The sequence below is a fragment of the Podarcis muralis genome, chromosome 7 (assembly GCF_964188315.1).
Source record: "Podarcis muralis chromosome 7, rPodMur119.hap1.1, whole genome shotgun sequence".
In the NCBI taxonomy this organism is placed as follows: domain Eukaryota; kingdom Metazoa; phylum Chordata; class Lepidosauria; order Squamata; family Lacertidae; genus Podarcis; species Podarcis muralis.
This window is the reverse complement of record NC_135661.1, coordinates 83,459,899-83,581,794: the sequence shown is the minus strand read 5'-3', so window position 1 is coordinate 83,581,794 and position 121,896 is coordinate 83,459,899. Positions and strand designations below refer to the sequence as shown.

General features: G+C 50.3%; 3 protein-coding genes across 4 annotated transcripts; 2 read left to right on the top strand and 1 right to left on the bottom strand.

Moving 5' to 3' along the window:
- The first annotated feature begins 1,611 nt into the window (after positions 1-1,611).
- Positions 1,612-49,357, top strand: EHD2 (EH domain containing 2). Its single transcript, XM_077932278.1, has 5 exons — positions 1,612-2,874; positions 11,752-11,849; positions 31,732-32,144; positions 41,244-41,408; positions 42,624-49,357. Exons 1-5 carry the CDS (start codon positions 2,477-2,479, stop codon positions 43,158-43,160), a joined length of 1,611 nt encoding a protein of 536 aa, XP_077788404.1. The 5' UTR covers positions 1,612-2,476; the 3' UTR covers positions 43,161-49,357.
- Positions 49,358-57,704: 8,347 nt separating this feature from the next.
- NOP53 (NOP53 ribosome biogenesis factor) lies at positions 57,705-80,046 on the top strand. Of its 2 annotated transcripts, XM_077932275.1 has the most exons (13): positions 57,705-57,957; positions 60,294-60,358; positions 60,561-60,645; positions 61,692-61,894; positions 64,587-64,657; positions 64,747-64,842; positions 65,950-66,054; positions 69,203-69,400; positions 72,241-72,416; positions 73,049-73,115; positions 76,506-76,582; positions 78,180-78,236; positions 79,967-80,046. In XM_077932275.1, the coding sequence occupies exons 1-13, from the start codon at positions 57,728-57,730 to the stop codon at positions 79,971-79,973; spliced, it is 1,437 nt and encodes a 478-aa protein (XP_077788401.1). In that variant the 5' UTR covers positions 57,705-57,727; the 3' UTR covers positions 79,974-80,046. The 2 variants fall into 2 exon arrangements, with proteins under 2 accessions (XP_077788401.1, XP_028597995.2); XM_028742162.2 differs by lacking the exon at positions 79,967-80,046 and having other exon boundaries at positions 78,180-78,240.
- An 11,054-nt stretch (positions 80,047-91,100) lies between these two features.
- LOC114603302 (gap junction delta-2 protein-like) lies at positions 91,101-107,121 on the bottom strand. The gene is made up of 3 exons (XM_028742181.2): positions 106,649-107,121; positions 98,328-98,784; positions 91,101-91,873 (listed from the first exon to the last, which is right to left on the bottom strand). The coding sequence occupies exons 1-3, from the start codon at positions 106,717-106,719 to the stop codon at positions 91,511-91,513; spliced, it is 891 nt and encodes a 296-aa protein (XP_028598014.1). The 5' UTR covers positions 106,720-107,121; the 3' UTR covers positions 91,101-91,510.
- Between the last annotated feature and the right edge of the window lie 14,775 nt (positions 107,122-121,896).

Below are 121,896 nucleotides of genomic sequence, written 5' to 3'. Positions count from 1 at the left end.
TGTAGTCCATGGGACTCTCAAGAGTCTCCTCTAGCACCAGAATTCAAAAGCATCCATTCTTCAGCGATCAGCCTTCTTTATGGTCCAGCTCTCACTTCCATACATCACTAATGGGAAAACCATAGCTTTAACTATACGGACCTTTGTCGGCAAGGTGATGTCTCTGCTTTTTAAGATGCTGTCTAGGTTTGTGATTGCTTTTCTCCCAAGATGTAGGCGTCTTTTAATCACTGCTGTCACCATCTGCAGTGATCATGGAGCCCCAGAAAGTAAAATTTCTCACTGCCTTCACTTCTTCCCCTTCTATTTGCCAGGTGGGGATTCATGCAGCCCCGCCTTTCGCATGATGAATTCTGCATATAAGTTAAATAAGCAGGGAGACAATATACAGCCTTGTCGTACTCCTTTCCCAATTTTGAACCAATCAGTTGTTCATTGAAGGGTGTGTGATGGCAAACATCAGGGTTTTAGAATCCCCACTGCCTAGAAGATGCTTGAAATTCATGCCGCTGGAAGTGAGGATCAGAGCTATTCTAAGACCATTATGCTCTTCTGAGGTCTGAGAGACAGAATCATAGAGTGTGGGCTGCTTTACACTCTGAGTAACTTACAAAGGGATCTGCCAGGAAAACAAGCCCGGTGCTTTAATAAGGCAGTTGCAATGAGAAAGATTGGGCATTGTCTAACCTCCACATCAGCCTTGTGCAAGCAAATCAAGATGAATGCTCCGTAAGCATGTGGTCTCCCCACAGGAGCTCACAGTCTGTCAGGATCCTACCCTTGGACATCCCTCAATGGACCTGAGGGACAGCTCAGTCTGTAGAGCATGAGGCTCTTAATCTCAGGGTCGTGGGTTTGAGCCCCATGTTGGGTGATTCCTGCATTGCAGGGGGTTGGACTAGATGACCCTCATGGTCCCTTCAAACTCTGCCAGCCTGTGATATATCCCATGGGTAGGCAAACTAAGGCCCGGGGGCCGGATCTGGCCCAATTGCCTTCTAAGTCCGGCCCGCGGACAGTCCGGGAATCGGTATGTTTTTACATAAGTAGAATGTGTCCTTTTATTTAAAATGCATCTCTGGGTTATTTGTGGGCCATAGGAATTTGTTTTGTTTTTTTCAAAATACAGTCTGCTGCCCCCCCGCCCCAAGGTCTGAGGGACTGTGGACCGGCTCCCTGCTGAAAAAGTTTGCTGACCCCTGATATACAGTGGTACCTCAGGTTACAGACACTTCAGGTTACATATGCTTCAGGTTACAGACTCCGCTAACCCATAAATAGTACCTCGGGTTAAGAACTTTGCTTCAGGATGAGAACAGAAATCGTGCTCTGGTGGCGTGCAGCAGGAGGCCCCATTAGCTAAAGTGGTGCTTCAGATTAAAAACAATTTCAGGTTAAGAACGGACCTCCGGAACGAATTAAGTACTTAACCCGAGGCACCACTGTATCCCATCTTGTTCCTCCACCTTTCTTTTGGGCTCGCCCTTCCTTCCTTCCTATACCACATGGTGGCATCAGAGGCCATCATTTGCCAAGCCTGCATTCTTGCAACTTTGGAGAGGAGCTGGGAATGTGTGTATCTCTTTTTTTTCTTTTTGCACATTACTTGTTCTCAAGTTCTTGGACATCCCAGGCGTCACCCTCCCTTCCGGAATAATTTATGCTAATGTATTCTGCACCCTGTTTCTTGGCAGCTGCTCGTCCCGACAGCCAGCGCCTTCCTCCAAGCGGGAGTCCCCTTCAGAAGCTTCTCAGGACCCCAGAAGTGGGGAAGGAAAACCAACATTTATTTTAAAAAAACCAAACCCTCCCAAACAACCAAAAGGGATTTTCCATCTGAAACTGGCATTCGTGTCTCCCTTACTCCACCCTTGCCTGCATCGCTGTGTGCTGGCTTACAGCCTCTCTCCACCGCATTTAGGAGAAGAAAGTGACGTCTTCTCTTCGAAAGGCAGAAGAAACACAGCGATTCACACATAGGAGTATTTATTTCTGATCCGGATTCTTTATATCCAGCGGCAAAGTGCATTTGGTGCTTTTACACCTAAAGCTTGGGTGATCAGTAAGTTTAGAGCTGGAAGAATATCCCCCGGAAGATCTCTTGACTGAGGTCCTTTTGCTTGGGATCTCTTGAACTCCTCGAAGTTTTGGACCAGCCCACCAAAGTCTGATACAGAAGAACTACAGACGCCACCCATAGAATCTCGGTTTCATCTCAGCTCCCTGGAAGATTAGAGACCCATTATCTCACTGGATTCTCTTTGGGTGCTGGATTCCAACAGCCTTTTGGTCAGGTTTGGGGCCCTTGCCTACTTCTGTCAATCCTGATCACGTTCTTGAAAGGTCTGCAGGCTGTCTGTCAAGACTTCAACCTCCAACGAAAGTCCCCTCCTCTTCCACCGCACCTCCAGCTTCTTCGATTTACAGTCCACTTCCAAGGGACCGGGCTCCGCGCCATTCTCACCGGGCTGCCAAGATGTTCAGCTGGATGAAGAAGAACGAGAAGAAGAACCCTGAAGTGATCCGCACGGTCACCGAGGGCCTGAAGGACCTCTACAAGAAGAAGCTGCTGCCCGTGGAAGAGTACTACCGCTTCCATGACTTCCATTCCCCGTCCCTGGAAGATGCCGACTTCGACAATAAGCCCATGGTGCTGGTCGTGGGACAGTACTCTACCGGCAAGACCACCTTCATCAAATACCTGCTGGAGCAGGACATCCCCGGGAGCCGCATTGGGCCCGAGCCCACCACCGACTCTTTCATTGCCGTCATGCACGGCGAAACGGAGGGCATCATTCCGGGCAACGCTCTCATCGTGGACCCCAAAAAGCCCTTTCGGAAACTCAACCCTTTTGGGAACACCTTTCTCAACCGGTGAGTGCCCCAGAACTACCCCCTCCCCACATTTTCTGGCCTTTGAGTGCATTCTTTGTCGAGGCTAAGCTCAGAGAGGTGTGTTTGTGTTGTACGGCTGTTCTCTTCACCCCTTTCAGTCTCGGGACTCAACTTTATTAACTTGAACATGCAACATGACACTGGATTACATTATTATTATTTACCATATATGATCATTTTCCCTCTCGGTGTTGATCTGATGCAACACCTCTCTCTTATTTACATTTATACGTCCCACTTTTTCTCCAGCGAGCTCAAGATGGCATACGTGGTTCAACCGGGGGGGGGGGGGGAATAAGAAAACGAGAGAAGCTGAATTTGACCGTCTTAAATTCAGTTCTCCACATTCCCCCAGCAATTTGTGGGTTTTAATTCTAAAAATATCTTCTAGAAGGTTTCTCAGCATTTTGGTGCAAATTTCTCCTAATGTACGCAATTTCCCCCTTAAAATGATGCATTTTTGTAAAGTTCGTTCGTGTGCATTTTTATGTACCCTTTCATGTGCACTGTTTGGCTGGAGTAGCAAATCACAGATTTCAAGGGATAACTGTGCTTCAGCTAGCTTATCGGTTCAAAAAATGCTTTGCTTGTTGAAATGCAGACAAAAGTTTGATTTCTCCCCAGCCCTAGAAGAGGCTGCCTTCCTTTGCATCAGCTTATTCCTGCCTTTCTCCTTCTCTTTAAAAAATGCAGGATGACAAAAATAAAATGTTGGGTGTACCACTTAGTGTGCAACTCAACCTCAGATTAGCACATGGCCCACTTGCAATTCCCCCATGGGCAACCAGTGGCCTAGTACAGTGTTTTCCAGATTTGGGTCTACATGTGTTTTTGGACTACAACTCCCATGATCCCTAGCGAGCAGGACCAGTGGTCAAGGGTGATGGAAAAATTGTAGTCCAGAAACAGATAGGGAACCAAGTTTGGGTTCTAGAGGGATGGTCTAGAGGGATGAGGAAAAAGGTTTGCCAGGGTTTAATGCGGCCCTCCAGGCATTGCTGGACTCCAACTCCCATCATTCCCAGCCAGAATGGCCAGTGGTCCTGGATGATGGGAGTTCTAGTCAAGGCAATCTCTGGAGGGCCATAAGTTCCCCATCACTGGACTAGGTGGAGCCCAAACTACATTCACTGCTATGTGTCCTCCTTGTTACTGGGTGGGGTGTGTGTGTGTGTGTGTGTGTGTGTGTGTGTGTGGCTCTTCAGATGTCATTGGACTTCATGGAATCTTAGAACTGTAGAGCTGGAAGGGATCTAGTTCAATCCCTGCAATGAAAGAACACACAGCTGTCCCTTGAGTGGCGGGTCGAACCTGCAACCTTGGCATTATCAGCAGCACACTCTAACCACCCGAGCTATCCAAGCTGGCAATTCCAGTTCCATCAGCCCAGCATTTCTGTATAGGAGACCTGATGGGTGTTTTCAGTTCATGCTGCATTCGGTATGGGAGTAAAAGAAGACAATATTTGACAGCTTCCTATGCTTCTAAACTGGGGGAGGGAGAGGAGATATCCCTCATGCTTTTTTGATCCAGATCCATTCCTAGGTGTGTATTGAATTCTCCCCCTTTCCATTGAGCAGAGGCCCTCAAGCAAATTCCCTCCAAAATAAGATACCAGCCTTAATTATATCCAGGACTTTCAGCTTCAGAACCCCACTCTAACCACTAGGAATTTTGGCGTTTCTCGGTTTCTAGTTTTCCAATATTAAGCTCAGCTCTCCACTTTTCAACAACAGGTTGTGTTTTATTCTAAACAGTGCTCCTAACAATACAGCATTTGTGCAACTATCTCCTAATTCACACATGTGCAATTTTGCCCATTACTCACATTTTTTGCAAAGCAGTTTTGCCTAACACAATGCACGTTATTTTTACTAAGATATTCTCTTTACCCTAGCATAACCATTAGTGTACACGTTTGCAACTGGTTTGCAAAACCTGGAGTGCCGCGATTTCAAAAGATGGCTGTTTCTGTTTGCATATTGTTTGGGAAAGCAAAAATTAGGTTGTTGTTGTTGTTTAGTCGTTTAGTTGTGTCTGATTCTTCGTGACCCCCTGGACCAGAGCACACCAGGCACTCCTGTCTTCCACTGCCTCCCGCAGTTTGGTCAAACTCATGCTGGTAGCTTCGAGAACACTGTCCAACCATCTCACCCTCTGTCGTCCCCTTTTCCTTATGCCCTCCATCTTTCCCAACATCAGGGTCTTTTCCAGGGAGTCTTCTCTTCTCATGAGAAGAGTCTTGGAGCCTCAGCTTCAGGATCTGTCCTTCCAGTGAGCACTCAGGGCTGATTTCCTTCAGAATGGAGAGGTTTGATCTTCTTGCAGTCCATGGGACTCTCAAGAGTCTCCTCCAGCACCAGAATTCAAAAGCATCCATTCTTCGGCAAGCAGCCTTCTTTATGGTCCAGCTCTCACTTCCATACATCACTACAGGGAAAACCACAGCTTTAACTATATGGACCTTTGTTGCCAAGGTGATGTCTCTGCTTTTTAAAGATGCCTTTGAATGTGAACTGAACCCAATGGGTCCCTCATTTTATGGGTTCTCCACTAGCCTCTACTTCCCCTTCTCGAGCTCAGCCTGGGACTCGTGATGTTCCTCTCCAGCCCTTTTGGATATCATTCCAGATGCTGCCCAGCTGTTTCACAGAATCAGGGTGCAGGGAATGCAAAAGGCACTCTTTGCAGGGGCGAAGAGAGGGAGAGAGAGGGAGAGAGAGAAAGAGAGGCTGGAGGTCTTTCAGGAGTGGGGATGCAAGCTGAACTCTCTGGAACAAAGTGCGATTCTCTGTGCCAGGTTGTCCCCGCAACACCCCATGTCCCAACAGCCTGGAAATAAATCAGCCCTCCAGATGTGCTGGCTTTTGGGACAGATGGGAGCTGTTCCCAGCAGATGAGTGCCAGGGCGAAATGGAGAAACACTGGGCCTTATTAGGGTATGCACGTTGAAGAGAAAGACCAAAGAACGCCTTGACTTTTAGCTACACATAGCAGCCCATGGGCTTGCACTAGGATTACGCAACCTTTTATCCTTTTCAGCTACAAAGGCGGGGTTGGACTAGATGATCCTCAGGGTCCCTTCCAATTCTAAAATTCTATGACGGGCATACTCGTCAACTGTCCTGTTTTGAGTGAGAGACCCCAGAATTACAAAAGCCATCACAGCTTCTAACTGGATCCCAGAATGTCCGATTTTTTTGTTCTTGTGTTCTGGCGCAGGTCACCTGGCTCCCGCAAGAGCTCGGGACCAAAAACGAACACCCCAATTTTAATTAGCAGGATCAGGCATCCCCAACCTGCGGCCCTCCAGATGTTTTGGCCTACAACTCCCATGATCCCTAGCTAACAGCACCAGTGGTCAGGGATGATGGGAATTGTAGTCCAAAACATCTGGAGGGCCGAAGGTTGGGGATGCCTGAGCAGGATTTTGGAGGGTATACTGAGAAATGCTAGAGTTGAGTGCATTGTTACCAACCAAGGCGCTGGGTAGTACAGGCAGAAATCCACTGGGTTTCCACTGCTGCAGCTCCACCTGCTGATTTTCTGCCTGTTACATAGGTTTAAAAGATTCAGACTGTTTCCTCATTTTTTGTGTGTACGTGTGTGGGGGGGTATTCTTAACAAACAGCACAGACTTCTTTAAAATTACTGTTGGCTGTACTTTGGCCCAGGACAGTGGGAAACTGTGGAATTGGATGTCCCTGGGTATTTTCCGGCAGATTCTACTTTTAGCATCCTTGTTTATACTGGTTGAGCTGTGCACCTTCCTCCATCCAGGGGTTTGTAAACATGAACTCCTCCCCAGGCGCTGAAGGCAGTCAGATTGTCTCAGTTCTTCCTTGGCCCACCCCTGTTCTCTCAGAGGTAGGGATGGGGGAGGAAAAATTCCTTTTCCAAATCTCATTTTAGTGGGAACTCAGCTAAACCTCACTTCCCGAACCAATAGACAAACCGAAACACAAGTGCTCTTCAAAATTTGCACAATTTTTTAGTGTTTTGGGCCACCTACTGATTTGGGAAGGTGCGAAATGAGAACTAACCCGTGTCCTGTCCCCCCCACCTTTCCCTGCCTAGGAGCAAGTTCCAAGGGCATCAGGCTTGGGTATTTCTAGAAACACCTTTCTTTGGGCCACAAATGGGTGGATCTATTCCACCCTTTAAAACAGGGTGCAATTTTTTCCCTCAACATTCCATTCAGGTTATTTATTGCATGAATTTACAAGTTGCTTATAAAAACGCTGAAGTGGCGTAGAATGTAGAAAAACACCATGAAAATGCCCGACAAATTCAGTATAGAAGTTAATTCATATCGATCAGTGACACAGCTGAGTCACATTGCAGGAAAACCCTTTGTGTTTGAGCTTCAGGTGAGAATGTTAGATTAATCAACCAAAATTTTAGTAATACTGCGAGGTTTGTTAATCCTTCCCCGAAAGATTCCATCAATGGTGTCTCTGAAAATTTTTACACATCACTTGGGAAGACAGGCGAACTAATATCAGTGTAGAAGCAAAGATCACCAGTGCTGAAGCAATGATTCTTCAACATCAGCTTCATTGGACTGGTCCTGTTGGGCGGCTGCTTGATGATCATCTTCCAAAGCAACTACTCTATTCCGGACTTAAAAATGGAAAGTGTAATGCTGGTGGTCAACAAAAGAGGTTTAAAGACTGTCTCAAGGCAAATCTAAAAAAAATGTAGTATAAACACTGACAACTGGGAAACACTGGCCTGCGAGCGCTCCAGTTGGAGAACAGCCTTTACCAAAGGTGTCATGGGTTTTGAAGACGCTCAAACTCAGGATGCAAGGGAGAAACATGCTAAGAGGAAGGCACACTTGGCAAATCCACACCGTGATCAGCTCCCACCCGGGAACCAATGTCCCCACTGTGGAAGGACGTGTGGATCCAGAACTGGCCTCCGCAGTCACTTACGGACTCATTGTTAAAACCGTGTTTATGGAAGACAATCTTACTCGGCTACGAGGGATCGCCAAAGAAGACGACCACTGAGTCAGGCACGCTGAGTCGTCCACAATCCCCACAGTTTCATTGTTGTTGTTTGGTCGTTTAGTCGTGTCCGACTCTTTGTGACCCCCTGGACCAGAGCACGCCAGGCACTCCTGTCTTCCACTGCCTCCCGCAGTTTGGTCAAACTCATGCTGGTAACCTCGAAAACACTATCCAACCATCTCGTCCTCTGTCGCCCCCTTCTCCTTGTGCCCTCCATCTTTCCCAGCATCAGTGTCTTCTCCAGGGAGTCTTCTCTTCTCATGAGGTGGCCAAAGTACTGGAGCCTCAGCTTCACAGTTTCATAGCATCATAAAATTGTAGAGTTGGGGTCCTGAGGGTCATCTAGTCCAACCCCCTGCAATGCAGGAATCTCAACTGAAGCACCCATGACAGATGGCCACCCAACCTCTATTTCAGGCAGGAGCTTCTCCTAGCACCCTGTACCAGGAGACAACAGGGATCATGGGCATAGCCAGGATTTATATTTCAGGGTGTGTGTGTGTGTGTGTGGTAGTCAGGATTTATGTTGGGGGCAGGCAGGACACGCACCACTCACGATCCTCTTCCTTGTCTCTGTCTAGCAGATTCAGAATAAAATATCTCAACAAGAGTTGTTTCTTTTTTAAAATATATATATAAATCTTAATTAATTAATATAAATATAAATCTTAATTTAATTAATTAATTAATTATAAATCTTAATTAATTTAAAATACAATCATACAGTAAAGGTAAGTATAACAAAATTAAGCACAAAAAAGAAAAAATGAAGAAAAGGGGTTTGTCACCTTAAAAAGGTCGAAAAAGGGTTTAAAAGTAATAAAAAAAGAGAGACAATTAAAAGAACCACATATTTCTACAACATCATGTCTTAGCCTATAAAGTTTTCTGTGAAAAACTTCCAGCTGTTCTCATTATACTTTTTCTATCGTCTTGATTTTGTCGCTCTGTTTGTTTTATATCTTTCCCCATATATTCCTCTAAGCTGTTTATTCCATTTATTTATTGTACACAAGTATCATTCAATTCTGCTAGGATGGTATCATTTTGACAATATAGTCTTATATATTCCTTAAATAACAAGAGTTGTTTCAAATCACTTTCTTTTGACCCCAAGTGCTCAGGAAAAACCCTGTCAAAATCCTTCTACAATTTCTACTTTTAGTTAAGTAGGTAAAGGTAAAGGTACCCCTGCCCGTACGGGCCACTCTTGCCAGACTCTGGGGTTGTGCGCCCATCTCACTCAAGAGGCAGGGGGCCAGCGCTGTCCGCAGACACTTCCGGGTCACATGGCCAGCGTGACAAGCTGCATCTGGCGAGCCAGCGCAGCACACGGAACGCCGTTTACCTTCCCGCTGGTAAGCGGTCCCTATTTATCTACTTGCACCCGGGGGTGCTTTCGAACTGCTAGGTTGGCAGGCGCTGGGACCGAGCAGCGGGAGCGCACCCCGCCGCGGGGATTCGAACCGCCGACCTTTCGATCGGCAAGCCCTAGGCGCTGAGGCTTTTACCCACAGCGCCACCCGCGTCCTCTTTTTAGTTTTAGTTTAGTTAAGTACTTTTGTTTATTTACTTGATTTGAGGAGGTCCCTGCCACCCACCCACCCACCCACCCACCCACCCCCACACACACACACACACACACACACACCCCGCCGCGACACCCATGACAGGGATTGAACCTGCGACTTTCTGGGTGCAAGGCAGAGGTGCTCTGCCACTGAGCTACTGTCCTCCCACTGCTCTAACACACCTGGTCTTGGTGCTTTCATCAGAGCTTCCTGGTATCCACCAACAGCTTTTTCCCGCCGCCCTTTGTTGCTTATGCTAGCGTGGGTTAACCAGGGAGGGCAAGTTTGAATCAATGGAACCAGCGGGGCGAGCCAAAACCGCAGGAGTAAAGCAGGCAACCTCCCGGGGTGCTAAAATTCCTGGTGTACACCGATATGGAAAGAGGAGGAGGAGGCACAGAGAGAGTTAGTAGCGACAGTTCGGCAGGCTTTTGGCCGGGGCAGCCCCGACGCTCCAGGGAAGTGTTCACAGCACAACTGAGATCCTTGTGATCTCCATCAGCTGCTGGGTCATGAGCACAACTGGAAACAGGGGGAGTTTTTAAAAGTGACAGGCGCTGAACACGAGAAAACAAGGGCTGCTCCCTTGGTTCTTGGCTGCTCAGAGTGCTGCTCTTATTGCTTCTTGGCGTACGAGGAGCGAGGGGAGGGGTGGCAACGCTTTTAGGAGCCCGGAGCAGAAGAAAAAAGAACAAACAGGCCGGGAAAAGCCGAGAGGGAAGGGCGCACTCGCTTGTTCATTCAAATTGGTATATACCGTGTTTTTCGCTCTATAAGACGCACCAGACCACAAGACACACCTAGTTTTTGGAGGAGGAAAACAAGAAAAAATATATACTGAATCTCAGAAGCCAGAACAGCAAGAGGGATCGCTGCGCAGTGAAAGCAGCAACCCCTCTTGCTGTTCTGGCTTCTGGGATAGCTGCGCAGCCTATATTCGCTCCATAAGACGCACACACATTTCCCCTTACTTTTTAGGAGGGAAAAAGTGAGTCTTATAGAGCAAAAAATACGGTATTTAACATCCATAACTCGACATCTTCATTCTTGTTGTTAATCTCCAAGGCAGGCTTACTGGAAAAGCAGAACGAACAGAGGATGCTGGCTTTTCCAAGTCAAGCCACTGGTTCATTTAGCTCTCTATTGCCTATGCCAGGGTTTCCCAAACTTAGGCCTCTAGCTGTTTTTGGACTACAACTCCCATCATCCCTAGTTAGTAGGACCAGTGGTCAAGGGTGATGGGAGTTGTAGTCCAAAAGCAGCTGGAGGCCCAAGTTCGGGAAACTCTGGTCTACACCAAATGTCTAGTCCAGACATTTCTCTGATGAAAATAGGGATGTCCTATTCCATAATAATAATAATTTCATTATTTATACCCTGGCCACCTGACTGGGTTGCCCCAGCCATTCTGGGCAGCTTCCAACATATAAAAAAAACATAATAAAACATTAACCAACTTCCCTATACAGGGCTGCTTCAGGTGTCTTCTAAGTATAGCAACTTATCTCCTTGGCTCAGGGGTCACATAACTCCATACCCTCCAACGTTTCTCCGGTGAAAATAGGAATGCCCTAAGGAAAAGCAGGACATTCTGGGATTAAACTATACTAAACGGCCTCAGTCCAGTATACCTTAAGGAGCGTCTCCACCCCCATCGTTCTACACGGATACTGAGGTCCAGCGCCGAAGGCCTTCTGGCGGTTCCCTCACTGCAAGAAGCCAAGTTACAGGGAACCAGGCAAAGGGCCTTCTCAGTAGTGGCACCAGCCCTGTGGAACGCCCTCCCACCAGATGTCAAAGAGAAAAACAGCTACCAGACTTTTAGAAGACATCTGAAGGCAGCCCTGTTTAGGGAAGCTTGTAATGTTTGATGCATCACTGTATTTTAATATTGTGTTGGAAGCCACCCAGAGTGGCTGGGAAACCCAGCCAGATGGATGGGGTATAAATAACAACAACAACAACAACAACAACAACAACAACAACAACAACAACAACAATTATTATTATTATTATTATTATTATTATTATTATTATTATTATTATTATGTGCCACGGGACCCCTGGGTGGGTTATGTGGACCCCCCAGGGATCCGCAGACCACCAATTGGGAGCCACTGATTTAGAGAATTGATATGATTTAGATCATTAACATTTCTTTTTTGGGGGAACCTCTGTAAGGAAATCTCTCTAAGCCTCATTTCTCGCTGCTCTTGTCTACACAAGCCCCTCACCTTGGCCTCTGGTCTTCTCTCTTTCTGCCCCCATAGGTTCATGTGTGCCCACCTGCCAAACCAGGTTCTGGAGAGCATCAGCCTTATCGACACGCCAGGGATCCTTTCTGGTGCCAAGCAGCGCGTGAGCCGAGGTAAGACCATCCCGCGGTTGGCAGGATTGAGGGCAAGGTTGCTCAGCTGCTCAGGCTAATCCTGCCCCACTGTGTGGGTTCCCCCCACTCTCTTTTGGTGCAACATTTATTTTGTTCCAACAAGCTGGATAGGTGTGCAGAGGAGGGCAGCCGAGATGATCAAGGGTCTGCAAACCAAGCCTTGTGAGGAACGGTTGAGGGAGTTGGGCATGCTTAGCCTGGAAAAGAGGAGATGTGATAGCCATCTTCAAATATCTCAAGGGCTGCCACATGGAGGAGGGAGCAAGCTTGTTTTCTCCTGCTCTGGAGGGTAGGATTCGAACCCATGGCTTCCAAGTTGCAAGAAAGGAGTTTCCAGCTAAACATCAGGCAGAAGTTTCTGACAGTATGAGCTGTTCAGAAGTGGAACGGTCTCCCTCGGGAAGTTGTGAACTCTTCTTCCTTGGAGAGTTTTTAAGCAGAGGTTGGATGGCCGTCTGTCATGGATGCTTTAGTCGAGATTCCTGCATTGCAGGGGGTTAGACTGGATGACCCTTGGGGTCCCTTCCTGCTCTACAATTCTATTAATCAATTCAAGGATCTATCCTCTGCCTTTCATGGCGCACTGCCCTCACAGAGTTGTTTACATAAAGTAAAAAGGTAAAGGCACCCCTGACCATTAGGTCCAGTTGCGGATGACTCTGGGGTTGCGGCACTCATCTCGCTTTATTGGCCGAGGGAGCCGGCGTACAGCTTCCGGGTCATGTGGCCAGCATGACTAAGCCGCTTCTGGCGAACCACAGCAGCTCACAGAAACACTGTTTACCTTCCCGCCGGAGCGGTACCTATTTATCTACTTGCACTTTGACGTGCTTTCGAACTGCTAGGTTGGCAGGAGCAGGGACCGAGCAACGGGAGTTCACCCCGTGGTGGGGATTCGAACCGCCGATCTTCTGATTGGCAATCTTAGGCTCTGTGGTTTAACCCACAGCGCCACCCTTTGCATAAAGTAGGAAAAACAAAAATACGTAGAAAATTTTCGAGAAATCCATCCAGATGTCCTGTTTTAAGCAGGAGTGGGGAACCTCAGGCCTGGGAGATGAGTGTGGCCCTCCAAGTCTCTCTGTGTGGCCCCTGCTGCTCTCTCCAGGCCTCACGCCTCACGCCTCACCAGCCCATTCTGTGCCTTCCTCCTGCTTGCTGGGGCTGATGGGATTTGTAGTCCTAGGCTTCTGGAGGACACCAGCTGAAGGAAGGCTGTGCTAGGTTGTGCCTCTGCATGACTCTGGCCATGTCCCTTGCCTTGGTGTGCCTCAGTTTCCCCTCTTGAGCCCGCGCCCGATACTGCAGAGCCCCGTGCCGGCAGCTGTAGGTTCCTTGGCTGTGTCCCCAGTTGCCGCTGGCTGTGACAGATCCCTGGGTGTTTCCCTGGCTCCCGGCCAGACCAGCTCTGCCATGTTCCTGCCTGCAAGGTCTGGGGCTGGTAAACGTTGAGTCTCAGAGGCCGATTTCAAAGGAAACAAAAGCACGCAGCGTATTCATTTCAAAATGAAGGAAGCAGCTGGACGGAGAGGGGAGAAGTGGAGTTAGGAGGTGGCAGGGGGGAGACTGAAGGCTGCCAGTTGCCCCCCACCCTCCCCATGGGGGGATTTGGAGTCCAACAGCATTTGAGAGAGCAGAGGATCGCCATCCCTGATCTAGCTAGTTAAAAGAGTTCTGGGGAATTCAAAATATTGCACACTAAGGCCTTATTCACACTCCTGCTCCTGTTGCGATTGCTGGGAACAGGTCTCTGATTTATAGGCACAGATCCAAGTGATTTTTCTTGGTCCCACTGCTTTCCCCAGGAAATCCCTCTGTTTACTGCTGAATCGGAACAAGCGTCAATCAGGTTGTGGAACGATATTCGTTCCGATTCCGCAGTAAACAGTAGGTTTCCCCAGGGACAAAAAAAACCAGCAACATCCCTACAAATCGCAGACCCGTGCCTAGAAACTGTGGCAAAAAGGAAATGTGAATGAGCCCTTTTTGTTTAGAGTTGCCCTAATAAAGATATTTACCTAATACGGTGGTACCTCGGGTTGCATATGCTTCAGGTTACATATGCTTCGGGACGCGGGTGGTGCTGTGGGTTAAACCACAGAGCCTAGGACTTGCCTAGGCTCCCCGCGAATCCCCGCGACGGGGTGAGCTCCCGTTGCTTGGTCCCTGCTCCTGCCAACCTAGCAGTTCGAAAGCACCTCAAAGTGCGAGTAGATAAATAGGTACCGCTCGGGCGGGAAGGTAAACGGCGTTTCCATGCGCTGCTCTGGTTCGCCAGAAGCGGCTTAGTCATGCTGGCCACATGACCCGGAAGCTGTCTGCGGACAAACGTCGGCTCCCTCGGCCAATAAAGCGAGATGAGCGCCGCAACCCCAGAGTCGGTCACGACTGGACCTAATGGTCAGGGGTCCCTTTACCTTTACATATGCTTCAGTTTACAGACTTCACTAACCCAGAAATATTACCTCGGCTTAAGAACTTTGCTTCAGGATGAGAACAGAAATCGTGCTCCGGCGGCGCGGTGGCAGCAGGAGGCCCCATTAGCTAAAGTGGTGCTTCAGGTTAAGAACAGTTTCAGGTTAAGAACGGACCTCCGGAACGAATTAAGTACTTAACCCGAGGTACCACTGTACAGATTTTGTATTTTTATGGGCCAACTTAGTGACCTTAACTGTTTTTCCTCCCAGTGACTTTAAAGCACATTCCCCTCCCCACAAAGAATCCAGGCAACTGTAGTTTGTTAAGGGTGTTGGGAACTATAGCACCATTAGGGGTAAACTACAGTTCCCAGTGTTTTTTTTTTAAAGGGGGTGCTTTAAATGTATGGTGTGTATACAGCCTCTGACACCAGCAGTATGTGGAGGAACAAAACAGGTGAAAAAGAGAAGCCTTTTAAGATTGCTAATGGAGGGTTGTTGTTTTTTAAAGGTGTTTTATTCTGTTTTTAGATTTGGGAGGTTTTTATAAAGTTGTCTCGTTGCTCTTCCGTTATCATTGTGCAGATTTCATTCGCACTTCTTCGTGCGCCGCCCTGGAATCTTTTGAGGAAGGGCAGTTAAATAAATATTGTAAGCAAATAAAGTTTCCACTAGGCTTTATCACCACTAGAAGAAAAAGAAGAAGAGTTTGAATTTGATATCCCGCTTTATCACTACCCGAAGGAGTCTCAAAGCGGCTAACATTCTCCTTTCCCTTCCTCCCCCACAACAAACACTCTGTGAGGTGAGTGGGGCTGAGAGACTTCAGAGAAGTGGGACTGGCCCAAGGTCACCCAGCAGCTGCACGTGGAGGAGCGGAGACGCGAACCTGGTTCCCCAGGTTACGAGACTACCACTCTTAACCACTACACCACACCGGCTCTCTCTAGAGATGACAAGGTTTTTCCTGCTACATTTCTGCATGTCAGGCTTCTGTCAACATGAGCAGGGCCAAGGGAAGGGGGACAGAGTTTATAACACAACTATATGACAGACAGACAGACACACACACACATACATACCCTGATTTTGTGAACGGAAGATGAGTCAAGAGGCAATGTGAAGTCAGGTCCACAGAGAGTTTGCTGCTTGTGTCTAAGGACAAGATGGCATCCTCTCATGTTAGACTCATTGGAATGAATGAATACAACTAACTTAGGTGCCTTAATTTCAATGGATCTACTCTGAGTAAAAGCTAGTTGGATACCAGACCATTATTCAGCATTCACAGGCCCCTCCAAGTGTCGCTTTCTTCCAAGGACAGTCCCAGATTTACAGTAGCCTTCCCAGTTTCTGATTTGATCCCGGAACGTCCCACTTTTCCTTAGGGCATCCCTATTTTCATCGGAGAAACGTTGGCGGGTATGGAGTTATGCGACCCCCGAGCCAAACATATAAGTAACTATACATCCTTTAGAAGACGTCTGAAGACAGCCCTATATAGGGAAGGTTTTGTTTTGTTTTAAGGTTTTGTTTGTTTTGTTCAAAGTTTTCTTATGTTTTTATATATGTTAGAAGCCGCTCAGAGTAGCTGGGGCATCCCAGTGAGATGGGTGGGATATAAATAATAAAATTATGATGATTGAAGAGGACATCCCTATTTATATTGGAGAAATGTTGGAGGGTATACTTTAGCTTCTATGCTTTGCTTGATATGCAACCTCCTGGTTTTTTTGCATTCCCAGGCAGATGGCAAAACCGAGGCTGTTTATAGAGTCCTCGACTGGCCCCCATATTTGGCTGATAAGCTGCATTTGGCTTTGTCTGCAAGGCTGCTGTCAAGAGGTCCAGAAAGTGGGGGCTTTGCGGAGGGGGCAGTAGGGTGTATCTCACGACCCGCTAGGCAAATTGTGTTGGCCGCACAAGCTAAACACACGCACGCGCACACACAAAGATTACAAAATGCAAGGAAACATTTAGCAGATGTAGGAAGGAATTGGTTACAAAGGCAGCTATTGAGCGGGAACAGAATGTGCCAGAGAGACAGAGAGAGAGAGAAGATAAAGCCGTTCTAAGATGTGCTATCCTCATTCCAAGGTGTGTCGAGAGCTCTCTTGAGTTCAGATGTGAGCATGCACCAGGGGAGATGGGGAAAGGGGATGCCAAAAATGTCTGAAGGGTGTATGAAGGACGCACGTCACGGGAGATGTCCTAAGGAAAACGCAGGACGTTCCGGGACTGAATCAGAAACCGGGACGGCTTCTGTAAATCCGGAACTGTCCCTGGAAAATTTGGACACTTGGAGGGGCCTGTGAATGCTGGATAAACAGTGACCCTGGAGGAGCTCCTATTTCACAGGAGCTTTTTGTTGTTGTTGGGGATGAACAGAAGAGAAAGCTGCAAGGAGCCTTTGCTTGCAGGGAGAATTTAGTGGGCCTTGCTCCCAGGGATGAGCATAGCTGTCAAGCGTCCCTTATTTGGCGGGACAGTCCCTTATTCCAGCGCCATGTCCCGCTGCTGTCCCTTATTGATGATGTCTCTTAAATAAGCTACTGAAGGTAATGGGGCCCTTTCTATGTCCAACTTGCCTTGTCAACAACAAATTGTTGCTGTTTTTTGTGTGTTGAATATATGCTACAGTATATGGTAATTTATGGACCTAATACAGTGGTGCCCCGCAAGACGAATGCCTCGCAAGACGGAAAACCCTCTAGACGAAAGGGTTTTCCGTTTTTGAGCTGCTTCGCAAGACGATTTTCCCTATGGGCTTGCTTCGCAAGATGAAATGTCTTGCTAGTCTTGCGAGTTTTCCCCCGCTCCCCCCCTTTTTCTAAGCCGCTAAGCCGCTAATAGCCTTTTAACAGCTAAGCCGCTAAGCCTTTAATAGCCGCTAAACCGCTAATAGCGCTAATCTGCTAAGCCGCTAATAGGGTTGCTTCGCAAGACGAAAAAACCGCTAGACGAAGAGAATCGCGGAACAGATTCTTTTCGTCTTGCGAGGCACCACTGTAGGTATCTAAAGCCATTTGCACGCAACAAAATATGTATTTTATAAAAGTAATTGTTGATCCCTTATTTTGGCTGCTGGTCCCTTATTTTCAAATCTGTAAGTTGACAGCTATGGGGATGGGGCATCTAGCTCGTTTCCTATACAACTGGGGCAGACATGTTCCCCGCAAAGTCCCCCCCCCATGAGGACAGGGTGGGGAGAGCCCTTTCATGCTTTTCCTGTGACGCTCACATTCCTGTACTCGTCTCCCCTTGGGACTTTGGCCTTCCACTGCGTGGGATGGGTCAGTTCAGGGTGGCTTTTCATTCCCGCTGAGAGGCAGGCCTCTCTCAAGCTCTCTCTCTCTCTCCCAATATTTCTTTGGTTGCCGGGGCACCCCCAGGAGAACCCTGTACAGAGATAGCACAGGTCTGCTGCATTCTTTCCACATTTTATACATGAAAGTATGTGGGGAATCTGGATAGACCCCGCCTCGGCGAACAGGGCGAAGTGGAAACTGGGAAAGGCTGTACGCCCTGGACAAATGGCCTTGTTTATTTGGGAGCATTAGCCAAGAATCTGCGTTCCTGTGGACGAGACACTCCTCTGACCCCTGTAGCATGGTGTGCGGTTGTGAGCTTTCTCCTGCAACAGGGTGTTAGTCCAGCATCCCTGGGTAAGGCTTCTCCAACCTGGTGCCCTCCAGATGGTTTGAACTACAACTCCCATCAGTCCCTGCACTAGGTGCTCTAGACTGGGGGTTCCCCAACTCCGTAGCTGTCAACTTTTCCCTTTTCTTGCGAGGAATCCTATTTGGAATAAGGGAATTTCCCTTAGAAAAAGGTGACAGCTATGCTCAACTCCCCCCAACTCAAGACTACAGTGGTACCTCAGGTAAGTACTTAATTCGTTCCGGAGGTCCGTTCTTAACCTGAAACTGTTCTTAACCTGACGCACCACTTTAGCTAATGGGGCCTCCTGCTGCTGCCGCGCCGCCGCCGCAGCACAATTTCTGTTCTCATCCTGAAGCAAAGTTCTTAACCTGAAGCACTATTTCTGGGTTAGCGGAGTCTGTAACCTGAAGCGTATGTAACCCGAGGTACCACTGTACTTGAAAACGGCAGAGCACTTATTGGTTTTTCTATTGCGTTTCTATTGCTTCTTTCATTTATGATACTGTATTCCATTTTCTAGTCTTAGAATCTGCATTCTGTCAGATTTGAATGGTAGTGCAATGAAATGCAACATGGGGAACAATAGAAGCAATTAAGAAATTGCAGTTGAAAATCAATGTGGAGGTGGCTGTGGACCACCTGGATGAAGCCCACCGACCACAGTCTTTGATCCTTTGCTCTAGGCTAGGTGTCGTGTTCTAGAGGGCTTCGCAACCACTGGATTTTGACGGCAAAGCTTGATCGTAGGTGGCAGCCCCTCCAACAAACCTAGGCCTCAGAGTGCATCCATCTGACCCCCTCATTCATTCATTTTATAGTCATTTATTTGACCCCACTCATGAGCCAGAAAGGCTTATAATGATTGGGAGTAAGACTGCCCCTGCCGCTCAGGTTTGCTGTCTGAAAAGACGTGACACGAAAGGAAAGAGGATTGGGAGGGAAAAGGAAAACACAAAAAAACCCCTCCAGCATTAGTTAAGAGTTCTAATGTGTCTTCTTTCTAGCAGTGAAGGGTGAAGTAAGTTTTCTACAGCAGCTGCTTCTTAGGCCAATGGTTATTCTCCCCCACCCCTTGCCATGAAGCCCCCTCAGTGGTGGGCAGCCCCTTGATCAATGAATGGCGCCAGTGTGTGAAGCCCTGAGTTCCAGAGAGTGCTAAACTTAGAGGCGCCACTGGCCTGTGGCCCTCAAAGTTGTCCCAGGAGGACATACGGCCCTCCGCCCCTGCCATGGGCCATGATGACTTTGCAGGCCGAAGCCTGGGTGAGGTCTAGCTGGCACAGAAGCCTGCCTCCCTGACCGTGGGCCCCGGGAGGGACTTTTAAGAGAGTTTGTGATACAAATGGGGAGCGGTAGAGAATCCTCCGCCAGTCGTGTGTCTGTGGGAAAGAGCAGCCCTTGCTCCATGGCAACGGAGAGCGCAGATGATTCACTTGCGAAAGGCTGAGGAATGTCTCCTGCATGCCAGGGACGGGGGAGGAAGGGCACATTTCCAGGCAGCACAAAGCGTGCACATGTGTAGATACAAAGGTAGTTGTAACTAGGAAACTGGGTGGGCCGAGCAAGCCCTGGGATTAGCTTGGCACGCGAAACAAAATGCATGGGTAGCCCTCTGTTGCAAGGCCTTCTTCCCCAGCTCCCCTCGTCCTCCGGCTGGTGTGCTGCCTCTTGGGTTTCGTTGTGGTTTTGTATTTGCAGCAGAACGAGGTGGTGGAACGGACTTTGCCATGCAAATTACACAGAAACATAGCTGTCAAGCGTCCCTTATTTGGTGGGACAGTACCTTATCCCAGCGCCATGTCCTGCTGCTGTCCCTTATTGATGAGGCTTCGTTTGGCTGCTGGCTGGACTTTCTGTCTTTGGCTTGGAAGGGCTCAGAAGTTGAACATACCTGTGCCCGGAAAATCCCTTATTTTGGCTGCTGATCCCTTATTTCCGAGGCTGCTGGTCCCTTTTTTTCAAATCTGTAAGTTGACAGCTATGCACAGAAATCGAAGAAGTCATAAAATTAACAAGCCGTGCAATGGCAACGGCGGGCAGAAAAATCATTATAAGTGCTTCCGAATGGCCCTTTGCAGCAGCCGTTCACCAACTTGGTGCCCTGGAGGTGCCTTGCGCTACAATTCCCAGTAGCCTTATCAGCCAGCATGCTGGGGCTGGTGGGAATTGTAGTCCAAAACATCTGCAGGGCACCAGAAAGCTCCTTGCAAACAGAAAACCAGCATAGCAGACAAGAGCTCTGAGCTTCTACTTTCGTCTTCCTTCCTTATATATTTATTTATTGCACTTCTATACCAACTTTTTCTCTCCAAGTTGCTCAAGCTGGTGTCTGTGGTTCCTCAGTTAAGCAACAAAACAACCCTGTGAGGTAGGTTAGGCAGAGAAGGAAGGAGGCCCAAAGTCAGCCTGTGAGCTTCATGGTCGAGTGAAAATTCGAACCCTGGTCTCTCCCAGGTCCGAGTCGAACACTCTAACCACTGCACCACACTGGCTCTTTTTCTGATGCGTGCTAACTTTCTGCTTGCAGGGAGATAATATTACCAGTACAGTGGTACCTCGGGTTAAGTACTCAATTCGTTCCGGAGGTCCGTACTTAACCTGAAACTGTTCTTAACCTGAAGCACCACTTTAGCTAATGGGGCCTCCTGCTGCTGCCGCGCCGCCAGAGCACGATTTCTGTTCTCATGCTGAAGCAAAGTTCTTAACCTGAAGCACTATTTCTGGGTTAGCGGAGTCTGTAACCTGAAGCGTATCTAACCCGAGGTACCACTGTATTGCTGTTCTTATTTTCCTACTACTATATGATAGCCCTCCACAATAATCTGGTTCTGAAGCGGTGGCACATTTCGTTTGGCGACCTCTATCCCAACTCATCCTCCTGAACCTGCCCAGCCAAACTTTGCACAAACATGTTATAGACAGGCCGGAACAACCCCGCAAGATCCATTTAAGAATTAAATGCTTGCATTCTAAGGCAGCTCCACTTAAAACTTGGCTGGCGCGATGGCTTAGTTTGAAACGGAGCTGCCTTTCAGGGCAAACCTTTGGTTCCCAAATGGTACATGAGGTGGTGCTGATAATAAAGAGTGCTTCTGAGCATGTGTGGAGTACACCTCCCTTGCTAGGGAATTTGTGTATGTTTAGGATTGCCACGCAGAGCTTCTCAGCTAGAAAGCCCCAACTTCCTCGAGCCCCAACACCCCCTCTTTTATGTTTGCTCTTGGGGGGGGGGGAATCCCATTGGCCAGTAGCTGTCCCGACATCATCTAGCATCTAGTGAATTGGATTCATCTAGTGAATTGGATTCACAGCCCCCCAACCATGTATGGCAGGGGTCAGCAAACTTTTTTAGCAGGGGGCCAGTCCACTGTCCCTCAGACCATGTGGTGGGCCGGACTATATTTTGGGGGGAAAATATGAACGAATTCCTATGCCCCACAAATAACCCTGAGATGCGTTTTAAATACAGTGGTACCTCGCAAGACGAATGCCTCGCAAGACAAAAAACTCGCAAGACGAAAGGGTTTTTTGTTTTTTGAGCTGCTTCGCAAGACGATTTTCCCTATGGGCTTGCTTCGCAAGACGGAAACGTCTTGCAAGTTTGTTTCCTTTTTCTTTTCTTTTTAAAAATATTTTATTACATTTTCAAATACACAAACAAAGATATAAAAGCCATAGAAAGAAAATAAAAGAGACAAAGAAAGAAAAAAGAAAAAATCCAATTTTCCAAAACATTTTTACATAACCAACCGGACTTCCTCACATCTCCCCTGCCATGCATTCTTTACAATAAAGATGTCAGCAAATTATTACCTTTTTTCACATCTTATTTTGTACCTTTCAAATATTATATTTTTAAATTTAAAATACTTTTTGTCAATTACTTGTATTTCCCTATGGGCTTGCTTCACAAGACGGAAACGTCTTGCAAGTTTGTTTCCTTTTTCTTAACACCGTTAATACAGTTGCGACTTGACTTCGAGGAGCAACTCATAGAACGCGGTGTGGTAGCCTTTTTTGAGGTTTTTAAAGACTTTGGTGATTTTTGAAGCTTTTCCAAAACTTTCCCGACACCGTGCTTCGCAAGACGAAAAAAATCGCAAGACAAAACTCACGGAACGAATTAATTTCGTCTTGCGAGGCACCACTGTAAAAGCACACCTTCTACTCAGGTGAAAACACCAGGCAGGCCCCACAAATAACCCAGAGGTGCATTTTAAATAAAAGGACACATTCTACTCATGTAAAAACACGCTGACCGTCCGCAGGCCGGATTGAGAAGGCGATTGGGCCACATCCAGCCACCAGGCCTTAGTTTGCCTACCCATGATGTATGGTGTGACATTCTGCAAATCTCAGCAAACCTCCAGCTGGGAGGACCTCAGAAACTGCAACTTCCTAAAGCACCAAAATGCACTAGGTTCCTGGGCTGCTTGCAGCTTACAACTTACACGGGCCTAGATTTCACCGCAATAAAAGCACGGGCCTCTTGTTCTCTGCCTTCAGACATGAGGCGTTGTTAGTATTTTAAAATTTTCCCCCTTAAAAAAAAACAAAAACCAATTGCGGATCAGGGCAGATTTCTCCCCCACGGATGGTAAAAGCTTCTCCTTCCGTGCTATGGTTTTGCCAGCCTGGGCCTGTCCAGATCCTGCCCTGCTCCTTGGCTCCCTCTCCTGCGCACAGCCAGGGATCCATGGGATTCCTGAGCAGAGAGGAAATCCTCGCAGCGAGTCGGCACAAGCCGCAGTCAGCCGCCTGCCCTTCAAAGTGAATTACGGCTCTTTCTCGGGGATGCGCCGCTGCCGCTGCCAGCCTTCGCTCAAAAGCTCCAAAAGGCAACCATCTGCCTTTGGAAACACACCTGTGGGCTTCATAATCTAATATTCAAAGATTCCTTTTTGCCTGGCACCAAGGCGCAGGCTGCGCACGCCCTGTACACTTAAAGCACATTTAATGTGCATGGCTTTCCTCAAATAACCCTGGGAGCTGTAGTTTATCCCTTGCAGAGCCGCTATTCCCAGCACCCTTAGCAAACTACAGTTCCCAGGATCCTTTGGGGGAGGTCACGTGCTTGAAATGCATGGTGTGTGCGCGCAGCCAAACTATGGTAAGGCAGTCTTTGCTGCAGGTTGGGGTGCCTTCCTACTCATTCTGCTAACTGGGGGCCCTGGACATCTGCCTCTGCTGCCTCGTATCTGGTTCTCCCTGTACCACCACCATCAATAACAACAACAACAATTTATTTATATGCCTCCCATCTGACTGGGTTACTCCAGCCACACTGGGCAGCTTCCAACAAATTAAAAAACATGAAATATACTCGGAGTCAAGTGTGGATTTCATGCTCTTTATTCAGCTCATAGCAGTGAGGAATGGAAGTTCCCCCGAAATGTCTGCTTTATATACATTATTTACACAATGGACCCCACGTGATCGGCTAATTCCGGGATTCTCCTGTAGGCCAATCAGGTTGCGGATTCACTTCCACCTGGAGTTGGATTGGGTGGCTCCTGCGGACCAATCAGACTGCTGCATTCTGGATCCTATTGTTCTAGGACCAATCAGACTGCTGCATTCTGAATCCTATTGTTCTAGGGCCAATCAGACTGCTGCATTCTGAATCCTGTTGTTCTAGGACCAATCAGACTGCTGCATTCTGAATCCTGTTGTTCTAGGACCAATCAGACTGCTGCATTCTGAATCCTGTTGTTCTAGGACCAATCAGACTGCTGCATTCTGAATCCTGTTGTTCTAGGACCAGTCATACTGCTGCAATTTGGATCCTATTCAACTCCGTACATAACAACACAGTATCAGTGATTGCACAAACCAAAGAAAAATGCCTTGGAAGAGCAGGGCTGCCGGGTTCTTCCTTATCTTTGTATAAAAATGTGTCGGGTTCCCCTCCTTCTCTTTTGCACAGCAAAACAACTCTAGATGCAGCAACAGCAATAAAAGCTGGGGCGAGGGGGGGGGCGGTTCACCACCATCCCTCTCTCCAGCCAACCCAGCACATTCCACACTCCCTCTTCTGCTGGAAACCCTTCCCTGTTCAGTTCAGAATTTGCTTGGTATTTCTTAAGCATCTGGGTGGAGGGAAACTCCCCTTTCCCCTGTTCATTTGGCAATCTAATCCAAGCCGTTTGCTGGCCTATGCGCCAAAGTTAACTGGGTTTCCCAATCGGGGTTTGGATTTGTTCATTAGCAAAACCCAGCGAGGCACGACGCCACGATGCAAAACCACGAGCTTCCAATTATAATCGATTGGTTTAACCGCACAACAGCGCTTTGTTTCATACACAGAGTTTCACACACTGAGTCAGTATTTCCAAGCATGGCTCTCCGGGATTTTAGGAAAGGGCCATTGCCAGCCCTTACCTAGAGAGGCAGTAGGTTGAACCAGAGGCCTTCTGCATGAAAAACGGATGTTCCGCCTCTGAGCTATGACTGATGCGCTTTGGTCCATCATGGCTGCTCTGCTGGTTGCTGAAATTTGCTGCTGTTGGCGATTCCACAGGCCTGGCAGGTCCAGATTATTAGCATTATCAAGAGTTCATCCCAGCAGATAATGTTAGTGCCTAAAATGTTAAATGAGGGACGCGGGTGGCGCTGTGGGTAAAAGCCTCAGCGCCTAGGGCTTGCCGATCGAAAGGTCGGCGGTTCGAATCCCAGCGCCGTTGCTCGGTCCCAGCGCCTGCCAACCTAGCAGTTCGAAAGCACCCCTGGGTGCAAGTAGATAAATAGGGACCGCTTGCTGGCGGGAAGGTAAACGGCGTTTCTGTGTGCTGCGCTGGCTCACCAGATGCAGCTTTGTCACGCTGGCCACGTGACCCGGAAGTGTCTCCGGACAGCGCTGGCCCCCGGCCTCTTAAGTGAGATGGGCGCACAACCCTAGAGTCTGTCAAGACTGGCCCATACGGGCAGGGGTACCTTTACCTTTTACCTTAAAATGTTAAAAACTTCCCTGTTCAGGGAAGTTTTTAATATTTAACGCTGTACCGTTTTTAACATTTGATTGGGAGCCGCACAGAGTGGCTGGGGAAACTCAGCCAGATGGGCAGGGTATAAATAATAAATTTTTTTTTTTTTTTTTTATTATTATTATTATTATTATTATTATTATTATTATTATTATTATTAAAAGGAGCCTGCTCTCACAGTGGCCTTCCAGAGGTCTGTCAAAAGCCCCAAACCAGGACCTGAGCACAACAGTACAGTGGTACCTCGGGTTAAGAACTTAATTCGTTCTGGAGGTCCATTCTTAACCTGAAACTGTTCTTAACCTGAGGTACCACTTTGGCTAATGGGGCCTCCCGCTGCCACTGCGCAATTTCTGTTCTCATCCTGAAGCAAAGTTCTTAACCTGAGGTACTATTTCTGGGTTAGCGGAGTCTGTAACCTGAAGCGTCTGTAATCCAAGGTACCACTGTACTCGTCCTCACCTGCGATTCGCAGCAAATGATATTGAATGGTGCCACACAAATGCACCTTACAGAATTGACTCTTAGGAACTATAGGGCGCCCCTACCCTTCTCCCGAAACAACGAGCCTGGAAACAAAGATCTGGATGGAGGGCAGTGAGAAACAATGGAAAGAGCTGGCCCATATTGAGAAGATATTTGCCAAGTCAAAAGCTGATCGGTTACATGGTCTGCTCACATAATCTTACAGTGAACGACGAGAATATCATCCAGAGCAGTGGCGCTCAGTCTGGCCGCACACACGGAGAATCTTGTACCATCTCAGTCGGAGAAGACCTCAGGGATGTGGTGCTTAGTTTCTAAATACAGTGGTACCTCGGGTTACATACGCTTCAGGTTACAGACTCCGCTAACCCAGAAATATTACCTCAGGTTAAGAACTTTGCTTCAGGATGAGAACAGAAATTGTGCTCCGGCGGCGCGGCGGCAGCGGGAGGCCCCATTAGTTAAAGTGGTGCTTCAGGTTAAGAACAGTTTCAGGTTAAGAACGGACCTCCGGAACAAATTGAGTACTTAACCCGAGGTACCACTGTACACCTGAGTTGTTGCGAATTGGACAACTTATTTGTTGCATTTATACCCTGCTTATTTCTCCAAGAAGCTAACGGTGGCGTAGATGGTCCTCTCCCTCTCCTCATTCAACCCCCACAGGCCTGTGAAGTAAGGGAGGCTGAGAGGAAGCGACTGGCCCAAGGTCACCCTGTGAGCTTTGTGGCCGAGTGGGAATTCGAACCCGAGTCCAGCACTCTAACCACTGCACCACACCTGCATTTTGAACCAGGCCATTCTGAACTTTGGCAGCACCTCTGCTTGAAACTAGCTATGCCGTAAGCTTCGGGGGCACTGCCCACCAGTTAATGGTGCATTGAGTGGCCCTGAAATCTCCAACTTCCATGTACAGTGGTGCCTCGCAAGACGAAATTAATTCGTTCCGCAAGTCTCTTCGTCTTGCGGTTTTTTCGTCTTGCGATGCACGGTTTCCCATAGGAATGCATTGAAAATCAATTAATGCGTTCCTAGGGAAACCGCCTTCAGACCAGGTCCGGGGACAGACTGTCCCCGGACCTCTTCTGAAGGCTGGGGGGGGGGGGGACAAGGGCTTTTCTTCCCACCCCCAGCATTTTAAAAAACCCTGGGACAGCGGAGGACTTCTCCGCTGTCCGGGCGATCTTAAAATGCTGGCGGGCGGCATTTTAAAATCGCCCCGGGACAGCGGAGGACTTCTCCGCTGTCCGGGGCGATTTAAAAGCCCCTGGGAAGGCAGGCAGGGGGGACAAAGACTTTCGCCCCCCGCCCGCCTTCAGAAGGTGTTCCCGCCCCCCCCCGCCCGGCTTCGCAGCAGCGCTACGAAGCCCGGCGGCTGGGGCAGGTGTTCCCGCCCCCCCACCCCGCTTCGGAGCAGCGTTCCGAAGTGGGGTGGCTGGGGCAGGTGTTCCCGCCCCCCGCCCGGCTTCGCAGCAGCGCTACGAAGCCCGGCGGCTGGGGCAGGTGTTCCCGCCCCCCCCACCCCGCTTCGGAGCAGCGCTACGAAGCCCGGCGGCTGGGGCAGGTGTTCCCGCCCCCCCACCCCGCTTCGGAGCAGCGTTCTGAAGCGGGGTGGCTGGGGCAGGTGTTCCCGCCCCCCGCCCGGCTTCGCAGCAGCGCTACGAAGCCCGGCGGCTGGGGCAGGTGTTCCCGCCCCCCCACCCCGCTTCGGAGCACCGGGAGAAGCGATCTCCCCGCAGCCCCTTGCTTCAAAAGAGGTCCGGGGGCAGACCTCTTTTGAAGCAAGGGGCGGTGGGGAGAAGCGATCTCCCCGCCGCCCCTTGCTTCAAAAGAGAAGACCCGCTGTCCCCGGGGCAAGCTTCGTTTTGCGAAGCAAGCCCATAGGGAAATTCGTCTTGCGAGGCAACTCGAAAACGAAAAAACCTTTCGTTTTGCGAGTTTTTCGTCTCGCGAGGCGTTCGTCTTGCGGGGTACCACTGTACAGGAATGCAAATAGCCTCACATCTCGCACCAGGCATGAGAATTCTTGTGCCTCTGGCAGCACCGGGTGTGTCTGCTCAGATTCCATTGAGTCAGTTACATTTTGCAGGAAACATTTGTTTTCACACCACCTCCTCTGCTTTACTAAATAAACCAGGGAAGGGTGGAAATTCCTTCTCCAAGGAGATACATTCGCTCCTTAAACACCCACTCTTCTCCTGGGCCATCTCTTTCTCTGCCAGCCACAGGCTGCTCATCAATTGGGTCTGGATCTGGCCAGAACCCTGGAGCCTGCTATCATCCAGAGGGCAGGTGCTGGCATGGGCTGGCTGCCTAGAAAGTTGGCCCCTTATCACTGGTGTGCTAATAAACCAGAAGGGGAAAGGAAAGAAACCTGCAAAAGGCAGCACTTTGTAAACTCATAATTTGCAGGAATCTCGATATATATATTTATTTTAATCCTGCTCTTGTGTCCAAGAAGGGAGAGGTTATGTGGTTTGTAAAATTCACCGGAAATGCAGTAGCTGACAAGGGTAACAAGGGCCCATTAGCCATGACTGTCAATTTCCTGCTTGGACTCCCATGCTGCAGTAGTTAATTCCTTAAATACTGGGGCAGGCCCCCCAGCCCAGTACAGCCTGGCTCTAGCTGCTCAGTGGTTAGGCAAAATGCACTCTGCACGCACTCAGGGGCACTTTCACCTTTTGTTATTGTAGCGCATATTCCAGGGGGCTGAGCTGCGATGTTCAAAAAGGGACCCTGCCCCTCTGCCAGAGCTCACACGGGCTTAAACCCTGTCCCGCCATCCTTTTCAGGCCTGCCCCGGGGGCAAACCAGGGAGCAGAGAATGGTTCCTTTGTCTTGACCTTCTGTATCTCTGTCTTGTGACACCAATCCGGGGCAGCATATTCCACTTAGGCCATGCATGCGCCATCGTTCAGGTGACCTCTGGCAACCCCTTTTCCCGCCGCTGCTTCTCTAAGATAAGGCTGCGCGGCCGGCCAACCCTGCCTCTTTTATTTAAGATCTCCCATCTTTATTATTTTTCTTTAATCGGTCAGAACAATGAGGGCTCATTGCTCAGACTTTCCTATGGAACGGCTCGGTTTCCTTTTTTGGTGCTGTGGAACAAGCCCTTCTGAACTTCGGCTGCCAAGAGGCGGGTGAGAGAGGCTGAGAGGGGTGGCTCTGATCCAACAGCTACGAAAGCTGCAGAGCTTGTTTAGATTTGGCAGGGATGGAGAAGAGGGAGGGGGCTAAGAAGGAGAGTCCGGGACAGAGGCTGGGGGGGGGGATTGCTTTTGCTGGACAGGAAGAGGGGCACCCAGGTTGCTGGGCGCAGGGGACATGACCGAGGGGTATATAATTGTGCACAGATAGAGTTTAAACAAAACATATCATCCTTGATTTCCCCCCCCATCCCCCCCCCATATAATAACCCACCCACCCCTCCCTCCCTGACTTCCCTCAGCTCCAATCTCTGCTTTCTCTACAACTGCTATTCTCTGCATGTTACAAAACTGTAATGATCGTTAATATATCTGACTGGTTATTGTCAATAAAAAGTTTGAGAGTGTTTATTCAAAAGCTGCCAAGGAGTCCAGTTCACTTTGTTGTTTCTTTAAGTCCTTTGTAAAGGGTTCCCTTTCATCTTTAAAGTCAGTTATCCTTGTCCCGTAGTTTATGTGTCAATTTTGCCAATTCTGCGTGGTCCATCAGTTTCTCTTGCCATAATTCTTCAGTCGGGATTTCCTCGTTCTTCCATCCTTGTGCTATTAAGACTCTTGCCGCCGTTGTCGCATACATGAAGATATTTTTCAACTTCCTTGGCAGGTCTTTTCCTACAATCCCTAACAAAAATGCTTCAGGTTTCTTAACAAATGTTAGATGGAACATTTTCTTCAGTTCATTGTATATCATTTCTCAAAACTTTTTTAACTTCATTACAATCCCACCATTTGTAAATTGAGTCCCTCGCTGCTATGGGAAAGAACGCCTTGGTTTAAGAATGCCTTGATTTAAGAATGGACTTCCGGAACAGATTTAGTTCGTAAACCAAGGTACCACTGTACAGTGGTGCCCTGCAAGACGAATGCCTCGCAAGACGAAAAACTCGCTAGACGAAAGGGTTTTCCGTTTTTTGAGTCGTTCCGCAAGATGAATTTCCCTATGGGCTTGCTTCGCAAGACGAAACGTCTTGTGAGTTCTTGCGAGTTTGTTTCCTTTTTCTTAAAGCCGCTAAGCCGTTAATAGCCGCTAAGCCGCTAAGTCGTTAATAGCCGCTAAGCCGCTAATAGCCGTGCTTCGCAAGACGAAAAAACCGCAAGACGAAGAGACTCGCGGAACGGATTAATTTCGTCTTGCGAGGCACCACTGTACTTAATTGCTGACATTACCCCTCAGTTCACTTTAGATCAGGGGTAGCCAACATGGCGGTCGTGTTAGACTCCAAATCCCATCAGCCCCAGCCAGCATGATGAATAGTCAGGGATCATGGGAGCTGTAGTCCAAAGCATATGGAAGGCACTATGTTGGCTACTCTTGCCTTTTAGGGTCTTGACCAAGGGGAACAAGACTGGCAGCTTTCTGTCTGTGGTGGTAGAAAACACCAGCTAACTCCCCAGGACTTGCCACTGAGCGAGTTCAACCCATTTCATACTGTAGTATGAAAGAGCAGTTTGGCACGCAACACAAAAATCCTTGAGATGTCTTAATGTTTACAGTCAAACACTAGATTCTAAATTAAGAAGCTTTATTAAGAGTGGAGACAAAGAGCGAAGGAAAAAAACAGAGGGGCCTTAGATTTGATCCCCGGCAGCTCTGGGTAGGGTGTGAAAAGGCTCCTACCAAATCCACAGCCAGCTATTTTGCAGACAGTAGTAAGACAACAGGCCATTGGTCTGGCAAGTTGCAGATCCACACCACAGATCTAAAGAACATTCCATGCACATTTAGAGGACATGGCTTCCCCCAAAGAATTCTGGGAACTGTAGTTTATTAAGGGTCCTGGGAATTGTTCTGTTGAGGGGCAAGCTACCATTCCCATAATTCTTTGGGATAGTCATGTGCCTTAAAGGCACAGTCTGTACGCAGCTGAAGCTTCAAAAATGGCAGCAACCCTTTGGGGAATTATAGGGACAGAACTACCTAAATTGTATAGAAATTTATTTATGTATGCTACTATGGCAAGAACGTTACTCGCCCAAAAATGGAAAGAAGCAGAAGTCCCAGCAAAGGAAGAATGAATACAAAAACTTATGGAATATGCAGAAATGGCAACTGGAAGAATAAGAAATCAAGATAACAGACTTTTTATTAAAGAATGGAAACGGTTGATTGAATATTTACAGATAAATTGTAAAAGGATAAGAACATTGGCAGGATTATTGTATTAACTGGCAGTTTGATAAGAGTATATATTTAAAGCAGATGAATGAGCAAATTAAGTTAATTTGGATATGCGGAAAATATTAAAAATAAATTTAAAGAACCGCAGAAAGAGGGGGAAGGAAGTCAAGTTTTGAAATGTGAAAATGATTGTAAAATCAGTGAAATGTATAAATCTGAAAAGCATAAATAAAATTTAAAAAATAAAAATGGCAGCAACCGCCGTTAAGTTGCTTCTTTCCCTGAAAGTGAGCTAAGATGCCAGTTTGCAGGGGGCGTGTGTGTGCAAAATAACCTCTTATTTGTGGGAATGTTCAGGGATGCAGGAGAGGATATATTGTTTGATTATATCCTTTCCAACTTGTGTTAATGAGTTCTACAATTTAGCAGAGTAACATTCCCCCTTTTAAACTTGCACAGAGGATGCGTTTGCTCAGGCACACTAAAGCCTCTAAAATGAGTTACCTGGTAATTTCCCCTTTAGTCCCTCATAAAAGAAATAGACATGACACAGTCTTCTATAAAAGTATAAAAAGAGTTTACTCACTCACTCATTCTGTTCACAGATGGATCCCAGAAGGCAGACTTAAGTTACAAAAGTAATATACCTGGAATCTATCCCATAAAGAGATAGTCCCTTTGACCTCTCTTGGCTGGAAGCCAAGAGGGCATCCTAGGCTAAGCTGATGTTGCTTCTTCGACGAATGTAGTCAGAGAGAGACAGAGATGGCGGCCAGTCCTATGCTTTAGTTACCTGCACAGGTGAGGCCACGCCCACCTCTGGTCACATGTAGAGGAAGTCTGTCCCAGCCTAGGAGGAAGCAGGAAGTTCCGACTGGCTGGTCCAGACATCCCCTTTTTATGTCCACTCTAGGGATGTTTACTTGACTGCTCTGTGTTTCACATCCCACATTATTCCACAAGGCTCTTTCTTCTCCTCCACAGGCTACGACTTCCCGGCGGTGTTGCAGTGGTTTGCCGAGCGCGTGGACCTCATCATCCTCCTCTTTGACGCCCACAAGCTGGAGATCTCAGACGAGTTCTCGGAGGCCATCCGGGCCCTCAAGGGCAACGAGGACAAGATCCGGGTGGTCCTGAACAAGGCCGACATGGTGGAGACGCAGCAGCTGATGCGGGTCTACGGCGCCCTCATGTGGTCGCTGGGCAAAGTGTTCAACACGCCCGAGGTGCTGCGTGTCTACATCGGGTCCTTCTGGTCGGAGCCCCTGATGATCTCCGATAACCGACGGTTATTTGAGCTCGAGGAGCAGGACTTGTTCACGGACATCCAGAACCTGCCCCGGAATTCTGCCCTGAGGAAGCTTAATGATTTGGTCAAGAGAGCCCGTCTGGTCAGGGTGAGTACTTGGGCAGCCACAAGGTAGACAGGGAAGGTCTCAGGGGTGCCTAAGGAGAAGAATATCCTAGGACAACAAGGAGCTGTTCGGTAGATCGGGGTTGGGAAAACCTGTGGCCCTCCAGATGTTCTTGGACTCCAGCTCCCATCAGCCAGCAGTCATCAAAGGTGATGGGAGTTGTAATATGACAACATCTGAAGGCACACACGTTCCTCACCCCCTGGGGCAGGTAATGCATTGCGATGGGTATCAAGTTATGAGATAGGAGGTTCTGACTAAACATCAGGAAGAGCTGTCATAGCCCCGTCCATGTCCCGTTGCTGATCTAGAAGGGGATAAGAGTTTCCAAGGAACACTTGCCTGAGAGCAGAATCCACATATGAAGTCAGGGGACCCAGAGGTCAGGGAATCCAGATGATCACAGAGACAAGGGTCTAGATGGAGAGTAGGAAACAGCAAGGCAGGGCCAAGAACCATAGGCATTGTTTCCAGCATCTGACTGCTGCTGAGAGCTCTGCTTAAGAAGGCTGAAGCCAGCTGGTTCTCATCAGTGCCTTCTCCTGTTCTTGAAGGCTGATCAGCTGCAGGTGGCATCATTCCACCTTCTCCTTCAGGCTGATGTTCAGCAGGTGAAGCTGACTCCCGACCCATGACAAGATCAGCCAGTAAGAAGTGTTAGGACAGTGGAACAGACTCCCTCGGAAGGTGGTGGACTCTCCTGCCTTGAAGGTTTTTAAGCAGAGGTTGGATGGCCATCTGTCAAGGATGCTTTAGTTGAGATTCCTTCATTGTAGGGGTTTAGAACAGATGACACTACGATTCTATGACCCAGTAGTTGGTCATGACAAGAAGCTGTTGGTCAATGACAGTAAGATAATGTTTTGTTCTGATGGTTCTCAAACTGCCCTTGTCCCCCAGAGTGCTTGAAAATCGCTGAGGGTCTTGGCCATGAGTAGGCAAACTATTTTTTAAAAAATATTTTATATTAATTTTAACATATAAATTATAATACGTACCACAAATCTTCATCATTTATACAATCTTTTTTGGACTTCCCTCAGCACCTCTGCTGATCCACCGTTTTAATCACTTCTTATGCATTTCTTGAATTCTTATTACCTTTAATTGTCATAACTAATCCTCCTCCACTTCATCCATTTTGCAATAATTCCAGTTACAGATAGGTAGCCGTGTTGGTCTGCCATAGTCAAAACAAACAAAATTCCTTCCAGTAGCACCTTAAAGACCAACTAAGTTAGTTCTTGGTATGAGCTTTTGTGTGCATGCACGAAATAATACTCCTCACAAAACTTCTTGCAAACCTACAAACGTAGTCTGGTCATCACAAACACTTTTCAAATAATCAATAAATTTACTACAGTCCTCTGTGAATTTCTGGTCCCGCCGATTTCGAATACTTCCTGTTAGTTTGTACAATACTGCATAGTCCATTAATTTCATCCTCCATTCTTCTTTTGTCGGTAATTCTTCTTGCTCCCATTTTTGGGCCAATAACATTCATGCTGCCGTTGTTGCATGTAAAAACAGCTTACATTCCTTTCTGTTTATATCACTTCCTACAATGCCCAATAAGAATGCTTCTGGTTTCTTTATAAATGTATATTTCAACATTTTTTTCATCTCATTATATGTCATCTCCCAGAAGCTTTTCACCTTTTTACATGGTTAGGCAAACTAAGGCCCAGGGGCCGGATCTGGCCCAATTGCCTTCTAAATCCAGCCCGCGGAGAGTCCGGGAATCAGCGTGTTTTTACATGAGTAGAATGTCATTTTATTTAAAATGCATCTCTGGGTTATTTGTGGGGCACAGGAATTCGTTCTCTCCCCCCCCCCCCGAATATAGTCCGGCCCCCAACAAGGTCTGAGGGACCGTGGACTGGCCCCCTGCTGAAAAAGTTTGCTGACCCCTGGTCTTGGCAGACACTTATTAATTTGCCTGCCTTTTGTAGCACTTATCATGCACTGCGCTAGATGTTGTATGATTTTTAATTGTATTTTTGCAGGCCCACTCCAGACCACCTGAATGATGCTCACAGGCCATTGGTGGTCCACGGACCCCAGTTTGAGATGCCCTGTGGACCAGTTCCATTAGGAGGAAGGGAAGTGCAGCCTCTGCCCATTTCAAGGGCACTCCATTGCAGCCGTGAATGCTCTGTTGCAAAACATCCTTGGCTGGCGGTTGAACATTCCTTTGCAATGGAATTGGAGGGCAATTAGGCAGGGATAGGTGCGACGGCAAGCATTATTGAATGGAAGGATATTCCAGTGTTGCAGACATGTTTGTGAATGAAGGAAGGGCTTGGCTGATGCAACACACAGTGAGAAAATACGGAGTTTTAATGGGGTTGTGGGGAGAGGACATACAATGGCAGGCTTTACCCATCTGGCCAATGCACCAGATGCATTACTGAACTTCTCTTCACCCATACTGAGGATGGGCTCCCATGCTGTGCTTCATCCTACAATTGCCCTCCTTCCGCTGTCTCCAACTACACCGCTTTTCCTTTTTGAAAGGATTGACCTTAAGTAATACGATCACACTTGCAGAGGGACCCTTCCACTCTACCACCCCCATTCCCCTTTTTCTCCGTCGCAGGAGACCGCGGCTTGTCCCAACGCCCAGTTTTTAATTGCTGCTTTTCCTGTTCTCCGGAGCGATTGGGAAGGGACTTTATTGCGCCTCCCCCTCCGAACAATGGCCCCGTCCCCGCAGAGGAAGCCCGCATTGTGCTTCAGGGTACAATGTGTTTATGGGCTCGGCTACCCCTTTCCTATTTCCCAACGCTTCCCTCTGTGTTTTGCTCTGGTTTCCTCGTTAAGCACGTTCCTGATGAGGTGGCATCTTCCGCCGTCTTAATTAGATGAATGACGCCGCCTCGTTTCTCTCCTCTCTGAGTATGCAGAGTAGTGGAGAGGGGTTGAGCAGCCTGGCCTCACCCAAAGATCCGTCCTAGCCATAGATTGAATCCTGGCTCCCACTTCTCACAAACAGCAGTAGCTATTTTCTGACCCATCAGAAAGACAGTCTTTTAGCAAGCCAGGCATGGGTCTGAGTCCCTGGAGGCTGCTCTATGAGGGTGTGGGGGACACTGTCCTACCAACCTCAGCCTGCCTGCGGCCAGCCCCACACCTCTCTGCTCTCTTGCTTTTGACCAATCCAGAGAGTAGCGCAGCCTGTCATCTTCTCCCTCCTCAGTTTCTGTAGAAATTGGCAGAGAAGATGGGTACCAATCTAGAATCGGCTGCTTCTGCCTGTCGCTGGCACTGACTCCAACTGCTGTTGGCATCCCTGCCTTCCGCCCTACCATTGCCAAGATAGAGAGGGAAGGGGCGACCCACTTTTTCTGGTTTGGGTGCTGTCCGCACCTAGTTTTAGACACAGCCTAGTCCACTTATGTTCTGTCACTATCCACCGCCGGCGTGCTGTCGCCAACAGATTAATTCCAAGGGAACATGGCCTTTGAAAGGAAACAGCAACAGCAACAAACCACTATTGTAAGGATGGTGAGGTGATGGGTGTTGGATTCCAACTCCCATCAGCCCCGGCCAACATGGTAAGTCCAAAATGCAGTCCAAAATAACTGCAGGGTGCCTGGTTGGGGAAGGCTGATTCCTGCATTGCAGGGGGTTGGACTAGATGACCTTAGGGGTGCCTTCCAACTCTACAATTCTATGAGTCTATGTTTCTGTGATACACGGGAAGCACTTTGAATGCCTGAAGGTTATGTATAGACCTGGTAAGTCTGCGGGACCAGAGATTCTCAGAGGACTGGAGTAAATATATGAATTATTTGAAAAGACATTGTAATCAACAGATTACACTAGTAGGATTGCAAGAAGTTTTGTAAGGAGGATTATGGGAAATATTGCAGAGAAAACCATGATAAGAATTATTAGTGAAGGAGTTGATGGAAGTCCAAAACATTGTATAAAATAAGAATGTACGTTATATGATTTTTGGAAATTATCTGTAAAAACTAGTGTGTGTGTGTGTGTGTGTGTGTGTGTGTGTAATTGCCCTTACTAAATTACTTAATTCTTAACTGGTTAACATCCCTAATTTTCATATTATAATACAGTGGTACCTCGGCTTCAGGTTACATACGCTTCAGGTTACAGACTCCGCTAACCCAGAAATAGTGCTTCAGGTTAAAAACTTTGCTTCAGGATGAGAACAGAAATCATGCTCTGGTGGCGTGGCAGCAGCAGGAGGCCCCGTTAGCTAAAGTGGTGCTTCAGGTTAAGAACAGTTTCAGGTTAAGTATGGACCTCCAGAACGAATTAAGTACATAACCTGAGGTACCACTGTAATAACTTACACAGTACTGTGTGGGATCCTCATCTGACAGCATCACCACATCTTAGAATAATGTTTTGGATGGGCACCTCTGGCCAGCGGATGATTTGGAGGGATGAGAGGGCACATAATCACATCTCCTTTGGCCCTGGATAATTGGCTGCTTGCTGAAATAGCCTCCCCAAATCTGCCACCTAGAGTGGTTTGCCTCACCTTGTCCAACGACAGGGCCGGCCCAGGTTTCAGCTCCTTAATGTCCCCCTCTGCCGGCATACATAGCTGACTTAGGTCATGTCCACACTGCGCATTTAAAGCGCTCTTATAGCACTTCAACAGTCATGGCTTCCTCCAGCGAATCCCAGGAGCCATACTTTGTTAAGGGGGCTGGGAATTATAGTTCTGAGAAGCTAAACTACAGTTCCCAGGATTCTTCGAGGGAAGCCACATGCTTATGGTGTATAGTGTAATTGATGTGACTTGGAAATATGGGAAGCCGCTGCCGTGATTTGCCCTTAGAAAACACTGCACAGATTAATTCTAGCCAATCTATTCCAGCAGCAAGGAGGTATCACTCCTTCTGCCGGCTCCTCCATCTCTCTCTCTCACAAACAGATTTGCAGATTATTTACAAGGTTCTTCAGTTGCCCAGAAAACGAGCTAGCAGTTACCCAAAAGTTCAGGAAGCTTCTGTTTTCGCCCCCAGATTTCTCAGCCTTATCTTTTCCTGTCACCTGCAAGGATGGGTTTGTATTACAAGGGCCCTCCAGTGGCAATTTCCTCCTGGCTTTGGAAAAAGAAAATAACACAAACCCACAAAAAACAGCTGGGTGGCTGTACAAGGAAGGACGTCAAGGCCTCTGCAGCGAATTTTTCTCCAGTGTCAGGCACACCAACCCTGGAGTTGAGTGAGGCCTGAGGACACGTCCAGGCAGCCCTTATTTCAGGGTGGGGGTTCAGTCACGTGCTGGCAAATTCAGGCTGCACGATTGAAGCTGATTTGGGGCTCCTGAGCAGCAAACCTTCCCACTAAAAATCAGACTTTTGGCAAGGAGAGAAGCGTGGAACGATAGTGCTTGCTTTGACCCACTGTACTCACTGTGCCTTTAGATCATGACTCCCCCCCCCCCAAAAAAAGAATTATGGGAAGTGTAGTTCAATAATAATAATAATAATAATAATAATAATAATGGGACACGGGTGGCGCTGTGGGTTAAACCACAGAGCCTAGGACTTGCCAATCAGAAGGTCGGCAGTTCGAATCCCCGCGACGGGGTGAGCTCCCGTTGCTCGGTCCCTGCTCCTGCCAACCTAGCAGTTTGAAAGCACACCAGTGCAAGTAGGTTAATAGGTACTGCTCTGGCGGGAAGGTAAATGGCATTTCCGTGTGCTGCTCTGGTTCGCCAGAAGCGGCTTAGTCCTGCTGGCCACATGACCCGGAAGCTGTACGCCGGCTCCCTCAGCCAGTAAAGTGAGATGAGCGCCGCAACCCCAGAGTCGGCCACAACTGGACCTAATGGCCAGGGGTCCCTTTACCTTTACCTTACCCCGCCCTCCCCGGCCAGGGCTGGGCTCAGGGTGGCTAACACCGAATATAAATTACAATACAACATAATAGAAAAAAGGAAAAAGCCAGTTAATTAAAATACGGCTTAAAATGCAACCTCATTTTTGTAGTAGCCCATAAATCAAGACCATAAAGGGAGGAAACATCAGATATTCACCCGAGCCAGCTATCCATGCTGGTCCTACATGGGCCAGCAAAAAAAGCCAAGGGAAAATTTATATACCAAATCCCATATAAGGGGTCAGAGTGAGTCCAAGCCGAAGGCCAGGCAGCACAGCTCCATCTTGCAGGCCCTGCGGAAAGATGTCAAATCCCGCAGGGCCCTGGTCTCTTGTGACAGAGCGTTCCACCAAGTCGGGGCCAGTACTGAAAAGGCCCTGGCCCTAGTTGAGACTAATCTAACCTCCTTGAGGCTCGGGACCTCCAAAGTGTTGTTATTTGTGGACCTTGAGGTCCTCCTCGGCGCATACTAGGCTGCTGAGAATTGTAGGGCCCAATATCCTTTGCAGGAGAGCCCATGTGCTTTAACTTTGCGGTGCGTCTGCAGCTATTAAAATCCCTTCCCTGCAAACTAAATCAGGATGAATGCTCAGTCAACAGATTTCATAGAATTGTGGAGCTGAAAAGGACCATGAGGGTCATTTAGTCCAACCCCCTGCAATGCAGGACTCTTCCCGCTAAAGATCGAAGGCTGAAATAGCATTGAAATGGGGTGACGTTATAACTGCCCTCTCACACCACCATGAGCACAAATCATCGTTGTTGTTGTTGTTGTTTAGTCGTTTAGTCGTGTCCGCCTCTTCGTGATCCCATGGACCAGAGCACACCAGGGACTCCTGTCTTACACTGCCTCCCTCAGTTTGGTCAAACTCATGCTGGTAGCTTCGAGAACACTGTCCCACCATCTCATCCTCTGTCGTCCCCTTCTCCTTGTGCCCTCCATCTTCCCCAACATCAGGGTCTTTTCCAGGGAGTCTTCTCTCCTCATGAGGTGGCCAAAGTCTTGGAGCCTCAGCTTCACGATCTGTCCTTCCAGTGAGCACTCAGGGCTGATTTCCTGCAGAATGGATAGGTTTGATCTTCTTGCAGTCCATGGGACTCTCAAGAGTCTCCTCCAGCACCATAATTCAAAAGCATCGATTCTTCGGCGATCAGCCTTCTTGATGGTCCAGCTCTCACTTCACTTCCATGCATCACTAGCACAAATCATCAAGGTAGCACAATTAGAAAGGACACTCACTTTATCCATTTCTCATCAGAGGCCCAGGACAGGATTTATAACCTGGCTCCTGGCTCCCTCTTTGCGGACGTTTCCTCTGCTCATCTCTCTCCCGCAACCCCTGCATCCTGTCTTGCCTGGGCTTCTGAGCCTTCTCACGCCCCAGACGTCAGCCGCTCCAGCTTGGCTGCCACCTCAAGGGTCGATGAGCCGTGCCAACGACGCGGAGATTTCCTTATTCTCCAGACAATGAGCTGCGCTGCTTCGCACAGGAAAGTCCTGAGCCATAAATCCCGCCGGTGGTTGGGGAAGCGAGCCCAGGGAATCCATCTTCTAGCCAGAAGTCCAGAACTGCAAAGCCTGCTTTAGGCTGCTCTCGAATGCTAGAATCTTCTTCAGTGCTGCATCGCTCAAGTCCTGGAAGGAACACGGTCAGTTTTCATGTGCACCAAGTTGGGGAAAGCTGGTAACGCTTTTGCTGGAAGCCTGAAGGTAGCATTCAAAAGTGGTCGGTGACTTCTACCATCTCAAGCTTCCTGGCCCTGTAAAAACACCTTTTCCTGGAAAGAACACCCTGCCTAGCACAAGTCCAGGATATCTGCTTTGGCACGTCTTTCTTTCCCCACCTAGCTGCCTTGACTTCTTTCTGCATCCTCTTCCTCTTTCTTCAGCACCGAAATGCTCTGCCTGACATCACTTAACCTTTTGCTTGTCTCCATGCTCCCCACTTGGAGGGCCTGCGGACATTCCATGACATCACGACAGCTCAGCCACTCAGGGCCGGCCCTACCGTTCGTCAGAGTAAGACGGCAGATGCCAGTGTGTGTGTGTGCACAGCTAAACAATGTTGGAGGGCAGTCACTAGGTGTGTGCTGCCAAGCCTGCCCTGCTTGCCCTAAGGCAGCCTGCAACCCTCAGGTGTGGTGGAGGACAGGTTCCTGTCATCAGTGCTGAAGGAACCTCCCCCTACCAGCTTGATCAGCTTTTGAGCATGGAATAGGAGGCAGCGCTATCTTGTCCTTAGCCTCAGGTGGCCAAAAAGCTTGGACCAGCCTTGCAACCAGTGGTGAGCAAAGAGCGGGGGGTGAGGGTCTGTATCTTTTTTTTTGGAAAAAAATATATTGAAGTTTCCACATTACAATAGGGGAGGAAAACCCAAACTAATACATAGGAAATAAAGAAAAGAAAGATACCGAAGAAAGAAGGAACAGAAAAAAGCTACAAGATACTCACTCAGCACTTAATAATAATAATAATAATAATAATAATAATAATAATAATAATAAATTTTATTTATACCCCGTCCTCCCCAGCCAGAGCTGGGCTCAGGGCCGCTAACACCAATAAAATCACCAATAAAAAAATAATGGGGGAGGACAATTTAAAATACAGGTTAAAATGCAATTTAAGATGCAGCCTCATTTTAAAAGTAGCCGATATCTTAACTTTCATCCTGAACAGGGGGGTTGTATCCAAGATTAGTCAGAGCAGACCCATCAAAATAGGCACAGCTCCCATTAATTTCGATGAGCAGTATCCAATGCATTCATATTATTACTATTATTACTATTATTATTATTATTATTATTATTATTATTATTATTTACTTATAGCCTGCCAATCTGACTGGGTTGCCCCAGCCACTCTGGGCAGCTTGCACAATGTAAAAACACAGCCAAACATTCAATATTAAAAATTTCCCGATACAGGCTGCCTTCAGATGTCTCCAGAAAGTTGTGTAGCTGTTTATGTCCTCGACATTTGACGGGAGGGTTTTCCACAGGGCAGGCCCTCTGCCTGGTTCCCTGTAACCTCACTTCTCACAGTGAGGAAACTGCCAGAAGGCCCTCAGAGCCATACCTCAGTGTCCAGGCTGAGCAATGGGGGTGGAGACCCTCCTTCAGGTATACTGGGCCGAGGCCGTTGAATGTGGCCTGACAGACACACGTGCTGCTCTTAAGAGCCGATCTTCATAACCTGCTGCTTCGGTCCACCCAGGTGCATGCTCACATCATCAGCCACCTGAAGAGAGAGATGCCGTCCGTTTTTGGCAAGGACAACAAGAAGAAAGCGCTGATTGCCAAGCTGCCCGTCATCTTCGCCAAGATCCAACTTGAGCATCACATCTCGCCGGGCGATTTCCCCGACTGCAACAAGATGCAGGTGAGGGCAGTTTCCTTGTCTCCCATCGCACTCATCTGAAGCAGCCATGATAGGCAAAACAACAAAGGTTTCCCTGTACTGTACCAGATCCCATCTCCTTTACTTTTTTGCCATGGTCCTCACCTCAGGATCAGCGGTAGGGAATCAATGTCCCTTCCAATGTTGGTGGTGGTGTGCAGGCACACCTAGTGTCATGGGCTGCTTGGATGCAGAGAAGTAGAGGGAGGCACCAGCTGGGGAACCACCAGGGGAAGAAGGCTCAGAGCCAGGGGATGACAATGAGTGGCCTGAGGGAGAAGACAGGGAAGAGGAGGTGTGGGGAGCTGAAGAGGTAACAGGGTTTAGTGAGCGGGAAGAGGCTGTGGCAGAGAGCAGTCCAGAATCAGAGGCAGAAGCAGAGGCTGGAGAGGCAGAGATGTGTCAGGCTGTTGAAGAAGCCAGGGGGTCTCCTCCTCCTCCTGCAACAAGCTCCCCTCCTGGTCTCCCAGAACCAGAAGAGGCATGAAGAGGGCAGAGGAGAAGTTAGCTTCATGCAGGCACAGTCTCAGATTGCTTGGGGAAAGACCAGGAGAGGAGGGGACTTAGGCAGCTGTGAGAAGGCCTTCACTCTCAGCAACTGCTTCATGTGGGCAAGACCTACTGGAGACCTACTGGCACTCCTGTGCAGATCCTGTTTTTGCTAATAGTTAACTCCAACTTAAGGGATGCGGGTGGCGCTGTGGGTTGAACCACAGAGCCTAGGACTTGCTGATCAGAAGGTTGGCAGTTTGAATCCCCGCGACGGGGTGAGCTCCCATTGCTCAGTCCCAAACCTAGCAGTTCGAAAGCACGTCAAAGTGCAAGTAGATAAATAGGTACCACTCTGGCGGGAAGGTAAATGGCGTTTCCGTGCGCTGCTCTGGTTCGCCAGAAGCAGCTTAGTCATGCTGGCCACATGACCCAGAAGCTGTACTCCGGCTCCCTCGGCCAATAAAGCAAGATGAGCGCCGCAACCCCAGAGTCAGTCATGACTGGACCTAACGGTCAGGGGTACCTTTACCTTTAACTCCAACTTGCTCAGTGTGATTTACTCCTGGCTCGCTCCTGTCACCCAGCTTCGGGTGGTTCAGCATCACTTAATGTATATAGAATATAGCATTGTATTCAAGCAGGCAGGAGTGCCACAGGGCTAGTCCCATGAGCTATGCCACTTCCTCCTCTCCCAATTCTTTCTAGGAGATGCTCATGGTGCACGACTTCACCAAATTCCACGGGCTGAAGCCGCGCATGGTGGATGCTTTGGACGAGCTGCTGACGCTGGACATTGCCAAGCTGATGCCCCTCCTGCGCCAGGAGGAGGTGGAGGTCCCCGAGCAGATCGTGCACGGCGGTGCCTTCGAGGGCACCCGCAACGGCCCCTTCATCGAAGGAGCGACCGAGGGGGCCTACGAGGGCATGGACGACGACGAGTGGGTGGTGACCAAGGACAAGCCCAAATACGACGAGATCTTCTACAACCTGTCCCCTATGGACGGCAAGCTGAGCGGCACCAAAGCCAAGAACTGGATGGTCACCACCAAGCTGCCCAACTCCGTCCTCGGCAAGATCTGGAAGCTCAGCGACGTCGACCGCGACGGCATGCTGGACGACGAGGAGTTTGCTCTTGCCAGCCACCTCATTGAGGTCAAGCTGGAGGGCCACGGCCTGCCCTCCGACCTGCCCCGCCACCTGGTGCCACCCTCCAAGCGTCGGCAGAAGGGGTCGGCGGAGTAAGGAACCTCCCCAAGCTGGCCTCCATTCCTACGCCAAGGCTTGAACTGCTCCAGTAGGCCCTGGTTTGGCTCCGACTTTTCATTTTCCACCCCTATCTGGCTCAAAGCCCTCGTGAAGGCCTCGTTCCCGCACAGCATGGCAGATCCTGCTTCCTGCTCCCTCCTTCAAGCCAGTCACCACTTCTGCCCTCTTCGTCATCCCTACTGGACTCAAAAGAAAACTAGAAAAGTTCCAGTCCACTCCAGCAGGCTTCAGTTCCTCACGTAGGCCTTAGTCCTCCAAGCATCATTTCAACTACTTCAGTTGGTCTCATGGTCCAGGTTTCCACTTCCTTCTCCCAGGCCTAGTTGGGCCTGTGGCTGTTGGCCTTCACTCGCGCCAGACTTTCCCAGGAGGTCTTCCTTTCTCAAAAAAAGGGCTTCCTGCAGCAATGCGGCAATAGTTATCTCACACTTGAGCTACCTGCTTTCTCGGCACCAGCCTTGGACTGTTCTCTTGCCGCTCGCAAACGAAGAGAACCTTGACCCAAGAATCCTGACCTTTTTTCACTGGGTCTTGGCCTTGTTGCCAGCTCAGCCTCCAAGCTGTGCCCTTCTCATTCCTCTGGCTCCATTAGAAACCTTCTCTACGTTGAACTTCCCTAGCTGGACATCTCAAGGCTGCTCGGGGACATTATTCCGGCAGGGCCTTATGGACAGCGACGGTCGAAGGTTTCCTTGGTGGCGTTGCTGCCGCCATTACTCCTTGCCGGACTCCATCAGTCAGGCTGGGGGGGTGACATGAGGCAGGGGTGAAGGAAGACCGGCAAAACATCAGTCCACACTCAGGTCCACGTGCAAACCTGACCAGGAAGCCTTTAAAGAAATCAGGGAGAGAGTATTCATTGACCCTGCCATCAGTAAGCTTGGTTCAACTACAGTGTCCACTTTTTTGAGCAAGGTTCACAGAATGAATGCTCACCTAGCAAGCTTTACATGCCCAGAGTACAGGACCCTCTAGGGAAGGGCTGTAGCTCAGTGGTAAGGAACCTGCTTTGCATGCAGAAGGTCCCCGGCATTTCCAGGTGAGGCTAAAGAAATGGATGGCGCTTGTCATTTCACAGATAGTGTTGGTGGTAGAAGAGAGCTTTGCCTGGGTTTCTTTTCCATCCTCGCAAGTGAAAATTATGCCTTGGGTGTTTTGTTGGCTTGGGAAAGCAAAGTAGAAACCATGGGCTAGATAGATAAACCAAGTTACAAGAACTCCCTTACTTCCCATTGGAGGGGTGCCCTTCACAGCGAGAACCTGCCCGGAATGTGCAAAATCCTCAGGGAAAACAAGGAGAGGTGGGCCAGCAGGAGACCAGCAGATGTTGGAAGTGCCTCCTGGCACCAGGCCCCCCGGGCGGCAGAGAATGCTTGAGGTGGCGGCCTTTCAAATCCAGCCTTTGAGATGGCCCTCTTTGCAGACCAGGGAGGCAAAAGCGTCTTCCACCTGGAGACGGGATTAAGAGCGCTCGCCTCAATGCAACAGGCATTTTCCCCAACCACGCCACCTTCTGGGAAGACGTTGGCAGAAGCAAGAGCTTCTTAGGAGACCCTTCCCAAGTGTTATGGGGTGTTATGGGGGATATGGGGTGGAAGCTCCTACACAGGAACAAAAGAGGTGGCGAAGGTCACCAACCTGCGTGGCTTTAAAAGCGGAGTAGACAAATTCATGGATGATAATGCCATCCATCCCCATCAGCCATTGTGGCTGTTGCCACCTCCCAAATCGGCATCCGGTTGGCCACTGTGAACCCAAGATGGCCCACTGACCTGATCCAGCAGGAGTCTTCTGATCCTCTTAGCAAGCTCTGCTTCAGCCCACGTTTGCTGGGTTCAAGCCAGAGCCGGCCCTACCAGTAGGCAAGAGGCGGAAACCTGGCCTTCACGTTCACAGGCCATATTTCGGGTGGGTACCACTGAAAGGCGTTGTCATTTGCTCCGTTTGTCGTTAAACATTTTGTCATGCCTGAGGGAGGCTGCCACTCTGTTTTCTCTGTCTCAGAAAACCAAATGCCTTGGAGTCTTCTCTGGGCTCAAGTAGGGTTGTTCCTTACAGAGGCCTGCGACACGGTGAGGAAGTTGCTGCCGTCCCATCCACTCCTCAAAAGCCTCTGCTGGCTTTTGAGAAACCACCCCCCAATTGCTCTGGCTGCCTGTTTGTGCTGACTACTGAAATAGCCTCCATTCCTAGGCCTGAATACTGCTGGAGGCCACACCCCAAGCCTCCTGGGATTTAGCTTCCTCCAAACATCATGTTTTTTCTACTGGCCAAAGGCCTGGGTTGACCTCACAGCCAAGAAGATCTCCATCCATTTGCAAGGGTGAGGTGGTTGAGAAAGTTGAATAAGGGCTGATGTCCAGATGGGCAGTGTATGGCTTGAGGCTTACATTGGACTAAGGCAGCCGAAATTAGGAACCGGGGAGCAATCTGCTTCAGCTTGCACTTAAAGATGAATTTACCTACCTAATCCGCATGCCCCAAAACAATATGCAAACCGAAAACGCAGCCACCCTTTGAAATTTGCACTTTTCTGTTCTATAGCCAAATAAAAAGATGAATGTGTTAGCAGAGAGGCTGCATAGAAATGCATATATTGCTGAAATTAACACACAAGACTTATTTATATTGGGGGGAGTTGCTTGCAAAAGAACTGCGCTGGCTTGGCCTGGTGGGAGTTGTAGTCCAAAACATCCGGAGGGCACCAGGTTGGCGATGGCTGCAGTTATGCAATTAACATAGCACGGGGTTTTTGTGTTGCGGTTTTGAGAGGGCTGTCTGAGTTACCCATCTGTCGCACCAAAAGCAAAGGCAGAATATTGCACCACACTTTAAGACCAACTAATGTTATGGCACAAGCCTTTCTGGAATCATGAATTTGTGAGTCTCTAAGGGACGCGGGTGGCGCTGTGGGTTAAACCACAGAGCCTAGGACTTGCAGATCAGAAGGTCGGCGGTTCGAATCCCGGCGACGGGGTGAGCTCCCGTTGCTCAGTCCCTGCTCCTGCCAACCTAGCAGTTTGAAAGCACATCAAAGTGCAAGTAAATAAATAGGTACCGCTCCGGCGGGAAGGTAAACAGCATTTCTGTGTGCTGCTCTGGTTCACCAGAAGCGACTTAGTCATGCCGGCCACATGACCTGGAAGCTGTACGCCGGCTCCCTCGGCCAATAAAGCGAGATGAGCGCCGCAACCCCAGAGTCGGCCACGACTGGACCTAATGATCAGGGGTCCCTTTACCTTTAAGGTGCCACAAGGCTCTTGTGTAAATTCCATCCATTGGGAAGCCTGAGCAGCCCCACCCACCCCAGCCTCAGCTTTTTATCGCGCTCCCCTCCAGCCCACTTCCCCACCACCACCACCAGCTTTTTATGTAACGAAAACCATGCGCATTAATTGCTTTCATGCAATAAAATTTTCTGTCTTGTTTGGTCCTCAATCTGTGCATTAGCAGTGCCAGAGTTTTGCATTTATATTATCCTAACACTGTGCCTTAGGCTCACCCTCTTACAAGGCATCATAGCTGCATTTCTACCCAAGCAGCACCCTGGATCTCTTCTGCAACTGATAGGAAGCCTGCCCTTTGGTGCTAGCTCTGATCCGAGGGCCCTCTTTGGTAATTCTGTCCAGACCTCACCCCCATGCCATGCACCTCTGCAAGCCTTTTCCCTTGCTGAGAAGACCAAAGCAGTGTTCTGCCCACTCTTGATGCTTCCAAGATGCTCCTTTTGACCTGGGAGCATGTCATAATGAACATATACCTGCTTTGGGTTGTTGGGGTTTCTACTATCCTGGCTTCCCTGCAAAGGACGCTGCGGGTTGTCACTTGCTTAGGGTGCTGAGAATTATCTGCTTAAAGATCCTGTTGCAAACCTGCAGTTCCCAGGGGGAGAGGAAGTGACTGGTAAACCAGTTCAAGCCTGTCGTGTAGACGTGGCCTCTGCGTCTGATTCAGTAGGACTAAAACCGGAGAACCGGCCATAGAGACAAGTAAGGGATGCATGGTTCGCCATCCTCTTTCTTAGGTGCTGCAGAGCAGCTTGGCAGCTAACTCCACAATGGTTCTCCGGAGGCTGTGAAGCACTCCCTGGCAGGGCTGTGATTGTTCCATGTTGAAAATTAAAGATTTGTACATTCAGTCTTTGGAATATATTGCGCCACACACTGAAGAGCTTACGCCATGGGTGAGCAACCCTTCAACGTTATAATATCTTTACAACTATTACAGGAATTGTAAAGGATGCTTGTCCCTGCAGTGTTATCCAAATCTTTAGACCTTTGAGCCAGAGCTCCTGGGTTGTTTTTCCTGTGCTGCAATTAAACATGTAGGTGGTCTGATATTGAAAGGTTGTCCCCCCTTGACCTAAATATTGGCTGTCAGCTGTCTGCGAGCCCCCTCAAGTACCTTGGCTGAGCTGCTGTGATGTCACAGAATGTGCGTGATCATTAGTGGTTAGAGGGGGCTATTTACAATTTACGTGGTTCTTATGAGAAAGATGTCTGGTTCTGTGGGAAGTGTTGTGGGAATGAGGTTCAGAGGTGACATCGATTCCACATATCGCTTCAACATAACAAGTCTTCTCTGCAAGTTTCTAATGATGTAGATTTGTATATGCTTTCATACTTTTTCCTCCTGCTAATTGATTTTTTCCCTCCCTCCCAAATCATTGGAGTTCAAAAGAAGTACAGTGGTACCTCGGGTTAAGAACTTACGGTAATTCGTTCCAGAGGTCCGTTCTTAACCTGAAACGGTTCTTAACCTGAGGCATGCTTTTGCTAATGGGGCCTCCCACTGCCACTGCACCGCTGGCACAGGATTTCCGTTCTTATCCTGGGGCAAAGTTCTTAACCTGGAGCAACCACTTACTGGTTAGCGGAGTTTGCAACCCGAAGCATCTGTAGCCCGAGGTACCACTGTATGTTAGAGGGATGAGAAAGAACATCAGGAGGCGAAGAAACTTGGAAAAGTTTCCAAGCATTTATCCAAATCCATGAGGTCTAGCAACTTGCTTTAAAACAAGTACACCAAAGAATCGAGAGGTTCTCAGATGCGTAGCTCTTTGTTGGGCAGAAAATCCTTTGCTGGCATGTCATCCTTTGGGTGCGACACAAACAACATTCCGTTCATTCATTACATTACTTTGTCAACAAACTTTTGCCAGTAGTCGTGGAGTTCAAATCTGCTTCCCGGCCTCTCCAGCTGTGTTTTTGCAGTAGCACTGTTTCAGGTCAAGTTTGTTCTCATGTCAGCACTGTGTGTAGGGAATAGCTGTCACTTTTATTCCATCTGCATTGCTTCATGTATACCTGCTGGGCTCAGATCCCTCCCTCTTTCACTGTATTCCAGCTGCACACTCCAGCTTGTTCGTTCGCTCCATTCAGCCTTATTGTTACTATTGCAGAAGCCATGGGCGTATTATTTCACATTGAAACAGCAGCATTTACCTGTATCTGCCGAGTTAGCTTGCCGTTTGCTTTAGGAGTGACTTGATGCTGACTTTGGAGATTTCTGGATTGGGTGAAACAGACAGGGAGCAGAGAGCGTGTAGCTGACATTCAGGTGGCCTGGTTCTGGCGGAAGCTGTGTGGCACCTAACAGATCCCTAGAGTGCTCTTAGAGAACCCCTTAGCCCACTGGTGAAGCTGTGGGTTCCCCATTCTGTAGGCAGGGCTGTCACCCCGTTTTTGGTTGCAGATGTTGGCATTTTAAGCACAGACTCCAAACTCTGCACCCAGAATAGAGGATGCAAGCCACCTATACAAAATATGAATATCCTTATGTGTGTGCATATACACCGTTTCACCCAGTTTGTTCTGCTTCCAGACTTTTCCCAGCACCCCTGTATTTACAAGGTCATTCCCAATCACTTTACTGCAGAGGCAAAAGCTGATCTGCATCCCAGGATTTTGCACCAGCAGAGCTGCCCCGTCCCCTGGGATGTAAAGGGAAGACAGACAGCTCCACGTCAAACCTCAGGATCGAGGCGAGAAGTTTGATTCCAGGTGGTGGTGGGGAAATCTTAGGAACCAACTGTCTTCACTGAGACCCCTCTGCTGGTCTTGATGCACTTCCTTGGGAGACCCAGGTGTGCAGAGGACCCCCTGCTGCTTCCGCAATGTGCCTTTGTCACTGTAACAGCATTTCAGCCTAAATAAAACATGTTGTATTTACCAGCCGGAGTTTGGCCTGCTTTTCCTGGGATCTTGGTGCTGTGTGTGTGTACAGTGGAGCCTCACAAGACGAAATTAATTCGTTCCGTGAGTTTTGTCTTGCGATTTTTTTCGTCTTGCGAAGCACGGTGTCGGGAAAGTTTTGGAAAAGCTTCAAAAATCACCAAAGTCTTTAAAAATCTCAAAAAAGGCTACCACACCGCGTTCTATGAGTTGCTCCTCGAAGTCAAGTCGCAACTGTATTAACGGTGTTAAGAAAAAGGAAACAAACTTGCAAGACATTTCCGTCTTGCGAAGCAAGCCCATAGGGAAAATCGTCTTGCGAAGCAGCTCAAAAAACAAAAAACCCTTTCGTCTAGCGAGTTTTTTGTCTTGCGAGGCATTCGTCTTGCGAGGTACCACTGTATATGTGTGTGTAGCATAGGGCTTATGGCTATTCCCTCACATTGGTGTGACAGTTTAGCAGTGTGGTATTCAGTTTCTTACGTTTGTATGTTACAGTGCAGCAGCTGTGGCCTGGGGAGAGTCCCAGGAGCTATTATTATTATTATTATTATTATTATTATTATTATTATTAATACCCCGCCCATCTGGCTGGGTTTCCCCAGCCACTCTGGGCGGCTCCCAACAGAATATTAAAAACACGATAAAACATCAGACATTAAAAACTTCCCTAACAGGGCTGCCTTCAGATGCCTTCTAAAAGTCAGATAGTTGTTTATTTCCTTGACATCTGATGGGAGGGCGTTCCACAGGGTGGGCACCACTACTGAGAAGGCCCTCTGCCTGGTTCCCTGTAACCTCACTTCTCGCAGGGAGGGAACCACCAGAAGGTCCTCTGAACTGGACCTCAGTGTCCGGGCAGAACGATGGGGGTGGAGACGCTCCTTCAGGTGTACTGGGCCGAGGCCATTTAGGGCTTTTAATTTCAGCACCAACACTTTGAATTGTGCTCAGAGCCAATGTAGGTCTTTTAGGAACGGTGTTATATGGTCTCAGCGGCCACTCCCAGTCACCAGTCTAGCTGCCGCATTCTGGATTAGTTGTAGTTTCCAGATCACCTTCAAAGGTAGCCCCACGCAGAGTGCATTGCAGTAGTCCAAGCGGGAGATAACCAGAGCATGCAACACTCTGGCGAGACAGTCTGCGGGCAGGTAGGGTATCAGCCTGCATACCAGATGGAGCTGAGAGACAGCTGCCCTAGACACAGAATTGACCTGCACCTCCATGGACAGCTGCGAGTCCAAAATGACTCTCAGGCTGCGCACCTGGTCCTTCAGGGGCACAGTTACCCCATTCAGGACCTGGGAGTCCTCCACACCCGTCCACCTCCTGTCCCCCCAAAACAGTACTTCTGTCTTGTCAGGATTCAACCTCAATCTGTTAGCCGCCATCCATCCTCCAACCGCCTCCAGACACTCACACAGGACCTTCACTGGTTCTGATTTAAAAGAGAGGTAGAGCTGGGTGTCATCTGCATACTGATGAACACCCAGCCCAAACCCCCTGATGATCTCTCCCAGCGGCTTCATATAGATGTTAAAAAGCATGGCGGAGAGGATGGAACCCTGAGCAGAGGCAAAAGGCGCCGCTGAAATTTGAGAACCCCAAGTCTGCCACTGTTTCCCCAAAGAACCCTGGGAAGTGTAGCGGAGCCCTCCCAGAGCTACAGTTCCCATTAACCCTTGAGGGACCATCGTGTCTTTTTTCTACGGCTGCACCATTCTCTTCCTTGAGAGAAACCAAAGATCTGCAGGACTTGTCCCGTACAAAGCCATGGGGGAGGGAAGAAATTTTGGAGACCCACGTAGCTTTTTTCCCTCCATTTGGCAGGGCATGGCAAGTGTCCCCAGCCTGTGACTCACCCACTGGGCCCCAGCCAGAACACTCCTCGCCAGGCCAAAGGAAACTTTCACATTCCTCTCTCGGGTGCCAAAAAGAACAGGCGGTACCAAACGGCTCAGTACATGGAGATTCCACGGTGGGGGTAGCGCTGGGGCAAAGCCCCTGCCCGACTAAGGAGGGCAGAGTGGGTGCGGTTTGCTAATTTAAGACTATTGAACGGGGCAGCTCTACAGACGATAGTTTGCATGACTTTATTGACTTAATAACCTCGTCACCCAGAGCTCAGGGGACCTCCTGCACATTCTGCTGAGTGGAGCTCTGGATAGGTGCCCTAATATCCTGCCCTGGTGGCTCCACAAATCCAAGAGGGCCCCTCCGGATTGCACCGCTACCAGGCCAGCAATTGCAAGCTCAGTGACCAGCCAGTTCTTCGCTATGTCCAATGGGAGGACTGGGAACGAGGGCCTGCGCACACATTGGCCGTGCACATAAATTTAAAGCGCACACAAGAAAAGAACAGGAACGGCAGCTTGTTAAGAGTGCTGGGAATTGTAGTTCTGTGGTGGGCAAACTACGGTTCCCACGATTCTTTGTGGGCATGCTTTAAATGTGCCTTACGTATGGTGTGCACGCAACCATTATGGGAGCGCTACAGGTGGCATGATTTAATCACTGGCGCTCTTTTGGATTGGGATGTGGACATGGTTCACAGCAAGATTTAAAGGCTCTAGCAGATATTAAAGTTTTTAAATGCACGAAAAACAAGCCTAGTGTTATGTTTAAGAGCTATTACGCACGCACGCACGCACGCACGCACACACACACACACACACACCAGCCCTGCAAATCAGTCTGCAAAAATAAGGAGCCTTCACAAATTTCTGCAACCCATCTGCTCTCACATTATTAATCATTTGTGGCCCACCCACACCCAGAACCACCATGTTCTCTGCCTGATTGCTTGGAAGTGATCAGTATTCGCCATAGGCGACCAGGTCAGAGGCTATTTATACTAACATGGATTTGAATCTCCATATGACCAATAAGCACGCAGGAAAATAGGAGATGGGGCGTAATCCACTATTCAGGTTTCTAACAAATATATTTCTACTATTTATGTACCAGTCAGCTAACAAACTCAAGCTCCTAAGACGGTTTACATACAGTGGAACAGTTTTAACTGTGTCGCTTCCCCAGAACAACAGTGTGATCAAAACCACTGAGCCTCATGGGCTTGCCAATCAGAAGGTCGGTGGTTCGAATCCCCGCAACGGGGTGAGCTCCCATTGCTCTGTCCCAGCTCCTGTCTACCTAGCAGTTCGAAAGCACGCCAGTGCAAGTAGATAAATAGATACCGCTGCAGCAGGAAGGTAAACGGCATTTCCGTGTGGTCTGGCTTCTGTCACAGTTTTCCTTTGTGCCAGAAGTGGTTTAGTCCTGCTGGCCACACGATCTGGAAAGCTGTCTGTGGACGAATGCCAGCTTCCTCGGCCTGAAAAGCGAGATGAGCGCCGCAACCCCAGAGTCGCCTTTGATTAGACTTCTAGGGGTCCTTTACCTTTTTACCTACAATCAACATAAAACAATTTATGCTTCCACCACATTCAGAACAGTAAAAATGAAAGTGAACCCTAAAACCCAAAACAACTATCAGCTGATTCCAGCTAATTTCCAAAGATCTACAAAAATGAAAAGGCAACACACTGGCTAATAACTGTTAGTGAATATATAATCAGTTATGATGTCATTCAAAATATACGAATAAGCTGCTTAAAAATGATGTTATATATCATGCAACACATCTCACAAAATATGCAAGTAACTGCAAGTTGCTATATGTATGAGTCAAAGAAAGAATCAAGCAAATCAATCAATAGCGAGGAACGCAATGGTTGGCATGAAAAGGGGGAGGATGTGGATATTTCCCCCCTCCCATTGCAATAATCTACTGACAATGTTTCAGAAAGGAGGGGGCGGAATCTGCTCATCGCTTCTTCCGCTCCAGCCTAAAGGAGTCTGAGTGTTATCTGTATAGAGATAAGATGACTGCTTATGCAACTGTAACACTCATGCAGTCCAGCATCTCCCATAGTCTTTAGTAGTTTATTTTAGTTTCGCAGTAGCTGTAAAAGAATAAAAGAAGTTATGCTTCAGAGCCGTCGTTCGTGTAGTTTATACTCTGCTGTGCTCCGCTGACTTTGGAACTGAGTTTGGTGCTCACGGCTCCAAGTTGTGAGTCCACTGCACTTAGACCTGCTTCCCGCAGTGGAAGGTCTCTGGAAGTGCTTTCGCAGCTTGCTTGGCCCAGTCGGGGCTGAAGACGTTGAGCCCAGTTGGTGTCACCGGCTCAAAGGCAAAGCTGACACGCCAAGCTGTCTCTCAAAGGAAGACGTCTCTCCAAAGTCTCAAAAGGACAGTATATCTGGAATAAAGGTGTATTACAGCTTCTGTGCGGGACGCGGGTGGCACTGTGGGTTAAACCACAGAGCCCAGGGCTTGCCGATCAGAAGGTCAGCGGTTCGAATCCCCGCAACAGGGTGAGCTCTCTTTGTTTGGTCCCTGCTCCTGCCATCCTAGCAGTTCGAAAGCACGTCAAAGGGCAAGTAGATAAATAGGTACCTCTCCGGCGGGAAGGTAAACGGCGTTTCCGTGCGCTGCTCTGGTTTGCCAGAAGCGGCTTAGTCATGCTGGTCACATGACCCGGAAGCTGCACGCCGGCTCCCTCGGCCAATAAAGTGAGATGAGCGCCGCAACCCCAGAGTCGTCTGCAACTGGACCTAATGGTCAGGGGTCCCTTTACCTTTTACAGCTTCTGTACACTGAGTGTTTTGTAGAAAGAACTCAGGATTCCTGGATCTCGACCTTCGATTATAAGGGTTGGATTATGAATCCAACCAAGTGAGAGTGGGTTCAGTGAAATTAATTGTCACCTAACCCCAATTGAGTGGTTGTCATCCGACCTGCTTAGGAAAATCTGCTCTTTGCAGCACAGCATTCGGTCCCCCTTAATAAAGGATTTCCCTTCTTTCCTGTGTTGTTTCTTAAACCCTGCTGTCTCCTGCTTCCCTGACTGCTGTTTCCAAGTCACTGCTTTTGATTTTGGAACAGAAGTGGAGACAGAGAGCGAGCGGATCCTAACCCTTGCTCTGGGTTCTACCCACGCATAGAAAAGGGGTGCGAACGAGGTCGGAGCCGAGACCCAGAGCATTTCAGGGGTCAGTGGAAAACAGATGTTGGGGCAGGAAAGGGGGGAAAGGAGTGAGTCAGAATTTAAAAGGTGAGTCAGAAAATGGTGGAGGGAGCCAAGTACATTTGTGCGCGTGCTTCTATGGAAAGTCTGCGGCCGAGCGAGGGAAGGGTGTAGCCTAAAGGGGACACAGGGAATGCCAGCTTCCGCACTTCTAGCAGAAATAATACAGCGGAACCTGGGAATGAGGAACATATTCCAGGCTGGGGTCCGCCTTCCCTTCAGAGTGACCTCCCAGGAGCCACATTGCAATGGTGGGCGGGGCCAGAGGCAAAGTGGCAGAGCAATAATAATAATAATAATAATAATAATAATAATAATATTTTTATACCCTGCCCTTCCCAGTTCAAAAACCGGGCTCAGGGCGGCTAACAACAAATTTAAAACACTTAATTGTAAAAGCAGCATAAAATACAGTATAAAAACATGAATAACAAATTCAAAGTTAAGAAATCAGTTTAGGGGAAATGAATCTAATAAGCATTAGATAATCCCCAGGGCTAGCTGGCTGAATTAGTCCAACTTGGGCCATCAAGGAGGCCAGGGGAGAATTAGCTGTGGGGTCTCAGAGCAGGTGATCTTCATAAAAGGGGAGGGGGAGGGGGAGGGAAGAGAAGGGAAATAATAGATCAGGCTGAATTCAAATTAAAGGCCAGGCGGAATAGCTTTGTCTTACAGGCCCAACGGAAGGAGGTTAAATCCAGCAGGGCCCTGGTCTCATGGGACAGAGCATTCCACCAGGTCGGAGCCATCACTGAGAAGGCCCTGGCCCTGGTGGAGGATAGTCTGACTTCCTACAAGAGTGACGGCAACCTTTGCAAAGTGAGCTAGTTTCACAACACCTCCCAAGTTTTGCAGGATTTGTGAGACCGCACACTGGAAGATATGCAGGCATCGGTGATCGAAGAGCACACTGAAATAAAACAGGGATAAAACAGCCACATGTGAGTCTGCACAGAAGATATATGCTAAGTCCTGTCCCTCAGTGCAGCAAGATATAGAAAAGTCCCCCCCCCCCCAGTGAAGTCTCCAAGCTTTCAGTCCCAAATTATTAGTCAGGCAGTCAACCCAACTGGTCTCTGCAATTATGACAGAGCACGATTCTGTTCTAGATAATGAAAGGCCTCAGGAAACTTGCAACATATTGCAAAAAATAAAATAAAAATCTGTCTGGAGTCTCCTTCCCTCTCTGGACCAGTAAGGGGCGATGAGTCAGATTGCAATAATCCATACATTATGGTATCGCAAGGCCAAGTAATCTCTTCCATTTCTGCAAAATGCACACATCTGGTTGTCCCCTGTAACTAGTTGTACCTTTCACATGTTTCTCCTTCGGTGCAAAACAGAAAACACACATTTTGAGGTGTGTGTGGGTTTTGTAGGGGTGGCTGGCATTACGTTTAATGCCCCTCCCCCCCCCCCCCGACGCCACGGGGATTACTCTTGACTTAAGCAACAGTGGGGAGCCTGTATCTTCCAGCTGGCGGATGGTGCGGCATGAATACCGAAGGGAAACATCCGCCAGCCCTCAAACTCCTGTGAAAACAGTTAGCAGTGTTGGAAAAACACACTCACCACCCTGGCCTTTGCCAGCCACACCCAGCACCCGGCCCCTCCAGAGCCCAGATGGACTGGGGCAAGCCTGTCCCCTAGTGGCTGCATGCAAAACTGACAGTGGACATGCATACCTATGTTTGCATACTTTGATTTATCATATACCTCAGGAGTAGGGAATTGCAGAATCATGAAGAGTCAGAAGGGGTCACAAGGGTCATCTAGTCCAGCCCCAGCCCCACATTTTCTCCTCACCCCTAAAGAAAGAACAACCCTATATCTCTCCCAAAACCTAAAATACCAACCCTCCTTCCCCTTCCCCATTGTCAGTCGCCCTCTCCTCCGCCGTGAATTTGTCCAGTCCTCTTTGAAAGCCAACCAAGTTGGTGGCCATCACTCTCCTGTGGGAGCATAGCTGTCAACCGTCCCTTATTTGGCGGGAAACCCCCTTATCCCAGCGCCGTGTCCCGCTGCTGTCCCGGATTGATGATGTCCCTTAAATTTCCCGGGTTTCATGCTCGCCCAGCTTGGGAGGGAAGCAGCGGATCGGGGTCCTCTGCCGCGAGAGAGAGAGCGCACACAAGCTGCCGCGTCTCCGTCTCTCCCTTTTCCCCCTCAGGGGCGCATTGTGAGGAGATGGGTGGCGGCAGGCGGGCAGACAGCCCCTCTCTTGTGAGACTTCCGTCGCGCTGCCAGGGGAAGCCGGAGGCGGCAGCGGCTGAGGAGGCGGCCTGAGGGAGGAGGAAGAGGAAGAGGAAGGGATGGGGAGGGATGCAGAAGGGCGGTGTTTCAGTGGCCACAGTGCCGCCGCAACCACCTCATGCCGGGCTCGTGGGTGGCGTGGGCGAGAATCTCTCTCCCTCCCTCTCGGGCAGGGAAGGGCCGATGGAACTCATAAGCCAAGCAAAATCCCTTATTTTGGCTGCTGATCCCTTATTTTCGAGGCTGCTGGTCCCTTATTTTCAAATCTGTAAGTTGGCAGCTATGTGTGGGAGGGAGTTCCACTGTTCCAACATTCAGATTCAATGGACGTCCAGGTCAGAGCTTCAGTGTCATGAAAGAGGGAGGAAAACTCTCCTCCATCCACTTTCTCCACCCCGTGCATAACTCCATGCATTTCTAACCGTGCAATTTCTTACCCGCCTTCTCTCTCTAAACTCACAAACCCCAAATGCCACATCGCTCAGGAGGAAAGGGCAAGCCAAGTATCTCAGCAACCTCCCCGCTCAGCCTGCATACATTCCCTGAGCCCAGTGGGGGTAATAAATAAATAGATGATACTGCAACTCCTATTGCTTAATGGCTGCTGCTGGGATAGCTCATTCAGCAGAACACGATGGTCTTCTATGTCAGGGTTGTGGGTTCGAGTTCTGCTTTGGGCAAAAGATGCCTGCATTAGAATCATAGAAGAGTGGGAAGGGACCCGAGGGTCATCTAGTTCACCCCTCCCTGCCATGCAAGGGGTTGGGATGGATGACCCCCGTGGCTCCGTACAATTCTACAATTCAATGATGATGATGATGATGAGGGGAGGACGGCGCCTTTAAATCTAACACCGGAAGTTGACCTCACCTGTCCCTCTCCACTCCCCGCCCTCTCTCTTCCTATGGCGGGTGCCTCTCCCAAAATGGCCACCGGAAGTTGACTGTTCTCACTTCCTGTTCCGCGCAGAAGGAAAGCGACGCCGGCGCCCTGCCCCCTCGACTCGCTCTTTCTCGTGGCCCAAGATGGCGGCGGCGGCTCCTCTTGGTGCTGCTTCTCCTCCTGCCGAGGCGGCCTTCCTGGGCTTCGGCCCCAACTCGCGCGACCCGGGCCGGCTCCCTTCGCGGCGGGCGGGCGGCCTGGGCGCCAGGAACCGCAAGAAGGGCTGGAAGCGGTGGCGGGGGCCGGAGGCCAAGCTCGGCCGGGACCTGGGAGACTGGCTGGAGGAGAAGGCGGCCGAGCTGAGGCAGCTGGGGTGAGCCTGGGGCCGAATCTCCTCGGCGGGGGCGCGGGGGGCGGTCGAAGCCTGGAGCCTCCAGGTTTGGGGGCAGCCTATATCATCCCCCAGGAGGGCTGGGGGGCCGACCCCTCACCATACTCGGCGGGGGCGCGCATGGTTTGCCTCAGAAGGGGTCTCTGGCCATGACCCAGCAGGGCTGGAATAGGCTGACAAACAGCCCCCTGCTGGGTCAGGACCCAAAGGCCCAGGACCCAAACAGCCCCCTGCTGGGGCAGGACCCAGAGGCCCAGGACCCAAACATCCCCCTGCTGGGGCAGGACCCAGAGGCCCAGGACCCAAACAACCCCCTGCTGGGGCAGGACCCAAAGGCCCAGGACCCAAACAGCCCCCTGCTGGGGCAGGACCCAGAGGCCCAGGACCCAAACAGCCCCCTGCTGGGTCAGGACCCAGAGGCCCAGGACCCAAACATCCCCCTGCTGGGTCAAGACCCACAGGCCCAGGACCCAAACAGCCCCCTGCTGAGTCAGGACCCAGAGGCCCAGGACCCAAACATCCCCCTGCTGGGTCAAGACCCACAGGCCCAGGACCCAAACAGCCCCCTGCTGGGGCAGGACCCACAGGCCCAGGACATAAACAGCCCCCTGCTGGGTCAGGACCCAGAGGCCCAGGACCCAAACAGCCCCCTGCTGGGGCAGGACCCTCGCCCAGCAGCAGCCTGTTCTCATAGGGGACAGCCAGATAGATAGATGCCCACAAGCTTTTCTTCTCTGGCGATCCCTCGTAGCTGAGTAAGATTGTCTTCCATGAACATGGTCTTAACAGTGAGTCTGTAATTGACTGTGGAGGCCAATTCTGGATCCACACGTCATTCCATAGCGGGGATATAGGTTTCCGGGTGGGAGTCGATCACGGTGTGGATTAGCCAAGCGGTCCTTCCTCTTAGCACGTTTCTCCCTTGCGTCCTGAGTTCGAGTGTCTTCAAAGAAGTGTGCATGCACACGAAAGCTCATACCAATAACTAACTTAGTTGGTCTCTAAGGTGCTACTGGAAGGATTTTTGTTTGTTTGTTTGTTTGTTTGTTTCAAAGCCCACGACACCTTTGGTAAAGGCTGTTCTCCAACTGGAGCGCTCGCAGGCCAGTGTTTCCCAGTTGTCAGTGTTTATACAATATTTTTAAAGACTTGCCTTGAGACAGTCTCTAAACCTCTTATGTTGACCGCCAAGAAAATTCTGAACTTAAAAATGGAAGCACATGCTGGTGGAACCCTCGCCACTGGTGATTCCCAGTCTTTGGTATTCAGGGGCTCAATGGAGGGAGGACTTGGTTGTCATGGCTACTGATAGCCTTGTGCTCCTTAGTTTCCAGCCAAGTTGGCTTTTGGATTGCTCTTCTATACTATTTTAGACATGTGGTTTATATAGTTATGAATGTGTGTTTATCTTGTGCAATTATCAACATTTATTCTATATTTGAGACCTTAGAATTCCTATAACTGCCCATCCCTCTGTCTTGTGGCAGTGAATTCAATTTTTATACCGCCTTTTATCATGAGGTCTCAGCTATGTGTTGTGTGGTGCAGTTCTTCACTTGTCCCAAATCTCCCACCTATCAGGCTTCATTGGATCGACCCCATAGGGTTCTAGTATTACAAGAGGTAGCGGAAACAACCTCTCTATCCACATTTCCCATGTGTGCTTTCTTGTGCCTGCTTGCCTTTCTTCGTAGAGAAGTGGAGAGGTTGAAGATGAAATAAGCAGAGGGGTGCTGAAGGACCGATAGTTCTGGGAGGAGTCAATTGCAGAAGTGCAGGGAGATAATTACTAGGGAGTACACGATGATGCACCCACAGTTATGGAACACTGGTGTGCAGCAGATATTATGGGCTGGAGTAGAGCCCACCCACCTCCAGGAAGCCAAACCTCTGAGAGGAAATGTTTTGTTGGCGCAAATAGCCATTGTGGGTGCAGATCTTGAGGGCATTGTGGAGTGGCCTGAGATTTGGATTGGCAGTGTTTATTACTGCATTGTTTATATATATATATGCCACCTGAGAAGCTCAATGTAATGTACTGTATGTGGTTCTCCCCCCCCCCCATATTTTATACTCACAGCAACAACCCTGTGAGGTAGGTTAGGATGAGAGATGGTGACTGACCCAGGGTTACCCATTGGTCTTCAGGACTTGAGTGGAGATTCAAACCCTGACCTCCCATCACTAAACACTATACCACACTGTCTCTCAGTGTTGTTATAATGCAGGAGCAGAATGGTAGCTGTTGGCTATATATCTGGGGCCTGGAGAATAGTCTTGCTGTAGTGGTCCAAGTTTATTTTTTCCCTTCTCTCCAGAGGACCTGTGTCAGAGAAACCCAACGAAACCCTCTTCTTCGTAGACACTGGCGTTCAAGAAAAAGGTAAGAGGCTGCAGCAAACGAGAAGAGTCAGCTTGGGTTGTGAATACCAGAGAAACTGGAGCCTGGATCAAAAGTGTTCCCACTGCATGCAATATAAACCGCCTCCTGGAATGGGACTTGCGACTCCTGCTCTCAACTTGCTTCATCGTGCTGTTTGTTGGTTGTGCTTCTGATGAATCCTTGGCTTGCATTTTCCTTCCAGGCCGAAAACAGAAGTGTGGCAAAGAGAAGCCGTTGAAGATCGACTTGATCCTGCAGCCGGATTCCAAAGTGCCTCCACCCAAAGAGTAAGTCTTCTTCTGGGTTGTTCACAACAAACTGTAGGAAACCCCATTGCCTGTCTGGTGCTCTTGATATCCCCCATCTTAGCCCTGAGGCTTTGAGCTTTAGGGAGACAGTTGGAGGCAAGAGAGGGAGGGTGCGGCCAGGCAGGATAAGTTGTAAGTTTGGGAGCGCCAGCACTAACTTGCATAACACCCAGCAGGCTGCCCTTCGCACAGTCTCTTTACACAACTTAGTTCACTGAACTACATTGGAGCCTTTTTCTTACTATACATATGACCATATTGTAGGTACTCCTCCAGGAGACTCTGGGAATAGAAATTCACAGTAATAATTTCCTTCCATTTTGTTGCCTGTCAGATTCTCAGGGAATTGTGAGTGTTTCTCTCCTACTTTTTGAATTTTTCAGTATTTCCCCTCCCCACAAAGTTTAGTTCAGCAACACTTTCATCATATGACTTAGAGTCTTTAGGTTGCACTCTTTACAGCTCTGTGGCTTCCTTTCCAGCTGGTCAATGTCCTCCTTCGAACTACCATTCTCTTTCGGTAGCTTGCCTCCCCAACATCCCATGGGCTTCAGAGGAGGAGGCCCTGTTCTTGTTGCCCTGAGATTAAAGGTGCTGCTGCTACAGTACCGGGAAGTAAAGTGAGGGAGTAACCAGAGGGTTTTTCGAGTTGCTAGGTATGATTCAGGAAGTGGGGGAAAGGGATGGTTCAGGTCCTGAAGAAGCTGCCTTGTGCAGTATCAGACAGTATTTATCCATTTACCTCATAATTGTCAGCATCGGCAGGGGGCAGATCCAGCCCAGTCGCCTTCTCAATCCTGCCTGCGGTCGGTCCGGGAATCAGCGTGTTTTTAAATGAGTAGAATGTGTCCTTTTATTTAAAATACATCTCTGGATTATTTGCGGGGCATAGGAATTCGTTCATTATTTTTTCCCAAAATATAGTCCGGCCCACCACATGGTCTGAGGGATGGTGGACCGGCCCACGGCTGGAAAAGGTTGCTGACCCCTGTGCTTGACCAAGAACTTGTCTTTGTTCTCCTTAGCATCCTCGCCCACCAGGTTCCCAATGGCAAGAAGCTAAAGAGGAAGCAGCGGCTTTGGGAGAAGTTGATGGAGAAAGGGGTGGTGCCACGGAAAGAGCGCCTCCTTCAGGAGAGGTTGCAGAAGCCCCCGGCGGTGAAAGCTGCAGAAGCAGGCAGCGGCATCGATCCTTCCAGGACGTTCTATGACATGTGGTCAGACTCAAGTAAGTCGAGACGGCAGTCAGGTGCAATAATTCTATCCCTATCCCTAGAAAGAGAGAGGAGTCTTGTGAGTTACAGGTAGGTGGGTGGGACTTGAGAGTTTCACTGCTGCTACCCCACCCCCCTTTATAAACAGGTGTGGTGGATTAGAGGTTACATCCTTTTGGAAGGTCCAGCAGGTGAGCATAGCTTCATGGTTTGGTTATAAGTCAGCAAGCCAGTTTTCATGGGATATTGGGCTTGAGTGGGGTTCTAGGTCTCCTGAAGGGTAAAAAGGTAAATAACCCCTGGACGGTTAAGTTCAGTCAAAGGCGACTATGGGGTTGCAACGCTCATCTCACTTCAAGCCGAGTGAGCTGGCGTTTTGTCCACAGGCAGCTTTCCGGGTCATGTGGCCAGCATGACTAAACCACTTCTGGCACAAAGGAACACCGTGAGTGCCCGGAAACCCTGTTTACCTTCCTGCCACAGTGGTACCTATTTATCTACTTGCACTGGTGTGCTTTTGAACTGCTATGTTGGCAGAAACCGGGACAGAACAATGGGAGCTCGCCCCATCACACAAATTTGAACCGCCAACCTTCCAATTGGCAGGCTCAAGAAGCTCAGTGGTTTAGACCACAGTACCACCCATATCTTGAAGGTCATTCTATGTGGCCCAGCTTCGCACGTAAGCTACAGGCCAGTTCCTTTGCGTGCAGCATTTGCGTGTATCTGGAGGGAAGCTCTGGTGGCCTGTGAGGGCTTTGGTGTCCAGCTAATTCAGTAGGATGTTGGTCTGTGTGAAACCCTATATGGATGCAGGCTTTCGCCCTCCAGCATCTCTCATACATTTGCTCTAGAGATGAAGGACAAAGTTGTGTCACCCTTCCAAATATCTAGTTGTCCCTGGTTGCATTGCCATAGCTGACGGGGGCTGAGAACACCCCACAGTAGGTGCTTTTCCTGGAAACATCTGAGAGTCGTGCAAGGAACGGCTGGTGCATTTTGCATCAGGTTGTCTTCTCACCTGTAGCTCCTCGCCCTTCTGGTCATGTTTTCTGCGGCTCATCTTCCCTTCTCCACATCTTCGCTTCATGCCTTGCGGTGCCATGAATGGCATGGGTGAAACCTTCTTGAGGAACCCAGCCACCTAATCTGACACTTCTTGAACCCAACTCCACTTTTCAGCGATGCCGTTTTTCAAAAACAAAACAAAACCCACCCTAGCTGCCCTCTCGAGACTTTTGCAACCTGGTTGCTTGTTCGAAGTTATGTTTTGCGGGTAGAATGTGCCTGGTTTGCAAGGGCTGAACAGAAGCTTAAAGGCAGCGATTTGAAATGTCATTTCATGCTTGGTGTGATGCAGACGTGATACCACTTGCTGCGCCATTTATTCACTTCTTACTTGCGCAGGTTGATGTAGGTGTGCCTGTTACCTAGATGGCCATCCTTTGTGGTCTTGGGGCATGTTTGTGTGTGTGTGATTGTGTGTGTGTCTCTTCTAGGGACATGCACTGTACATTCCCCGCTGCCCAACACGTGGTTGAATCTCTTTATCTCTAGTAGACGTACCTGTAATCACATGCGTGTATCGGCTTCCTGGTTTTGTCTTCATCCCCTCCGCCTTTACTACGGTACAAGATGTGTACCTGTTCCAGCTTTTAATCTCTTCAGCTGGGAGGGGAAGGAAGTCAGCGTGGCCTCCGGATTCTATCTAGGTCATGGCCCAGTGTCATGCTAGCTTTCTCCAGGAGAGGTCAGCACTTATACAGCGACATGCTGAAAAGGATCTTTTTTAGGAACCCAGGGGTGGAATCTCTGCTGCGTCTCTCTTTTCCTCTACCCGCCCCCCAAATTAAAATAAATCCTGGCTGTTTTAAGAATTTGTGTTATCTTAAAAATTACAAGAGCTTCCGATAGTTAGAGGAGAGATGCTGAGAGCTATTCCTCTTGAGTTCTCTTTCCAGCTTTGGCTGGGAAGAGGCGGGGAGACGAAGAGAGCACAGGCTGGCCTCTGGGACTCTCTTCTGTGACCCGGAGACTGCAAAGGGCAGCCCGATGGCAGAGAGAGTCATCTGCTGGGTTGGCTCCCTAAGCAGACGTCCCCAGTTGGCCAGGCTGGCCCTGTGGGATTTCCCCTTGCGGGGAATCCCTCCCACATGCTCTGCATGTTGCTTCCAGCGGGAGTTGCCTGGCGCTTCTGGCTCAGCGAACAAGGTGGTGGGCGGTGATTGGCATTTCTCTCCATCCCGGCTGACACTCATTCAAGCAGGTTGGAGCAGCTACAGTCCTCCCTCCTTCGCTCCCCCTCCCCTTTTCTCCCCTACCTTCAGGTGCCTGCTGTGTTTATCCTTCCCAGCTGCTGCTGCCGCTGCCGCCTCCTCCTCTCTTCCTGCCACCCCCCCCATCTGCTTGGGGTCAAAGGTTCAGGGCTAATCTAAGTGCTTCACAGGACAAAATGACCTCCCTCCAGGCCACTGTCCGGTTCCCGTGGGTGGCTGGAACGTGACTGCCTGCCCACACTCTCTGGCCAGGTTGGCAACTGTTGCCAGAGCAGAGCAGGCCGGTATGTGTGCTGATGGGGGGAGAGTTGAGTGGCTGCAGCCCCAGAGGCTGCATCTCACACCTTGTTCAGAAGAAGCAGAAGCTCTGGCTCTCGCTGGCCTTGTGACATGTTTTCTTTCTCCTCCCCTCCCTTTTTTGTCTTCCCAGACCCGCTGGACAAAGCCCTGGCTGGGAAGGATACCTGGTTCCTGGAGCAGACCAAAAAACAGCCTGTGAAGGTACGTGGGGGGCTTCGCTTTTGAGCAGGGGTGGTTGCGTGGGGAGCCGGGGGCCGCTTCAGCCTCTCTTTTCCTTTATCTCTCCTTAGCGCCCGGAGCGTCTGCAGAAGCCTCGATCTCAGCTGCCGGCCGTGGAGGTCATTCCCCCAGGAGGGTCCTACAACCCCAGTTTCGAAGCCCACCAGGTATCTGCAAGCCTTTCCACCTGTGGGGATGTGGCTGCGGCACTGCTAGGGATTGGCGAAGGAGCCATGGGTAATGGGAGGGGGCATAGGCAACGGAGGCACCAGGGGAACACATCACACTTTTTTGAAGTGGGGGTGGGGTACCGTTTTCAATTCAAGGGCCACATTTCCTCATCAGCAAGCCTCCAGGGGCCACATGCCAGTGGCAGGCAGGACTAGAGTCAGATTTGGACAGCGCAGAAGTTGTGAGTCTCAGCTATGTGCAGCGGGCTAGATTCAGTTAGAGGTGTCTATGCACGTACACACATTATTTTTTATCTGTTGTATTACATGGATAAACCACCTTCACCTTCAATGGAGCTCGAGGTGGGTTAGGCTAAAGCAGGGGTCAGTAAACTTTTTCAGCAGGGGGCCGGTCCACTGTCCCTCAGACCTTGTGGGGGGCCAGACTATATTCTGAGGGGGAAAAATTGAATTAATTCCTATGCCCTACAATTAACCCAGAGATGCATTTTAAATAAAAGCACACACTCTACTTATGTAAAAACACCAGGCAGGCCCCACAAATAACCCAGAGATGCATTTTAAATAAAAGGACCCATTCTACTCATGTAAAAACACTGAATCCTGGACAGTCCGCGGGCCGGATTCAGAAGGCGATTGGGCCAGATCTGGCCCCCGGGCCTTAGTTTGCCTACCCATGGGCTAAGAGATGGTGACTGACAGCATGGTCACCCAGCATTAGCTTCATGCTGAGTGGGGGATTCGAACCCTGGCCTCTCCCAGGTCATAGTCCCAGCACTCTAACCTTTATGCCACACTGGCTCAGCCAGCCAGCCAGGCAAATGAGTGATATCACAGTTTAATAAAGCATTGCAGCCAGGAAACAGCACCAAGGGAGGGTGTGGAGCAGGGCTGGTGAGGTACGTAGCTTGAGAAGGATCCTGAGGGCCAGACGGAGAGGGCTGAAGGGCCACATTTGGGCCTTACTTGGAAGAGAGCGTTCCGGGATGAGTGAAGCAGTCCCTTACACATCACAGCGGAGGTCCCACGAGGGATGGCTAGGCCTGTTCCTCCACTGTTCACGCCGCTCCCTTCCCCTTGCAGGCCCTCCTCCTCCAAGCCCACGAAGTCGAGCTGAAGAAGCAGAAGGCAGCGGAGCGATTGGAGCGTCAGCTGAAGTTTCCCACAGTGGATGAAGCTCCCACCGAGGTGAGTTTTTGCCCCTGCAGAAGGGAGTTCCACCACTGAGGCTGTTGGGGAATTGACCTGCACCCTTGCTGGCATCCTGACCTTGTTCTTGGAAGGAGAAAAACAATAGCAGAAGGAGCAGAGGTGCCACCATTGGACCAGAGGATTGGATCAAGTGAAGACTTGGTCAGGATATCCTGGGGCAAGCTTCCCCAGCCTGGTGCCCTCCAGATGTTGGACATGGACTCCAGACCGTTGGTTAGGGATTATGGGAATTGGAGTCCCAACAATGACGTTTGGAAGTTGCCAGGTTGTGGGGAGGCTGTCTTAGTTTTGTCCTCTGCTCTCAAGGAAGCAGCAGTGTGTCCTGTTTGTGCAAAGAGTGCAGGGGGCCTTGTCTTGGATAGAGTCAGTCAAGCTCTCCTGTCCGTTACCTTCTCCTAAGAGCACATCATTATGCCATCCTTTCCATGTTTGCCAGGGGTGACGGTCACTAAAGCTGCAGAGGCCCATAAAATGACAGTGGCTCATCTAGGCCGGGGCTTTTCAAGCTTTCAGTCTCAAGTAAAAGGCTTCCCACATTTTCGTCCCTGCTCAGTCGCATCTGTGCATTACAGGAGGAGATTCTTGGGGTTGGTAGAGGGAGGAGTTTTCAGCATCTGCAGCTGCCCAGTGTGAAAGGAGAGTTTGCAAAAGCTCACAGAAGCTGTCTTTTCACGGACGCTTAACCTGCTTCCGCTATTGATCTTCCAGAGAAGCCCCGGCTAAACTTCCTAGGGATGCAGCGTGAGAATTACAGGTTTAAGTAAACACGTTGACAGTTCAGGTGCTGCATGACAAGATCACAATTTGTCACTTCCTGGCTTTTTACTGCTTTTCAGTAGGTGTGATCCTGGAGGGGGTGAGCTGTGGTGTCGCAGCCTGGCAGCAATAAGTCATTGTGTTATGTAGATGAAAAGTTGCCACTTGGTGGCTCTCAGCCCCTCCTCGCTGAATCCTCTTTTGCGGAGGACCAGGAAAGGGTAATGTGGCCGCTTTGCCCATGGTTAGCACCCCTCTCCCGCTAGAAGCAAGCCAGTTTCCTCACTTGGCCCAAGGAGAGCGTATATTTAGCCTCCTAATAGGCCTTAACCCTACAGCACTGTATCAGTTTAAAGGGATGTGCCGGCCTCTGAGAAGATGTAAATAATCCTGCCCAGAGGTGCCAGGGCCTGGCACTGAGCAGCAGCAGCAGCCTCCCACCAAACAGCAAAAGCCCCCAAGCCTAGGGAAGGAGCCAGGAACCAGCCGAAGGCTTGGAAGAGTCATGCAAGATCCTGGGTCTTTCTGTACGTCGAATTTAAATGCAGCTGAGGGCTTTTAAGTGTTACTTTTTGGAGTCAGAGACTCAATATGAATGCGTTGGTATGAGGTACGTGCGTTTCCCATTTTGGGTGCCATGCCTTGGCAGTGATCAGCCTTCGACTTACCGTATTTTTCGCTCTATAAGACGCACCTAGTTTTTGGAGGAGGAAAACGAGAAAAAAACTATTCTGAATCCCATAAGCCAGGACAGCCAGCGGGATCACAGCTCAGCGATCCTGCTGGCTGTCCTGGCTTATGGGATAGCCACGCGCAGCCTCTCCCCGGCAACGGGATCAAGGCTCCTGTTGCCCGGGAGAGGCTGCGTGCGGCGAAGGCTCCCCCAAGAGCTGCGCTCCCTTTAAAGAGCGCATGGAGAGTGTGTGCAGCTCTTAGGGGCTTTTCCCCGAGGAGGGCGGCTCTTTAAAGGGAGCGCTGAGCAGAGCCTCCCGCCTGCATTCACTCCATAAGACTCACACATTTCCCCTTACTTTTTAGAAGGGGAAAAGTGCGTCTCACAGAGTGAAAAATACGGTAATCATTGCCAGTGGGGATTGGGCAAGACTTGCTGGAGAAACCAAGCCAGATTCTTGTGTTGAAATACAAAGCCCTGGTCAGCGTGGGTCCAGGATAAGGGCCCCAGAGCCCTTGTATCCCTGCATAGTCACTGAAATCCAGAGGAGCACAGTGACTGTATTGCTAATTAACTGCTTAGATAATGGCGATGCTGCTGTGGAGAGGTCAGAGGGACCTTCGGCATCCCAATAGCCTGGGTTGTATCCAGTGTTAGTCATACTCAAAGTAAACCCATTGAAAGTGAGGGGGTTACTGGATTGTTTTGGTTTTACCATGTATTTTGTATTCTCCTTTTGTGTTTTTCTGTTGTGAACTGCCCTGGGATCTTCAGAAGAAGGGCGGTATTTAATAAATAACACAGCAATAATAACTGTTAGCTGTCCTTCCATGTATAGAGGCCCGGTTGGCCTCCACTAGAAGTCATATAGCCATATAGCATCGCCAGGCCCTTGCAAAGGAACACTCTTCCAGCAAAGCTTTTGCTCTCTTTTTGACCTTTAGGTATCGGTTACAAGACATGTTCTTGCCAACAGGCCTTTTGTAGCTGCTCAATTTTCATTTTTTAAAATGTTGACCTGCCTCATTCTTTATTTTGTGTTTCAGTGTCGGGCACTGATATTTTATGATATGGCTTATGATTCTTTTCTTTTTTAAAAATAAATTTTCCATTTTAACAATCCAATCAAATCACATTAAATATTCCAAATTATACAAATTCATATTATATAGTCCAAATATTCCGCCAAATTATAAATTTTTATTGGGACTTCCCATGCTTCAAGTTCGGTGGGGCTCTGATCATCTTATATCTCTACTGCCTTGAGTTTCCAATAGTTCCTTTAAATCTTCCTGTTGTTACCCTCCCTTCCTTCTTTCATGGCCTCTGAGTTGTTTCCACAGGCGAGTTGAAGTAAACAATGATATGCTTCTGTGTGAATTTAGATATGGCTTATGCTTCTATAGGTAAATGAAATAAAACCACACGGGGTGCGCTGAACCCCTGTCAGGCTCTGCTGGCCCCTTTCAGATATATTGATGTGCAAGCAGAAGGTATCATGCAGAGTGAAATGGGAAAGAGCTTTTTTACCTTTGCAAAGGCCTGCTTCTCCCTAAGAGAGTTGGTGCATCCTTTGAGGACAATTGATTGAACGCTACCGGCCGTTCAGAGGAGACGCAGCCCAGGCAAGGTGTGCGCTGTTTCTCTCCATCCCCAACCCATTCCTAATGATGCAGCTTCCCTCCGCACTTGCAGGAGACGGTGTTCCAGGAGCAGTGCGAGGGCCTCTTGGAGGAGGAGTCAGACGGCGAAGGGAGGCAGGAGAGCCCGTCGGAACCTCAGGAGGGAGAGTCGCAGGCGGACGCCGCTCCCACACCTCGTCTGCCCCGAATAGCGGCAGGAGAAAAGAAAACAGAGCGCCAGCGGAAAAAGGAGAAGGAGGCCAAGCGGAAGGTGGGTTTGCCCTCGGTCTAGTGCAAAACTTACACACAGCCCCAGATTTGTGGTTGTGCCTGAGCCCCTCCCTTATATCCCAGAACCATAGAGTTGTAGACTTGGAAGGCTCCCTAGAGTCTTCTGGTCCAACAGACCTCCAGAAATGCAGGAATTGCAGCTAAAGAATCCCATATAGATGGTCGTCCAACCTCTGTTTAAATACTGAGGTTCCCCTTTACGTTCTGAGGTAGTCCGTTCTGCCGTGGAACTGCTCTTACCCTCAAAGTTCTTCCTGAAGTGTAGTCAGGATCTCCCTTCACGTCGTTTGAATCCATCGTTTTGGGTCCTACCGCCTGGGGCAGCAGGAAACAGCTTGCTCCACCTTCCATGTGGCAGCCCGTCGGGTACAGTCGTACCTTGGAAGTCGAACAGAATCCGTTCCGGAAGTGTGTTCGACTTCCAGAACGTTCGGAAGCCACGGCACGGCTTCTGATTGGCTGCAGGAAGCTCTGCAACCAATCGGAAGCCCCGTCGGACATTTGGCTTCCAAAAGAGCATTCGCAAACCAGAACAGTCACTTCGGTGTTTGCAGCGTTCGGGACCCAAAATGTTCGAGAACTAGGCTGTTCAAAAACCTAGGTGTGGCTGTATTTGAAGATGGCCTGTCATGTCAGCCCTCAGTCCTCTGTTAGGCTAAACACAACCAGTCAATGCCTGGTTCCCTGCACCTTCCATCTTGAATCAAGTTCAGCCAAGTATTCAGGCATGTTGTTTTTCTAGAGCAGGGGCCCTCCGGGGGTGATTGGACTCCCAGCTCCCCATTAGCCCAAGGCAGTGTGGACAATGGTAAGAGGGGATGTAGCCCCAACAGAAGGCCAAGGGTCCCCTGTCCCTGTTGTGGAACATGTCTTGGAAAAAATGGTTCGCTGGTTGAAAAACTTAAAAATTGCATATGTAGAATATCAAGTGGCCGGGGGGGGGGATTCCAGTTGTAGTCCCCCCTCCACCCCAAAATTATGCACCTGGGTCTTTGAGTGACGTTTTCTTGGTCATATCTGGCTCATTGCCTTTGGGGCCATGGGTTGATTTGCATCAGGACTTTGACCTGGGACTCCCTTTCAATACTGTGGTGGACTGAAGGAGGGTGCACCTCTTCCCCTCATATTCAGAAGAATAAATGCTTTATTCTCAATGTTCATTGTTAAAGAAATTAACTCTTCTTTGTAAGACCTTGTCTGAAAGACTTCCCCAGCTCCTATGTGGGACTGAAAAGATAAGGTTGCCTTTGGTCACCCTCTAGTCTTCAGACTGTGCATGCCATACACTTGAAACACACATGTGACCTTCTGCAAAGGATCTTGCGAACTGAGCCACGTGCCGAGGCGGCATTTGAACTGGGGGCACCTTCCCTCACAGCTCAGACTCTCTTCAGCACTATGCAACAATAACTATTGTTGTTACTGTTACTATTACAGTGGTACCTCGGGTTGAGAACTTAATTCGTTCTGGAGGTCCGTTCTTAACCTGAAATTGTTCTTAACCTGAGGGACCACTTTAGCTAATGGGGCCTCCCGTTGTTGCCGCCGCACGATTTCTGTTCTCATCCTGAAGCAAAGTTCTTAACCAGAGGTACTATTTCTGAGTTAGCGGAGTCTGTAACCTGAAGCGACTGTAACCCGAGGTACCACTGTATTTCTATACCATCCTTCATCTGAGAATCACAGGGTGGTTTACAATATAAAAATACACAGCACAGCAACAAACAGTAACAATAACACACACTCCCCAGTTTAAAAGGTCACAGATTAAACTAATTAGCCAATGGCTAATTACAGCTGAGTTACCATAGCCTTCCCTGCCTCTGAGGTGTGGGTGTGGGCTGTTTCTCTATTCTCTTGTCTCTGGAAGTGAAGCTTTCTATAAGCACAGCCACAAAAGGGGCTCGCGGTTGCATGCGGTATGGCAGGTTCCCACAAGGCCTCTGGTGAACAGGGCTGTCCGTGCGCACCTTGGTCCTGCTGGAACACAGAAAAACTACAAAACGGAATAGCTAGAGGATTCGGCTTCCTCAGCACCTCCCTTTCCTGTAAAATCAAACAAGACATTTCTGGCCCCGGTGGTTATGTGCTTGAAAGAATCTTGACATTTCTTTACTGAAGTCTCAGAAACCAGTGGGAAGTAGCTTGGTAAAAAGCAGGGGCATTTTCTTGTATGCATAGCTGCTTCCTCCTCTTGAGCTGCAAAAAAAAAAATTCAAATTAAGAGGAGCCAAACCTCCATAGCCCATATAGACTGTACGATCTAGCTTTTCCTCGAGGCAAAGTTTGGTGCAAAACGATAGTAGTTCTGGTGCAGGGATGCACAGACCAGTCGCCCTGTGAGTGCGTAAAATGCCCTTTTGTTTTGTTTCTCTCTGTGTATGTTTCTACACACGCCCGTCCTCCTTCCTGTGCAGGCACCTAAGCCTCTGCCAGGGCTTGCTCCCTGAGCTGCCCTTGAGAAGCCGTGGCAATCGGGGCTGCCTTCTGGGCCGCCTGCCAGAGCGAGCCTGATTATCCTCTCCACCGATGCTGCTGCGGCTCGCGAACACGCGGCCATCTGGCCGAGCCTGGCGCCTGCCATCTGCTCCCTGCAGGAGCTACGCGGGAGCAGGGAGGACGCCAGCTCTCGGGGACGACCACCTCTCTGCTGAGAGAGAGAGAGAGAGGTCCAGCGATCCTGCGCTGGCAAGAGGGAAGGGGTTTGCCCTGGACTACAGAGCGCACCGTGGACAGCAAGGGGCAAAAGCGAGGAGGGAAGCCATTCTCTCCAGAGATGCTGGCTCATCCTCTCTCTCTCTTTTTCCCCTCTGTGAACAGAAAGCTCGGGAAGCGCTCGAAAAGGCGGCCCGGCTCCGGCGGCAGGAAGTCTTCCAGCTGCGCGCCATCCGGCTGCAGGTGAAGCGGAGGGAGGCGGAGCTGATTCGCCGGAAACGAGAGCGGGAGGCCAAGCGCAAGGCGGAAGAAAACAAGCCCAAGAGGCTGGGCAAGCTCAAGTAAGAGCCTGTTGAGGGGGACGCAAGGCTGGGAGGAGGAGGAGCTTGGCTAAGAGACGCCACGGATACTGACCCCATTCTCTCCACCCCTGCCAGGAAGGGAGCTCCGAAGCAGAAGGCCCGGTCCTTGTCTCACACTTCTCAGCAGGGCTAGAAACTCAAGATACATTAGCTAGGTGCCAAATGGCTCCTTAAAGCAGGGTTTGAGGAATGTCTCGTTGCCATTTTGGGGCAGGGCTGCAAGTCTTGTTTTTCAAAGGATGGACTGACTGTGATCGATTCTCGGTTAAACATCTGGCTAGCTCAGAGGACCACCTTGAGCCCGGTGGAGAGCTTTGAGAACTTTAAAGGAGAAAAGTCACTTGATCCAGGGACAGTCCACATATATATTGGCCCATTACGACCTCTCTTTCTGTACAGTGCTCAGAAAAAGCGTTTTCGTACCCTGAAATTCATCCTGAGTGTGCAGATAAATTATAACGGATAGAATTCGACATGGTGGGGTATTAGTGTGTGAAAACGGGAATCTTCGCTCAGTCGCAAGCAGCCAGTAGCCAGGTGCAGAATGCGCCTGGCGAATTTTGGACACTGCTTCTCAGCGGCCCCTTTTGTTTTCCCCTCTTGTGTGGCAGGTATGAAGATCCTGACCTGGACGTGCAGCTGAGTACTGAGTTGGCAGAGTCCTTGAGGACGTTGAAGGTGAGCATTTGCAGGGCAGGCAAGAGGCTGTATTCAGCTTCCCCATCAATTCCCTTGGTCCCGTTGCTGGGCCCCCCCTCCACTTCTCTGCCGCCTCTTTGTTCTCTCTTGGGGTTGGCACAACCCTCGCTGCCCGCTTTCAAGCCAGCCCTTTTCAGAACGCAGCTTTCTAATTAGGCCGCCCACTCCGAAGATGGGCAGCCCGGCCTTGCTGGCGTTCAGAGGGGCTGCCGAGCGGAGTTAAGAGAGCCCCTTTGGAGTTGAGGGGTGGTCCGTTCCTCTCCAGGGGCCTCTGCGCTGTGCCCCCCCCCCTGCCCGCCCGTGCCTGCCTTCTTCCTTCCCTTGGTGCCCAATGATGAGACCCATCCTTGCGCTCGGAGAATTTGCAGCAATTGCTTGCTGGGAATGTGAAGTTCCCCAGGGGCTCCCTGGCCCTGCCGAGCAGGTGAGGACTGGGGAGCTGAGGCGCCCAAGGAAAACTCTCCTTTCTTCTCTCTCTCTCTCCCCCCCCCCTCCACTTCCCAATTTGGAAGGGTTCCCCCATGTCTGGGTACTGCACGGCCAACAGACTTAGAAAACAGCATCTCCAAAGGTGTCCTCCCAGAGTTGCTTACTGCCAACGTTTGTGCCCCTTCTCTGGACCAGCTTGGGTCAGGGAGACCCACAAATTCATCCCGGGATCTTGAGCTCTCAAACTCATCTCCTCTCCACACAGTTTGGGCCAGTGGCTCCTCTAAAAAAGGCGTTTTTGCAGCATAGCAGTTTGCGCAGCCTACTAAGGAGTTGCAGGCATGGAATTGCCGAGTTGGAAAGGGACCCCGAGGGTCATCCAGTCCAACCCCCTGCAATGAAGGGGTCTCAACTTCAGTCATACACAACAGGTGGCCATCTAACCTCTGCTGGAACGAAAGAATAAAATTCAAAACAGTATCAATTAATTGCACATTTAGTTTAGAACAATTTAGGTCAATTATTTCTGCAAAATTTGTGAACTTGATCCTGTGGTGCCATTTCTTTCAAAGTCACTTACACCTCCTGCCGCCCCCCCCTTGCCCCTTAGTGCCCCCCCAGCGGCCAACAGAGCCCACTAAGGGGACACCTGCTCTGGACAGTGCTGACTTCCTCTTCCTGTTGGGTGTGACCTTCACCTTCCTGCATCAGCTGACTACCATGGAGGGAGGCGGTGCTGCGTAGACACCCCAGGATGTTCTTCAGCATCAAAATTAACATGATACAGTGGTGCCTCGCAAGACGAAAAGAATCCGTTCCGCGATTCTCTTCGTCTAGCGGTTTTTTCGTCTTGCGAAGCAAGCCCATTGACAGCTTAGCGGATTAGCGCTACAGCGGTCTAGCGGCTTTCAGCGATCAGCTGTTAAGTGGCTTATCAGCGGAACAGCTGATAGGCGGCTTAGGAAAAGGGGGGGCGGGAAAAACCCGCGGGGACTCACAAGATTTTTTCGTCTTGTGGAGCAACCCCATAGGGAAATTCGTTTTGCGAAGCGCCTCCAAAACGGAAAACCCTTTCGTCTAGCAGGTTTTCCGTCTTGCGGGGCACCACTGTAGATGGGTCTTTCTGCATTTGACTATCTGAGATGCCACAGAGGGATTTCATGTCAGTAGAGAGGCTGAGCTTCTGGCTTCTGTGGCCAGTAGCCCGAGAGAGGGGCCTGTTCTGCCTGTGTGTTGATTCCCCTTTCTCTTGAAAAAACTTGATCTGCTGAAGTAGCCACCTATAGCCGTGCACGGTAGCAGAGGTGTGTGGTGTGAAGAATTAACTTCCTTTGGCATTTGCCTTGCCTTTGTTGCCTCTTAGTCGTGGGGAGCAACCCCATCAGAGGGCTTGTCTGCATGCCCCTATTTCACAGTGTCCTTTCAGCAACCCCGCGATTGGCGAGCTAGTTTGGGATTGCGGCTTCTCCAGCACCAGCCAATGAGCTTCGAGGCTGAGAAGGCTTTGGAGGTGGGCCCCCCCCCCCCCCCCGCGACTTGCCAAATGCTCTGTTCCCTCCCTCCCAGCTCCTCACACCTCCCCCCTCACAGGCAAAACTCCCAGAGCTCATGCAAAACACCTCCATCCCAGGGAGCAGGAAGGCACCTAATGAGTGTACGTGAGGAGTTGATGTTGTGCGAAGAGTTGCGCCCCCGACACCTGCAGTGTCTCTGCTGGAGGTGTTGGTGCAAAGAGGGGAGGGCTTCGTACAGCTGTTTCTCTCACACACACCCCCCCCCCCGTTTCTTCACTGTAAGGAACACGGCTGAGACTCTAACTTTCTGGTGCAAAAGGGAAACTCTCCAGCCAACTGTGCTGTGGGAAACGGTTATAATTTCCAGGAGACCTGGTGTGGGGAATCTCTGGCTCTCTGGATAATTCACCAGGGCCAACTCTCAGCCCCAGCGATCAGGGCTGGGGAAGATGGGAGTTTGAGCCCAAGAACATCTGTAGAGCCACAGATACCTCCCCAGAACCAGTCTCTGTGTTTGACTGTTACGGGCAAACTTGAATGTTTGTGGATTCGGGGTTTTTTTAATCCCCAACTGTGTGTTTAATTTTGGGTTGCGTGTAAGAGAAGGTGGGGTATTTTGATCAGGGCAAACAAACCTTCACGGTTTCGACATTGGCAGTGGGTTTTAGGGGAAAGAGGTGTTCTGAACCGCAGGCCCAAAGCGGGGCTTGTGTGAATGGTTGGGCACAGGGATACCAAGGACGTCAAAAACACGAGTGATCTGTTCTAGTGCTTTATTAAAGAAAGGTGCAGACTTAGAGGAAATAGGTTTGCCAGTTCTCCTAGCCTTTGCAAAAGCAGGACAGATACCACAGCAGGGAGACGGTTTGTCTGTGCCCAAGCAAACAGTCACACATTCTTTATACACAAAGCAGCAAACATCACTCTGGCCTGGACCTCCCATCGCTTCCCCTGCCCAGATGACTGCATAGGTGGCAAATACCCAAGCGTTACCCCTTTCTGGTCTCAGAGCCCAGCACCCCAAGCCCATAGATAAGGATAGCAAGTGAATATAAACATATATGAGCTCGTTGCTGCAACAACTACCAATTCATTGTGGGGTTATCTTGACTACCAAGATGGTGCTTGCAGAGCTTCCGGAACAATTTCCCTTTGGTTTAGCATGTGAAGGCATCCAGGCACAGTTACTTCTCTTCGCCTTCTCCCCCTTCTCTGACAACCTGGATGTTGAGAGAACCAGTGAATCCAGGTGTTGGCTGAATTTCCCCAAAGACTAGCATGATCAAGACTGCATGGCACATTAATGGGTACTTGACCAGGAAGGCTCTCCCGCCACAAGCCCCGGACTATCGGGATACCACAGGTCTCCTTGTGCTTAACATGAACCCAGATCTGTCACGAGTTCTGTTTCTGCTTCTTCCTGCAGCCCGAAGGCAGTATCCTGAAGGACCGGTTCAAGAGCCTACAGAAACGCAACCTCCTGGAGCCCAGAGAACGTGCAAAGTGAGTGGGGTGGCACCGTTGGCAGGGGTGACTCTTCACCCTTAACACAAGGAGCCCACTTGATTAATGTTTCTTAACTGGAAGAAGGCAAGCCAGAGTCAGCAACTCCTGCAGAGAGATGGGGGTCAGCCTCCTCTGGTTGGTTCTTTAGGCCGCAGGGAGTCTTTCACTGGAAACACTTGCTGGGCAGCCATCGGTCCAGGGATGCTGTGGTCGCATCCTGCATTGCACATCCAGCATGGAGCTGGAGGGGAGGGAACGAGATGATCTTCCAGCTCTGTAATCCTGAGTCTCTTGTTACTTCCTCCAAGCGGTTTAGCAGGTCTCTGATGCCACAGTGGCGCGCCCAGATTCAGGTATTAATGAAGTAAATTACCCCCAGGGGGTGGGTAACTCCCTACACCTGTTGCCGGCTGTGGCCTCTTTAAAGTATGGGATATCGTGGGATTATCCACACTTGCTTAAACCTCTGATAAGATTTGCACGTTCCAGAGAGGAAGCAGAGATTTCAGTGAGTTGAGAGAATCGGCAAGGTCAGAGGGTCTCCTCTTGCTCCTCTCATTCATACAATATAAGCAGCAGCAGGATAATGCTGGTGTCTGTCTCTCTTCCTCCAAAGAACTGTGCCCCTCACCACCAGCAAAGATTCTTTCTTATTCATTCATTCATTTAATTTATACACCACCCTATACCCGGAGGTATGAGGGACGCGGGTGGCGCTGTGGGTTAAACCACAGAGCCTAGGGCTTGCCGATCAGAAGGTCGGCGGTTCGAATCCCCGCGACGGGGTGAGCTCCCGTTGCTCGGTCCCTGTTCCTGCCAACCTAGCAGTTTGAAAGCACGTCAAAGTGCAAGTAGGTAAACGGCATTTCCGTGCGCTGCTCTGGTTCGCCAGAAGCGGCTTAGTTATGCTGACCACATGACCCGGAAGCTGCACGCCGGCTCCCTTGGCCAATAAAGCGAGATGAGCGCCGCAACCCCAGAGTCGTCCGCGACTGGACCTAACAGTCAGGGGTCCCTTTACCTTTTTATACCCGGAGGTCTCAGGGCCGTTAAGTCGTTGTAAAAACTCTGGGAGTTCTGTGTGGATGTGGAATGGCCTTTTCCAACTCCATGTCCACCAGCTTGGCTCGCGGCCGATGGGGGGGGGCAGCTTGTAATCCAAAACACTGGAAGGCAACCACTTGCGGAGAGGGCGGGTGAGGCTGATGTGTAGACCCTTTCGGCCTGTTCGCAAACGTGTGTCCAGCACTTGGATTTCTGTATGTGAAGTGGCAAATCAGAGAGCCTTTGATTCCGCTTCACAGCAGCTCAAAACACCGTGTTGTTGTTTGAAGATGTTGCTTCACATCTTCAAGCGGTGAGTCACAAAGTGCAATAGTCGCAGCTCTCCTGAGGACTTTGGGGGGAAACGTAATCTCTAAGCCTTGATGCGGGTGGGAGGGAGAGAAACCTTTCAAGGGAGGTGGTGTGTGGCCTTTGGAGAGGAGGTGTCTCTGCAGCCAGGTTGCTGTGCTTGGCTCTGGGCTGGTGTGTTTAGTAGTTCCTCTCACTGAGGACTGTAAAGTCCCTAAACCTCTTGTGTCTTCCTTGCCAGGTTCAAGAGGAAATACCGGGTGAAGTACGTCGAAAAGCGCGCCTTCCGGGAGATCACGTAAGTGGTGGCAGCGCTTTGCCCGATAGTGGCAGGCTAACCAGTCGCTCTTGCCCCCTGCCCCTCTAATCTTAGTCCACCGTCCTTGTATTTATTACTTACGTACACAGAAATGCACAGCCTGCCCAGCTCAGAGGCATCGTTACTCAGGTTGACAACAGCTAAAATCGCAGCAGCAGCATCGCACAGCCCAGACGGGCATAGCGAACAGAAACGCCGTCTTCAGATAAAAACATCTACTGGCCAAGGTGAAAGCCTGCCAGAATAATAACAGCAAGAGGAAAATACCTTTGCCAGCTGGGGCAAGACAGCCAAAGCAGGGGCCACATAAATATATTTTAAAGATGGGAGCGGGGACTCCTTGCAGTATTAAGCAAAGCACTTGGCACATAAGAGGGGAGATGTGCCCTTGTGTGCTAGCTTTCTCTCTGCGTGGAGTCATTTCCATATGGGGATGTCTGTGAGTGGCACCCCCACCTCTAGTTGTGGGGTGGTTCAGTTCATTCTGCCGCCGCCGCCACCTCCTTGCTGCCTCATACTGTGGCCCGCCTCAGGTTTGCAGTCTGGTAGCCATGGGACATGGGTGGCACTGTGGGTTAAACCACAGAGCCTAGGACTTGCCGATCAGAAGGTTGGCGGTTCGAATCCCAAAGACGGCTGTTGCTCGGTCCCTGCTCCTGCCAACCTAGCAGTTCGAAAGCACGTCAAAATGCAAGTAGATAAATAGGTACCACTCTGGCGGGAAGGTAAACGGCGTTTCCGTGCGCTGCTCTGGTTCGCCAGAAGCGGCTTAGTCATGCTGGCCACATGACCCAGAAGTTGTATGCCGGCTCCCTCGGCCAGTAAAGCGAGATGAGCGCCACAACCCCAGAGTCGGCCACGACTGGACCTAATGGTCAGGGGTCCCTTTACCTTTACCTTTTAGCCATGGGAGAGGAGGCCTGAGGGTGCCAGGGTGAAGATGCGAGGAATCCTTAACAGGCATTTGAGTCTATTTGGGGGATCAGGCTGTTCTTCTGGGAGTGGGGCAGTGGCTCCATCTTCTAGATGCCCTTGGATCTCAGGCTAGTGTATGAATGCCCTTTCCTTAGCCTCTGAAGCCACGGGGCAATTGATAGTGGAGTCCTTTCCAGGAGGCAGGGTGCACAATGCTTCCGGTGGTCTGTGGTTAGGGCCAAGCTGATCTTCCCCTCACTGCTGTGTTCTTCCTGCTTTTGCCCAACTAAACCATCTTGATAACTCCATGCACAACATATGTGTTCCTCCCCCCTGGAATCCTGGGAACTGCGGTTTGCTACAGGTGCTGGGAACTGTAGCTCTGCGCGGGCAAACTACAGTTCCCATAATTTTGGGCCAGGGAAAGGATGTGCTTCAAGCACATGGTGTGTACACAGCCCAAAGCAAGTCTCATCTTAATAATACAATAATAATAAAATTTTATTTATATCCCGCCCTCCCCAGCCGAAGCCGGGCTCAGAGCGGCTAACAACAATAAAATAGTACAGCATTCTAAAATCACTTCATTATCTTTGCTTGGTTCTTGTCCTCTGGCCTTTCTTTCGGACCCAGTTCAGCTGGTTTGAGCATCTCCCATCTAGGCCCCTCTCTGCCTCCCAAGCTTACACTGTTGCCTCTTCTTTTGAGAGAGATCCAGTCGTCCACTCCTGGTGTTGCTTCTGACTCCCCTTAATTCATTGCTGTTCTCTCTTCTCTCCCTCCCCATTCTGCAGGTTATAGAACACGGATTACGCCAGAGCATCCCAGCAACTCACTGTTTCCCCAATCTTTCATTAAAATTCCATAAACCTCACTCAGATTGTACCTATTCTCTCTCTCCTCTCCCCGATCACCCCATTTGTCTTGAGTGTGCAGACATAGGATGTCCCCCTTCTTGAGAGCCAATGTGGTGTAGTGGTTAAGAGCGGTAGTCTCGTGATCTGGTGAACCGGGTTTGATTCCCTGCTCCTCCACATGCAGCTGCTGGGTGACCTTGGGCCAGTCACACTTCTCTGAAGTCTCTCAGCCCCACTCACCTCAAAGAGTGTTTGTTGTGGGGGAGGAAGGGAAAGGAGAATGTGAGCCGCTTTGAGACTCCTTAAAGGGAGTGAAAGGCGGGATATCAAATCCAAACTCTTCCTCTTCTTCTTCTTCTTGACTCATTGTGCGAAGGGGCCCAATCAGTCACCTCAAGTCCATTACTGGTTCACAAACAGGCAAACCTTCCTACGTCTGCACGCTTTCTGCTCTTAAAAAAAATGGAAAAGGGAAACTTTGCCCTGCAAAAAGTTCCCCTGCGTCCCATTTTCATCAGGCGCTTTCAACTCTGCACAACTTGGGTCTGCTTTTTGCCCATGTTTGCAAGAGGAGGTGAATGGACACTTGCCACTCACACCGCAAGTCCTACACGGCTGTTGCCCCCTTTCCCCTGGTATCTGAAGTTTTCACAAAGCACTGCACACAGCAGGGACCCCTCAGTGGCTGCCAAGCTTCAGAAACGCAGGTGATTGAAGCATATATAAATACAAACTTCAGCGGCTGCACAAATTCCTTTGTGGGCTTATTTGAGTCACGTTTGCTGAGCAGACCCATTGAAATCAATTAAGTTGCCATATTTTTTGCCCTATAGGGTGCACCGGCCCATAGGGCGCACTTATTTTTTTTTGGGGGGGGGGAATAAAGAATTTTTTTTATTTCCCCCCTGAGCTTGCGAGGCTGGGGGTGGGGGAAGCCCGAGCTTCCCCCAGCCCCCAGAGCAGGTCCGGGAAAGACTGTGAGGTTGCATTCAACCTCGCCATCACTCCTGGAGCTTGCTGCGTTCTGAAGCCCCGGGAGGGCGGTGCTGTAGCCCGCTGCGTACCCGGGCTTAGGGCAGCTATCCGCAAGCCTGCAGCGCCCGGCGGGAACTCGCGTGGGGTGCCGCAGGCTTGCAGATAGCTGCCCTAAGCCCGGGGTGCACAGTGCCGCACTCCCCGGACTTCGGCCTGCAAGCACCTATCCGCAAGCGTGCGGAGCCCGGCGGGAACTCCCGCCGGGCTCTGCAGGCTTGCGGATAGCTTCCTGAAGCCTGGAGAGCAAGAGGGGTCGGTGTGCACCGACCCCTCTTGCTCTCCAGGCTTCAGCGAAAGCCTGCATTCGCCCCATAGGACGCACACACATTTCCCCTTCATTTTTGGAGGGGAAAAGTGCATCCTATAGGGCGAAAAATACGGTAATTACGCCTGGTGCTACTCCGTGTGCCTGCTCTGAGTATCCTTATTTTTGGGTATCTCCCTTTGTATTTAGAAGTGGGAAGCGGCAATGGGCATGTCCATCTGTACCTCTGTCCATCAGATATCTGTCCCTCCTTGAGCCTGCTTGTGGTGGCCAACTAAGCTTTGAAATCTCTGCAGTCACACTCGGCCAATAGAAAACGAGGAGCTGGCTCCACCCTCCGCTGCTACCAGTGATGGGTACCAGTCCGGGGGGGGGGGGGGGCCAAGCCAGGGCTCATCTCAACCAGCTGCTTTTTGAGCCTCTTCTCCCACCGCCAACCTTGTTTCGGGAGTTTTACCTTGACGCTGAAACCCCTAAATCTCCTGCTCTGTGGTGTCCCGTCGCCGGTTCCTCCTTAACTTCATTCCGGCGGCATCCTTTTCAAACGCTAAAACTGTCGGCTTGTGCATCCCCTCCGGCCTGGAGGAAAGAAGATTAAAAACACCCCCACTTCCTAGGAGAAGAAGCTCTCGGGGATTTGTCTGGCTGGGCTTTCATTACCTCCAGAGCGCTCCTCCACCCTCTGCATCCTTCGTTGATCTCTCTTCCCCACCTGCTGACAGGATGCTGACAGCTTGCAGGTGGGAGAGAGTCGTCCGAGGCCGCTTCCTCTCCTGGGCGATTTGACGCCAATCTGTATCGATGTTGCAGAAATATGGGTCACCTGTGTGCCTTTGGGGAAGGTAGCAGCCTGTCCAGTTCCTTGCCAGCTGCCGGCAGTGGTAGCTTGGAGTGCACCTTGGTTTTCTAAACCGGCTGTCGCCATGGGGTCTGGTTTTTTTCTATGTGTGTGCATGTGAGAGAGAGCACCACTGGCATTTCATGCGCCCGGCTGAACAACATCTGGCTCCTTTTTGTCTCCGCTCGGCCCAATCGCCTCTCTCTCTCTCTCTCTCTCTCTTCCCACGGCCCTTTCTTCCAGGCCTCTCATCTCCTCTCCCTTTTAACTAAAGGCAGTGTTGCTTTCCCCCCTCTCGCTCCCTTTTCCGAGTGCACCTGTGACCTAGTTTGGCACTAATGCCACTGCGCACCGCCTGTGACCTACTGCCCTGCAGTGATCACCTGCGCCCGCACACCTGCTATTCCTGTTAGCTGCCGGTTCCCAGCGCCGTGTGCCGTGTCTTGCACAGGTTACCAGGATGGCAAAGTGGAAAAGGCCAAAATGGGGGAAGGGATGATGAGTAGCGCCGCTCACTGCTGTACTATTCTCTTCCACTGCGCATGTGAGATTCTCGTTTGTTGTGAAAGGCCAGTCTTCCTGTGAGGTGAAGCACACCTTTTTTCCCCCCTGAAGTGAAACGGAAACTGCACTTCACTCAGCCAACATGAAAAACAAACTGATCTTAAGCATATAAAGTTCAGACCAATTTACAGGAAAGCAGATCAGACCAGTGACCCACCATAGAGCACAAATCCAACCCCCTGCAATGCCGTAATCTGCCCAGCATGTGACTTGAACCCATGACATTTAGATTACGAGTCTCATGCTCTGCTCTTGTCCAACATTCTTTTCTCACAGTGGCCAGCTTGAAGCCTATGGGGTGGGGAGCCTGAAAGTGTGACCTGAGTTTAACAGGACTACTCTGTGGTTTTCAGTATCTGAAACAGTGGTACCTCTGGTTGCGAACAGGATCCGTTTCGGGGGCCCGTTCGCAACATGAAAGGAACGCAACCCGCAGCAGCGCGTCTGCTCATGCACAAGCAGCGAAATCCGGAAGTAACCCTTTCCGGTACTTCCGGGTCGCCACGGGACGCAACGTGAAAAATCATAACATGAAGCAAACCTAACATGAGGTATGACTCTATTCAAGTAGGACATAACCACCAGAGTTGATAGCCATTGATAGCTTCATTCTCCATTGCCACTGCAATGTCCACTGTTTCAACCATGTGCTGTGCAAAAGTACTGGGTCTTTGCCCGAGTGCCTGTTCTGGAGGACAAGAGAATTATGAATAGATGGATCCCGTCACACCAGGTGCAGGCATACAGCAGAAGGTGCTTCCTAGTGGAGGGTGTTGGGAAAGATGCATCAGAACAGGGCATCATTCAGAGCTGCAGCATGCGTATTTTTGGTTCACAGTAGTCTCGGGCCATACAGTTTAGGAATCAGTCTTGAGTGAAAACATGGTGGATGAGACTTCCCTTCTGAGAGCTGGCACCACATTTATTGGCTTTGAGGCAGTGGCAAAGGTGCAATAAAAAGTAGGATCCATCCCACTACAGAAAGTGGGAGTGTTTGCTGTTTCCTGAGGACAGGTGCCAAGAGGCTACTTGGAAGGTGTTCCTTGCTTAAAACTTTACAATAACGCTGTAAAGTCAGCCATTGTTCTCCCTGCATATTCCACAGAGGGGAGAGAGAGTGTAAATAAAGGAAGTTTGAGCCGCCGCTGGCATGCCTGGTTCAAAGCTGCCTCCTTGCACAGGTGAGTTTGCCTTTGGCACAGCACCTGCCCACCGACAGCTTTGCAAGGTAACCTTGCCGACAGCCAGGTCTTGGCCTAGAGGAGCAAGCAGCTGAAAGTTGAGGGAGGGAGAAGAGCCATACAGGACAGCAGGGAGGAAACTGGTTCTCCAAAGGTTGGGCTTCACCTCCCACCATCCCCAACCCTTGTCCCTGCTTGTCTCTCGTTACTTGGACGGACGTTGGGTTTTCGGTTGTTTTGAACAACTGATTTCCTGCCGAGTAGCCCCAAGAGACTCTCAAAGCGGCTTACAAAATACTTGCACGGTAGCAAACGCATTTGAGTATAGGAGCAGGAACAGAAATAACACGGCGTCCACGTGGTGTCAGGATTATCCAGGCGGCATTTGCTCTCTCCAACCCATTCAGCCCACGATGGAGGCATATTGGATTCAGGGAAGGTCTGGAGCTTGGAAGAGTTGGGTATGTTCCTCGTCTGAAACGCTGGAGAGATTCTACCAGACAATGTAAACTGCACTAAGCTAGGTGCTCTGACTCTTGCAAAGCAGCTTCCAGATTTGGCGCAGGACTTCTCCCTGGTATAAGAGCATCTGAGGAGCCTTGGCTGGGTCCGGCCAGTATTCCATTTAGCTCAGCACACTGACTTGCCCAGAGTGGTACATGCTCTGTAGTTATCTCCCGCTTAGACTACTGCAATGCGCTCTACGTAGGCCTACCTTTGAAGGTGACCCAGAAACTACGACTAATCCAGAATGCGGCAGCTAGACTTGTGACTGGGAGTGGCCGCTGGGACCATATAACACCGGTCCTGAAAGACTTACATTGGCTCCCAGTACGTTTCCGAGCACAATTCAAAGTCTTGGTGCTGACCTTTAAAGCCTTAAACAACCTCGGCCCAGTATACCTGAAGGAGCATCTCCACCCCCATCGTTCAGCCCGGACACTGAGGTCCAGTGAGGGCCTTCTGGCAGTTCCCTCACTGCAAGAAATGAAGATACAGGGAACTGGGCAGAGGGCCTTCTTGGTGGTGGTGCCCTCTCTGTGGAACTTTAGATGTCAAGGAAATAAACAACTAACAGGGAAGTTTTTAATGTGTGACATTTTAATGTATTTTTAATCTTTGTTGGAAGCTGCCCAGAGTGGCTGAGGAAACCCAGCCAGATGGGCAGGGTACAAATAATAAATTATTATTATTATTGTTTTTGTTGTTATTATTATAGCTGACATTTAGAAGACATCTGAAGGCAGCCCTGTTTAGGGAAGTTTTTAATGTCAGGTGTACCATGTGTTCTTTTATCCTCTGTTGGAAGCCGCCCAGAAAGGCTGGGGCAACCCAGCGAGATCGGCTAGGTACAAGTAACAAATTATCGTCTTTGTCGTCATCCGAGCAACAGCCCTCTCCCCCAATTTCAGCTCCCGCAACTGACATTCTGATGCATATTGTCAGCAGCAGTAGAGGCAGAATTCAACCATCATGGCTAGTAGCTATTACAGTCCTAGCGGTGCAGCAATGAAACTGCTATCACATTTGCAAAGCTAAGCATGGTCTAGTATGGTTTCAAATTGAGGGGGACCCTTGTGTTGAGATTCCTTGGGTTGGACTAGAGGACCTTTGGCGGTCCCTTCCAACTCGGTGATAGCCTTGCCCTCCTCTTATCTGTTTAGGAAAAGCGTTCTGCGGCAGTAAGAGTTCCTCTGCCGTCGTGCAGAGCGCTTCCTCCGTCAACCCAGCCGCAGCCTCGCCCCGCTGGGGATTACAACGCAGGGTTTCTAGGTCAGACCATGTTACATCGGGCAGAAATTTCTTGGGAGGGATCCGGCCTCCGCTTGGAAGGAAAGGAGGATTTCAGTGTCCTCTTCCCCAGATGTCTGCAAAGCTGTTCTTCCCACCCCTCCCTCTTCGTGGAGCAGCGAAAGCTCTGAAGGAGGCAGGTGTTGCAGGAGAAAGGAGGGGGAGGCGAGTCAGGAGAGAGGGGGTGCATGCTAGAATCCTGTGTTTCTCGCCTGTCCCGTCCCCCCCACATCTGATCCCTTTCACTGCAATGGCTGTCCCCCCCTTTCCTTCCTTCCCTCCCTCCCAGGTCCCTGGAGAACGTGCCGCATGTTCAAGGCTCAGCGGCACATTAACTGGCTGCCATACATAATTCACACCGGATTGCCACAAAGCCAGCCTCCCTCCCTCCCCGTTCTCAGCTAGCATCTGGGAGTAAAAATAGCAACAAAGCCCGGCTAAGAATAGCATCCAAGCCCACCCAGCTCCCGTGCCCCAGGAGTGGGGAAATGGCAGTACACGGGAGTGGGGTACCGATGCATCCATCTCCCATCCCAGCGCCTCTTTTCCCAGGTCAAGGATGGGGTAGACCTCTCTTGTCTTCCCCAGCCAGGATAAACCAAGGCTTCTCACCCCGGTGGCTGTTGGGAGGCAGCGACGCTTCTGAACGCCAGTTGCGGGGAAATGCAGGAGGGGAAAGAGCTCAGGTTTCCCACACACATCTGGCTGGGCAAGATGGACCACTGGCCATAGCCAACGGACTCGTCATATGTGAGGGACGATGGGAGTTGTAGTCAAGCAAATCTCTAGATGGCTGCAAGTTCTCCATCCTTGAACTAGGTCAGGGTTTCCCAAACTTGGGTCTCCTGTTGGTGTTTGGACTACAACTCCCATCATCCCTAGCTAGCAGGGGTGATGGGAATTGTAGTCCAAAAACAGCCAGAGACCCAGGTTTGGGAAGCCTTGAACTAGGTGGAGACCAAACCACAAGCACAGCTTGTATGTTCTGAATCCAGTAGGTTCCTGAGGTGTGAAACCTGTGTCTAGACTCTGCCAGTTCAGGCTTGGAGGGCTCCCATAATGGAACGATCTTCCATATAAATAGGCATACCCCTGCATATAGAAAGCTAGCATGCCATGGAGAAAGCTGACCTAGAACTCTTCCAGGCATGCTAGTTGCCTGTGTGCAGGGATTTCTATTTTGGTATGGAGGGTCTCTAGCTTCACTCTGAAGCAATTCAACCCGGTCATTTTTTAACTACTGAAAACTTGGCTTCAGGGTGACCAGCTGTGGTAGCAGATGGCTTTCATGTGCCCTTAGTAGCTGGGTATTAAAATTTGGAGGGTGCACCATAGCTGCGAATGTTGGTTCTAGGGTGGGTGAGGTGGAATCAAAACTTAGCATATGTTTGCTAAGACTCCGGAGCACTGCGTTTGTGTCAGAACTAGGAAGCGTTATTGTGATAAGATGCATAAGCCACTCTTTCAATGATACAGATTTAGCAGGAACGCTAAGGTAGCACCGTCTAGATTTCTCCGCAATTTTCTGTTTTAGGATTAAATAGCATGGGTTAAACCACAGAGCCTAGGACTTGCCGATCAGAAGGTTGGCGGTTCGAATCCCCTCGACGGGGTGAGCTCCCGTTGCTCTGTCCCTGCTCCTGCCAACCTAGCAGTTTAAAAGCACGTCAAAGTGCAAGTAGATAAATAGGTACCACTCCGGCGGGAAGGTAAACAGCGTTTCCATGCGCTGCTCTGGTTCGCCAGAAGCGGCTTAGTCATGGTGGCCACATGACCCGGAAGCTGTTCGCCGGCTCCCTCGGCCAATGGAGCAAGATGAGCGCTACAACCCCAGAGTCGTCTGTGACTGGACCTAATGGTCAGGGCTCCCTTTACCTTTACCTAATATGCATTAGGGGGCTGAGAGGAAGAGTTTTGACCAGTTGAAAACCACCAGTGAAGAAGTCTCTGCAGCTTGCATTGCCTTTCCACGGGGCTTCAGGATACAGCCTCTTCCTCTCTTTTCTGCAAACATTTAAGATGGTTGGGGAGACATGCTACCCAGAGCCAGAGCCCAACATCATTGGGTGGACCCCAGGTTCTTGCTTCCTCCCTGCTGCGTCAAAAGTGACCCTGGTGGCCCCAGCTCTCATCTTCCTCGCTCCCCATTGTTTTGTGGAACGGGGTACAAAAGTTCTGGGCTCCCTAATGGTAGCCCAGCTTCCTAACCGGCTCTGTTCTTGTGCCTTGAGCAGCAGCAGCCTGACCAAGAGAAATTAAACCAGCTGCTAAAGCTTTTCCCAGCTTCAGGCGATGCTTCCTCGCCACCAGCCTTTGATTTCCGCACACAAGGTGGTTGTTTACAGGCCCAGGGCTGCTTCAAAAAGTTGGCATCCCTCTGCCCTCTCCACACCTGTCTCCTTCCCCTGTCTCTAACCAGGGAACCACTTTTTTTCTTCCTCTCTTATCTTCCTAGCGAATGGGAGGAGGATCGGCGGCAAAGCAGGGATGACACGTTGGCAGCTGTTAGAGCCCCGCCAGGCACAGGGCACTATTAATAGAGACATACATATGAATGAGATCTCACCTCATTCCCAGTGCAAATGTGCAGGCAAGGGGCAGGGAGAAGGCAAGGCGTCTGCTCCTCTGGCCACCTCCATTCGACTCAGTCGAAAGCCTGCACAGACGAGGGTGGCCAGAGGCAAGAGAAGGCTAAGGCTGCCCTGGCAGATGTGCAGGAGAGGCAATTCCTGGAGCCCTGTGATGCTCTGCTCCCATGCCAATCCCCCCACAGCTGCAGGGACCCTCTTTCTGTCCCCCCCCCCTCTCGTGAATGCTTTGGTGATTTGCTTAGGGAGCACTGACTCGAGAGGTCCCTCTTGTGACCTTACCTAAGGTTAGTCCTGCCATCAATGTCCCAACCACTGGAGAGAGCAGGCAAGAGAGAAGAGAACAGCTGGAAGAGATCTGGAAAGGACTAAGTATGTCAGCTGAGCAAGTGCGGCAGATACAGCAAAGGAACAACTGGTCAGATTTATCGTATTTTTCGCTCTATAAGACGCACCAGACCACAAGACGCACCTAGTTTTTGGAGGAGGAAAACAAGGGAAAAAATATTCTGAATCTCAGAAGCCAGAACAGCAAGAGGGATCGCTGCGCAGTGAAAGCAGCGATCCCTCTTGCTCTTCTGGCTTCTGGGATAGCTGCGCAGCCTGCATTCGCTCCATAAGACGCACACACATTTCCCCTTACTTTTTATGAGGGGAAAAAGTGAGTCTTATAGAGCAAAAAATACGGTGTGTGTTTTTTTCAAATCCTGCGAGCAGATTCCCTGCTCCAGGTTGGGATTAAAGCGGAGGGGGGAGGGCAGAAGGCAGGGAAAGATGCTCTATTATATATAACCACCTCAGAGGGAAGGACACTAGTTCAACATTTTGCAGGCAGGAGATCTGAGAGGCATTCCTCAGCATCCCCAGGCAGAAAGACTCCTTGCCTGAAACACTGGCGTCCGTTCTAGCAGTCCTGAGCGAGATACCCTGATTCTGTGTCTTCACATCGGAGAGGGAGTTTCAGGATCAAAGGGCAAACATGGGTTGTGCCTGAGAGCCACCCCCAATTTCAACGCTGTGACCCACCTCGGGCAGACGGAGACATCCAGTTCTCCACTCTAGTAAGCTCCTTGTCTCTCTCTCTCTTTTTTGCCTGAACTCCTTTGCTCATCTGGTTGGGACACCAAAGAGGCTTAGATGGGGTTTAGGCTCTCTAAGTGCACCGCAGGGGGCAGAGGGGGGTCTGGGCGGAGGGGCTGCGCAAGAGCCGCTTAGGGGATGGGGACAACGGGAGCCCGGCGATAGGAGGGGATTAGTAAACAAAGAGGAGGACGCTGGGTCCGGTTCCGTCTTTCCCCTAGCTCTTGGGAAGCAGGAGGGGGACTCAGGAAACACAACATCCATCCTCCCCATAGCCTGTGGGGCAGGAAGGGACTCTGGTTCTCCCCGACCGCCTCGCAGGCCTCTTTTGCACCACGAGATCTTGGGCCTTCGCTCAGGCTAAGCCAGATGGTGCCCAGTTAACCCCCTTCTCCGCTTTAGACCTATTAGAGAGCAGATTAAGGGATGAGAGGCCGCTCCAGCTGACCGGGCTGGGAGGGGTCTGTGGACATGTGTGGGGAAGGAGAGGGGGGAGCCTCGCTTTGCTCTGCGTCTTGGGCCCAGGCAGTCAGAGACAAAACCACCACCCCCCACGCCGCTGCCGTCCACAGCAGGGTGGCCTTGGGAAAAGATGCTCCAGAGGTGCCCACAGTCAGAGTGATGGAGGCAGGAGTTGGCAGTGGTCAGGACAAGGCGCCCGCTGCTGTTTTGAGCAGGCTTTTTCCAACTCCGTTTTAACAGCAGCCTGACCTGCAGAAATCAAGCCAGTGCAAATTCATTTCTCGTGATGAGACAGTGGAGGGAATCTTGCATCTTCAGTGGTACCTCGGGTTAAGTACCGTATTTTAAGGCTCTATAAGACTCACTTTTTCCCTTCTAAAAAGTAAGGGGAAATGTGTGTGCGTCTTATGGAGCGAATGCAGGCTGCGCAGCTATCACAGAAGCCAGAACAGCAAGAGGGATTGCTGCTTTCACTGCTGTTCTGGCTTCTGAGATTCAGAATACTTTTTGTCTTGTTTTCCTCCTCCAAAAACTAGGTGCGTCTTGTGGTCTTATAGAGTGGTCTTGTAGAGTGAAAAATCTTGTGGTCTTATAGAGTGAAAAATACGGTACTTAATTCGTTCCGGAGGTCCGTTCTTAACCTGAAACTGTTCTTAACCTGAAGCACCACTTTAGCTAATGGGACCTCCTGCTGCCGCCGCAGCATGATTTCTGTTCTCATCCTGAAGCAAAGTTCTTAACCCGTGGTGCTATTTCTGGGTTAGCGGAGTCTGTAACCTGAAGCGTCTGTAACCCGAGGTACCACTGTACTTTGCTTCCACATACCCGACTGCTTTTGAAAGCCCGGAAGAAGGTCGATTGAAAAACAAACAAAACTGTGGGGCCGCCCCACACGCCGCAGCTGGGACAGGACAGAATGGTGATCTGGTCTTCTCCCCATACCCTTGGGATTTATGGAGCACGCACAGACATCAACCTGACCCATCCATCCTCCCAACACCATCGCCACCGATTCCCCCAACACCAACAGAGAGGCTGCCAGGAAAAACAAATGAAGAAAATGGGGTTCTTTTTATTGCATACCTTATGTTTTTTATATAAAATCACATTTGCTCGTTCACTATTTACATCACGGCAGATGAGAGAGAGAGAGAGATCTGGTCGTGCATGAGAGAAAAGCCCCTCTCTCTGTCTTTCTGTTGCTGCTTCCTTTAAAAAATACACGCACGCAAGCAACGCCCCCCCCCCCAGCCTCCCCCCCCCACCGCCGATTCATGCGTTTTCGTCACCTGTCCGTAAAAAGGAGTCGTAGGCACAAGTTTCCGCAAACCGCACCGTTTTGCTTGCACCATTAGTTAAGTGTAGAGAAGAGAAATTATTCGACGGGAGCCGGCGCATAGGAGGAAGGGGCACCAAGCCTCTTCCTCCGTTTCCCTCCCCCCCCATGGCTCCTGAGGGGCTGGGTTTCCCCAATCAGCCCTTAAAGCGAACGTGAGGCCCCGTCCTCTGAAAGCGAGGAGGGTGTTTTGTTTTTGAAAGCACCCACTGAATATTGCATGGTTAACCTGGGAGGTATTGTGGTCAGGCCAGCAGGTGGCGTTTTCTCCTTGCTGCGTTGGCGACGTCAGGCCCGCCGAGGCCCCGATCCCCGCCCCAACCGAACCGGATCGGGAGCGCTCAGACGTAGGCGGACTCGCTCGACTGCGTCCGTCCGAGTGTAGGCACTTGGGCCAGTGAGGAAAGGTCCTTCTTCCGCACCTCGCAGATGGATTTCCGCCTGGCCTGCACCCCTCGGATGGCGGTCTTGATCTTGCGCCAGCCGAGGTGGTTGAGCTCGGCCAGGTTGAGGAGGACGCAGATCCCGCTCACGGCGAACATGAAGACGAGGAAGACGGTCTTCTCCGTGGGCCGCGACACGTAGCACTCCACCTCCTTGACGCACGGGTAGCGGTCGCACTCGAAAATGGCCGGCACGTTGAAGCCGTACAAGAAGTACTGTCCCGCCAGGAAGCCAATCTCCAAGGCATTGCGGAAAACCACCTAAAGCAGCGGGAGGGGAACAGGGTCAGGGGTTGGCAGAGAGCGGCCTCTACCTCCAGGTGCTACTGAACTACAACTCCCATCATCCCTCACCACAGAGGACGATGGGAACCGGAGGCCCAGCAACATCCGGGGAGCCACAGGTTCCCTTTCCTCTATACAGTGGTACCTTGGGTTAAGTACTTAATTTGTTCCGGAGGTCCATTCTTAACCTGAAGCACACTTTAGCTAATGGGGCCTCCTGCTGCTGCTGCTGCTGCTGCGACACTGCTGCACGATTTCTGTTCTCATCCTGAAGCAAAGTTTTTAACCCGAGGTAATATTTCTGGGTTAGCGGAGTCTGTAACCTGAAGCGTATGTAACCCGAGGTACCACTGTAGGCCCTTTGGCGATTATCCTCGCACTCATTTTTTTGTTAATAATGACTCAGTGGCTTGTACAGTGGTACCTCGGGTTAAGTACTTAATTCGTTCCGGAGGTCCGTTCTCAACCTGAAACTGTTCTTAACCTGAAGCACCACCTTAGCTAATGGGGCCTCCTGCTGCCGCCGTGCCGCCAGAGCACGATTTCTGTTCTTATCCTGAAGCAAATTTCTTAACCTGAAGCACTATTTCTGGGTTAGCGGAGTGTGTAACCTGAAGCGTATGTAACCCGAGGTACCACTGTATTTGCTCGATGCAAAACAGCAGGGGGTCAAAGCGGGCAGAGTAAGGAACCTCCAAACTTCCCCCGTGGTATCTGTGCTGACCTTTCCTGCGATCTTAGCTTTCTGTCTCTTCCAGGTCCCCTTGGGAGAGATCAGCCTTGGGATCTATATGTGCTGAGAGCCAAGGAGCAACCATGGACCCCTTGGCTCTTCAGCTTAGTAGTTAGCTAGACCTGGAGAACCCTTCCCTACCCAAATAGGCACTTCTTCTTGAATTTTCCATACCAAATGTCTCTCTATGCGAGAGTGACAAGGCAAGGCTGCTCCCCCAGTAAGGACCCGCAAGGGCTTGGCTTCCAGCAGCGTGCTAACTTTGCATCATCACAAAAAAAAAAATTTCCTTCCAGTAGCACCTTAAAGACCAACTAAGTTAGTTCTTGGTATGAGCTTTCGTGTGCATGCACACTTCTTCAGATACACTGAAACAGAAGTTGCCAGATCCTTCTATATAGTGAGAAGGTGGGGAGGGGTATTACTCAGAAGGATGGTGGGAATGGGTGATTGGCAGATAGCTGTGGTGAGCCTGTTGACGACTTCAGCTCTCTATATTGGACAAACAGGCCAAACCTTACGCCAAAGAATAAACGGACATAAATCTGACATCAAGAATCACAAGACAGAGAAACCAGTAGGAGAACACTTCAATCTCCCAGGACATTCTATACAAGATCTCAAAGTAGCTGTTTTACTACAAAGGAATTTCAGAAATAGACTGGAAAGAGAAGCTGCTGAATTGCAACTCATTACCAAACTTAAAACCATGGAGAGACCTGGTCTGAACAAAGACATTGGATTCTTATCTCATTATACATGACAAAGCCATTTTTCACCTTCTCACCCCTTGCTTTTTCCTGTAAGACCTACTGCAGTCGTTAAGAGTCGTCAACAGGCTCATCACAGCTATCTGCCAATCACCCATTCCCACCACCCTTCTGAGTAATACCCCTCCCCACCTTCTCACTATATAGAAGGATCTGGCAACTTCTGTTTCAGTGTATCTGAAGAAGTGTGCATGCACACAAAAGCTCATACCAAGAACTAACTTAGTTGGTCTTTAAGGTGCTACTGGAAGGAATTTTTTTTGTTTTGACTATGGCAGACCAACACGGCTACCTGTCTGTATTTGCATCATCAGTCAGCAATATTGTTCCTCAATTGCTGCCAGGTCCCCATTCTTTGGCTTTTTACTTTTTTGCACTCATCTGCTGCCTCATGTTTGGTGGAAGGTGTTAGCTCCTTTGTTCAAAATGCAGTCAATAAAGAGTGAGAGGCGGAACGAGGGAGGGAGAAAAAGCAAGTAGGCAAGTTGGGTGGCTGTGAGCTGGAAGGGAAGCGACACAGAAGCCTACACCAGAGAGCAGATCTTCCATGCTGCTTCCCCCAAAAGTTCAGGCAAACCCTAGTCTGAAGAGGATTGAGCCCAACAGCTCCATGCAAGGGGGAGCATTCAAGGGCACACCTCGGCCCCAATGAAATTTAGGAGGCCTGAACCGCATACAGGTGTCACCAGGTGGAATCGGTACACCTAGGGTCCCAGGCTCGGTTGTGAACCGTCTGTTGGATGATGGGGGTTGTAGCCCAACAACAACTGGAGATCTGAGTTTGAGAAACAGAGCCCTAGAGGGCACTGAGCAGGGTTGGGGGCCCAGAACCCTAAAACGAAAAAAGATACCCTTCTAAGCCCAGCAGCAGAATTTGGATTATTGAATGAACCAGCACCTTCAGCTGGAGCTGACCTTGGTCTTGCAACGTTCCTGTTTTCTGCTTCTGACTTTGACTTGGTCTTCTCCGCTGCCTGCTTTTAATATATCTGCCTGGCTGTGTGCAGTGCGGGACCCTCTCCCCACACACCTGCCCCAAATCCAGAGGACGCCCCACCCAGATCCAGCCCCAAATCAATGTGGGGCAGGGCTAATATTTACTTTAAAAACTAGAGTTTCTCAAACTTGGGGTGTCCTCCTGTTTTCGAACTACGGTTCCCATCATCCTTGACCTCTGGTCCTGCTAGGTGGGGATTATGGGAATTACAGTCCAAAAACAGCGGGAGACCCAAATTTGAGAAACTCTGGTTTTTGGACCCCAATTTCAAAGACAGGAGGGGGCGCTACATCACCTTTCTTGCTCCCAGCAGGGAAGGCACTTGCAGGACGCTAATAATAATAATAATTATTGATAATTAATAATAATTTCTTATATATACCCCACCCATCTAGCTAGGTTTCCCCAGCCACTCTGGGTGGCTCCCAATCGAGTGTTAAAACAATACAGCATTAAATATTTTAAACTTCCCTAAACAGGGCTGCCTTCAGATGTCTTTAAAAAATAGGATAGCTGCTTATTTCCTTGACATCTGAAGGGAGGGCGTTCCACAGGGCAGGCGCCACTACTAAGAAGGCCCACTGCCTGGTTCCCTGTAACCTCACTTCTCGCAATGAGGGAATCGCCAGAAGGCCCTCGGCTCTGGATCTCCGTGTCCAGGCCGAACGATGGGGGTGGAGACACTCCTTCAGGTATACAGGACCGAGGCCGCTAAATGACAATCCCAGTTTGAAAAGCTGGTATCACTGCATCAAGTTCATCAGTTTTGTTGAGTTGGTTAATTAGACTAAATCTAATTGGAAATGGGCAACTGACCGTTGCCATTTTGAATTTCATTGCATTGTTGTCTTCCTTAGCGAGTTGTGCACACCGCTGTCATGAATGGTGCTTTTTATAGGGTGGGGGGCATGGGAGATGAGGTTATGGAACCAAGCGGGTGGCAGGGGCCCCCCTCCACAAAAAAAGCTTGGGAATCACTGCACTGGTACGTTCTCTGCTTGGCAGGGAACAAAGATTTGAGGTTGCTTCCACCCAGCTGGGCTGCAGGCTGAATCCGTACCCTGGCCGAATCCGCCTGAATCATGCGGTGTGAGTGCCTACTCTTAACTCTATCCTTGCTGCTCACAAGACCCCCCCACCCCCACCCCAGAGAATCCGAACTGGTCATTGACAGGCCCCACTGGATCCGGTCAGCATGGGAGCTGTCTGGGGCACTGGAAAGACACATGGAAGAAGTGTCTTGTGGTGCTCAGAGATGGTTGGATTTCTCCAGGTGGTGCTGGCACAGCCTGAAGCCTCCGCGCCACTCCTGCCTGCTGCCAACGCTGCCTCCCTTCTACGCTCGTTCTCGCCCCGCGCGTCTATAAATAAAACAGATGGTCACCGTGTTGCCGCCAGACCCTCGTGGCCTTTTCTCTCGCGTAGGCTGCTGGGAAGGAAGATCAGGACGACGCTTAAGAGTCCGGGCTGCACATTCTCTGCGCTTAGGAAAAGGATCTGCATTCTGCAACCCGAATGCCGAAGTTATCTCCTTGTTCCTTTTGCATAAGGCTATATATATTTCTGCTGTTTCCAAGGAAGGGGGGGAAACCACTTTGTCCCCCAATCCCTGGCTCACCCTTGGACAATTAGAAACCCTGCTCATCACACCCAGCCAGATGGGCAGGGTATAAATATTACCATTATTAAATTACTATTAAAGGTAAAGGGACCCCTGACCATTAGGTCCAGTCATGACCGACTCGGGGGTTGCAGCGCTCATCTTGCTTTATTGGCCGAGGGAGCCGGTGTACAGCTTCCAGGTCATGTGGCCAGCATGACTAAGTCGCTTCTGGCGAACTAGAGCAGCACACGGAAATGTCGTTTACCTTCCCGCCAGAGTGGTACCTATTTATCTACTTGCACTTTGAGGTGCTTTCGAACTGCTAGGTGGGCAGGAGCAGGGACCGAGCAACGGGAGCTCACCCCATCTTAGGGATTCGAACCGCTGACCTGATCGGCAAGTCCTAGGCTCTGTGGTTTAACCCACAGTGCCACCCGCGTCCAAATTACTATTATCTTCCGCCTAAAGCTGGAGCCAGGCAGTTTGCCCACATGCCTCAAAGCCTGTCTTCTCATAGAATTGTAGAGCTGCTAGGAAAGACCAGGGTCATCTAGTCCCACCCCCTGAAATGCAGGAATGGCAGCTAAATATTCCCTAATGGATAGCCGCCAGCCTCTGTTTAGAAACCTACACGAAACTGAGTCCGCCACCTTCCGAGGGCGTCTGTTCCGCTGTCAAACGGCTCTAACCGTCAGACAGTTCTACCATCAGAAAGTAATTCTTCATGTGGAGCATAGTTAAACTATGGAACTCATTGCCACCAGAGGCAGCGATGGCCACCAACCCGGATGACTCCAAAAGAGGGCCAGACAAATTAATGGAGGAGAGGGCTACCAGTGGCCCCCAGTTCTGCCCTCCCAGCCGGAGGCGGCAATGTCTCTGAACAGTTGGGAACCACCGGAGGGGAAAGCTGCTGTTGCATCTGGCTGGCCACTGCAAGAACAGGACGCTGGACCAAAGAGGCCACAGTGTGATGGCCTGGGATTCGGACTTAGATGCTGAACCTGAGGGATCCCAGCCTGCACAGGAGTCCCCGTCTCCATAACCAGCTGAGCCGGGGCTGGGGCTTGAGCCTGAAGGGTCCTCACCTGTGCTGGATCCTCAGGAGCAGGCACCAGCGGAGTCTGCTCTGGCTCCTGAGGGGATGGAGGACCCATTGCCTGCAGGTGCTCCACTCTCAGCCCCGTCAGGGGAAGCTGGGGTTGCCTCTGGGTCCGGTGACCCTCCAGTCTCTCCTGAGCTGCAGAGGCTCAGGGCAGAGAGGCAGAGGGAACTAAGTTCCCGCAGGATGAGTGCTCGCCTCCAGGCCAGGAGAGGCAAGTCACCAGAGGATCGGGGCCGCCCTATGCCTCGGGGCAGATAAAAGCCAGCCAGCCCCAGTCCCAGGTTGTGGGAGCAACGTTGTTGGTAGCCTGTTCCTGCCTGCACCCTGTCCTGCTCTTCTGCCGGAGTTCCTGACCTCACCCGACTCCCCGCCTTGGACCCAGCTACATTTTTGACGGACAGCCTCCACACTGCACCATTGACCTCGGACTGGACTTGGACCTCGCCTCTTGGTTAGCCCCGGGACCAGCACACACAGGCTCCTCCGATGTCGTTCTGTCTGCCAGAAAGCTCCAGTCTTTGCCAGCGGGTGGGGGCCCTTGAACTACAATGCCCATGAGGTCCCGTCAGCACGGTGTACCTCCAACGAGGGCGCCGGGTTGGTGAAAGCTGCACTACAGCCACGCAACACCCGGCCGGGAGTGGGGGGGATGAATGCACCTCAAAGCAGTGATCTCAGAATCATTGAGTTGGAAGGGGTCCCAAAGATCATCCAGTCCAACCCGCTGCAACGCTGTCCCTTAGGCGGATCGAACCCGCGACCTTGGAGTTATTGGCACCACGCTCTAACCAACTGAGCTACCCTGGTGGGTCGTGGCCGATGGATGACATCTAGAGCCAGCCTGAGGCAAAGGACAAGACGGTGCCCCTCTCCAGCCCTACGCACACCTTGACAGGTTGATATTGTCTTAACTCTGGGGGCCGTCTCTGCTATTGCACTAGACTGGCACAGGGGGCATGGGGTGGCACACAGAATTCTGCCTGCCAGCTAAGGGGATAGACGGCTGGGCGCATTTTGCCGGATTGTGCGAGGCTATGATGCAACAACCTAGAATAGCATTGGCCTCACTTGCCGCCGCACCACGCGACGAGCTCATGCACAGCTCCTCCCTGCAACCTCTCGGCCTTTTCGTGAGCTGTTGAGCGAGTCCCCGCCCCCCCCATCTTAGGGAGGGGTTGGGCATGCAGCAAGCAAAGGGGGGCCCTCTAGCGCCCCGGCTGACCTGGATGATGTAGAAGCGGGAGATGCCCTCCTGTCGCTTGACCTTGGAGCTCTTGGGGGGCCGCATGGGGGCGCTGGGGATCTCCTTCACCTCCAGGCAGTCGGGCTCCTCCTTGGAGGAGCCGTCCGGGTTCTGCACCAGGATGCCGTTGACGTTCTTCACCTTCCGGCCGTCCTTCTCCAACAGCGGGTAGAGGAAGGAGTAGCGGCGGTCCCTCTGCTTGGCCGACTGGTGCACTGAGTAGGTGATGAAGCAGAGGCTGGGCGTGCAGACCAGGATGATCTGGAACACCCAGTAGCGGATGTGGGAGATGGGGAAGGCCTTGTCGTAGCAGGCCTGGTTGCACCCGGGCTGCAGGGTATTGCACATGAACATGGTCTGCTCGTCCTCGTAAACCGTCTCTCCCACGATGGCCACAATCAGGATGCGGAAGATCACCACCACTGTCAGCAGGATCCTGGCGGGACGGAAGGAGAGGAGAGCAGAGGGAGATATTAAGGGAGACTGTGGATGGCCATTGTGACCACATAACACAGGTCCTAAAATATCTACGTCGGCTCCCAATTTCCAAGCATAATTCAAAGTGTTGGTGCTGACCTTTGAAGCCCTAAAAGGTAAAGGGACCCCTGACCATTAGGTCCAGTCGTGGCCGACTCTGGGGTTGCGGCGCTCATCTTGCTTTATTGGCCGAGGGAGCCGGCATACAGCTTCCGGGTCTTGCGGCCAGCATGACTAAGCCACTTCTGGCGAACCAGAGCAGCGCATGGAAACGCCGTTTACCTTCCCGCCGGAGCGGTACCTATTTATCTACTTGTACTTCGACGTGCTTTCGAATTGCTAGGTTGGCAGGAGCTGGGACCAAGCAACGGAACTCAACCCGTCGTGGGGATTCGAACCGCCGACCTTCTGATCGGCAAGTCCTAGGCTCTGTGGTTTAACCCACAGTGCCACCCGCGTCCCTAAACAGCCTCAAAGGTCTGGTATACCTGAAGGAGCGTCTCCACCCCCATCATTCAGCCTGGACACTGGGGTCCAGTTCCAAAGACCTTTTGGCAGTTCCCTCGCTGTGAGAAATGAAGCTACAGGGAAGCAGGCAGAGGGCCTTCTCAGTAGTGGCACCCGCCCTGTGGAATGCCCTCCCATAAGATGTCAAGGAAATAAACAACTATCTGACTTTTAGAAGACACACACACACAAAATGCTGAAAGAGATCCTCTGGGATTGTAGCTGCATAAGTGCCACACATCTTAAGAATAAGGTCCCCCTCACCAATACAGTCATACCTTGGATCCCAAATGCCTTGCGTGTCAAATGTTTTGACTCCCGAATGCCGCAAACCCAGAAGTGAGTGTTCCGGTTTGCGAACGTTCTTTGGAACCTGAACATCTGGTGGGGCTTCTGATTGGCTGCAGGAGGTTCCTGCAAGCAATTAGAAGCCGTGCTTTGGTTTCTGAACATTTTGGAAGTTGAATGGACTTCCGGAACGGATTCCGTTTGACTTCTGAGGTACCACTGGATAGATAGATACAGATAGATAGGTAGTGGGAGCTATGGTTTAACCCTCACAGGACTGTAATTCCCAGCACCCTTTAACAAACTACATTTCTCAGGATTCTTCGGGGAAAGTCTTCAATTTATGGAGCCAGGGAGTTGGGGGCTTCCTTGGAGCACCTCTTGGGAAACAGCTGAGATGCTGGATGAAAGCAGAAGGGCTTCCAAGAGCCCCAATCCACTACAAGTGAAGAGGAATCGCCAGTGTGGTGTAGTGGTTAAGAGAGGTAGTCTCGTAATCTGGTGAACCGGGTTCGCTTCCCCGCTCCTCCACATGCAGCTGCTGGGTGACCTTGGGCCAGTCACACTTCTCTGAAGTCTCTCAGCCGTGGGGGAGGAAGGGAAAGGAGATTGTTAGCCGCTTTGAGACTCCTTAGGGTAGTGATAAAGCGGGATATCAAATCCAAACTCCTCTTATTCTTCCTCCGCTAATGAATTCAGATTTAATTGCACAGGCAGAGAAAGCTGAAAGCAACATTGCTGGTGCAGTCTAATACCCATTTACCTGAGAGCCAGTGGGGCTTAACTTTTGAGTGAACGTATATAGGACTGAACTGCCAGGTATGCACACAGTAGAGACAGTTTGAGAGACTATATACCCAGGAGAGCTTCAAGGGCACGAGAGAGACTTGGGTTTCTGCAGCGACGCAAAATCTAGCAAGTGAGTCAATTTGCGCACTTCAGAGGAGGGGAGGAGGGGGAAAACAGAAGTTGCTTTTCGCCAACTCCGCAGTTCCCATCGGAGCTGCAATATCGAGGAGGGGGAGAAGGGAGGGTGAAATTAAACCTAAGGACAGGAACGCAGAGTTTTTTGCCAGTAGCACTGGTTAAGGAAGATGAATGAGAAAACGCTGGCATTTGGCACAGAGAATGATCGGAGAGCAAAAGCAAAATGCAGAGAGGGAGATTACATTCTGAGAGGGTAGGAAGGTGGATCAGAGACTATTTGGGCAGCCCGGGTAGCTGGATTTTGTGGCTCGCAGTCCGGCAGGAGCAGAGCGATGCTCACAGTTCAGACCGCCTGTCCAGAGGATCATAAGAATAGTAGAATTGGAAGGGATGTTGTTGTTGTTTAGTCGTGTCCGACTCTTTGTGACCCCCTGGACCAGAGCACGCCAGGCACTCCTGTCTTCCACTGCCTCCCGCAGTTTGGTCAAACTCATGCTGGTAGCTTCGAGAACACTGTCCAACCATCTCGTCCTCTGTCGCCCCCTTCTCCTTGTGCCCTCCATCTTTCCCAACATCAGGGTCTTTTCCAGGGAGTCATCTCTTCTCATGTGGTGGCCAAAGTATTGGAGCCTCAGCTTCAGGATCTGTCCTTCCAGTGAGCACTCAGGGCTGATTTCCTTAAGAATGGATAGGTTTGATCTTCTTGCAGTCCATGGGACTCTCAAGAGTCTCCTCCAGCACCACAGTTCAAAAGCATCAATTCTTCGGCGATCAGCCTTCTTGATGGTCCAGCTCTCACTTCCATACATCACTACTGGGAAAACCATGGCTTTAACGATACGGACCTTTCTTGTGCAAAGCAGATGAAGGGAGGTCCCTGCCCCAAGGAGCTTGCAATTTAGAATGCAACACAGGATGATCCCCCCCCCCCGAAAGGAGATTCTGACTAAACATCAGAAAAAACCTTCTGACAGTAAGAGCTGTTCGACTGTGGAATGGTCTCCCCCGGGAGGTTTGGACTTTCCTTGGAGGTTTTTAAGCAGAGGTTGGATGGCCGACTGCCATGGATGCTTTAGCTGATATTCCTGCATTTCAGGGGGTTGGACTAGATGACCCTCGGGGTCCCTTCCAACTCTACAATTCTATGATTCACAGGTTCGTACCCTTTTCCAAAGGGTACTCCCTTGGATCTTGCGGTTCCACTGCTAGGCAAACCTAAGTTGCTGCAACATTGGCATCAGGATGAAGGTGCAGTTACGTCCACGGAAAAGTTTGCCTTCTCCCATTTACAAAAACAACACAAAATACACAAATAAAATGTGACAACACGGAGTTCATCCATTCATTCAAATATTTGTCCTACTGGGTTTCAGGGTGGTGTAGGATCCATCTGCTCTCTCTCTCGGGGAGAGAGCAGCTGCTTTGGATGCAGAAGGGTCCAGGTTCATTCTCCAGATAGGAGAAGACTCTGGCCTAAAAGCCTGGAGAGCAACTGCCAGTCAGTGTAGACAGTATTCAGCTAGATGGGCCCAGTGGCCTTACTCAGTCTAAGGCAGCTTTCAATATTCCTATGTAATGCAGTCAAGCACAATGATTAAAAATAAGACTAAGCCTTGGACCATTTAAACCGCCTGGGCGAACCGTGCAATTGTAGGCAAGTCTATTTTGGGAGGCCTTTGTATCCCATGAAGCTGCATGCACAAGAACAGCACTGTTCCTGTCTGATATTTACATCCGAGAAAGGGTTCTGCCCCAGAAGCTATTTCCTGGGCCAGCATGCCTCTGAGCACATGCAAAGTGTCTCTGTCTCAAGACAGTTCTACCAATTCTTGTCCATTTACCAAAACCAGCAGTATGACTTACAGGCAGGATGGAGGTCCAGTCTCTCTCCTTCTTTCAGAAATGGTGCACCCCTGCTTCTAAGATTTAAGCCTTGGGTAATTTGTGTCTCCTCTATGAATGGGGAGGGGAGGTCTTCATAGGTTAGGAATGGAAACGGCAGGGGGTGCACAAATGTTGAGGCGCATAGCCTAGGCTGGCAAGGTCCAAACACATCTCGGTAGGCTGTGATTAAGGATACAGGATTCTGTGTTTGTTTCCCTTTTCCACCTATCTACTCCTATTTCTAGTTTTCATTTCGCACTGGGAATTTGTTGCATGGGCTGGATCCTGCGCGTGCATCTGAGTCCTGGCTCTTGTGTGCTAACAATCTGAAGTTTTGATTGAAAGACCTCTTGGTCTAAACTGAGGAAGGAAAGGGGAAAAACTCAGTTTTGGGCACACCCAACCACATCTTTTTTTGGGGGGGCGTCATTTAGCCTTCTCAGCTTGCTTGTCTTATAAAGGCAACGTCTGGCAGGAGTAGCAGTTTGCTAAAATGACCCCCTACACACACACACACACACACACACACAGAGAGAGAGAGAGAGAGAGAGAGAGAGAGAGAGAGAGAGAGAGCACCAAGAGAGAATGAGTTTGATGGGCCACGGTTCCCACAGATAACCATTACCGTATTTTTTTGCTCTATAGGACTCACTTTTTCCCTCCTAAAAAGTAAGGGGAAATGTGTGTGTGCGTCTTATGGAGCGAATGCAGGCTCCACAGCTATCACAGAAGCCAGAACAGCAAGAAGGATTGCTGCTTTCACTGCGCAGCGATCCCTCTTGCTGTTCTGGCTTCTGAGATTCAGAATAATTTTTTTCTTGTTTTCCTCCTCCAAAAACTAGGTGCGTCTTGTGGTCTGGTGCGTCTTATAGAGCGACAAATACGGTATATTGTTTTCCCACCAACCTGGCACCCTCCAGATCTTTTGGACTACAAATCCCATCAGCCCCAGCCGGTGCCAGAAGCTGTAGTCCAAAATATCTGGATGGTACCAGGTCCACGAGGGTGGCTACAATTATCAAAAAGCAAACCTTGGTCAAGCCCTGCTCACATGGTGCTGATTGCGCCAAGGTTGTAGGTTTGATCCCCATAAGGGACAGCTGCATATTCCTGCATTGCAGAGAGTTGGGCTAGATGATCCTTCCGGGTCCCTTCAGACTCTGTGATGCCATGATTCATCACTCACAACAAAAATATTTGCAAAGGAAGCTGCTGAGCAACAACATACTAAAAAAGTTCAAATGGATTTGTTTGAGAGGTAAGGTTTTCTTTTCTGCAAGTGTTGAATGAGCTCAGCAAAGGTAGAAAGACTGTGTTGTCGCCACTAACTGCTGTTGCGAACAAATGCTCATTGCACTTGTGTTTATTTGGGCTTTGCACAAAGGTCACAGGCAGGACCTCTCGTATTTAGCGGCCTTCTGACCCCACCATTGACATTTCTTCCCCTTCTCCTCCATATAGGTATTATAGACCACTGTTTCAGAAAGATGGGTTTTCAGGCACCACTTCAAGATGGAAGAGGCTGGGTAATGCAGGCCGTTAGGAGGAAGGCTTCATTCCACAGGGAAAGAGCAGAAGATGTGAAGGGACAAAAAGCACCAGGACATCAAATCTTGTGTGTGATTTTGTGTGTGAGGAATGAAGAGAGCAAAAGGGAGACAAGAAAATTTAAAGGCCAAAGACACCAAAAGCAGAAGTTTAAACTGTATAGGTGGTTGAAGGGACATTCTCTGGGACATCCCAGTGGCCTCTTCTGCATCATCTTGGGTTGGTTGCCCTTGGAGACGGGATGCTGAGATGGATGGACCACTTATCTGAGCCAGTCTCCTGGGTGCTGAAGAAAGGATGCGTTGCCCTTTCTTCTTTCACCTCCCTGTTTATGCTTCATCTCAGCACTCCCCACCCCCGCACACCTCCTAATTCCTGTTAATTACATCCTCCACCCACCCACCCAGTCCCCACTGCCCACCTGTCTGGCTCGCTCTTCCCCACCTCTCATTATTTACTTATTTCTCTTGCATTTACACCCCCCACCTTTTTCCTCCAAGGACCTCAGGGTGGCCTCCATCCTCTTTAAACCCCACAACAACCCTGTGAGGTAGGTTAGGCTGAGAGGCAGTGACTGGCCCCCAAGGTCACACCCAGCGAGCTCTGTGCGAGTGGGGATTCGAACCCTGGTCTCCCAGGTCCAAGTCCAGCACTCTAACCACAACACCACACTGGCTCTCGGTGTGTAGCCTTGGCTTACAAAGACCCTTGAGTGGGCTGAGCCCAAACCATGGGCTGCCTCTCTTGTGAGATGCTCCCTATGCAATTAGTTCTGGTGGCACTGCCACCGCCGCCGCCCCCCAATAAGAAGGGAGAGGAAGGGTGATGGAGAGAGGGTCAAGTAAGACAGCAGTGGAGGGAAGTGGTCAGATTAGGGAGACACAGTGGCTTCATGAGGCCACCCCAAATATCCCTTAAAACAGAGGGGGGCAACCTTTGGCCCTCCAGCCCCATCTAGCAGGGGTGACTGGGGGGGGGGGGCGTGTAGTCCTGCAGGATGTGGCAGGCCCCCGAAGTTATTGGAAGGAGGCGATTATCAGCCTGCCAGAAACCTGTTGTCTCTCTATTCTTTCACACACGCTTTCTTTCCTTTTTTCTTTTTTTTAGGCCAGTCCCCATTTACAGAGTCTGTGTATTGTTTGGTTTCTCAAAAGATAAACCTGTCTGAGGGGTAGCCCTCTGATGAAGCAGCTGCTTTGCTGCGGGTCGCAAACACTCTGCACATGCCCATTGACCTTTTGCCTGCCTTTCTGTCTGTCCCCACGGACACCTCTGTGGGTCTATAGTTCCAGTCACACCTGCCTCTCCCACCCCTCTTTCTGCTGCATCTCCCGCTGCTGTGGAAACTTGTAGACTGCAGTCTCCTTGGATCAGGGACCTGTATGGGCACCCTGTAAAATACCCACAGGTGTGATGCTGTGTCACATTATGTCTCGGGCAATACCATGTCTCAGGTCCAGCCGCCCTTGGTTCAAGTCGAAAGAACCCACCTGCCCATAATTTTCCTCCCTGGCGGGAACAGATAAAGCTTCCAGATTTGGCAAACCCCGTTCCCATCTGTAGAAACTTCCTCTCTTCTGCACTAGAGAAAGCTAGGCTTCCAAGCTGATATATTTTACCCTGGTGTGCGTGTCTGCCCCTTAAGGGTTACTCCACCAGCCTTTCCTAACTCTGCAAGCCACTCTGGTAACAATTTTAACAATCTTCCAGACGCCTGGCTGGGTGATTCTGTTTTAGACCGTCTGTTTGGCACAAGCTTTCCAATACAGAGGGGAAGAATGTCTGCACCTCTGGAAAAGGGCTGTAGCTCAAGGGTTGGACGCCTGTTTGGCATGCAGAAGGTCGTAGGTTCAATCCCCCGGCATCTCCGTGCGTGAAACCCTCGAGAGCCGCTGCCAAAGTGTGTAGGCAATATTGAACTAGATGGACCCGACTCGCTGCATAGCTCTTTCTGACTTTAATACACACACGGCCCACCCGGCATCTGAGAGAAGGAGCTATTAATTCTGGGGGAAGCCTGTGCGAAGCCTTTCCGGCGCTGCAGGCTTCTTCGGAGACCCGGCGGTGGGGAATCCCTGCGCCACTTGCCCTCGGCAGGACCGCGCGCTGGAAGGGAAGGGGATCCGGCGGCGAGGAAGCGCAGAGAGCATCCTTCCGGCTCCGGCAAGCCGCACCAGCTCTCCGGGTTCTCCTTGCAGAAGGGGGAACCTGACGCGGCGCTTCTACCCTCCGCGTAAAAACGCACCAGCCGGACTCTCGCCAAGCCAAGGACTCCTGAAGGGGGCTTCCCAGACCAGATCCCTTCCTCGGAGACAACGACCCGGGGACGCCAGGCCCAGCTGGGCACCCAGGGAGGCGAAGCAGCAGCAGCAGCAGCTGTGGTTCAACCCCTGCAGCTTCTGTCTTTGCCCCGAGGCCCCTACAATGGCCAGCCGCCCCTGCCGGACATGCCCCCCGCCTTGGCTGTGCAGAAGCCCACCAGAGACCCTCCCTCTGGGACTCAGGCGTCCGGGCTCCCAGCCCTAACCGAGCCACCTTCCCAACTTTACGCGCGGGGCAGATCCTGCCGGGTCGTCCGTTCTTCCCTGCGCTCGCTCGCTCGCCCTCCTTGCCCGCCGGTCTCGCCAAGCGGCTAGTCCTCTTGGCGGCTCGCCCTCTCTCTCTCTCACCTGCCTATCATGGTGGAATGCTGTTGCACCGCAGCCTCCAGCAGCCTTTCCAAAATGGTCCACTCTCCCATCGCTCCGGGCTGCACGGGTCTCCCCGCATCCGAGGGCTCCGCCGAGGGATGGTCGCTGCCGCCGCCGCTGCCGCCCGCCGAGTCCTGCCCGCGATCGCCCTGCTCACAGCCGGCCCGCCGCCGTCGCCATCAGCTGCGCGCAGCGGCGCCCCGCCTGGCGCAGGAGGAGCGGGCTGCGGGGGCATCCGGAGCAGCAGGGCGACGAGGAGGACGCGGAGAGCAAGAGGAGGAAGAGGCCGCCGTCGCCACCGTCTCCCCCGGTGCCCTGCTGCTGCTCATGCTGCCACCGGGAACCGGCGGAGCCTCTCTCGCGCTCTCTCCGCGGCGCGCCGCGCTCGGCTCCGTCTCCTGGCGCCACCTGGGCGCGCGTGTCAAGGGCGGAGAGGCGGATTAAGCGCCGGGCGGGCGCGCGGGAGGGAGGGAGGCAAGCAGGGACGAGGGCGCGCGGAGGGGAGGGAGGGAGGGGTGGTGGGTGGTGCGCGCCCCACCACCACCAGGAAGAAACTGCCCACCGCCAGGGCTGCGCAAGCAGCAAGTCCCTGGTGAGGTCGGAGCAGGAAGAGGACTCTGCGGGAGGCGACGCCTGGATCATGCAGCCCCGGCTCCGGGAAGACCACGCCGGACGCGGGCGCGCGCTGGGGTGGCCCGGCGCCAAGCTGCCGCTCCAGGGGGTCCGGCGAGCTGCATAGGGGGATGGGGGTGGGGTGGGGGGTCTCGTGCAGGCTGCTGGTGCGGGACCTCGTGGGTGGAAGGCGATTTGCAGAGGGGGGAGCGGGAGGTGGCTCCTCCGGCCGCAGCCTGGGCTCCCCAGCCGGGGTAACTCCCGGAGCAAGAGAATTGTGAATACAGTATTGCTAAGCTAGTAAGTAGGGACGGCTACTAGTAAGTAGGGATGGCGCGCACGCAGGCGATAGGGTAACCGTATCCAACTTATGCGCTGGTTACGCACGGTGTAATTTCGAATTTCTCACTGTTCCTACTGCTATTGCAACTCCTTGGCAGTCCAAGGCCCGTGCAGGGGGGCCGAGGGGGCAACTGCCCTCATGAACGAACCACGGCTGTGTTTTTGTGGTTGCGCCCCGTTGTGAAGGGCAGGTAATAAACTGGAAGCATAATAATGACCAGCCTCCGTTTTAAAAAGAGAAAAAGTTTGCTGTAGCTCAGATGCGAGGCGAAAGGTCCAGGCGATGGAAACTCCCTCTTCCACCCCCCCTCCGCCCCACTTTAAATATTTTACGTCGCGCGCGCCCCCACCCCCAATCCTATTTCTGCGGGTGTCCACTACACTATTATGATTAGTGGAGGAATGTTGTGGCGTGCATTCAATGGCACGCGCTGCTATTGCTGCGAGAGCGCGCCCACACGTGCACGCACACCTTGCAGTGTTTCCGCTGCATTCCTTGCTGCAGTCTGTTAACACACACAAACGCCAGGGAGAGAGATGGACGGAGAGCTCACAGGGTTCTTGCCGGGTGGTAAAGGAAGCCGCCCCCCACCCACCTCCCCGATGACGGGGAGTTGCAGGATTTCTGCACCGGGGGAGGGAGGAGACGGAAGCGTGTTGCACACGCACAACACACACACACACACACACACACACACACACACACACACACACACACGTGTTGCAGTATTGAGAGGGGGCGAGAGAATTGCGGTGTGTCCGAGACACTGCTGTTGCAAGGTCTCCCTCCAGCCCACCCCCACTCCACTCTGTCCACACAGACACCAGGGATTTCGCTTTGGGCCACTCCATAAAACCAGCGTCTCCGCGGCTCCAGGACCCGATCCTGTCCCGATCGCGGTGCGTGGCTTAATTACAGGAGAGGAGAAAGTGGATTCTGCAGCCACCTTTTTCTCTGTCTCTGTGTGCGCAAGAAACCCCTCCTCTTCTGCCCATTGTGCCAAGGTCCAGTGTCCCTCCTCTGCGGCTACTCATTCGCCTTCCCTTTTATTTTTTTATATTTTATTAGATTTGTTTACCGCCCTTCATCCAAAGATGATAGCTGGGATAGCTCAGTCAGTAGAGCAGGAGACTCTACATCTCAGAGTCCTGGGTTCAAGGTCTTTTCCAACTCTATTCTGTGATCACAGGGTGCTTCGCAACATAAAACATTGCCTCCCCTGGATCTGATCCTGGCCCGAAGGCTGTTGCTATGGGCGGGGCTCTAGGACCAGTTTTCTGAGCCCAGGACATCCACCTCTCATGTCAATTCCGGGGTGCCAGAGATTGGTCACACTTTGGCGTGACCAAGCTCCCAAGCTTGGCAGGTTAGCAGGCAGGCAGGAACTGGCTTCTTTCTCAGGGCCTGGGGTCTCTCCAGAGGAAGGAGGTTTTGCTGAGTTCCCACCCCCAAGGTGTCACCAGAGAAAGAGCCATTAATGAACGGCTCCCATTTACAGTACTGCTCTTGCGGTGAAGGCAAAACCTGACTTCTGTCCCTGAGATTCTGCCGCAGGTTCTTCACTGGCAAGGATCTCTTGCGTAGCAAGGGAAGAGGAACGTGCAAAGTTATTTTGTGCTTTGTACATGCTCAGAAAGCACATAAATACATTGCAACAACTGCCAGACAGGTGGCTCCTAAAGGTAAAGATAAAGATACCTCTGACTGTTAGGTCCAGTCGTGGACGACTCAGGTTGCGCTCTAATCTCGCTCTATAGGCCGAGGGAGCTGGCGTTTGTCCGCAGACAGCTTCCAGGCCATGTGGCCATCATGACTAAGCCGTTTCTGGCGAACCAGAGCAGCACACGGAAACGCCGTTTACCTTCCCGCCGGAGTGGTACCTATTTATCTACTTGCACTTTGACGTGCTTTCGAACTGCTAGGTTGGCAGGAGCAGGGACAGAACAACGGGAGCTCACCCTGTCGCGGGGATTCGAACCGCCAACCTTCCGATCGGCAAGTCCTAGGCTCTGTGGTTTAGACCACAGCGCCACCCGCATCCCATGTAGGTGGCTCCTAGTGTAATCCAATAATTGTTCTTTCAAGTGGAATTGGAATTGACTTTCCACAATCTGAGGAGCATTAAACTTTTTCTGTACATGTGACAGCCCTGGAGATATTTGAAGGTGGCTGTCATAGCTCCTCTCACTCTCCTCTTTTCCAGGCTAAACATACCCAAATTCCTCAACTGTTCCTGATAAGATTCTTTGGAGTAATAGTACTGATCTATTCTGCCTTGGTCAGACCACACTTGGAGTACTGTTCTGGGCACCACAATTTAAGAAAGATGTTGAAAAGCTGGAAGGTGGGCAGAGGAGGGCAACCAAGATGATCAAGGGTCTGGAAACCAAGCCTGATGAGGAATAGTTGAAGGAGTTGAATATGTTTAGTCTGGAAAAGAGGAGACTGAGAGGACATAGGATAGCCATCTTCAAATATCTCAAGGGATGTCACATGGAAGATGGAGCAAGATTGTTTTCTCCTGCTCTGGAGGGTAGGACTCAAACTAATGAATTCAAGTTATGAAAAAGGAGATCTTGCAAACGACCACAACTTTATATGGCAATAATGACTTTTTCAGACGACCTTCAGCCCAAACATGCATTTGGGAACCCACTTTTTAATTTTGCACAAATTTAAATTTGTGTTGGGGCCTTCCTGCAGTTGTTGGGCTCCCTCAGCTGCAGGCAGCCTGGCCAGTGGTGAAGGATGATGGGAGTTGTAGTCCAACAACATCTGGAGGGCAGGTGCCAAGAATGCAGTCCTTTGGCTTGGCAAGAGCCATACCCACAGCTCCACCCGGTGGCATAATGGAGAATTGCACATATCCTCATTAGGAGCAGAAGTTTCCTGCAAGTTGCATTCCTGGCTCAGCTGTTTTGGGCTTTCAATCGCATGCCAAGTTTCTTACCGTCCCACTGACAAATCTTTGCAGCGGCAGGAAAAACCACTGCATTAAATCACTGTGATTGTCCATGTCTGGAGATTTTCTGCCAATAAATTTTCTGTGTGTGGGGTTTTTTTTTCAGAGTCTGTCGGGCAACTGCTAACACCGAATCTCTTTCAGTTATAGGTGGATGAAAACCAGCATGACTTCGTTTGGCACAAGTTTTGAATGCAAAGGCTCTGCCCCTGAACATGTGAAACAGCAGGGTGTCTTTGGGTATGTGCAGAGTGCATTTCTCCCAGCGCTAAGCAACTACAGGTGGAACGCAGGTACTTCCTGGTTAATGAAAGAAATATAGGCAGCTCAAGTGAGTGAGTCAAGGCTCATGCTACAGGAAAGCCTTCCCTACCACCACCAACACAATCATCTAGGTCACTATCATTTTGTGGGTGGGAGAACGTGAGCAGAGTTTTGAAAATGAAACAAAATCCTCTATAAATGTAAATAACATCGGTAGCCTCAGCTGCGGAGACATTGCCATCATTTTGCAGGCTGAAAAACACTCAACTGTGAATGCTTGCAAGACCTTAGACATGAACTGTATACAGTGGTACCTCGGGTTAAGTACTTAATTCGTTCCGGAGGTCCGTACTTAACCTGAAACTGTTCTTAACCTGAAGCACCACTTTAGCTAATGTGGCCTCCTGCTGCCTCCGCGCCGCCGGAGCCCGAGTTCTGTTCTCACCCTGAAGCAAAGTTCTTAACCTGATGCACTATTTCTAGGTTAGCGGAGTCTGTAACCTGAAGCGTATGCAACCCGAGGTACCACTGTACCAGTTCAGATTTACCAAAGGGATCCTCGCTAAGCTGCAAAGTTTGTAATGTGTGTGGATGTGGATGGAACTGAAGGGTTGTTCCTTTCTCCTTTGGATGGGGCAAATACAACCCGTAGAATTGTACAGTTGGAAGGGACCCCAAGGGTCATCTAGTCCAACCCCCTGCAATGCAGGGATCTTTCGAACCCACAACCCCGAGATTAAGCGTCTCGTGCTCCACCGACTGAGAAGGTGCCCTTCATTGACAACGCTTAGGGAATCACAGTGAGGATACCTCTGGGGCAGCCTCGCTTCCTTAATCTGGGACCCTCCCAATTTTCTCAATTAAAACTCCCATCAGCTCCAGCCAGAGTAACAGCAAAGTATCTGAAGGGCACCAGTTTGGGGAAAGTTGCCTGGCGGGGAGGGGGGGTCATTTCCACAAAGAATGTCAAGAAAGCATTTGCCAGTATGCGGGTGGCGCTGTGGGTTAAACCACAGAGCCTAGGACTTGCCAATCAGAAGGTCGGTGGTTCAAATCCCCGCGACGGGGTGAGCTCCCGTTGCTCAGTCCCTGCTCCGGCCAACCTAGCAGTTCGAAAGCACGTCAAAGTGCAAGTAGATAAATAGGTACCACTCCGGCGGGAAGGTAAACGGCGTTTCTGTGTGCTGCTCTGGTTTGCCAAAAGCGGCTTAGTCATGCTGGCCACATGACCCGGAAGCTGTACGCCGGCTCCCTCGGCCAATGGAGCAAGATGAGCGCTGCAACCCCAGAGTCGGCCACGACTGGATCTAATGGTCAGGGGTCCCTTTACCTTTACTGACGTTACAGAACAGAAAACAGCTAAGATTGCCAACTTTGTTACGGACCTTGCTCCTCTGCCTTTCGCTGCAGCCTGATTTGCGCAACTTAAGCCCTTTAGGTCTTCTGCATGGGTCCTGCATTTTCGCTTTATATCCAGAAAGGCTTCGCCTGCTAAATTTGTGCATGAAAGGCTGCCGCTGTTAAAATCAGAAGAGGAGGAGGGCCAAGAAGAAAGTTGGCAGGCCTAAAGGCAGAAGAGGGAGCCAGCTTTTAAATTAAAGGTTGCTATCCAGCCAATGTCGGGTTTTGGATGTTTGAGTTTCAGGCGCAGGGTGTGCAAACACTGGTTGAAAACAACTTCCAGATTGGGTGTCAATCCCACCCAAAAAGTTGCTGCCAGGCCTGTAAAGGTCTGGGTTGATTCCTGTCGATCTTGGGTGCTCCCTACATTTAAAGCCTCCCTTGCTCCCCTCCCATATTCCTGGGAACTGTAGTTCTGTGGGGTGGGGTAAACTAAAGTTCCCGGGATTATTTGGGGGAGGCCATGTGTCTGCAGAGTCACAAGACCAGAGCTGGTCCCTAGAGCTGGATCCGTGCAATCTGTGATCCTCAAACTGAGCTGAATGCTACTCCCTGAGATCACCCCAAGGATCATGGGTAGGCAAACTAAGGACCGGGGGCCAGATCCAGCCCAATCACCTTCTAAATCCGGTCTGGGAATCAGCATGTTTTTACATAAGTAGAAAGTGCCCTTTCATTTAAAATGCCTCTCTGGGTTATTTGTGGGGCCTGCCTGGTGTTTTTACATGAGTAGAGTGTGTGCTTTTATTTAAAATGCACCTCTGGGTTATTTGTGGGGCATAGGAATTCGTTCATTTCCCCCCCCCCTTCAAAATATAGTCTGGCCCCCACAAGGTCTGAGGGACAGTGGACCGGCCCCCTGCTGGAAAAGTTTGCTGACCCCTGATCCACATTGACTGTTTTGTGGCTTGCTTGGAACTGATGGACGGAGCTCAGTGGCGCTCTTCTTAGACCACAACGCGGCTGGTGGTTTGTGTGTGTTTGACGCTGCAGCTGTGCTGAAATGGAGCCTTCTCATCTCTGAGGAGAGACCACCTGAATCACCTCTCCGGGTGCTGTTGCCGCCTCAGAGATCCTGGGCGACGTTGCTATGGCGACGGCAAGGTGGCAGCCTGGTTGCCTAGGCCTGATGTGACCCGCTTCTTAGACTCTCATTAGGTGGGCTCTGAGCTCTTTGTCAAGGGAGTTAGCCGGGGCAACGGAGGGGAGATTATATATATTTCATCCATCCTCTCCTTCCTTCCTTCTCCTTCTCCTGAGTTGCCCTGGATTTCCGAGGGACGGAAAGAGGCTTGGGAGTTTGTGTCAGGGAGGAAGAGAGTGATGGAGACTGGCATTCTTTTCAATTCAAAACAGGCCTTTTATCTTTCCTAATCTGATTGAAGCGGCGGCCTGAGGCGTCCCTCACGGCCCTGCAAGGTGAAGGCCTGTCTAGAAGGCCCCCAAGGCTGAAGAGAGCAAAATGGGGATATACCGGTAGCTATATCAGAGGAAGTGGGAAGGAACCCAGCAGGGGACTGAGGTTGTGTATATATTTAAAGCACACACACAGAGTGCAATAATTCTGGGAACGACAGTTCTCTTCTAGGATTAGCTCAATCCATAGAGCATAAATAATTTTGTTGTTGTTTAGTCATTTAGTCGTGTCCGACTCTTCGTGACCCCCTGGACCAGAGCACGCCAGGCACTCCTGTCTTCCACTGCCTCCCGCAGTTTGGTCAAACTCTTGCTGGAAGCTTCGAGAACACTATCCAACCATCTCGTCCTCTGTCGTCCCCTTCTCCTTGTGCCCTCCATCTTTCCCAACATCAGGGTCTTTCCCAGGGAGTCTTCTCTTCTCATGAGGTGGCCAAAGTATTGGAGCCTCAGCTTCAGGATCTGTCCTTCCAGTGAGCACTCAGGGCTGATTTCCTTCAGAATGGATAGGTTTGATCTTCTTGCAGTCCATGGGACTCTCAAGAGTCTCCTCCAGCACCATAATTCAAAAGCAACAATTTTGGGCAATCAGCCTTCTTTATGGTCCATCTCTCACTTCCATACATCACTACTGGGAAAACCATAGCTTTAACTATACGGACCTTTGTTGGCAAGGTGATGTGGTGTCTCTGCTTTTTAAGATGCTGTCTAGGTTTGTCATTGCTTTTCTCCCAAGAAGCAGGCGTCTTTTAATTTCGTGACTGCTGTCACCATCTGCAGTGATCATGGAGCCCAAGAAAGTAAAATCTCTCACTGCCTCCATTTCTTCCCCTTCTATTTGCCAGGATATCCCGCCCTCCCCAGCCGAAGCCAGGCTCAGAGTGGCTAACAACAGTAAAGTAATACAGCAATCTAAAATCAACTCATTCTAAAATCAGTTCAAATCAAATCAATGGCAACCATTGGGCTACAGTTCTGTGAGGATTACCAAAGGAGGGAGTCAGACTGTGCCTTGGCCAAAGGCCTGGTGGAACAGCTCTGTCTTGCAGACCCTGCAGAAAGATGTCACGCCCCGCATAAGACTCTTAATCCTAAAGTCATGGGTTTGAGTCCCACATGGGGTAAAAGATCCCTGCGTGGCAGGGGGTTGGACTAGATGACTCTCAGGGTCCCCTCCAACTGTACCATTCTATGATTTTTTGATTAAAGCGGCCTGCTTTAAATGTATGGTGTCTATGCAGCCTCACACCCTAATCCTGTATCCCCCCCCCTTTTCTGGGAGTGGGATGATGTTGTTGAGTCTCATTGAATTGAAAGTAACTTTCTTAGTGGAAATCATAAATCAGACTGCAGATCTGCAGCTTACCACTATTATTATTGTTATCGTTATTAAAAAAATTATATATCATCCTTCATCCGCAGATCTCAGCAGTTCCCAGCCCTAATAATAATAATAATAATAATAATAATAACAACAACAACAATAATAATTTATTTATACTCCGCCCTCCCCAGCCGAAGCCGGGCTCAGAGCGGCTAACAACAATAAAAGTAACACAATTTACATAAAATCCCAATCAATTAATTGAAATGCATTCTAAAATCAACTCATTCCACACAGTAAACGCTACTGAGTTCAGGGTGTATCCCGAAAAGTCTGTTTTGAATCGCAGACAGTCAGCCAGTCCTATTGAAAGAAAAGACCTAACTCCGTCCGATGGTAGATGTTGTTCAAAACAGTTCAGGAAAAGCCTCGCTGGAGCGTGATGGAACCCGGGAACTATAGTTCATATAAAATAAGCTTTTAGATTTGCCCAACAACAGAGCTTTCCGGTTGCGTCCACACAAATACGTAAGGGTGTTCTGGGCGCGTGAAGAGATAGGTTCAAAGGACTTGTGCAGAGCTACAGTTCCCCTTGGCAAACTACAGTTCCCATGATTTGAGCAGGGGGCAATGTGCTTCGCAGCATTTCCAGAGATGCCAGTCCTTTCTCCAAAGGCCTGGTGAAAGGGCTGGGTGGCGCAACCCCGTCTCCTTTTTTTGAGTCATCAATCAAGAACGCGGGCGCTGGGGCGCCTGGTCCACAAGAGCCTTGTTTGCCTAGTGAATGGAGTGTCTTGCCACCATCTCTGCCAGCTGGCTCTGGGGAGCAGACGGAGGCCGCCACGTTTGTTGGCCGCCTGCCTATCACTTTGAGGTGTGCGAGGTTGCTTGTCCCTGAATTTTGCAACGGGTCTCTGCTGCGGCCAATACCAAAAGCCTCCTTCAAAGAGGGCTGGTTTTCCAAACACATTTTCTTTTTAAATTTTGTTTATTTGGCTTTTTATAATATTCTTAGCAAACTTAACTAAAAAAGAAAGAAAAAACAGAAAACAAGACAACACAAAAGGTTCCTCAAACGTTTCTTTTGCCACTTGGTTCGAAATGAATTCTTTTTTACTTGTCTATAATTCTGAGTTGATTTTTCAGCAATAGCTAGAGACCAGATTTGATCATACTGGGAAATCCTTATTTATAATCCCTCTAAATATTTCCATCGTCTGGTGATTCTGATCAGGAAAGTGCCGCTTTCTAGATTCACAATGCAGACGAATACAAAGGCTAGTTTTAGTTTTTCTTTAAAAGCCAACAATCTGCATCAGAGATCTTGATCACAGGTCTCCCTGTCATGGCTCATTTGCCCTCCCGTCGTCATAGATGAAGCTGAAAGCTAGTCCCATGATTGAAGTGACTTACATACATTTTAGTCCTCGCCATGCAATGACTCACAGCTTTCCCTGATTCACGTACTGACCTTTGCATCGAGTAAGGCTGCACATAGAATCGTAGAGTTGGAAGGGACCACGACAGTCATCTAATGAAAATAATAATAATTAATAATAATAAATTCTTGTTTCCCCACCTTCCTTCATGGTTCAAAAACCGGGCCCAGGGCGGCTAACAACACTTTAAAACACTTAATTGTAAAAAGCAGCATAAAATACAGTATAAAAACATGAATAACAATAAAATTCAAAAATCAATTAGATAATCCCCAGGGCTAGCTGGCTGAATTGGTCCTACTTGGGCCAGAGAGGAGGCCAGGGGAGAATTAGCTGTGGGGTCCCAGAGTGGGTCATCTTCATAAAAGGGGAGGGGGAGGGAAGGAAGAGAAGAGAAGGGAAGGGAAATAAAAGATCAGGCTGAATTCAAATTAAAGGCCAGGCGGAATAGCTCTGTCTTACAGGCCCGACGCGGGACGCGGGTGGCGCTGTGGGTTAAACCACAGAGCCTAGGACTTGCCAATCAGAAGGTCGGCGGTTCGAATCCCCGCAATGGGGTGAGCTCCCATTGCTCGGTCCCTGCTCCTGCCAACCTAGCAGTTCAAAAGCACGTCAAAGTGCAAGTAGATAAATAGGTACTGCTCCGGCAGGAAGGTAAACGGCATTTCCATGTGCTGCTCTGGTTCGCCAGAAGCGGCTTAGTCATGCTGGCCCCATGACCCGGAAGCTGTATGCCGGTTTCCTCGGCCAGTAAAGCGAGATGAGCACTGCAACCCCCAGAGTCGGTCACGACTAGACCTAATGGTCAGGGGTCCCTTTACCTTTACAGGCCCAACGGAAGGAAATTAAATCCTGCAGGGCCCTGGTCTCATTGGGCAGAGCATTCCACCAGGTCGGAGTCATCACTGAAAAGGCCCTGGCCCTGGTGGAGGATAGTCTGACTTCCTTAGGGCCCGGGACCTCTAAACTATGGTTATTCATGGACCTTAAGGTCCTCTGCAGGGCAGACCAGGAGAGGCGGTCCTGTAGATACGAGGGCCCTAAGTCACAAAGGGCTTTAAAGGTCAAGACCAGCACCTTGAACCTGACCCTATACTCCACCGGGAGCCAGTGCAGCTGGAAAAGCACTGGGTGAAAATACTCCCATGGCAGGGACCCCGTGAGAAGCCTCGCTGCAGCATCCTGCACCCGCTAGTCCAACCCCCTGCCATGCAGGCATCGTTTGCCCGAGGTGGGACTCAAACTCATGACCTTGAGATTAAGAACCTCGCCCTCCACCAACCCAGCTACCGTTAAATCCCAACTCACCTACCCCAAGAATCCTGGGAACTGCCGTGTACATATCTACAATTCCCAGCACCTTTAACACACTATAGTTCCCAGGACTGCTTGTGGGAATTGGTGTGGGGAAGAGTGCTTTAAAGCTGCAGTGTAGACACAGACTCGGTGTGGTTCTAAGATGTAGAAAATACGGTGCGATAAATAGGAGGAGAAGTTAATGCAGAAGCCAGGTTCTGGAAGGTACTTTCCATTTCCCGTGAAGCCAGTGGCCACAGGCAAATTATTGCCCTTTGAATTTGCCCTTTGTAAAAATTCAACAGGTGTTTCCAAAGCAGGGACCGACTTTCATGTTGTTAACGGGGAAATCCGAGGGCTCCCTTGGACAAAAAGCAAAGATGCCAACCAGGACAATTGGAGCATAACAGCAGCCAGTAGGCTGGGTCTCCATTGAAGATTGTCGTGACAGGACTCCCACCCGCCACAAGATGAAGCAAAATGGAAGCCCAGAACAAAAGAAGACCCCAACTTTTATTAGCTACTAATCACTCATGCTACACCCCTAAGTCTACATCACAACTACATTATGACTACATCATTGACACGTCACAAAAAGGAGGGGTTGAAGGAGGAGTTGTGGAGGTAACTTGAGTGTCTTGTCACCTGTCCGGTTCCTCCTCTCCCCCTCCCCATGAGTACTTTCCAGGTGACAAAGGGGAGTTTGCAGTTTCCTGCCCCCAGAGGGAAGAGCTGATCACTGTCCATTGTTTCAGTCCATGCTGAATCCACTCCCATATGCAGTTCCCTTGTGAGTGTAATTATCTTCTGTCTAGGACCATCAAGGTTGTCATGCCAACTGGGTAGGGCTCCCTGCAGACGGAGGTGTTGGCTGCCTTGTGTCAAGTCTCCCCCCCTTTGATAGTCCTTCCTTCATGGTGTAAAATAAAAGTGGAACAGTACAGATCTGATGTACGGGTGATTTTCTATGAATTTATAACAGAAGCATCGCGTATGTCGTGTGTGAGTGTGTCATGTTTGTACAAACTGAATGATTGGGGTGGGGGGGGTTTCCCGCAACAATGTTTTGCAGATTACTTATGTATTCATTTGTTAATTACATTTTACCCTACCTTTTCTCCAAGGAGCTCAAGGTTGCATAAGTGGTCCCCCCCCCTCCATTTTATCCTCAGAACAAGCTTGCAAGGTAGGCAAGGTTGAGAGGCGCTAACTGAGCAGAGGTAGGATTTAGGACGATGCGGCCAGTTCTGCCACACTGGGCGCTGAGCCTAAGGGGGTGCCGCGAGGCGCCACAACTATGACCTAGCGAATTGAGCCGTCGCAGACTCTGTACAACCAGGGTTCAAGGTTGTAACAGGGCCAGATTTAGGTTTGGTGAGGCCCTCAGCTACTGAAGGTAATGGGGCCCTTTATATGTCCAGCTGTCCTTTGTCAACAACAGTCACTGTTTTTTTGTGTTGAATATATGCTATATGGTAATTTATGGACCTAATAGGAATCTAAAGCCATTCGCACATACAGAATGTAGGCACCCTATATATAGAAATGAGCAAACCCGTGATATTTTAGGGAGCAGGCTAGCAGGCGGGGCCCATGACTTACATCCTAGGAGCCTACACAACACAAAACACTGTTGCTGTATGTAGGTTTTATTTTATTTGTTTTTTATCTTATACTTTGGAAATGTACATCCAGTTTCTTTTCCCTTTAAATTTTTTTGGGGCCCCAAGAGAGTGAGGCCCTAAGCTATAGCTTGTTTGGCTTATACGTAAATCCAGCACTGGGGCGTAATCGCGTTTAGCGGAAACTGCTTACAATCCCATATCAGAACTTCCCTCTTAACGCAGGAAGGCGGGGTGAAGGGAAGAGCACAGGCAACCCTATGCCTCTTTCATGGACCAGCATTGAGCGCAATTTGTCACATCATCACCTTCTGTGGTCTATGTGTTGAGCTGAATGTTTGCAGATATATAGAAAAGGGCTAAGGAGCAAACCATGGCCCGGGGGCCGGATCTGACCCAACTGCCTTCTAAATCCGGCCTGCGGATGATCCGGGAATCAGCGTGTTTTTACATGAGTAGAATGTGTGCTTTTATTTAAAATGCATCTCTGGGTTATTTGTGGGGCATAGGAATTCATTCATATTTCCCCCCCCCAAATATAGTCCGGCCCCCCACAAGGTCTGAGGGACAGTGGACCGGCCCCTGCTGAAAAAGTTTGCTGGAGTAAACCCTACACAGATCCGGAGAAGAGTCCCTAAGATGGTTGGATTTCGCCTTGTACGCCTCCTTCCAGAAATTCCTGCAGCCCGGAATTAAGGTCCTCCGCGGGGCATACCGGGAGAGGCGGTCCCGTAGGACAGAGGGGAAAATGTGATCCCATACCTTTGCCGCCTTATGGGAAATCTTTGGGAGAAGAAAAGGCTTAGGAGCAAACCCTGCACAAATCCGGAGGGGAGTCCCTAAGGCAGTTGGATGGTGCCTTGCATTCCTCCTTCAGGCAATTCGTGCAGCCAGGCTGGGGCCAAACGTCTTCTTCTGCTTTCCTTTGGACCACATCAGTGAGGCCAAGAGGGGGGTTCTGTTGTCTGAGCAGCCCAGGACCTCCATGCACACAGCCCAGGCTTGCACCCCAGCGAAGTCGCTTCAGAACCCAGCAGAAACAATGCAGGCTGCAGATGTTACGCGTTACCAGTCTCTGCAGACAAAGCAGGTGTAGCGATTCTCCCAGCGGTTTTTCTTCACCCACAGAGGCGCACTCCACTGTCTCTCGAGACAGACGGATGCCGGCAATCATCTATCTGGCGATGCAAGCTGACCATAAGCAGTTTTGCATTGGGCTTTCTGCTGTGCTGTTCCCAAAACTTTCTGCTTTAAACATCAATAAAGCTTCTCTTTTTTTAAGTTAAGAGCAGAATGCAGCTCTAAGCCTGACTGCACTGACCCTGCACTGCTCATCTTGAGAAATGATTGAATTGTAAAACATTATGGGTCTAGAAATCATGAAAAGAACTAAAGATCACAATTTGAAGGCGTTAATTTTGATAGAAAGAAGATATTGGAAAACTGTTACAAAGAGATACAATGGAATTCAGTTAGGGGCAGTGGCGTAGCGTGGGTTGTCAGCACCCGGGGCAAGGCAAGTAATTTGCGCCCCCTAACCCGTGGATTTGCGCCCCCTTACCCGTGGATTTGCGCCCCCTAACCCCCAGATGTTGCGCCCGGTGCGGCCGGCCCCCCCTGCACCCCCACGCTACGCCACTGGTTAGGGGGGATTTGAGGAAGTCAATTAACAACAATGAAAACTAAATCGGATTTTAGAAGGATGATGTGTTTATTCGTATGTTTTTTCCTTCTTTTCTTTATAGTTTTTCTTTTTTCTTTTCCCTTTTTAGTATGTTATATTTTTTATAATTTTGGAAAATGAATTAAAAAAATGGGGGGGGGGAGAGAAATGGGGGTCTAGCTGCATTTGGGCGGGTGGCACATGGAAATTTGCTGTCTGCCTGCTGTCTTCATTCTAATGATCTCTGGAGGACGGGGAGCCTGTCTGTTTCCTGTCCAAAATGGACCTGCTTTCAAACAATTGCGCACCCTTAATCTCAGCCTGAGAAGGTGAAAAGTCAACAAGGCTTGTTTTCACCCCTGGCGCCACGCAGGGAACCGGCTTCTCCTCAAGTACTTATCCAAGAAGAAAGCAAGAAGCAGAGGTGGGGTGTGTGTGCAAAGGACAGTCAATATTGACGGAGGCACTTGAAGATCTAAGCTCAGTGAGCTCATTACATTCTTGAGGGAGTGCAGAGGTGCCCTGAGGTTAGGCCAGAATGAAAAGCCAGCACGTTTTTTGTGGCTTCCTGGACACGTAATAGGGGCGACAGCAGAAGTAAAGGCAGGCTATTTCAGGGCTGCAGGGTCGCCTGACACACACACGCATTGGTATTTCAGGTGGCATGCAATTCTCATTTATTCTTCTCATTTGTTTATTGCATATCATAGAGCTGTCGAGTCGGAAGGGACCACAAGAGCCATCTAGTCCAGGCATAGGCAAACTCGGCCCTCCAGGTGTTTTTTGGGACTACAATTCCCATCATCCCTGACCACTGGTCCTGCTAGCTAGGGATCATGGGAGTTGTAGGCCAAAAACATCTGGAGGGCCGAGTTTGCCTATGCC

Excerpts from the sequence above, each read along its gene's own strand:
- EHD2 (XM_077932278.1), top strand. The coding sequence starts at position 2,477 with ATGTTCAGCTGGATGAAGAAGAACGAGAAGAAGAACCCTGAAGTGATC. Across the intron at positions 2,875-11,751 it reads GGGAACACCTTTCTCAACCG|GTTCATGTGTGCCCACCTGC; the intron begins GTGAGTGCCCCA and ends CTGCCCCCATAG. Across the intron at positions 41,409-42,623 it reads CCGACTGCAACAAGATGCAG|GAGATGCTCATGGTGCACGA; the intron begins GTGAGGGCAGTT and ends AATTCTTTCTAG.
- LOC114603302 (XM_028742181.2), bottom strand. The coding sequence starts at position 106,719 with ATGGGAGAGTGGACCATTTTGGAAAGGCTGCTGGAGGCTGCGGTGCAA. Across the intron at positions 98,785-106,648 it reads CATTCCACCATGATAGGCAG|GATCCTGCTGACAGTGGTGG; the intron begins GTGAGAGAGAGA and ends CCGTCCCGCCAG. Across the intron at positions 91,874-98,327 it reads CCCGCTTCTACATCATCCAG|GTGGTTTTCCGCAATGCCTT; the intron begins GTCAGCCGGGGC and ends CCGCTGCTTTAG.
- NOP53 (XM_077932275.1), top strand. The coding sequence starts at position 57,728 with ATGGCGGCGGCGGCTCCTCTTGGTGCTGCTTCTCCTCCTGCCGAGGCG. Across the intron at positions 60,646-61,691 it reads AAAGTGCCTCCACCCAAAGA|CATCCTCGCCCACCAGGTTC; the intron begins GTAAGTCTTCTT and ends TGTTCTCCTTAG. Across the intron at positions 64,658-64,746 it reads CCAAAAAACAGCCTGTGAAG|CGCCCGGAGCGTCTGCAGAA; the intron begins GTACGTGGGGGG and ends ATCTCTCCTTAG.